The 144,179-nt window shown below is 36.9% G+C and overlaps 3 protein-coding genes across 8 annotated transcripts; 2 read left to right on the plus strand and 1 right to left on the minus strand.

Moving 5' to 3' along the window:
* Window positions 1–947: 947 nt before the first annotated feature.
* Window positions 948–31,995, plus strand: CCDC80 (coiled-coil domain containing 80). The gene is made up of 8 exons (XM_063098400.1): window positions 948–1,731; window positions 2,146–4,049; window positions 10,211–10,367; window positions 20,697–20,833; window positions 22,456–22,604; window positions 27,727–27,830; window positions 30,415–30,495; window positions 31,493–31,995. Exons 2-8 carry the CDS (start codon window positions 2,157–2,159, stop codon window positions 31,837–31,839), a joined length of 2,868 nt encoding a protein of 955 aa, XP_062954470.1. The 5' UTR covers window positions 948–1,731; window positions 2,146–2,156; the 3' UTR covers window positions 31,840–31,995.
* A 22,103-nt stretch (window positions 31,996–54,098) lies between these two features.
* On the minus strand, window positions 54,099–74,377 carry SLC35A5 (solute carrier family 35 member A5). 6 transcript variants are annotated; one of them, XM_063103310.1, is made up of 8 exons: window positions 73,326–73,502; window positions 72,369–72,517; window positions 68,530–68,628; window positions 67,085–67,215; window positions 64,406–64,473; window positions 57,550–57,739; window positions 56,959–57,219; window positions 54,099–55,537 (listed from the first exon to the last, which is right to left on the minus strand). In XM_063103310.1, the coding sequence occupies exons 1-8, from the start codon at window positions 73,361–73,363 to the stop codon at window positions 55,472–55,474; spliced, it is 1,002 nt and encodes a 333-aa protein (XP_062959380.1). In that variant the 5' UTR covers window positions 73,364–73,502; the 3' UTR covers window positions 54,099–55,471. The 6 variants fall into 6 exon arrangements, with proteins under 6 accessions (XP_062959380.1, XP_062959364.1, XP_062959373.1 ...); XM_063103318.1 differs by having other exon boundaries at window positions 55,452–55,537; window positions 56,959–57,106; window positions 57,579–57,739; XM_063103294.1 differs by lacking the exon at window positions 73,326–73,502 and adding an exon at window positions 74,304–74,377 and having other exon boundaries at window positions 56,959–57,739.
* On the plus strand, window positions 74,066–103,436 carry ATG3 (autophagy related 3). The gene is made up of 12 exons (XM_063103329.1): window positions 74,066–74,149; window positions 76,992–77,033; window positions 80,624–80,673; window positions 83,357–83,427; window positions 84,749–84,856; window positions 93,463–93,512; window positions 95,883–95,964; window positions 97,764–97,798; window positions 98,050–98,205; window positions 99,080–99,207; window positions 101,268–101,336; window positions 103,205–103,436. Exons 1-12 carry the CDS (start codon window positions 74,078–74,080, stop codon window positions 103,284–103,286), a joined length of 945 nt encoding a protein of 314 aa, XP_062959399.1. The 5' UTR covers window positions 74,066–74,077; the 3' UTR covers window positions 103,287–103,436.
* Window positions 103,437–144,179: the final 40,743 nt, after the last annotated feature.

Raw genomic sequence — 144,179 nt, forward strand, 5'->3', positions numbered from 1 at the left:
TCAGTGGCACTTTATACCAACTTGGAGAGTCAGTGCACCCTTAAAGAGGCTGAAGGAGATATACATATAACCTGAGGCATCTTCCCTCCCCACTAAAAGCTAAATTCTCATGGCAGACCCAGGAGGTGGAAGCCCAAAGCTGCTTCATTCTCTCCTTTGAAACCTGATATGGCTACCTCTAAGGATTGCATAAAGCCCTTCAGACACCTAAAGCCTCTGGAGAACAAAATATTGCACTACATATGCATGCGCGCACGCACGCGCGCACACACACACGCGCGCGCGCACACACACACACACACGGACTCATGCCCTCCAAGGAATCCCTTAGTCTACCATTTGTAGCCAGGGCACTAAAGCTGGAGATCATAATGCCTGTTCCCTAATGTAATGGCCAACTGCAGTCTCAGAGTAACAGCAGCCATTCCCTGCATTTCTAACCTTTTACCAGCTTTCTTCCATGCCAAGGAGAAACTAGGACCAGGAACCCAGTAATATGATCTCCAATTAGCATAAAATAAAAACAACCCAGTCATGTTTTCCATGGGCTTTTCCAACCTCAAACTAAAAGCACGAAGCAAGGAGAAAGAGATAAAAATATATTCATGGAAATATATATATATATATATATATACACACACACATACACACACATACACACACACACACACACACACATACTGACTATATATGCACAGCCAAGCCCCCTGACCCAAGTGAGTATCTGTAAGAAAACCAAACAGCCAGATGCAGAAATCTGAGAAATTTCCCCTCCCAAAGTGCAGTGTGAGAACAGACAGGAAAGGAAAGTCCCCTGATTATTTGGTATGGAAGGGGTTAAGTCCTCAGTCACCCTGTTCTAACGTGATTTATGATGATGGGTAGAGTTTCAAAACTTTCCGCCACCCTAAAGAACAGTCCTCTCCCTCCTCACCGAGTTCACTCTCAATGTGCTGAAATTGGAAGGAGGCGGTGTTTTGCTGATCTGTTAAATTCTTAGTGAAGTTTCCTTGATTTCCAGTGGCTGCTGTTGTTTGAGTTTGGTTTGGAGCAAAACTGAGATAGTCCTGACATTTCTGGGACTGAGTCCAGGCAAGAGGAAGAAGAAAGAGAAGGAGAAGGAAAAGGGAAGAAAAAAGGTGGGGAGAAATAAAGGAGGAGAGGAGCGTAGGAAAAGAAAAAGAGACTTTTTTCAACATCACATTCCTGTGTTTTCCCTCAGCCTGGAAAACATATTAATCCCAGTGCTTTTACGCCCGGAAACAAAGGGACTAAGCCAGACTGTGGGGGAAAGAGTGATAAGAAGGATCCTGGAACTCTGCAGAGGGAGAGAGAGAGATTCAGAAATCGCTAGGACTCGACTTTAAGGGACGCCCTGTGTCGGCACAAGCGACTGGCACACACAGACGCAGAAGACCAAAGAGAAACTGCAAGACAAATGGAGATACAAAGATTTAAAAGGACAGCTCCTATCACCTCATCCTCCTTGTCCAGAAGGTAAAAAGACTCAGCCCAAAGCAAAGACATCAGCCCAGCGCTCAGTCAGGACAGGCTGCGGATCCGTGGTGCTACTGGAAAGCTGGGACAGCAGCACACCCCTTTGTACTGCTCACCCTCAGAAAGGAGACAGAGGGTTGGGAGGAAAAGTGTTTCATCTAGGAAACTGTCCTGGGGACCAAACTTCCAGATTTCTTTTGAAACCCTCTACATTCCATCTCTATGAGCCACAATGTAAGTGTGTGATCCTTTCTGTCTCTGGTGTGTTTGTTTGCTTCTTTGTTGCTTATTTGAAGAAATGAATTGAGAATGTTGTCATAATTAATATGTTCAGTTCACATTTTCTCTGGAGCATCCAGAGAGTTGAAACAGTGCAAGCAGCCGACCAGGAACTGAGTTGGATTTCCTACTTAATGTAACCGTCCCTGTTAAGCACTGACAAATTACAGGGGATTAAAAGCAACAAGATCTCACCATATTTTCCATTCCCTGACCTCTCTCCTTCTTCTCTAACCACTCCTCCCCCTCCCCCTTGGCCAAGATACAGAAAGAGAAAATGACCAGCTCTGTTTGCAATTAAATAATTTTCTTTCTTTCTTTTTTTTATTCTCCTCCCCTTTCTGTCCATGACCCTGCTGCCTTTGAAAGCGGATTACACAATGACGTGGAGAATGGGACCCCGTTTCACCATGCTGTTGGCAGTGTGGCTGGTGTGTGGATCAGAACCCCACCCCCAGGCCACAAATAGAGGGAGCCACGGAGGGCGGAAAGTGCCTTTGGTTTTGGCAGTCAGTGGTCGGCCAGTTCGGTTTCTGAGGCACACGGGGAGATCTCGTGGAATTGAGAGATCCACCCTGGAAGAACCCAAGCTTCAGCCTCTCCAAAGAAGGAGGAGTGTGCCAATATTGAGACTAGCTCGCCCAACGGCACTGCCAGTCCCCGTAGGCATCAACGGGGCCCTCGTGAGACCTGAGCAGAGACCAACAGCCAGGAGCTCTCCCCGTGAGATGGTCCGAGATGAGGGGTCCTCAGCTCGGTCAAGAATGTTGCGTTTCCCCTCTGGGTCCAGCTCTCCCAACATCCTTTCCAGCTTTGCAGGGAAGAACAGGCTGTGGGTTATCTCAGCCCCACATGCTTCGGAAGGCTACTACCGCCTAATGATGAGCCTCCTGAAGGATGATGTGTATTGCGAGCTGGCGGAAAGGCACATCCAGCAGATTGTGCTGTTCCACGAGGCAGGTGAGGAAGGGGGCAAGGTACGAAGGATCACGAGCGAGGGCCAGATCCTGGAGCAGCCCCTGGACCCCAACCTCATCCCAAAGCTGATGAGCTTCCTGAAGCTGGAAAAGGGCAAGTTTGGCATGGTACTGCTGAAGAAGACGCTGCAGGTGGAAGAGCGCTACCCTTACCCGGTCAGGCTGGAGGCTATGTATGAGGTCATCGACCGGAGCCCCATCCGCAGGATAGAGAAGATCAGGCAGAAGGGGTTTGTCCCCAAATGTAAGGCCTCTGGTGTAGAGGGCCAGGTGGTGGAGGAGGGGAACGGTGGTGGAGGAGGAGCAGGAAGGCCAAGCCTGGGCAGTGAGAAGAGGAAGGAAGACCCAAGGAGAGCACAAGTCCCACCAACCAGAGAGAGTCGGGTGAAGGTGATGAGAAAACTGGCCACCACTACGGCGGCTCCTCCCCCACCGCCCCCGACCCCCAGAGCCACCACCCTTCCTCCTGCTCCAGTCACAACAGCAACTCGGGCCACATCCAGGGTAGTAACAGTAGCTGCAAGACCCACAACCACCACCACCTTTCCAACCACCCAAAGGCCCTGGACCCCCCGAGAGCACCCCTCCTCAGCCACCCACAGGCCCCCTGCAATAGCTGAGGTGACCACTGCCAGGGGACCCTCAGTCTCAGAGAGTCTCTACCCTCCACCCAGGAAAGAACAGCAGAGGGAGAGGCCACATGCCACCAGGAAGCCCAGCAAGGCCACCAGCTTCGAGAGCTTCACGGCTGCCCCTCCCACCACCATCTCAGAGCCCAGCACAAAGGCTGCTGGCCCAGGCCGCTTCCGGGACAACCGCACGGACAGGCGGGAACATGGCCACCGGGACCCAAATGTTGTGCCAGGTCCTCACAAGCCCGCAAAGGGGAAACCTCCCAAAAAAAAGGCCCAGGACAAAATTCTCAGCAATGAGTACGAGGATAAGCACGACCTCAGCCAGCCCACTGCCTCTCGGCTGGAGGAGGAGATGCAGGTGGGGCATATTCCCCCCCAAAAAGCAAAGGAGACTAAAAAGCATGAAAAGCTTGAGAAACCTGAGAAGGAGAAGAAAAAAAAGGTGAAGAATGAAAAACCAGACAAGTTACTTAAGAGTGAAAAGCAAATGAAGAAGGCTGAGAAAAAGAGCAAGCAGGAGAAGGAGAAGAACAAAAAGAAAAAAGCAGGTAAAACAGAGCAGGATGGCTATGAGAAACCCACCACAAAACATTTCATTCAGAGTCCCAAGAAGTCAGTTGCTGACCTGCTGGGGTCCTTTGAAGGCAAACGAAGGCTCCTTGTAAGTAATCATCTCCTTGCCATTGTTCTGTGGGCTGACGCAGGGCATGTTGATGTTTGTCTTGTTATTTTTGTAAAATCACATTGCCAGAGACTAGCCTTGACTAAACCTGTACTGTGTCAAGAAGATCAGGAAGTTTGGCAAGAAAGGGCAGCCAGGCCATTAGCTACTCCAAGTTAGAGGCTCTATGAACCTCTATCCACACAACTCACAGCCCTAAGGTAGAATCCATGGCTGAGGGACCTTAGACATGAGCCCAGAGAAGCACCTGCCATCAATTTCTTCCAAAACTGTCAGAACCCCTCCCCCATCCTTTCTGCTCCTTTCCAGGGGCTGTTTCTGAACACAGCTCCCTTCTTACCAAGTTCAAAGGATAAAAGGAGATTGAAGGAGTTCCATAAATGAAATGCATTGGTTCCAGTTACAACTTAGGAAAAGGGTTTCTCTGTGTGAACTTAGGAACTAGAAGCAAATGTATGGGGAAAAATGGCAGAGTTCCCCTTCTCTCCCTAATTAGGTCTATATCAACATTGGAAGCCTCAAAAGGGAAAGTAAGGCAGACTGAGTGGGAGGTGGGTATGACTGGGGGTAGGGAAGGGACCTTGTTGCTGTGATCTTTGTTTATACTTTCAAAACCAGTGGGCAGAAATCTCCCCTTAAAGGCTGCCTCCTCCCATCACTGTCCAGCTACCAATAAGAGCCAAAGGGATGGAGTGTGGGGAACTGGGTTAATTGCTCCGATTTCCAATACCTTAAAGATATATCTGAATTTGGAGTCCATATGTCAGTTTCTCCTGGGGCTCTGTAACATGAGTGTGTGCGTGTGCTTTTGCCCAAGTGTGTGAAAAAGGAGACAAGCCTTAAAGTGATTATATAAACTTAAGTTATCAGATGATAGGCTATCTGTTAGAGTAGTTTAATAACTGCTTGGATATTCCCAGAGTATAAAAACTTAAATGGGAATATTCCAGTTAGAACCAGAAGAATCACTGGTTTCAGAGTAGAAGTCTACCTGGTACTTGAATGTTTGCTGGTACTTGAATGTTTGTTAGGGGACCCATGGGGGTGAACTGCTTTCTTTTGGGGCATGGGAAAGCATTCATTGTGTGCTCCATTGCTCTCCTCCTGAGTACCTGGGACTTTATCCAGCTCACTAAAGCACATCACCCAACTCTGTCCATTTAGCCGACAGGGTAAGCAAATAACCAGGGAAAAAATAATCATGGGGAAAATGTGAGGATTGTAGTTGTGCACCCGTCTGGCAAATACTTCCATTGCCCCTAGTTAGTGAGTCAAAAGAAAGAGGTTTTCATACTGTATCCCTGATATTAGTCATACTTTTTATTTCTCCCTCCTTTTCTTCACTCCTTTAGTCAGGGATGTGAAACCCCAGCTGGGTCTTTTCTGCTTTTAACAGTATCCCTCATAAATTTCTAGCAAATGAAAGGCAAACGACAGCTTTTGCTGATGTCATGTGAGGCAAAACAGAAACCAGCTGGAATTGCTCCTGGTGGGGTTGGCTCTTTGGGGCTAGCAAGGGAACCCGGTTTGTTATTAGAAAGAAAATACCAACAGGAGGCATTTCAGTCTTTTGCACCTACACGTGCCCAGCTGATGATCACATCAGAAACATGTTTTCTGAAGAGCTAATAGTGTCTAAAATAAGAATGGATTAGAAAAGACCAGATGAAATAAACGTGATACAAAAGCAAAAGATGGAGAGATAAGAATGTTTCACCAGATAATGAGGAGACCAGTGTTTCTGGATGATAGACTCTGCTGGTGCCATTTATTCCTTTTCCACTCATTTTTTCAATCAAACTCAGCTGATGTTATTCAGGAAGCTCAGTAATTCAATTAATATTCACTAAGGGTAGCACTCTCAAGCTGTTCTAGTATGGCTGAGAACATTTATCTCCAACTGGTCTCAATTCAACCCAGTGTGCTCGAACTGAAAGCAGGTTTGCATTCCAAGAATTTGTACAGCCTTTCAGCTCATCTTTCCAGCTTTTTAGTAACCTGGTGCCTAACCACAATTTACTGTAAACCCCTAGTGCTCTGCATTTATTTATATCATTCTTTAGATGTGAAAATTTCACATAACTGCTACTTAACCAATTAGAGAGACTCTGGCAGCAACGGTATAGGTGGTGGTTGGGTGAATGGCATCCTAGAGGCCTTCAAAGGAGCTGCAAGTGGAGCTAGATATCCTCTTCTTAGGCCAGAGTTCAGTCCTTCAAACCTCCTGCCTCTCAGCCTGTCAACAGAGAAAGGCACATTCTGCAAAGTGCTTTGCTGAGACTGTGAGGTTTAATTCTCACAACAATCCCAGGCGGAATAATTTATTAACCACATTTTTCAAATGAGAAAATAGAAGCTTAGAGAAGTTGAGAAGTTACCCAAAGTGTATAGCTAATATGCAGCCAAAGTAGAATTAGAACCCAGATCTGTTTATTTTTAAAGCTCAAGCTTGAGCCACTCCTCCATTCTGTCTTTCTGTGACCTATGCCATAGAGTGAAGGGGAAACAGGAATTATTCTGTTAGCTAATAAATATAAACATCTTAAAATTTATTTTCATAAATAAATTTTGTTTCCATAAATGGTAAAGTATAGTAATTTCAACATTTTGTGCTTAGCACAAATGTGGAATTTCTGCCCCTAAATGCCCAGCTAGTTCTCTGCACCTCAATTCTCTGGCTTTCCAGGCAGTCAGTCAAGAATAATAGATTGAATCCCAGTTAATCTAATCCTTTAGACTGCTTTTGTCAGTTTAGGGTTGGCTATAGTGAGATTATAGGTAAGCTGTTTATCACTAAAACATTGGACTATGTGGAGTTTAGCTGACAAGTCATCATTTATTGCTCTGAGATCTACCTACTCGTCAGTTTACAAGGTGCCTCAGAGTGCAGAACTGCATAAATTCAAGTGCAAGTTTAAGCATTCTTTAGCAACTGAATCTTCTGTAATTCAAGTGGGTTAGTATTTTCAACCTTACTTCAGAAATCTGGATATAGGGACAACAGTCTACTCATTTGGTTTAATTTTTTAATAAGATTTAAAAGTTCTGCTTTACTAAGGCACACTACTAGCTTCAAAGCTATTTTTCAGAATCCTGTAAGAATGTAGTGTTTGGAGTCTAACAGTATTTAGAATAATCTGCAACTTAAAAAATCTTTCTCCTAGCATCTTCCTATTCCTGTTTATTCCATGACTTATCTAAACAGGCTTCATTATCCTCTGAGGATCACTGAGCCAACACACTAGTTGGAATAGAAACATGAAAAAGAACCACAACACAATTTTAAATTCATGACGCGTGTCCTGATTTATCGCCACCAAACTGGAAAGAGGCCAAGTGACAGACAGTGTTTACAAGGAGTTCTAGGATGCTCTTTTCAGGAAGAGGGGACTGAAAATGGTTTTCATTTTAAACACTGTCTGACATATTGCCAAACCAAAAAGTGAATGTGATAGAGATGTCAATACATAGGGAAGAGTCCCTGAAATGTGTTCTGATGATCAGCCTACTCTATTTTCCTTGATGCAAACTCGAGGACCAGATTAAATGTAAGAGAGTGTCTTTACTGGTTTGTGGGTTGCCTGTAGATATTCATAACCAGGGGACTCCTTTGTTAGAGTCACTCCCTTCTCCTCTCATGGGGGTGATCTATGTAAACTGAGGAATGTGGGCCAACATTTGTGCTTCTGCCATCTGCAGGACAGTAATAGGTTCTGGGGCTTCAATGCCTTGAGAAATTTACACTCTGGTTGGGGAGGTGTGAGGTCAACACAAAAGATAATAATAAGTGAAGGAAATACATAAATTCGAAATAAGCACTGCAGACACAAGGATAGTAATCAAAAGGATGAAGTGATTATTATGGGCTAGAAAATATTTTAAGAGAGATGCTGCGTTTGAAGAAAGACTCAGATTCAGATAAGGCAGTGGTGGGGCGGGACATAAGAGACAGGATGGGTGACATGGCAAAGGCAGAGGAAGGAATGTGGGTGAACTATTCAGAGCCAACATATATGTTGTGCCCAGGGGCATGCAGCCTATACAGGTAAATTTTTTTTCCACTTAACTGTCACAGCTTTATGAGGTTGGCAGGGAAGTTTTTCCATTATAAAGATGGCAAAGCTGAGTTCATAAGATTAAGTGGCTTTGTTAAGGATATAAGCTAGCCAGAGATTGAGCTAGCTCTCTAGCTTTGACTGCAGTCACCCATTCTCTAAGCCACTGTGTCCAAGATTCCTTTCACTTCATAATTCAGACTGTTCTCGCTATGGGGGGTGGAGAGCTCACAAAAGGGAGGAATGGGAGGACTGTCAGCAAGCCAGGAAATGAGTCATGAAAAATGAATGTCACCTCCCTCGTGGGTTAAGGCATTCTTGGGCAAAAGTGTTGAGGTGAAAATAAACATCAGAGGTTTTTATTTATTTAAGTGAGATTTCCACTGGTATCCACAGCCTAATGCTACTGCATGCAAAGCTATATGGGAGAAACTACCGCACAGGGAAGGATGAGATTCTGTATGATGATACATTGTCTGAAATTCTTAATTATACACAAAGAGGAGGAGAAAACTAGAGGAGGGGGCTCTGAGGACTTTAAAATCCTGCCATATCACAGTCTGTCCAGGGATTGTAAGTATTCATGCCAAGGGATGAAACAAAGTGTCACAGAGTTTATGTATGGAATTGAAGTTTCAGTGTCAGGTAGTCATCAGTCACCTAGCATCTGGGCAGCTGTGCCTAGAAACAACTCTAAATATATTCTAAATATGGGCTTATCCTTAATTTAGAATAGGATCTAAAATCATTAACAGTGAATCTCTTTCCCTTACTTTTGTTTTTACACTTTCGTTTTCTCACCTAAACATTCACTTTATTTATTTCAAAATAGTGTGTTTATGAACAAAGAAGAGCCAGAAAGAAAAACCTAAAAATACCAAGTTAAAATAGACCTTCAGGATTTGGGCTACCATTAAAACCTGAAGACATATTTTCAAATTCCAAATAGCTAATTAAAAACAAACAAACCAAAAATACAATAACCGTACCTTTTTATAGCCACCTTAAATCTTTTCTTAAGGCTAAGTGTGAATCAATGAACATATTTGGAGGAATTTTATTATTTTTCCTCTTGGAAAATTACACTTCTAAAACAAACTTTTCCTACCCACCATGTCCATCTAGATAGGCATATAAACACAAGATCATAAATAAACTGGGCCGGCCCGTGGCTCACTCGGGAGAGTGCGGTGCTGATAAATAAACTAGATAATGTCTATTTCAAATAAATAACAATCTCAAAAAGGAACAAAAACCAATAAACTTCATTCTAGAAAACTTTTGTTAATATTCCAATGAAAGGCTAGTGAACATATTTTAATGCCCATGAGGGTTAGTATTTTGTCACGTATAGAGAATTCTTAGGGGCCAGGTGAAAAATACCAGGTCTGAATTGGAGAAAAGTCTAAAACTGAAAGTTTAAAAACCATCCTGTTTGAGGACTGCAATATTGAAAGATATCCACCATGAGCTCTGTGCTGGCCCAATGTGACAATGAATATTTTCTATGTGACAAAACACAGGCCAAAAGGCCATCATAAAAATTTTCTGCAAGATTGCCTAATAAAAATACTAAGCCATAGAATGTTCCATAGTGCCGAGGCCTGGCTGTGAAACTCTTTCAACCCTGTGGAATGTGAAATAATAGTAGTAACTACTAAATTAGCCAATGTCTGATCGGCCAATTACAATAATGAAGATCAAAATGAGAAAAGGGAGATAATATTTATTGAACAATTTTTGCATGCCAAGAATTCATATAATGCTCACAACAGCCTTGCAAAATAAGTATTCCTGTGTGGAGTTCACAAATGAGAAAACCGAGACACATGGAGACTAGTAATGAAGGTAAATAATGGAAGTGAGTAGAAAGCACTAAGCTGTCTGGAGCCAATTTAAAAAAAAAAAAAAAAAGGCCTTTCCAAAAGGCCTTTTTATGGCCCTGATTATGCTAACCGTCAACAGAATATTCTGCAGTTTAGATGTTAGTCACTACCAGCCATCTATTCCAGATCATCTCTTTGGGTTTTGCCTCAATGTGAAGCTATCACTATGAATTAATATTTGCTTGTCCTTGACCTACAGCTGATCACTGCTCCCAAGGCTGAGAACAACATGTATGTGCAACAACGGGATGAGTATCTGGAAAGTTTCTGCAAGATGGCCACCAGGAAAATCTCCGTTATCACTGTCTTTGGCCCTGTCAACAACAGCACCATGAAAATCGACCACTTCCAGCTAGGTTCTCTTAAACATTTTAATTATATTATTGTTTTTTTCATACTAAGGTGGGACAAACTTTATGGGAAAGGTAGGTGGGGGGTCAAAAGGAAAATTCAGATGCCCAGAAGGATCTTTAGTTCCAAAACAGGCAAGTTTGCCTACCAATTTACGTAGCTATTCCAGGGTTGTTCTGATTTAAGTTTCAGCACTTTAAAATGAAAAACATGCAAGAACACTATTGTCTGAAAGTCAGTAAGGTGGAGAAAAATGAGAAAGTAATACAATGTGGGGGAGAATCAGAGAGGGATTCAGACACTTTCCTCTGCATCCCCAATCTTCTTGCCTGTGAGCAACATTTTCTGATCTTCCTGAAGGCTTTGTGCTGCAGGTGACCTGCCAGACTCTTGGAAGTCCTTGACTCTGGCAAGCCTGAGGAGGGAATTAACCAGAGCTGAGAGAAGCTGTTCAGCTAAATGAAAAGTTACTGAAAATATGGACTGAACTGTACCCAAGTCCTTTTGGAGAGCAGAAGAATTTGGCTGAGTTTAGAATTTTCACAATTTTTCATATTAATGATGCATGTGAGATTCATGAGGCGAACAGCTCAGCATTGGGCAGCTGAGCTCTAACTCACTGCAGTTCTCATGGGAATGTTGCAAGGCTTACTGTCATTAGTCAGACCTCATAGTCAGAAGCCCCAAATGTGACCCACCTAGTTTTTATAATTATTACATCTCTAGGGCTTTATTTTTTTTAGCAAATTTTTTTTAATATGCTTTCTCTACCAGTTTTTTTTTTATTGCTCTTGTTTTAATTATAATGAAAATCCTTTAGAGTAACCCTTCATATTCCATTATTTGCATATTCTGCATTTTTTCGTAAAACATATTTCATCTAAAAACAACTGAATGTAAAATATATTTTCCCCATTAGTTAACATTTAACTTCAATACATATAACACATTATCTTACAGATTTTTCTGGCAGATGATCTTGGTATAATTGAACACATAATTATGTCATGATAATGTCAATTTGATTTGAATATGGCCTAGCTTTCTAAATCATATTTTTTTATTGTCGTGAGAGCACTTAACAAGAGATGTACACTCTTAAAATTTTAAGTGCAAAATATAGTATTATTAATTATAAGCACAATGTTGTACAGCAGATCTCTAGAACTTACTCAGGTGTAAAGTTTCAGTTATTCATTCTGTGCTTTCATTAGCTCACCATACCCTCAAATGGCTACAAAGGAAAAATAAATAGCATTCTTTCATGACCCATTATAAATCATTGTGGATTGGTGATTGGCTGTGGACATTTATCCTGTACTGTGGGTATGTTTGGGGGGAAACAAAAAAATAAAAAGAAGGAGTGTCCTTAACCAAAACAACAACAGCAATAATCATACAAACAGAAGACACAAAAGTTCTGGAGGCAGACAAACAGATTTAAATTCAGAGTCACGATTTATTTATTGTGTGACATTGGGCAAATTACCCCCTAAGTCTTAGTTCAAAAGTAATCATATCTATTTCATGGACTATGGTAAGGATTGAATAAGATAATGTATAAAAATGCACAATTATTGTGGTCACTGTCATCACCACCATTTGATCTGGCAGTTATCTGGAGATCAATGAGCTGTCACAGTTGTCATTAGAGCACCAATAATTGCAAAATACTTGTAATTGCTTTCTGCTAATTGCAGAATGTTGACGTATGAACCCTCACATCTACTCTTCCAGGTCAGGCTACATTACTACTCCTGGTGACAAAACTGAAGCTTAAGAGTCTTATAATGCTTCATATTTAGTGGTTAACTGGGATTCAATCATTTGTTTCCTGGATTCTCAAATAGTAGCACAAAGCCGGTGAGCTTAATTATATTCCAGATGTCTAGAGAGGAAGTAAGATTCAAAGCAGTACAGACTGGTGCTGGCTGGTGATGAAAACCCTCCTCAACCAGGTGTTCCTGATGTCAAAGTCTTCTACAAAGTATTCTCATTCCTTATTTCAGAGAAGTTTGGAAAAATCATATCTTCTACCTCAATTTCTATAAGGTTGTATAATAAGCATCTGGTGCTGCCTTGGCAAATTTTTAGCATAATCCTGCTGTTTTCTAGACATCTGGATTGTATGAACTGTAGACGGGCTGAGATTTTCTTTCCTGCTTTATTGGAAATCAGGTATTGTGATTTGGGTATTTGCCTCACTGAATGGCAGCCTGGACCTGATTGCGGCGGGAGGGGGGTGGGAAGGGCGATATTTTGTGTCTCATTTAATTCTTGGAAGCCCTTTCTGTCCTTGTGTCATGTCCCAGGCTACCCTTATGGGAAAGGCTGTAGAACTTTCAGCCAAGACTGGGAGTCAGCCATGGGAAAATAAGAATTGGCATGAGCCACGGTCTTAGTGAACCAAACCCCAGCCTTGACTGATTTTCAGCTGGAAGTCTATCAGATGGCCTTACTTTTCCTTAAAAATAAATCAAGCACTGCCTACTCTTCCAGACTTTTACTGGGTCTTGAAAGCAGAGGCCCACAGCCAGCGACGGTGTGGGCTGTACTCTCCAGCAGTTTCATCTTGCTAAATGAAGTTGGACCATTGATGATGGACCTACAAACATCAAGAAACTTACCTTAAGACTTCAGGCTTTAGTCCAAAGAAAGTTATTTATGCTTGAGCAAATTCCAATGCCCACCTGGTTTTGCCAGCACAGAATATATTACACGTGTGGGTTTAAAATGACCTAACACATAAAGGCATTTTTTTTTATTGTTAGTGGTCTTTAAAATGCCAATCCAGGATAGGAATATTGGTGTGTATGTTAAGTGCATGCATTATAGACAGAGTTTGTCAGAGAAGAAGTTGTTGCCGGCAAAAGGCGCTTTATCACAGAATAAAAAGAAGTCGGAGATGGGAAACACAGCAAGCAGGTTTCATTCTTAGCAAAATGTAGAGATGAAAATATTTTGACACGGGTATTTGATCACCAAATTTTAAGGGCAGAACACGCAGGACATTTTATAGGACAAAGGAAGTTCTTTGATAGCTTCTTTTGAAGGAAGGTGAGTTTGAGAGTAATTGATAAAATGAGAGGTGGAAAAATTGATGGAGGTAGAATGTGGCAACAAGGAGAGAGAAAGCGTTGTTTCCTTACTTACATATGAGTAAGAAATTCATAGGTGATTTTTTAAAATAGCTTTTGTAAATGAGAATGATAGAATACATATCAGCATAAAATATTCTTTCTGTCTTTCATCCTGTTGAAGAGAATTATTCTCTATGGCAAAGCCTCAAAATCATCAGGATTTGTAACAATCCAAAAATGTTTCTTTCCTTCAGGGGCAGTCCTAAAAAATTGACCCTTTGTTCCCCAACTTCTCCTTTCTTCAGTGGTGAGAGTGCCTGAGAACTGCTCTCTCTAGACGCTGCCACCCTGAGCTGGTAGGAGAGGCTGGGTGGGTGCTCAGATTTCCATACACTGGCCAGTGTCCCGTCGGTTTACTCAGTCCTCTATTATCAACCGTTCTGTGCCGTAGAGCCTAGAGAGCCTGTCTCCTGACTTGTTCAGTCATCCTATTCCTCTGCCATTTGCTGCCTCCAATATAAAGTGTGTCAGTGTCAAGATCAAACCCTGACAATCAAGGGTGAAAAGTGCCTGATAGGTCAAGTGTGCAAAACAGGTGTTTAAAGAATGTGGTGGAGGGATAAGCTCTTCCAGTTGCAGTCATCAGAGAAGGTATTGTAAATACCAGAGAAGTCTGAAAAGTGGGTTGATTTAATGTGGGACCTTGAAAAATGAGTAGCTGTTTTTCACAGGTGATGACTCTATCAAAGTTTTTTGTTTTTATTTAATTTTTTAAAGAAAGGATACATTTTCTGGATTCCAAAGTCAAAGCTATATAAAAAGATATGCACGGACAGCTCTTGTACCCACTCTTGACCCCTTTACCCTGCTGCTCTCTGCCCCCTATACATCATCATTTTTACAATTCCTTGTTTTTTCATGTAGTGCTTCTTTATGCAAATACAAGTAAATGTAAATATCTGTATTCCCTTGCTTTCTATACAAAATATAGTATAGTATATATACTGTTTCACATCTTGCTTTTTTGGCTTAAATATATTTCCTGGTGATCTTTCTTTATAAGTATGTAGAGATCTTCCCCATTCCTTTTGAACCATTGTGAGATTCTACCGTAGTTTATTTAACCAGTTTGTTGATGGACATTTGGATTGTTTTCAGTATTTTCTTATTATATATGTATCACACATACATAGAGTGATATATGTACAAGGTTATTAATTGTGAAATTGTGGGTGTATTTTTACAATAGATTCTAAGAAGTAGGATTGTTGAACCAAACAGAAAATATGTCTAGTTTTGATAGATACTGACAGATTTCTCTCCATACAAGTTGTATCATTTTCCAATTCCACCAGCTATGTTTGAGTGTCTGTTTCCTCAAACCTCTCCAATTACACTACATGAACAAACTTTTGGATATTTCTGACCAATGTGATATGCAAAAATTGATATCGATGTAGGGTAGTGTTGGCTTGCATTTCTCTTTTTGTAAGTATAGTTGAACATCTTTTGATGTTTAAGGAGCATTGTATTTCATCTTTGTGCTCTTTGTCCACTTTTCCATTGGGTCTTTTTCTAGTTGGTCTTTTTCATCTCAGTGTATAGGCACTGTATATAAACTAGAAGAAAAATTCAGACTCCCAGCTCCCCTTCCCACTCCAAGATAATGACTTTTCAGTTTAGCGATGGGGTCCAGGAATCATGTTTTTAAAATATTGCTTAGGTGATTCTGATTTGCAGCTAGGTTTGATCTCCAGCAGAAGGTTGGGTGTAGAATAAGATGGGGAGAGAGGGCTAGGAATGTAGCTTGGCACCTGGTTTTAGAAGATTTCAAATACCAGGGCAAAGAATTCAAACTTTATTTGGTAAACCATATGAAATCACTAAAGATTTCTGAATATGCTTTTCAAATAAATTTTAAATAACATTTAAGGTTTTATGAGTCAGTCTATAGGACAGAAAAGCACATTCTTCATTGATAAGACTAGTTGCTCTTTCTAGAGACTAAGTGAGAGTAGCAGATTAGTCCCTCCTGTGAATTCAGTCCTGTCACTCATCTTGCAGGGGGGTGATAGGTAGGAAAATGACCCACTCATAGAGTTAGGAGATCAACCCCAAAGTCATTTAATCATTTAATCAAAAGGAAGTAAGTCCCATAGCTGGAGGCCAAGGTTATCCTAACTGAAATAATCTACTGTAGACTGCTCAGCAGTCCTGGTGATATTCTTGAGAATATTGCTTTTAAACAAGTCAGCTTCTACTGGAGTATGCCTCCAGATTTAGCTTCGTACAAATGAGGTTTTTAGCCTGTACTGACTTACCAAAAAGGGTAGTTATATTTTAAATGCCTTACAGATATGTTTTATTTAAAAGACCTAATGCATGCAAACCCAAATTTAGAAAATAAATATATATGGATGTGTTTTCTCAAATTACATTAGACTTGGCTGTGTTGCAGGCTCACAAGATCAAAGGAAAGTGTGAAGGTTCGATGGTGGGTTTTCTACACAGACCCAGAATCAGTCGCCTTCTTCAGTCTATCTTTCACTACCTTCTTTTTTATATGTAATATCTTTCTTAGGGGAGAGTTTTAATGATCACCAAATCTGTACTGAGTACCTATTGTGTGCCAGGAACTGTGCCAGGTTGAATGCATATAAAGACTCAGTCCTTGTTGTTGAGTTCATATCTGTTGGGAAGATAGACATGTCAACAACTGGTTGCAATGCAAGGTAATAAGCATTATTACAGAGGAATGCAAAAATGTTATGAGTGCACAGGTAAGGTAAAGACAGGTTGCATGGGTAATTAGGAGCACCCTTGTAGATAAGTATCTGGATAGCATTCCAGGAAGAGAGGGTATGTTTCTAGAAACTGAAAACAGAGGGCTGGTGTATAGTGTATGAATGAAGAGTCAATAGGCATGTTTATTAAGATAGAGTTCATGTCATAAATGGCCTTGTATGCTATGACAAGGATTTAGATTTTATACTGTGGGACAGTAGCTGTCTGTCCTTAAGAGCACATAACAATTACCAAAAAACTTGTTGAAATGCAGATTCCTGGGCCTCACCACCAGCGATTCTGATTCAATTGGTCTGGATTCAAGAACTGTGATTTTAACAAGCACTCAAGGTGATTTTGACGAAGGTAGATAGCAGATTATACTTTGAAAAACTGCTAGAGGAGATCGGGAACATCTGAAACAATGGGAAAAGCAGAAGTGGTCTAGCTATTGGTGGAATGGCCTGAACTTAGGAAAGATAAGTTTGGAGGGAGAGAAACCATGGATGTCACAGAGAAGAAGCAGACACAGATGAAAGCTTTAAACGTAATGCCTGGCACACAGTTGGTGTTTAATATAATTGAAGCTAAATTTCTGCAGTGTCATTACCATCTATAGTCAGTCATGGAAACACAAATAAATGAAGAAATTTACTACAATCTGAATTTGACCACCGATTGAGGTTGAGGTTTTTAAAGGATGGGGATCTAGGCAAATTTCCCACTTCTCAGGCCAGTCCTTACCATCACATTACAGAGTTCACCCTACCTGGCCATTCCTCTTCTTAATAATCTTAGGTCCAAATCCCATCTGTGAGTCATTTTATCTGGGTCAGGAGCATGTAGATGGTTTATAGGATGTTTCCTAAAGCATTTTTGCTTCTAAGCCCAGCAACCCTGCAAGTCCTGATAAGGACTAGAGCTTAGACAGACTTGGATAAATTTAGCAAGAAGTTGCCAACTCTACATTGTTTTTCCAGACTGGAGAGAACCTCTTGTTTTCCCAGCCCTGATTTAGACAGAATGCAGAGCATAAAGAGACTTGTGGCAGGAGCAGGAGGCTGGAGACAGGAGCATGTACCTTCCTCAGAATTTGGCCTGGAACAGATTCTGTCCTGATGTAGAGTTGCCCCCATCCTAGTTGAATCGAGTGTCAATCAGGGCTTTCATTGTTTTTCTTTGGTAGATTCTCCTACTCAGCACAAATATGTAGATATTTCTGTAGTCTGAGAGTGCAAAATGTTTTATTTCTAATGTTCAGTTGAAATATTTCAGAAAACATTTTAGTTGAAAGGAAGAACCAGATTGCCATGTACTGCTAGAAAAATGTTTGCCTTAAATCTTGGTCCTGGGTCCTCTCTACTTTTAAGCGTGTGGTATTTTGGTATAGTAGAGAGAGCACTGGACAGAAGTGAGGTCATATTCCCTGAGTCCTAACCCTCACTCTGTTATTAACTAGAAATGTGAACTTGAGCAAGTCACTCCTCTTCTCAGGATAGATTCTGTGATAGATTATGTTCTCTGAGAAACAGATTCTGAGACTATGACCTCATGCAGGAGGTTAATGGGGTATATTCTCAGGAAGAATAATACCTATGAGGAGTGAGAGATGCAAGATCGGACACAGGGAGAATTTGAGCTACAATGTAGCTAGCCCTTTAAGTTTGTCCACTTTGAGGCAAATAGGACAGCTTTTATTTCTATCCTCTCCCCCACTGCATCAACCATTAAATGTGAGCTGTCCCCTAGTACGGGGTGTGACTTGGGGAAAGGCATCTCTCTTCTAAGGAGAGCAATTCTTAGAGAGGGATCCAGCTGCTAACATTCACAGCAATTTCAGTTCTGAAGGTAGGACCTGTATAGCACACTACAGCATCCACTACAGTTCCTTAGTTTCAGCCTCAGTAATGTAATTTAGTTAAGCTGGGTAATGTCTGTATCCAATTATCTATTGCCACAATGTAGAAGAGACCCAGAAACATCAGTGGCATGTAACAACAAACATTCATTTAGTGACAAGTCTGTAGAGTTCAGCTGGGCTGGGTTGGTTAGGTTTGCTTATGCATCTGCAATCAGTTATGGGTTGGCAAGGTGGTTCTGTGGCTGTTGGCTGGGCTTGTACACATGTTGGGGGTCAACAGGCTGTCAGCTGATCTGGGATAGCCTTGGCTGGGATGAGAACTGGGTAATTTGGCTTGATTTATCCTCTAGTAAGCTAGTGTGGATATGTTCTCACGTTAATGATAGAGGCAAGAGCAATCTCAAATGTGTAGCCCATTTCTAAGCCTCTGCTTGTGTCACTTGTGCTGATATTCCATTGGCCAAAGCAAGTGGTGTAGATGAGCTCAAAATCAAGAGACAAGACAGTTCAACACATTCACCATAACAGGGATCTTTAGATACTGGGAAAAGGGAATAGGTATAGGTAGAGGTGGGGCCATTTTTAAAATCTACTGTAAACTCTAACTTCCTTCCATCTGAGCCATTCAATTGTTTTTGTGACTTCATATGTAAGGTAGATGCTAATGTTTTAATTTTGGTTCTTGGAACTTGATGATCTCTGAATCTAGCACCCAACACAGAACTGACTTAGGACACTGGTGATAAATGTTTTGTTAAATAAAAAAAAGCAAAAATGTATGCATGTTGGGAATTAAAATTGTAATTCCTAGGTGCAAGATAAAATCTGGTTTGTAAAGACTTGGAATCAGAACATTAATTATTAAGCACATTTAAAAAATTTGTTTATGGGTTTCTTTATTATTATTATTATTCACAAAGGAAAATATCCTTCTTGTTAAAACTTGAATAATATAGACAGGCAGAGTAAATAGTGAAAGTTTCCACCTCACCACTCCCCACTCCCATCTCACTCCCTAGAGGTAACCATTGTTATCAGCTGTGTGTCCTTCTGGACCTTTTCCTATGTGGATTCCCATATGGATGTATTTTCTTTTGCTTTATTTCCTTTTAAACAAGCATAAAGTCATACTATATGAGATATCTTCAAAAAGTTTATGGAAATATTTGTATTATCTTTTAATTCTATCTTTCCACAAACTTTTTGAAGTACCCTCATACATGTTATTCCGTAACTTGTTTTTTATACTCAACAAGATATACTAAAAAAATGCAACAACATGAATCTAACAATCCTTTTAATTTATATTTTGTTAATGACAACAAAAATGTACATATGAAAATAGTTCATATGTATAAGGCATATTTATTTCTCATCTGCAGACAGTCCTTGGTCCACCTCCAGGCTCTCAGTTCCATGCCTTTGAACCACCTCCTTGAACCACTATTATGACTTTACGGAGGAAAAGAGACACCTTCTTACCCCTCTTATTTTGATTTGCTTTGGAGAAATCAAACTTCCTGTTTATATACTTCCAACAATCCTATCAAATAAATCAAAGTAATAGTTAAATTGTAATTGCCCCCTTTTCTTATTAAAAAGAATAATAGTCTATGGTACTCAAGCTATAAACTCTGTATATGCAAAATTATGGTGGTGATGCTGATTGTAACTGATAAACTCTTTGCTAATATCCTATCATCACATATTTGCTAATGTTATTTTTCACATTTATCTTTAACATAGGGGGTTATTTTGAAGATAAAAAATCTAGAAACACTGTGACCTGTACAGGAAGGAAGAAGTGAATAAAGCTGTCCTATCCTTGGAAATGATAAAATGCTACCCAGACATATGAGTTGCCATGTAAAGCCTCAGTTACCTTAATTTTCATGTTTCCCATTAACCCAGTAACACATTCAGTAGCCCTTCTGAGCTGTAATAATTTATTTTGGGGTTTGATGATTGAAAAAATATATAATTGGTGCTAACTTCCATAAATTCAGTCACACTTTGCTTGAAATTGTATTCACTTACAAAATTTGCATTATGAATTGATAGCTTGACTTCTTTGGGGGCCAAAATGAACCTGTGACTAGTTTTGAATATAGACTTTTTATTTTTCTCTACAGCTATGGCATGTTTACTTAGTCAAAAGTTAATTCTATACTGCAAGGGAGGAACCCACACAGACTTTAGACTCAGAATTATGTTTAATGGAAATAAAGCTTAACAGAAGTATGCGGGTCTAGTTCCCTGGTGGGTTAGGGTGAAGACTCATTCCCTGGGTGAGCTGGAAGTCTTCTTCCAGGGGTGACTCACCAGTCTCGTTCTCACTTTGCTCCTTCTGATTTAGAATGGGGTGGGCAGAGATGTGGCCCTGATCGTCTTTAGGAGAGTGACTTTTAAGACTAGTTTTTTTATTTGTTTGTTTCTATATTTACTAATTCACTCTGAAACCCTTCATTCACAATGTGAGTTGAATATATAAAACAAATGAAGGCCGGTGTAATTATAGAAGGGTGGAAGCCCAGAGCCTCCACTCATTCACTTGCCACAGATTCTGTCTTACCACACCCATATTTTATTCCCATTTCATTTGCCTTAAGATAATGAGAAACCCATGCGAGTGGTGGATGATGAAGACTTGGTAGACCAGCATCTCATCAGTGAGCTGAGGAAAGAGTATGGAATGACCTACAATGACTTCTTCATGGTGCTAACGGATGTGGATCTGAGAGTCAAGGTACAGGTTCTTGTTTTGGATGATGCAATGCCATTCCTCAGAATAGTAACTGTGATTTTTTTTTTTTTTTTTTTTTTTTTTTGGTCAATGAATCCATTACACATATGAGTTAAGTACAAATTATTTCATAAGTGGTAAGGTTTTGAAACAACCCAAATGTTCCATGTTGTCCTATGAATTTGTGTCTAGAAATGTGGCTCCAGAAAAGATTGGGTTGGACTGACCCCCATGGCCCACTACTTGACTCAAATTAAATTCTTTTGTAATGTCAGTATCACGCATTCATCAGACACATGCTGTATAACTACAATGTGCAATGCCCTGGGGATAAAAGGTGAAGGGTGTGGTGTTTGTCTTCAAGAAACCCACGTTTAACACAGGCCTATTTTGGAAGGGCCTGGAAATTTACCTCCTGATCCAACATGAACAAGGCTGTAGGGTTTTAAACTTCTTTTTTATGCTTAGGGACAAAAGTCCTAAACCATGAAAAACTATGCCATGTAGTCATAATAATAATAATAATAATAACAACAACAAAAATAGCTAACTTTATTGAGTGCTTTCCTTATGCCAGGCACTCTGCTCAACCATTTGCAATTCTTATCTAAAATGCTGAAGATAAATACCAGTATTATTTTTATTTCACAAAGGAAAAAAACAGAGGCTCAAAATGGTTAAGGTAACTAGCCCAAGTTCACCCAGTTAGTGACTTTAGTCTTTATTACCACACAGGCTGGCTCCAGAGCCCCCTGTCTTAACCGTTCTAGTACATTGATAGTATACCATACTTAAGTGAAAATCTTTAGGAAAAAAGGCTGTATGGGCTATCAGAGCAGATGATTCAACTTGTAGTATTTTTATGGATCTGGAGAGAGATTGCTTCATTAATTCATTCCACACATGTGTTGCCCTGTCTCTAATGAGAGAGGTTAGACTAGATAATCTCTCAGGTCCCTGCCAGCTCTGACTTTCTGTGATTTACTGAATTCCCAATGGGGACACAGCTCCAAGCCATGTGCAGATTGTTGTCCACTTATGCTGGTTATGCTCAAGCCAGCCTCCAAATCCATCTCAGGTTGCTGTTGTAAGTTCAGACAGCTGTGATCCAAGAAACCGGATTTCATTGTCTTTCAGTTGGATCCCAACTTGTTAATGGGAACACATAAGCAAACATAACCTAATTTTAAAATAAAGAAATCCCTGGGACCACAGAACAGGCCTTGGTGGAAAGCTACGCTTATGTGACCTGGCAATAAGAGTTTCCTGTGTTAGGTACAGTGTTTCTCACTTCTTCAGTTGTGTAGTGAACACGAACCCACTTAGTCCCAGAGTCAGAGAAGTGAATCTAGGATGTGTATGGTGAGGAAGACACAAACACTTTTCAATAGAAGGAGAGCAGTTAAGAATTACTTATAAAGTGGCAGTTGTTTCATGTAATTGGAACCCCAAAACATCAGGAGAGGTACTATTGCAGGAGAGTATTTATAAATCAAAGATCCCTCCACGCTCTCATTGTGAAAATTTCGCCAGAGCTCCCCTGAATTCTCCCAGGTTCTCTATCTTCTGAACAGAGGGAAGAAATGCACTTACACATTATATGCATTCTATTCTTTTCCAAACAGCAATACTATGAGGTGCCTATAGCAATGAAGTCTGTGTTCGATCTGATTGATACGTTCCAGTCCCGGATCAAAGATATGGAGAAGCAGAAGAAGGAGGGCATTGTTTGCAAGGAGGACAAGAAGCAGTCCCTGGAGAACTTTCTCTCCAGGTATATCAACTTTGGAATTCCCGAAGAGTCAGGCGCAAATTTATTCTGAGTGAGCTAATGCAAATGTCAAAGAGCTGTGCATGTGTTTGTACAGTAATCCTCCCTGGAGAGAGGTCTATCTGTCTCACAGCTCTCCAACCACTGGGCTTAGGCTTGTCTTGTTGGTCGTGGCTCTGGTCTGCAAGGCTGGCTGGTTTCAGCTCCATGCTTGAATGTCAATTTGGTGACTTTGGGTAGATCTTTTCTTTATTTCCTCCTCCTTTTTTTTTTGGTACAGAATATAGAATTTTGATCTTCATCGAGGGTTAATTTATTTGGTTAGTGAATTTGGAGATTTCTGTACATAGCCCTCTGTTACAAAGCATTTTTTATTTTACATATCTATTCCTTAGGCCCTTTCTAGTTTCAAACAGGATTTGGCGTACTCTGTTTGATTCTCTGCTTCCTTCCAACTCTGCAGAAAACAACAAAAGCCTCACTAAGACCTCAAAAGGAGAAATCCTCTTGACCCAGCTCCCTGATTCCCCAGGGAGTGTTGTTTTCTAAAAACCATCTTACCCCAGTGCCAGTGGGGAAGGAGCATACCCAAAGAAGAGTGTAAAAAAAAAATCCACTTTTCTCCATTCTCCAACCTTTCCCTGATGTTGGATGAAAGTTCTATAGGGACTTTGGGACCCAAGGAGGTGAAAAGCTGTGGAAATGCACCCACGACAAATAAATTCACAGAGACCTCAGTATTAACACCACTCTAACTGTACTGCATGGCTGAGGAGCTACAGAAATGGAGCAAGCTTTGCTTGAAGGCTCAGCTTTAAATGTGTATCACTTTAAGCAGAATTTTAAACTTAAATCTCAACTTGGCCTTTAGGCCACCATTGGCCAAGAAAGGCCTCTGGACTTCCCTGTGCAGATGGCCCTTTGCCCAGTCCTGGGGCCACTAAAACACCAGCTGCTAATCCAAGTTCATCTATCTAGATAGCAATAACTTAGAAGACTGATTATAAGAGCTTTTTGTTACCCTTGAGATGTTTTTCTTTTTCTTTCTTTTTTTTTTTTTTTTTAGGCAGAAAAGATTCATTAGAAGTTTACTTTTGATTTTAACAATTAGTTTTAAATATATTTGTTATAAATTCAAGACCTCAGTTCTCAAACTTTCAAGTTAGACTCATAAAGCTTATTTTTCTATTTATAACATAGCAAATTTTGACTATCACTTTTAAGGGGGCTTTGAATAATATTTGATCTTGATTACAAACTCAGTAATTAAACAACTTCATCATTTCACATAGCCATTACACATTTAATATATTTTTTTTGATTATTTGAAATAAACAAAACCTTTCTAAGTATGTAAATGATATGTAAGTTTAATAAGTTAATCTTATAAATACAGTGAATCTAAATTTCTCTCAGATGTTCCAATAACTGTACACACTTATATTTCGACTTAGGCCACACCAATTACTCAACCGCAAATTCTAACTTGGAGTTTAAGATTGTCATTTTATTAGGCCAAATTCTCTCAGGTTTCACAAGAACATAAGCTATAATATGAGGGTACTTCAAAAAGTTCGTGGAAAAATTGAATTAAAAGATAATACAAATCCTTCCATGAACTTTTTGAAAACCCTTGTATAAAAAAAAAAAAAAACAGAATCCTTCTGAAACCTATATATTATTACTATGGCCAATTCTTTAAAAACTTTTTCTTCTTAATTTTAAGTAAAAGATGCATACCTACTGAGCCATCCCAGTAAACTCAAACTGCCCACCCTTAAAAGCAGAGGGTTATTGTCTAGTTCACTGATGTCACTTAAAACCAGAGATTTGGGCCACTAGTGAGATCTGCAGCTACAGACATCCTGAGGAATTGTTCTCACCATCCCCAACCAGAGTGTCCTTTTATAATTACTATGTCATGGCTGCAAAATTTGAAAGGGAAAGTTGACATTATCTCAATTTTATTCACTCTCAAAAGCTTGCAACACTTATACAGGTTGACCACTGATTTGAATTTGTAATTTATTTGATTCTTGAGATATGTACAAATATTTTGCACTTAAAGTCTTTTCAAATAGATAGGGTCCTAAGAAATGTAAATGTATTTTCCATCTAATGTAAGAGTTTTATAGGCTCTTACACTCACTACTACTCAGGAACATAAATCTCATATGGATATTCAGAGTGGTATATAATTGTAATTACAATGTGGATGTCATATGGCTATGTCTGACTGTGATCACAACTCATAAAAGCATTCTGCTGATGATTATCAACGATCTTAAAACTTAAAATGAAATAGTGCATTATTTAAAGACATGAACAAGACAGCCCTGAGTTTGATTCCAGGTTTCTCCACTGATTGTGTGACTTTGGGCTAATTATTTAACCATTCTCGGCTTAAGTATTCTCATTAGCAAAATGGGAATAGTAAGTGTATCTATTTTTTTAAGATGGTTGTGAAGAGTAAATTCAATATTAAAGGTAGTGATTGCCCAAGACCTAGTGCAAAGTAAGTAAGAAATCAATAAATGCTAGCTATTAGTAGTATTAGGGTCAGTTATTCAGGTTCTATTAGAGAACTTTGTCATCAAGGGAGACGTATGAAAAAGAGATTTAGTAAGCACTCCAGAACTGAAACCCAGGCAAAGAGAAACTTAAAAAAATAAAGTTCTTTGAGTAAACCAATATCCAAACAGGAATTTTTTCAAATTTGCTGAGTTGTTGGTGGGTTAGTACAGCTTGGTTTCAGCTGACCAGACCCTGACACCAATCTAGTCTTCAGGGACACTCATTTGGTTCAGGCTATAATTACCTTTCCCTGAGACAGAAGGCCCAAAGAGTGGGCAAATGCACACTAATTTGGGAACACCAGTTAAAAGTAGCAAATGCATACATAGCTGGTAAAATTTCTTTACTGAGAAGCTAAAGTGACAGAAAAACACCAAAATAAGGGTCTGGGTCAGGTTCATAATTCTTTTTACATCCTTTGGAAGTTATTTCCTTCCATATTGTGAGCTGAGGCCCTGTATCTTCATGTGAAGGTCTGTGGGAAGATGAATCACTACTTATGGGAAATGACCCTCTCTCGGTTGTGTCTGGGACAGGGAGTCTCAGATCCCACCCTCTCTAAGCAGGACTGCATTCAGTGGTGCATACGGGTAAACAAGCCAAAATAGAACTCACCCAGAATAGCTCCCTCCAGGACACCCTCCAGCTCCACGTGGGGCCAGGAAGGCTGGCCTGCTTTGGATCCTGGATGGGGGGCCAGCACTGGTCTGGCATGCCTCCTGTGGAAGCAGGGGAAGGACAGGAGACCGTGTTTGTGATCTGACAGCAGTCACTGTTCCCTTTCCCAGGAAACCTCAGGCAGTCTCAGGCGCTCCTCTCCTCTCCAACACATTCATCTTCCTATCCTCAATGGAGATTTTAGTTTTTCTTTCCCTTTGAAGCAAAACAAGCAGAGGAAGCAAATATAATGTCACAGCAAGCAATTCTTGGCGAGCCTTGCAACAGGCGTCCATTCAGAGGTTGTATTTCATCAGACTATCATTTTCTCTCATTCACCCACCCAAACCACTATTCCCCTGTGAGGCCATTTTCTTCAGGGTTGAAAATTCTCATGTTCACTCTGAGGCTAGAAGGGGCACAGGGAGAGAAGCCATGAATAAAATTAACTGACTGCCAGCTCAGCGAGTGCACTAACACTTTGTGGTCTCCTGCACCGAAGACAGAAAGTAAAACTCTTTCTCTAATGAAGGTGGACTGTGAGACAACTGCATATAGTTGCCCCTTGGATGCATGCCCTCTCTCCTTCACCCCGTCTTGGGGACCCTGACAGCACCAGCCAAGCATCAGCATGTCTGAGGGTGGCAGATGAGAGAAGCCACCAGACCAGGCAGGAGTCAGAGAAGTCTGTTTTGGTATCATCTCTTAGACCTACTACATGGGCAAGTTATTCACTTCTCTAAGCCTCATTTTGTTATTATCTGCAAAATGGGGAAAATAAGCTGTGCCCTCACTGAGCTCTAATGAGGGACACATTGTGTAGGTGAAGGTGAGCTATAAAATGATATACAAACCTAAGGATTAAGTAGGTTTTTATATGGCATGGTGATGGATAATGTCCAAGGTCTGCAAATGGACAAAGTTCTACATATCTAGAAGCCTGCAGATTAAGACACAATCTTCTAATGTCCGTGTCATCACATTGGTAGGCTTTAGAGTTTACTGCTTGTAACACCCCTTTGAAGAAGATGCTATTTTTGATTCTAGAGATAAGGAAAAACTGAGATTTAGGCGAGTTGAATTACTTACTAAAGAACACTCGAAAGTAGCAGTGATAAAACTTGAACTCAGGTTTCCCAACTTCAAGACAAAAGCTCTTTCTACTACCCCACTGTATTGGAGCTCTAAGAGCAAAAACCATGTTACTATATGTTATAAAATCCTACAGCTCTCAGTTTAGCACCATTCTACTTCATGGCAGTACTCTGTAAGTGTTGGCTCTTACTAATGTTTATATGGTAAATTTAGAATTCACATTTGCGTCTGGAAGAACCAGTGGCTACTGAGGAAGGTACACAGGGTTTTGTTTTTTCAGGTACTCTCTTTGACCCTTTGAGCCACTCTCCTATTTTCCTTCTTTCTGTCACTGTCATCTACTTAAAATTAAAGTTCTCTTTTTCTATTCTATCTCCTGTTCATATATTTATTTCTTAACCCTCTTCAAACCCTAGAGGGAACTCTACTAGGACCTGAGTTCTCTTCAGTTCTCTTCCAAGTTCCTTATTTCTGTCATTACAGTGGAACATACAATTTTGGCCAGTCTTCATTGCATCTGAGAGCTTTGGCTCTCCCCAGGTGATATCATTCAGGCATGGTGACCACAGACTCATGCCTGACACATCATGCAAACACCAGTGTAGGCAGACTGTGAAGTTACAAGAGAAAATGTGCAAAAGTGTGATAATGCAGTTTAACTTCCTTGAGGAGCTATGGGACAGTTCTAAGGGTGTGTTTTTTATTCTGAGCACAGAAAAACACCAACAGCCAAAGTTACACTGCTTTCTTATACTCTATTGTTCGAAGCAGTAATAGTAGATTTCTGCTTCTTTTCCAGGTTCCGATGGAGGAGGCGACTGCTGGTGATCTCTGCCCCTAATGATGAAGACTGGGCCTATTCACAGCAACTCTCTGCCCTTAGTGGTCAGGCATGCAATTTTGGTGAGTGGAAGCCACCTCATTACTGCCTTTCCATACCACTCTCTTCATGGTCAATTCTAAAATGGAACATAGATGCTTAGATCATCCAAATATTCCCTAGTCCAGACTACAGATTCCCAGACACACACTCTATTATATTGAGTATAAAGTTGCCTTCAGACTGGAGCTTTAGTCAACCATGAATCTTCTTCCATGCCACACCCCCCAATATTCTCCCCTCTCAGGTTCATCAGTGAAGAGTTTAAAAATATATCTGCTGCTTTACTTTTAATGATCTGTATTATTTGGCTTCTGGTTTGTGTTTTTAAAACTTGTCTCAAGATCATAAAACTTAGCTATCATCATTTTCTTAAATAATACTTGGGTATTTACTTAGGTACCATCATTGGATACTTCCCCATAGATTAAAAATCTTTTGTAAAATAAGAATGGGCTTGGGAATTAATATACTAACCGAAGCAGACTGTTTCATATTGTCGGTCCCTTAAAGAGGATTTAGATCTATAACTGAGCAACAAAAAGACAGAAAGATCTGTTAAACAGAACCTTATTTTTAAGACAAGCAGGTCAAAGAGAGACATAGTTTTACTATTAATTTTTTTGTAGTAAATCACTCAGTATTTTGAAAACTAAAGTATGCTTTATTTACCAAACATTATTATTCTAGTGGCCTGAAAGAGCTAATATTTTTTTGAATATGGGTATACAGACAGTAGAATGCATAGTACTGAAACTTATTATGAGTTCGGTGGTGAACCAAAGAGATAAAAGCAATTTCAAAAGTGGAAGTTACAACCAAAAGCTCATATGAAGTATGGCTCTGCAGAGGGAGGATTTCGAAAGTCACTGGGCAGGAAAGGAGTAAGGGGAGGAAGTAGCTAAGGGCTAACGTCTAAAATATTCATAATTAGAAAATGGATGAATTAGCACTATTTAGATACTTCTACTAGGAAGAGAGTTGTAAAACTGCTTGATTTTTTAAAAATGGAGGGGTGGCATATAAGATTTAAAAGCATTAACAGAGCCTAGGTCCTTGCTGTGACCCAGTAAGTGTAAATTATAAATACATTTCAATTTTAAGGAGTGAAATAACTCAAAAGAAAGCAAAAAACAAGCTCATAATGGTAAGAATTAGAAAACTAATAAATTTTTATTTACACTTTTATTATCAAGGTTAATAATTTAAGATTTTATATCAACATATAGAAGATTTGATTGTGCCAGTATTATTAGCATATTTTAAATTATTTATAGCCAACAATGGTGTTAGTTAAGACAAAATTTCTTAGAGCAGTTAGTGACCCTTCACAATAAGAATATAAATAAAATCATGGTTTGTTTATTTTCTAAACACACCTTTGCAATGCGTATTAGGTGGTGTTTTATTTTTAATCTCTGCTTACAAAGCCAATGTCACATTAGTACAAGCAAACTCTTTTGTAATATACAGGAAATGTGAACAAGTCATGTTGTTCAGGAATAATTAAATTCATGATCTTCTCTTTTGAAAACATGACTCGCCAATATTTAGAACAGTACACTTCAGTTTTCTGGGAAAAGAGTAAAGGTGAAAAATTTTTATTTTGGAATAACATTTTACCTTGATTTTAGCTCCTCCTTTAAAAAGCCCTCCCATGGCAGCTTTCAACTTTCTTCTCTGGACAATAAACGGCATCAATAATCTTATTATTAATACCAAGGTATTACCTTGGCTAGGCTGGGATTTTGTCTAAAGCCATGAAATCTTGATATTATGACTTCACAGCCCCTTTGTCCTCCTATTTTCTTTCTCCTGAATCCCTTCATGTGCACTTCAGTTTCAAAAGAATTCCAAGAAGCTACCAACGCATGACCTTGCCTCCTTTCTTGAAACGTTAGCTAAGGATGAGAGAAGGCAAGCTGTGCTTGCCTGTTTCCCCTTTGAATCCTTTAAGTCAGTGATAAGAACATGCTCTTTAAGCCAACAAACTTTTGTGCAAGGAAGCAGAACTATTTCTTTAACAAGCACAATGGATTGGGTCTGTAGTTTCTTGTTCTGCGAGAAAGTTAAGTTATCCATAAAAGTTATTATAACTTCAGGTTTCACTTATATCAAACGCTAATCAGCTTAGGTCATCTCAGATATTTTAATGTTCCAATTGAACATTAAAAAAGGAACAGAATGGTTCATTTTCCCCCCCATCATTTAATACAGTAAGAATCACCGTTTAAGAGCAAATTCTTCTATTTCAATCTACCAAAAAAAAAAAAAAAAAAACCTGACTGTTCTTAATCTTAAAATCTTCAACTGATCTTTTTCAGAGTTTTACAAGTATTTACGTTTTTTGTAAAAGTGTTTACTTTCTTATGGGAAAATTTTTAAAATGAATTATTCTGCTTATATTATATATTCTTAAGTTTAATTCTTATTAATTCTATATTCTTAATGTATATAATACATATATGCTTAATTTAAGTTTAATTATTCTTAATTCTATATTTTTAATTCAAGTTTAAGAGATTTTTAATTGTCAGATATCAGGTCCTTGGAAATAAAAGATGTTTTAGAATCTTTTTTGCTAATATGGCTTTTTTTTTCTCTCAGGTCTACGTCACATAACAATTCTGAAACTTTTGGGAGTTGGAGAAGAAGTTGGGGGAGTTTTAGAACTGTTCCCAATTAATGGTAATACATTATTATTTTAAAACAGTATGTGCTAGTGTTAAGTTCAGTCAAATTATATTAAGCTATATTCAAGCAGTGGGTGCACCTCTAAGGTGAACAAAGTTCACTGAATCCTCCTCCACTTAGTGTGTGTGCAGAGGATGTGTGTAGGGGCTGGGGGGAGTGGAGTGCAAGGAGTAATGCTATTTTTAATATAAAATCATTTAAAGTAATAGTAAAAATATCTTTAATGCTTTTTTGTCTGGTTAGAGCTTTATGGCTTTCAAAGCATTTTCTTCTATGTTATCTCATTTAATTCTCACGATAATTTTATGAAGCACTGATTCCCTTTCAACATATAAAGACGTATACTAAAAAGCTCAGAAAGCTGGAAGAAAACAACTAGTGACTGAAGGTTTCAGAAAGGAAATCCAGTACTTCTTTTCAAGATCAAGCTCTTTAAATGAGATAATGTGTGTAAAATACCTGGCATGGTGCCAGACAGAGCAGACACCCCACCAACTAAGTGTCAGCTCCTTTTCTCTTTCCCCTCTCTTCTTTTTACTAATCATAATAGTTTAAATACACTCATTCAGATCTTTACATAATTGGTATTTTTCACCTTTGACAATGAGATGAGCTTCTTGTCATAAAGACAAGTGTCAAAAGGAAAGCTGTAATTGCAAGGAAGTAACCAAGTTAATTGGAAATAAACCTAGAAACTTGTTTTTCCAGGATTAAATTAAGGGACTAGTTTTATATTTTATAACATTCCTACAAAAGAGACATCACATGACCCAAAGGTTGACACTAATAATGTTGCAGAACAACAGGGAAATTTAATTTCTAGTAGGGGGGAAAAAAAACAACCCAGCAGCGAACATCTTTAATTGGATTGTGAGCCAAAGAGAACAGGCTCATGGGTCCTCTTTCTATTCTCACAGTGATTTCCTCTCACTTTGATATTTTCATGAGCTGACTCTTTAATCCACTAACAACTATTCTAATGCTATTCTAGGGAGCTCTGTTGTTGAGCGAGAAGACGTACCAGCCCATTTGGTGAAAGACATACGTAACTACTTTCAAGTGAGCCCAGAGTACTTCTCTATGCTTCTAGTTGGAAAAGACGGAAATGTCAAATCCTGGTATCCTTCCCCAATGTGGTCCATGGTGATTGTGTACGATTTAATTGATTCTATGCAACTTCGGAGACAAGAAATGGCCATTCAGCAGTCACTGGGGATGCGCTGCCCAGAAGATGAGTATGCAGGCTATGGTTACCATAGTTACCACCAAGGATACCAGGATGGTTACCAAGATGACTACCGTCATCACGAGAGTTACCACCATGGATACCCTTACTGAACAGAAGTATGTAACCTTAGCCCCAGCCAGTTTCCCCTGCAGCTGCTAAAGCCACATGTGACCAGCTATGTAAGCAGTTCTTCCACACTGCCTACATCTCTTGCCTTTTTCTTTCAGTGTTCTTCCAAGATTAAATAAATAGCAAACTTTTGCCTACTCATGAATTGTTATCAAAGCCTTAAATCATAAATACACTTAAAATAATTGTTTGTTTCTCTGACTGGAGGGGATCTGGTGCTAAATAATGGTACTGAAAATGGATATTATTTTCCTTTTCATACATAATGGAGACTATTTGGTACACAAAATTCTATAAACAAGTATTTATACCTCTTTTCCTTATTTTTTGTATTAATTAGCAAGTGAAAACTATAATTGTTAAAGAAGAGTAAAGATGGCAGCATAAATGTTTTCAGGAAACATCTGAACAGGTAGAATAGAGAACAGATAGCTTCTTAACACTTGTAATGCAAGTCTGAAAATAATTAATATACCTCTGCTTTGTATGAGCTTTTTACATGACACTTGATATCACAAGAGTCTAGTGGTATTGGCCATCAAAGCCAAAGAAAATACAAACCCAGCTTTGTTACCATTGCTACTTCCTGCCCTGTTTCTGTTATCTTTAGTGTCTTCAGAGAGAGAGAGAGATCAGTGGGCCTGGAAATCCTCAGGAGAATCTGGCACTGTGGCCAGAGGTGATACTTCCAGAGTTCTAGAAGGTTGCCATGGAACTCCTGGCATGGAAAACCTTGGCCTCTCACAATTGACCTGCTGTACTTAATTGCTAATGGGCCTATCATCATACTGGCATTTTGTAAAAAAAAAAAAAAAAAATTACAAGGACAGAGATTATATCCAGGGGTCCTTTTTGTTTTCAAAGGCAAATGTTACCAAGTTATAGTGAATAAAAGTGTAGCTGGTGTGCAAAAGGGTATAATTCTTGCCTTTGAAAAGAGCATTTACTTTTTACATATGGAATATCAAAGTAAATCTCTCCCTCCTTTCATCCCTGTCTCCCTCCCTTCCTTGCTTCTTTCCTACTTTTTTTTTCAACAAATATGAGGGTACTGCAAAAGATTTCAAAAGGACATAGAAAGATAGAAAGACATTCCATGTTCATGGATTGGAAGAATTAACCTTGTAAAAATGTCCATACTACCCAAAGTAATCTACAGATTCAATGCAATCCCCATCAAAACACCAATGAAATGCTTCACAGAAACAGAAAAAACAAGCCTAAAATTCATACGGAACAACTGAAAACCATGAATAGCTAAAGCAATCCTGAGCAAAGAAAAAAAAAAAAAAAATCTGGAGGCATTACACTACCTGACTTCAAATTATACTGAAAAGCTACAATAAACCAAACAGCATGGTACTGGCATAAAAACAGATATGTGGATGAATGTAACAGAATAAAGAACCCAGAAATCAACCCACATACTTACAGCCAACTGATTTTTGACAAAGGCAGCAAGAACATACACTGGGGAAAGGACAGCCCCTCCAATAAATGGTGCTGGGAAAACAGGATATCCATATGTAGAAGAATGAAATTAGATGGGTACCTCTTGCCAAATACCAGAATCAACTCAAAATGGATTAAAGACTTAAATAAGACCTGAAACTATAAAACTCCTGGAAGGAAACAGGGGAAACGCTTCAAGAAGTAGGATTGGGCAAAGACTTTATGAATAAGACCCCAAAAGCACAGGCAATAAAAGAATAAATAAATGGGATTATATCAAATTAAAAAGCTTATGCACAGCAAAGGAAACAATCAAGAGAGTGAAATGACTACCTGCAGAGTGGGAGAAAACATTTGCAAACTATGCATCCAACAAGGGATTAATATCCAGAATATACAAGGAACTCAAACAACTTCACTGTAAAAAAACAAATAACCAAATTAAAAACTGGGCAAAGTAGTCTAACAGACATTTTTCAAAGGAAGACTTACAAATGGCCAATAGGTACATGAAAAAAATGCTCAACATCACCATCAGGGAAATGCAAATCAAAATCACACTGAGATATCATCTCACCAAGTTAGACTGGCTATTTTCAAAATGACAGAGAACAACAAATGCTGGCGAAGATGCAGATGAAAGGAAACCCTTCTACACTGTTGGTGGGACTGTAAATTAGCACAGCCTTTATGAAAAATAAATGGAGATTTCTCAACCAGACATAGAAATAGGAATTCCACTACTGGGTATATACCCAAAGGAATGCAAATTATCATGTTGAAGGGAAACCTGCACTCCCATGTTTATTACAGCTCTATTTACAATAGCCACAATATAGAACCAATGTAAATGTCCACTGATGGATGACTGTATAAAGAAAATGTGGTATATGCATAAATGCAATACTACTCAGCCACAAAAAAGAATGAAATTCTGCCATTCACAGCAACATGGGTGAACGTGGAGAAAATTATGTTCAATGAAATAAGCCAGGCACACAAAGAGAAATACCGCATGTCCGTACATATAAATGGGAGCTAAAAATGAAAGAAAGAAAGAAAAGAAAGAACGAACAATCATTAATAAGCTAAACTTTCAGAAGGAGAGACCAGAACTGTGGTTATTAGAGGGGGGATGGGAAGAGGGAGGGGGGTTAGGGAAAAATTAGTTGATGGACACAAAGAATGAATACATTTTGTAATGACGAATATGCCAACTATCCTGATTTGCTTATCACGTTTATTACATATTGTACACAAACACTGATAGTCAACTCTGTACCCCACGAGTATGTATAATCAATAAAGTTTCAATAAAAATAAAAGTCACTAGTCAATCCAAAAAAAAGTTCATGAACAGATCCATATCTTTTAATTTTCCACAAATTTTTTGAAGTACCCTCGAATTTATCAAGTAATAGTACCAAGAAATATTTATGAGCTTGCTCTCAGACAGGGAGTCAAAAGCATTTAGAATGCTGATGGTACCATCTTCTACCAATAATGCAGACCTTAAAAAATATAATGAGATTTTTTTTTTTTTGCCATTGTTCTTCATAACTAATTCTCCTTATCATCTTGATGTTGGTTATTAACTCTAATGAGCACAGATATTAATAAATGCATTCAAGCCACACATGAATATTTGTTATTAGCTTACCTGTGCCTATTGCATGCACAAATTTATCTTCATATTATCTGAACTGTTACAAATGATAGTAAAAGTGAAATCTGTAGCTTAATGAACTTGAGAAATCACTTGTTCTGCCTCTCGTTCTTCATCAAGTCCACTCATTTTTACTTGTTTCACAGGCAATTGAGGTCCAGAAAGTTCAAGTGACATGAGAACACAGTACTCTTAGTAAACTATGCTCACACCTTCATCCATCTCCCATGGTGGCGAGATTTCCTCCTTTTTCTTGGACAGTCTGTACCAACTGCTTGAGGTGTGCAGGCAGCTGAGCCAAGTTGTGCACTGCACTTAAATTTTTGTCAAAGTGAAGCACAACTCAAAATTGCCAATAAAAATAAATGTCTTCACTTTTGCTAAGTAAGGGGTCCAAATAGTCTCAATTTTAGGAAATATAATGATGAGGGTTTCATCTCCCAAGCAAACAAATTAGATAGGAGTTGTAGAAAATTTACTTATAGAATAATATTAAGGATCTAGCTCCTGCAACCAGACAGATACTTTTTCATAGCCAAGACTACTATTCACAGCATTCCTCGGGTTTCACTGGCACTGAGATAATAACTAGCAATGCATCTATATTCACCTTCCTCTAACGACCGAGTCAAGAAGTCATAGATCATTATTTGGAGGGCTGTAGAATAAGCCATAGCTTAGCAAAGGGGCTGAATCGCGTTCAGAAGAACATGCTATTGGTAAATGCCCTCAAATTATATAATCTGGAAAAATACAATGTATATCTCAGAAAATTGGAGGAATGGAGAATCAGGTAACCTGAATCTCTGTCTTCTGGTAGTACAGACTAGGTAGTTTAAAATTTAGGTATTGCTTTTCTATAAAAGCATTTCCATCCAAACCAATAATAATAAAATAAGAAAAAACAGTTTTTGAGAAATATTATAGAATTATGATATTTAGAAATAAAAGGACCCAGTAGAGTTGGGGAAATCTGGAAGACTCTGAGGAAGACACAGCTTTGCCAAAGTTGCTGTTTCTCATGATTTCCTTCCACAAATCTTCATGAACTGCTTTGCACCAGAGATCTCCCAGGGCTCTGAGGTGAATATTAATTTAGCAGAAAGATCCTCCCCCTGCTACATGGACAGGAGGTCCAGACACAGTGAAATCAGTAGAGCCCAGCTGATCTTGTTTTCTGGAATATACAATGGTACTTAAAATTTGTGGAAAAACAGAATTAAAAGAAAATATGAATCTTTCCATGAACTTTTTGAAGACTCCTCATAATTAAAAACAAAGCTCATACCATCTCAACTTCTGGAAGCCTTGAGGATAAAAACAGCTGATGACCAGGGCGAATGATGGCCTCAATAGTCCCTGATTGATGTATCTCAGTACTTAATGTGTGGAAGTCCTAGAAATATAGAGGACTCCTGAAAAGAACCTCTGTTCATTTCTCTGTCAACACTCATTCCTCTCTCGGCCAGATTGCTTTCATTTCCTTTGTCCTTCTTGTATGCTCTGTAGTTCATGGTTTGGGGTGTACAGAGAGTGGGGTGTGGATGGTGAGTTCACTTCATGTTCAGGTGATGCATTGTTAAAATGCTAACTACTTCTCTTGCATTTTCTCAGAGTTAGTGCAAAGATCCTGATAACAGACTTTCTCCTGGTTTTGCACATGCTATTAAGGTCCAAAAAATCAATTAGATTAGATTAATTAGATTAGAGTGGTAAGGGCAAAGGGCCAGATGTAATAGAAATCGATGGATATCATAAAAAGGCAACTGGACTTGGGAAGTCTGAGTGCTGGTCTTTGCCCTGCCATGTACTTATCTGTGTGACCCGAGGAAAGACACTTAATTTCTGGGCCTCAGCATCTCATCTACAAATAAGAGAGTAGTACTCTAAGTTCCTGTCTAGCTTTGTGACATTTATGAATCTTTCTTGGCCCTTAGGGAGTAGAATGCTAAGTTCAGAGGCTTTCTATGATTGAATGTATGTCAAATTCTCAGAGAACCCAGACTTCATAGTTCAAAATCCAGTTCCAGATTTTTGTGGAGATGGGAAAAGGTATTAAATACCTTCACTGAATTCTTTCCAGCAAAGTGCACTGCTGCGGTTGAGACTCAACAGGGTCATCACCTCTAATACACAGAACCTCTCATCATCTGACAGCAAGACTAGAGTTTCCAAGGACATTCAGGCTGGCGAGAACTGCAAGCACTGTAAACATGTGAAGAACCCTTCTAGTAAGGCATATGGTTGTTCTTCAACACAATTTCCTAATTTGGTGACTGCACATGCATCACCTCTTGATATCCTGAAGCTTGAACAAACTGCACAGCCCATGGGCAGACTGCAGAGACCTTAGCAAAAGAATGATCCTCCCTCCCCAATCCATGGGTTGATACATGTGCTGCCTTTAAGAAGTCTGGATGTCCATGAAAGATAGTAGCACTAGTATTAGTTCATTCATAAACATCATCCCCTCCCTGAATAAAACCAAAATGAACAAAAAGTAGTCAATAAGAATTTTCATATTAACTATGAAGATTTCATCAAGAAATTTTCACAGAAGAAAATTTCATCAAGATTGAAACTAGAGAGTAGCCTTAATCTTTTAGCTTGAGCTTTGAAAAATATGTGCCCACTCACCCATCCCCAACATGGGGAAACCAGGCAGTAGAAAGTATAATTAACACACTTGTAGTCTATTGCCCATTCAAGAATTAGCTATGGCTGAGAGGCCAAACATAGGCAACATAGCTATGCCCTACCTTTAGTTTTTCCTTCTGATCCACCTAGATTCCCATTTGGAGGAAGGAGGTATGGTAAGTGTATACGGAGAATATGGTTTAACTGGACTGGAAAAGCTCTATCTTTATCTCTGGGACATCAGGATATCTGTTTTTGACTCCTGGCCAAGATAAGGAAGTGGAATTTATGCTGTCCTATTTAAATTCTGAAACTAACCTGGTGATCACCAGGGTCAGTTTCTTTGATGAGGGTTTCCAGCTAGCCTAACAGACTGAGTAAGCCTGACTGATTGAATGGCCAGGGAGGCATTAAAAACCCTGCTGGAAAATTTTACTTTGAGCTCCCCAAATCAAGATTCCTTACACAGATCTTGGTGAAAACTGGAGACAGTGGAGACAGTGTGATATGTGTGTGCAAATTAGGATCCTGAGGAGCTTATGTATGGGATGTCTCTTCAGCCCCCAAGGTCTGCATTCTCTTTTTCTTGCTGTATCATATCCTTTGCCTTTAAATAAAAGTCTTATGTGAGTATGCTCAGTAGAGTCTGGTGAGTTCTTTCAAAACTGGGGAAATCTTTGCAGGGTAGAATATATATATATGATGTCACATATAAAATATATAAAATATTAAAATATTTCATATAGTATACTACATGTATATTACATAATAAATATAAAAAGATAAAAATATTATGTAGTACTTATAAGTACAAAATATAAAAAATTCTGATAGCCAGTGTCACAGCTTTAGAGAAAACTTGTGTCCTGCTTTCAAAGCACTTTACTTAATCTCACTTCTTACCAAAGGAGGGGGCTCAATTTAAAACAAGGGAACAAACTAAAACTCAAGTGACTCCCTCCTCAGAACTCCCTCCTCAAAAGCAGGAGACAGTGTTAAGCCTATCTGTGTGAAGCTGGCCCACAAAGCAGGAATTTCAAGCAATATAGAGGAAAAGCACACACCCATAAAGTTCTCTTAGGGCAATATGCTATGGCCTCTGCTTCTCTTCCACCTCCCTGAAGCAGCTTCCAGCCCTTTAGCATAAGTTCAAAGAGCATTCAAGCAATGTCAAGGTAAAGAGGGATTAGGTAAGGGAGATTCTATCTACATTATTTTGTGGCAAATATTAGGCCCAATTGGAATGTTAAACTCTGTTTACGGATGAGAACACAATCTTAAAGAAATGACTTACACAAAAGGCATTCAAGCACTTGAACTTCAAAAACAGCTCACCCACACAGAAAAATATACACACACATACATACATTAATAATATAGCAAGGAAATCTTTGAGTTCTTGGCAACACTAAATGACACAAGAAAAGATAGATTTGTGATTGGGAAAAAAAGGTGATTCGAATTATTTTTCAAGCTGTCACTTGTGTTAAATGGCTATAGAAAGTAATAAAAAATGCAAAACCTCTTTGCGCAATAAGATAACTAGACAAAATTTGGAGTTTAGTAAATAATTATTAGATACTAAAAATATTATACCAAACATCAGCCAAAACTCTTTCAGAAAAGAAAAATTTATTTTAAGACAACTTCCAGCTGAGAGACGATCTCACACTTAAAAGTTATAAATGCAGTGATGTCATCAAGATGGTGGAATAGGCTATTCTCTGCATCTCACCCTCCCACAAGTAACTTAGAACTATTGAAAAGCAAAGCCTGCCAACCCAGAACGAGGGGAGGAGGTGGAAAAACCCGTAGTGTTTGTGAAGGTGCAAGAGGCAACTGTGAGAGGGTGTAGGACAGCACCTATTGTTCTGAGCCAGTCCTATATGGAGGTGGGGACTAGCCATTACACAAGCTGGAAAAAACCATAGTGGTACCCTTTGTGTAAACTTGCTTGGAGTCTGCAGAGGAAAAGAGGGCTTCAGAGCACATCATACCAGTCCATAGGCCATAAAGTCCACTGGCAGGATTCCTCCGGGCCTGCATAGGAGCAGCCTGCCAAAACTGGCGGGAGAAGAAAGCTGCCCAGAGGCTGGTGAGTTATCATAAAGGATGCATACACAGCTTGCCCCACAGGAAGTGGTTAGAGAGTGAGGGAAAGGCTGGCCAACAGGGGGAACACTGAGAACAGCATGGGCAGCTGGTCTCAATGGAAATCAGTCAGGGCAATGGAACTGCAGGGGGCTCAAACTACAGGAAAGACTCCATCCAGGGCCAGAATTTCCACACAGCCCAGACCCTGAAGTGATTAACAATCTTTACAAAACACCTTCCCTAAAGAATCAACAGCAAATGGCAGTCTCCTCAAATGCTTAGGCATCAACGTAAAGACATAAATATCGAGAAAGAACAAATATGTTGCCACCAAATGAAACAAACAAAGCACCAGTAATGGATGCAGAAAAACAGCAGATCTATGAAATGTCTGACAGAGAATTCAGAATAATCCTCTTAAGGATGTCTAGGGAGTCACAAGAAAATACAGATAGAAGATTAAATGATATATGGAAAATAATTCAGGAGCAGAACAAGAAACTTGATAATGGAATAGAATCAATTTTTTCTTTAAAAGTATAAATTCTACAATCAAAGAATACATGATCTGAATTGAAAAACTCAGTACAAAGCTCTAACAGCAGACTTAATCAAACAGAGGAAAGAATCAGTGAGCTCAAAAATAAAACACATGAAATTATCCAATCAGAGGAACAAAAAGAAAAAGAATAAGAAGAGATGAAACAGAAATATGGCAAATGCAGACTCCCTCAAGTGAAATAACCTCTACACAATTGGCATACCCAAAGGAGAGGAAAAAAGAAGATATAGTAAGCATATTCAAGAAAATAATGGCTGAAATTTTCCCAAGTATGGAGAAAGATGACAGCATCCACGTATAGGAAGCTCAGAGGTTGCCAGTCAAATTCAATCCAAAGAGGAACAGCCCAAGACACATCATAATCAAATTATTAAAACCAAAGACAAAGAGAGAATACTGAAAGGAGAAAGAGAGAAGAAACACATAACATTCAACGGAGCCCCAGTACATCTCTCAGAGGATTTCTTCGCAGGAACACTGCAGGCCAGAAGAGAATGGGACAATATATTGAGTGCTGAAGGAAAAAGTTAGTCAAAAATTCTCTATCCAGAAAAACTAACCTTCAAACATGAAGGAGAAATAAAGTCTTTCCCAGACAAACAAAAGCTAAAGGAATTCATCAACAGTAAATCTGCATTACAAGAAATGCTAAAGGGAGTTCTTCAATCTGAAAGAAGATGATGCTAAGGAGCAACAAGAAAACATTTGAAGGTACATAATTCATTAGCAAAGTAAGTTCACGGACAATCTCAGAATATTCCAATGTCATAAGGGTGATGAATGAACGACTTACATCCTTAGTATGAAGACTAAAGGACAAACCTAACACAACACTAACATGTACACCAACCATATAAGAGGCAGGCAAAATTAAAAGAAGTAACTTGAAACAACAAATTGTCAGAAAGTGGGGGAGGAATGACGTCACAGCAGAGTTGGCCTCTTTTTCTCTTTTCTTCAATATCAAAGGTAAGTTGTTACTAGCCTAAAATACTGTTATAACTGTAACTTTTTTGTATGCCTCACGGTAACCATAGACATACTAAAAATAAATAGCAAGAAAACAAAATACACTGCTAGATAAAACCACTCAACCACAAAGGAAGACAATAAGACTGGAAAATAAAGGAAAAGGGGGTCAATAAAACATCCAGAATAGTGGGAACAAAATGGCAGTTACAAGTTCCTATATATCAATAATAACTCTAAATGTAAATGAATTAAATGCCCCAATTAAAAGACATAGAGTGGCTCAATGCATTATAAAACAGAAATTAACAATAGGCTGCCTGCAAGAGACTTACTTCACCTCTAAAGACACATACGGAAACCAAAAAATAGCAGGAGTGGATATGCTTATATCAGATAAAATAGACTTCAAGCCAAGTAAAATAAAAAAAAAGATAAGGAAGATCATTAAACAATGGGATCAACTGAACAAGAGAATTCTAGATATATACACACCCAACTCTGGAGCACTCAATTATATAAAGCAATTGCTATTAGATCTAGTGGGAGAATTAGAATCCAACACAATAATAGTTGGGAACTCCAACACCCCACTTTCACCAAAGGAATATCATCCAGACATGAAATTAACCTGGAAACATCAGAATTAATCTCTACTCCATGTTAATTGGACTTAATAAACATATATAGAACATTTCACCCAACAACTTCAGAACACACATTCTTCTCAGCAGCACACAGAACATTCTCTACAATAGACTATATGTTAGGTCACAAAACAAGCCTCAAAAAATTTTTAAAAATTGAAACCATATCAACTACTGTCTGACCACAATGGAATAAAACTAGAAATCAACAACAAAAGGGAAATTAGAAACCATACAAATACATGGAAATTAAACAACATGCTCCTAAACAAGAAATGTATCAAAGGAGAACTCAAAAAGGAAATTAAAAAATTCCTGAAAACAAATGAAAGTGAAAATGCAATATCCTATAGGATACAGAGAAATCAGCTCTAGGAGGGACATTTATAGCATTAAATGCCTATATGAGAAAAGAAGAAAGACTTCAAATAAACAACCTAACATTACCCCTTAAGGAACTAGAAAAACAAGAACAAACCAGACCCAAAATTATAGAAGGAGAGAAATAACAAAGATCAGAGAAGAAAGGAATGAACTAGAGATTAAAAAAATACAAAAGATTAATGAAACAAAGAGTTGGTTTTTTGAAAATATAAACAAAATCAATAAACCTTTAGCTACACTAATAAAGAAAAAAAAGAGAAAAGACTCAAATGAATAAAATGAGAAATAAAAAAGGAGATACTACAACTTACACCACAGAAATACAAAGAATCATAAGAGACTACTACAACCAACTATATGCAAACAAACTAAAAAACCCTAGAAGAAATGGATAAATTCCCAGACACATACAACCTACCAAAGTTGAATAATGAAAAACTAGAATACCTAAATAGACCAATACAGGTAATGAGATTGAAGCAGTAATGAAAATTTTTCCAACAAAGAAAAGCCTAGACTGGATGGCTTCACTGTCTAATTCTATCAACATTCAAAGATGAACTAATATCAATTCTTCTCAAACTCTTGCAAAAAACTGAAGAGGAGGGGATACTTCCAAATGCATTCTATGAGGCCAATACTAATCTCACACCCAAACTGGAAAAAGACAAAACAAAAAAGGAAAACTGCAGACCAATATCCCTAATGAACACAGATGCAAAGATTCCCAGTCAAATACTAGCAAACAAAATTCAACAACATATTAAAAAGATCATTCACCATGATCAAGTGGGATTCATCCCAGGGATGCAAGGATGGTTCAACATATGCAAATCTATAAACATGATACATTACATCAACAGAATGAAGGGGAAAAAATACGATCATTTCAATAGATGCAGAAAAAGTATTAGGTATAGAAGGAATGTACCGCAACACAATAAAAGCCATATATGACAAACCCACAGGTAATATCATACTGAATGGACAATAACTGCAGGCTCTTCCTCTAAGATCTGGAATAAAACAAGGATACCCACTTTCCCCCCTCTTATTCAACATAGTACTGAAAGTTCTAGCTGCACAATAAGGCAAAAGAAAGCAAGAAAGTGCACCCAAATTTTAAAGAAGGAAGTCAAACTATTCCTGTTTGCAGATGACATGATCATACATGTAGGAAACTCTAAAGACTTCACCAAAAAAATATTGGAACTAATAAATAAATTCAGTAAAGTGGCAGGATACAAAACCAACACATAAAAATCAATAGCCCTCCTATATGCCAATAATGAAATAGCCAAAGAAGAAATCAAGAAAGTCATCACATTCACAATAGCTACCAAAAAAATGAGATACATAGGAGTAAATTTAATCAAGGAGGTGAAAGACCTCTACAATAAAATCTATGAAACATTGGTGAACAAATTTGAAGAAAACACAAATTATGTTAGTTCTTCCTTGGGTAGGAAGAACTAACATCATCAAAATGTCCATATTATCCAAAGCAATATACACATTCAATGCAATCCCTATCAAAATACCAATGACAGTCTTCACAGAAAAAGAAAAAATGATCTTAATATTTGTAATGAAACTACAAAAGACCCCACAGCTAAAGCAATCTTGAACACAAAGAACAAAGGTGGAAGCACTACACTTCCTGACTTCAAAATACAGTATAAAGATATAGTAACCAAAACAGCATGGTAGTGCCATAAAAATAGACATATAGACAAATGGAACAAATAGAGAGCCCAGAAATAAACTCACACTTACAGCCAATTGATTTTTGACAAAGATGCCAAGGATATACAAAGGGGAAAGGACAGTCTCTTCAATAAGTGGTGCTGGAAAAACTTAATATCCACATGCAGAAGATTGAAACTAGACACCTATATCTCCCCATACATAAAAATCAACTCAAAATGGATTAAAGACCTAAATTTAAGACCTGAAACTATGAAACTACTAGAAGAAAACATAAGGGAAATGCTACACAAAAATAGTGTGTGCAGCATTTCTATGAGAGAGACTACAAACGCACAGGCAACTAAAGCAAAAACACACAAATGGGACTACATCAAACTAAAAAGGTTCTGCACAGCAAGGGACACTGTCAACGAAGTAAAGAGACAACCTACAGAATGGCAGAAAGCGTTTGCAAACTACACATCAGACAAGGTGATAATATCCAGACTATATAAGGAACTCAAACAACTCAACAGCAAAAAAAAAAAAAAAAAACCAATTGAAAAAAAAATGGACAAAGGACCTGAACAGACATTTCTCAAAAGAAGACACAACTGGCCAACAGACACATGAAAAATGCTCAGCATTACTAATCAATCAGGGAAATGCAAATTAAAACCACAATGAGATACTATCTCACTCCAGTTACAATGGCTATTATCAACAAGACAAAAAATAACAAATACTGGCCAGGATGCAGAGAAAAGGGAACCCTCCTAACACTTGGTGAGAATATAAATTGGTACAGCCACTGTGGAAAACAGTATGGCAGTTCCTCAGAGAACTAAAAATAGATCTACCTTATGAACCAACTATCCCACTACTGATTATATACCCAAAGGAAATAAAATCTATAAATCAAAAAGACACCTGCACTCCCATGTTCATTGCAAAGCTATTCACAATAGCCAAGAGATGGAATCAACCTAAATGCACATCAACAGATGAATGGATTAATAAACTGTGGTATATATATATATACAATGGAATACTATTTGGCTATAAACAGAAATGATATTTTATCATTTGCAGCAACATGAATGGGATTGGAGCCCACCATGTTAAGTGAAGTAAATCAGGCACAGAAAGACAAATACTGCATGATCTCACTCATAAGTGGAATCTTAAAAAAAAAAAAAAAAAAAAAAAAAAGTGGTTCTCATAGAAATAGAAAATAGAATAATGTTTACTAGATAGAGGCCAGGAGGGGAGGGTGTTGGAGAGGGGAGGGTGTTGGAGAGGGGAGAAGTGATGGACTAACAGGTCCAAAACTATGCTATCTACTCTAAGTGAATCATTGTGCCGTATATGCATGTATTGAAATAATGCACCGTACTCCACAGATATGTAAAAGTTAAAAAAATTTTTTAAAGTTTTTTTAGAAGAGTAAAAAAATAAACAGAGAATGATCAAAAAATGTTCAGACATATAAAAGTGACAAAAATTCTGTAGTAAATTTTGTACTAAGAACACAGCATACCTTCTGTTTAAATGCTCATAAAACATGCATAAAAGCTGTCATAAAAGAAATATCCATAAATTTCAAAAAACAGAGTACACATCTCATTCTCTAACCAAATGCATAAAAACTAGAAATTAACAAAAGTATGAACAAAAACCTCAATTGTACTACCCTTGACTCAAAACACAGTAGTAATAAAATAATAATATATTTTAATAAGTCTTTCTGGGTTGACCTAAGGTGAAAATAATAATAATATATTTTAATAAGTCTTTCTGGGTTGACCTAAGGTGTATGTACTCCAAGGAATGTTTCTACTTAGTTATAAACATGTTCATTAACAAACAAGATAGGAAATAAATGTATTTCAACTAGATAAGAAAGAAAAAGGACATAAAACAAACCCCAGAAGACAGAACATAAAATAAACTTTCATAAAGTAAAAAACTAGTTAGAAGAAAAGGTTCTGTTAAGATGGTGGGGTAGAGTGTACAGAAATATGTTTCCCTACCTAGGCAAAGATTATACTGGCAGAATATGTCTGCTGTAACCATTTTAGAACTCTGGAGTCTATAGGAGGCTTGTAACTTCCAGAGTAAAGCTTGGCCTGTAAATTGTGGTTAATTTTGGTCAAGTTTGGCTCTTAGCACAGTAGTAGCTACCCATCCCCCACCCCTTAGCCCTATGGCAGGCAGCTGTGCCCATATTCCTGAAAAAGCATGCTCAGTTTGCAGTGTGGGACCCAGGGTAAGCAAAAAGGAGCCTGTTCTCCAATTACTGGGTATCTGTGTTCTGATCACTGATTGCTGCTTCTGATCACAAAGAGGCAGACAATTAGGTGGCAGCCAAATGTTGTTACACTTCCTCTCACTGTTGCAAGCTCCTTCCCTTTGGACTGAAGTGACTTCCCATCTCCCCACCCCCTTCATATTTCTCTTTTCCCTCTTTTGGGAGCAGACATTGAAGAATAGGACATTCAAAAGCAACTGTACATATGGGGAAAATCAGAAAGTCACTGAGCATGACCAGGGGAAGGTGAAAGCTCAGAAAAGACCTGAGAAGACATTAAGATTATATCTTAGGCTGATCCTCAGCACAGAAACAGATTACAACAATAAGTGAACACAAAAACAAAAACAAAAATCAGCCAACCCTGGGGAAGAGAGTAACCAAATTATTAGATTGTAATGTTCAATTTTCAACTACACAAGGCATACAAAAAAAGAAAATTACAAGACATACAAAAAAACAGCAAAGTTTGACTCGTTGAAAGGGAAAAACAAGAACAAAAACAAAACCAGAAATTGTCCCTAAAAAAGAGTTGATGATGGATTTACTAGACAAAGACTAAAAGAACTGCTTTAGAGACACTGAAAGAACTAAAGGAAGATGTAGAGAAAGTTAAGAAAATGATGTAGGAACAATATGAAAATATCAGTGAAGAGACAGAAAACCTAAGAAGAAACCAAAAGAAAAATTCTGGAGCTGAAAGGTCCAATAACTGAAATTAAAAATTCACTTGAAGGACTCAAAGACAGGTGGAAAAAAGAATCAGGGAACTTGAAGATAGAACAATGGAAACTACCAAGTCTGAAGAACAGAAAAAAAGATTGAAAAAAAGTGAACAGAGCCTAAGGGAACCATGGAACACCATTAAGCAGACCAACATATGCACTATGGGAGCTCAGAAGTAAAAGAGAAAGAGAAAAGGGCACAGAGAATATTTAAAGAAATAATGACTAAAAACTTTCCAAACTTGTTGAAAGACATGAGTATATACAACCAAGAAGATCAATAAACTCCAAATAGGATGAACTCAGAGACCCACACTAACACACCTTGTATCAAATTGTCATAAGACAAAGAATGAATCTTGTTAGCAGAAAGAGAAAAGAAACTCATCACATACAAGGGATCCTCAATAAGATTATCAGCTGATTTCTCATCAGAAACTTTGGAAGCCACAAGACAGTGGGCTGATATATCCAAAGTGCTAGCGAAAAAAAAAAAAACAAAAAAAACGACTGTCAACCAGGAAGCCTCTATCTGGCAAAACTGTCCTTCAACAGTGAGAGAAATTTGTTAAAGGGACATGAAAATCAACTACATACTCATAAATTTTTTTTAAAAAGAAAAGAAAAAAAAGTGAGAGAGAAATTAAAACATTTCAAGATAAACAAAAACTGAGGGACTTTGCTGGCACTAAACCTACCCTGCAAGAAACAGTAAAGGCAGTTTTGCAGGTTGAAAAGAAAAAAAAAAAAAAACACTAGACAGTAACTTGAAGCTCAATAAAAAAATAGAAATCTCAGTAAAGGAGAATACATAGTCAATTACAAAAGCTACCATTATTGTAAGAATGGTGTGTGATTCCACTTTTTGTTTTCTATATGATTTAAGAGACTAACACTTCAAAAAAAACCAATTATTAGTCTAAAAGCTAGTATTATTGTAACTTTGGTTTGTAACTCTACATTTTGTTTTCTACATAATCTAAGAGAATAATGCATTTAAAAATTATTAGTCTGTTTATATAAAGATGTAATTTTATAACATCAACAATTAAAGGGAGTGGGTAGAGAGCTGTTAAAGGAGCAGAGTTTTTGTATGTTATTGAAGTTAACCTGGTATAAATTCAAATTAGAGTGTTATAACTTTAGGATGTTAAATATAATTCCTATGGCAACCACAAAGAAACTATCTAAAGAAAATACACAAAAGGAAATGAGAAAGAATTGAAACATTTCAATACAAAAAAAAAAATCAATAAATCCAGAAGAAATCAGTAATGAAGGAAATGGGGGGAAAGCTTTAAGATACAGAGGAAACAAATAGCAAAATTACAAAGTAAGCCCCTTTTTACCAGCAACATAAATGGATTAAACTCTCAGACATACATAGGCAGACATAGGCAGAATGGATTTAAAAAACCATGATCCAACTACTCATTATCTACAAGAGACTTACTTTAGATACAAAGACACAAATAGGTTGAAAGTAAAAGGACTGAATAGGATATTCCATGCAAAGAGTAACCAAAAGACAGCATAGATGGCTATACTAACATCAGACAATACAGACTTTAAATCAAAAAAAGGTTATGAAAGACGAAGAACATTACATCTTAGTAATACACCTAAAACACAGATCATCAAAATGTAAGACACAAAAATGAACAGAATTCAAGGGAGAAATAAACACTTCTACAATAATAGTTGGAGACTTCAGTATCCCATTCTCAATAATGAATAGAACAACCAGACAGAAGTAAGAAAACAGAGGACTTAAACAATATGAAAAACCAACTAGATCTAACAAACATATACAGTATACTCTACAAAACAACAGAATACACATTCTTCTGAAGTGTCCAGGATAGACCATATATAGACCACAAATGAAGACTCAATATATTTTAAAAAATAGATATCATACAAAGTATCTTCTCTGACCTGAACAGGACATGAGTTCTATAAACATTTAAAGAAGAACTAAAACCAATTCTTCTCAAAAGTTTTCCAAAAAATTGAACAGGGGGAGGACACTGCATAACTTATTCTCTGAGGCCAACATTAAACCTTGACACCAAAGCCAGATAAAAAAATTACAAGGAAAGAATACTACATACCAATACAATACTACATACAATTAGAGCACCAGCTGCTGAGGAACTGAAATAAAGGGGCTTCATGGAGCAGATTATTAAATGTTCCAATCTGGGAAAGGCATAATTTCTGGGGAGAGTGGTAAGAAATGGACAAATGTAGCATCCACTGGAGACTTGTGATGAAGGAAAGAATGAAGCAACTGGTAGAAATTAAAGGTCCTACTAGAACAAAATAAAATCTCAGAGTCAGAAAACACATCATGCCTATGTCCCAAAATGTTTACATCTATTAAGAGTAATTGCACATACGCATAAAATCCTCAACAAAATACTAGCAAACTGAATTTAGCAGTATATTAAAAGGATTATACACCATGATCAAATGGGATTTATTTCTGGAATGCAAAGATTTGACATACAAAAACAGATCAATGCAATACATCATATTAATACAATGAAGAAAAAAAATCCACACATGATCATCTCAATTCATACAGAAAAAGCATTCAACATTTTTACATAATAAAAACACTCAAACAAAGACAGAAATTACCTCAACATGATAAAATACATATGTGAAAAGGTCACAGCAAACTATCAAACTCAATGGTGAAAGACTAAAAGCTTTTCTTCTAAGATCAGGAACAAAGCAAAGATGCTCACTTTTGTCACTTCTATTCATCACAGTACTGGAAGTCCTAGCCACGGCAAGTAGGCAAGAAAAAGAAATACAAAGCATCCAAATTGGAAAGGAAAAAGTAAAATTATCTCTGTTCACAGATGATATGATCTTATATGTAGAAAACCCTAAAGATTTCACATAAAAAAAATTAGAACTAATAAATTCATCAAAGTAGCAGAATACAAACAATACACAAAAATCTGTTGCATTTCTATACAGTAATGATGAACAATACAAAAAGGAAATTAAGAAAACAATTCCATTTATAATATCAGCAAAAACAATAAAATACTTAGGAATTAACCAAAATAAAAGACTTGTACAATGAAAACTACAAAACATTTCTGAAAAACATCAAAAACATAAATAAATGGAAAGATATCCCATTCTCATGAGTTGGAAGACTTAATCTTATTAAGATGCCAATACTACCCAAAGTGATCTACAGATTTAATGTAATCTCTATCAAAATCTCAATGGTGATTTTTGCAGAAATAGAAGTACCTATCCCAAAATTCATATGGAATCTCAAGAGACCCTGAACAGCCAAAACAATGCTAAAAAGAATAACAAAGCTGAGGATTCACAATTCCAGATTTCAGAATTTACTACAAAGCTACAGTAATAAAAACAGTATGGTACAAGCATAAAGACAGACACACAGATAAATGGAGTAGGATAGAGTCCAGAAATAAACCCTCACATATATATAATCAAATGATTTTCAACAAGGGGGCCATGATTATTCTATGGAGAAAGATGGTCTAAAACAGATGGTTCTAAGAAAACTGGATATCTACATGCAAAAGAATGAAGTTGTTATCTTACCTAATACCATATACAAAATTAACTCAAAATGCATCCAAGACCTAGATGTAAGACCTAAAACCATAAAACTCAGAAGAAAACTCTAGGTAAAATTTTCATGACATTGGATTAGGCAATCAGATATGACACCAAAGGAACAGGCAACAAAAGACAGACAAACCGGACTTCATAAAAATTTTTAAAATTTTGTGCAACAAAAAACATATCAACATAGTAAAAAGGCAACCCACAGAATGGGAAAATATATTTGCAAATCTCATATCTGATAAGGGATTAATATCAGAACATATAGAATAATCCTAAAACTCAGCAACAACAACAAAAAAACCCAATTAAAAAATGGGCAAAGAATTTGAATAAGCATTTCTTCAAGATACACAAATAGCCAATAAGCACATGAAAAGTTACTCAATATCACTAATCATTAGAGAAGGGCAAATCAAATGTACAATGAGATGCTACCTCATACCCATTACAATGGCTACTATCAAAAAACCAGAAAACATGTTTTGGCAAGTATACGAAGAAATTCAAAACCTTGTACACTGTTGGTGGAAATGCAAAATTGTACAGCCATGTGAAAAACAGTATGGCAGCTCCTCAAAAAATTAAGAATAGAATTACCATATGATCCAGCAATTCTACTTATAGCTATATACTCAGAACAATTGAAAGCAGGGTCCTGAAGAGATATTTGTACACCCGTATTCATAGCAACATTATTCACAACAGCCAAAAAGTGGAAGCAATTCAAGTGTCCATTGATGGCTAACTGAATAAGCAAAATATGGTACATATGAAAAATGAAGTATTATTCAATCTTAAAAGGCAAGGAAATTCTGATGTATGTTACATCACACATGAAACTTGAGGACATTATGCTAATTGAAATAAGCCAGTCACAAAAAGATAATTACTATATGATTCCACTTACATGACTATTCTAAATAGTCAAAATCATAGAGACAAACTAGGATGGTTGCCACAGGATGCGGGGAGGGAGGAATGAGGAGTTACTGTTTAATCAGTACAGAGTTGCAGTTTTGCAAGATAAAAAGAGTTCTGGAGATGGAGGATGGTAACAGCTGCACAGCAATATGTATGTACTTGATTACCACTGAACTGTACACTTAAAAATGATTAAGACAGGAAACTTTATGCAATGTTTATTTAACCGTAATAAAAAAATTGGAAAATATTAACTAGAAACAGCTAATCTATTTTTTTAAAATAGAAAATCCATTCAGACACAAAATTAAGAATGAGAAAGAAAACAGAACTAGAGTAACAGAACAAATTAAAGAATTATGAGAATGATTAGCAAGACATAAAATAAATGATCAAGAGTGAACCAAAAAGATAAAGAAGAAATAGAGAATGCTGTGGGGCGGGGGAAGAACCCCTCAAAAAAGTCCCATGCCTAGGCAATTTTGCTGGTGAGTTGTTTCATAACTTCAGGGAACACATAAAGCTGATGTTTTAAAAATCTTTCCAGGGCACTGAGGCCAGTGGTAATTAGCAGCTTGACCCACGCCACACCTGTATGGGATTGTTAGGAACATGGGTTGATAAATCCCAGCAGGATTAAATGCTTTATTAGCAATATCAGCAGGTTTCAGTTACTTTGGAAGACACACAGTGGAACTTGAAGCAACTAAAACAGCAAGTAAGGGTGGAAATCTTGCAGGGCTGTTAGGGGGTCTATTATAATTCTATTTGAGCAAAACATCACTTTCTCATTAAACTGATACTTAAATTTAAAATTTATTGGTTTTACAACTTTGTATTTTAATTTGTAATTTTTTTTGGTTTTCATATAAAAAGTATAAGCAAAAAAGTTTATACTTCATATTATGTTTGGATGTATTTAAATAACAGTAAAGTAGAAAAAAGGTCCATACTGAGATTTGTGAGAAATTTTTTCTTTAAAGGGAGAATACATATTATTCACTTTCAGAATCTCTGCTCTAGGCTTTAGAGAGGGAAAATCACTGTCTTTCCATTGGGCTTGACTTTCTCTGCCTCTTTTCCTCACTGGAATGGTAAGAGTACATGGGAAAAATCAAGACATAGGTAAAGGGGAAAGGAGCCATGGAGGACCTGGGTTGTGTTTCATCAAACCTATTGGGCCTGTATAGAAAAGGAAAATAACTCCCTGCAGCTCCACAAAGTCTAGCCCAGCTCACAAGTCACAAGGCTTCCACATGGGGAATCAGAGGCAAGAAAGACTTTTGAGTTACAAAGTAATTCTGCTCTATGTGTCCCCTTTGCATATGGGTCATGAAAACCTATGGCAGTAGGAAGCAACTGGCTACGGATTTGGGATCTTGGCTCTAAGCCATCTTTCCTTCTATAACCAACTGCCATGTTCCTGATTCCCATCAGGATTACACACATTCCTGGACAGAGTCACTCACTGCAGGCCACACTTATGGTCTAACCAAAGACTACTCAGAAACTAGGAAAGAAATAGATTCAGTGCATTAGTTGTAAGCCATAACTTCTCAGAAGAGAATCTAAAAATAGAAAGGGAGTTTAGAAATCACTTAGTCCAACTTCTATATCAATGAAGGGATCTCTTCTAAAATATCCTGATGATACAATCTCTCCCTAAAAACTTCAGTGATAGAGAATTTACTGCTACTCTCCACTCTTCAGGAAGGTCTTTTCTACTGTTGAAAATTATCATTTGTTGGGAGAGTCTTCCTTAAAATGAAAGAATAACCATTACCCTATAACTCTCACTGTAGTTTGATTCTCCAAAGTAGGAAAAAAGCCTATTTGTTTTTCCACATGACAATTGCTCTTCTCTCCAATTTATATAATCCCTTGATTCCAGGAACACTTAGGATATAATTTCTAGACATCTCACCTTCAAATTATCCTCCTTCTTGAAACAGTGAAGCCCACAAAGTATTCCAGTGCATCCACATCAGAACTTCATATTTTAGTTCCAGCTTCCTCTTTCTCTCTCATTAAGTGGTAAGTTAACACAAGTAAAACTTACTTTGGGCAACAAATGCTTTCCAAAAAAAAAAGGTGGGAAAAAAGTAATTGTAAATAAGAAAATCAATCTTCATGCACTGCTGGAATCTGCTATTTAATATATTCTGTAAGCAATATGTTTGTAAAAATATCTTTGTAACTTGTAATAAGATAAAAATGTTTTGTCTTTGGGACCTTGGATCTATGTTTCCTAAAGGCGAGGTCCTCCTATACCTTATTTTCCTTACCTTTATAATAACTACATGCTAGATGTAATTTCCCTGTTTCATGTAACTCTAATGGGAATGCCTATGCTAAGGTGAACAGTTTTGCCATTCTTAGAAGTCAAGATCAACTCAAAAAGAAAGTTTTAAAAGTTGCTTGCATTTTTACCTCACTCCAGTTTTTGAAATTAAAAGTACTTCACATCCTACCTCACATAATAGAGTGGCAACACAAGATATGGGTTTAATACTTATTTTAATTACATATTTCCACCAACTCTTGCCAGTCACATTATTGTGGATATCACAGATGGATTATATAACAGTATTACCTTACATTCAAATACATGAAAATTAGGAGAAAGAAAAGGAGAAATGTATAGACTGTATGAGAATAACACCTTAAAGCTCACATTACAGTGCAGTACACTGTAGACATGCAGGCCTATCAGCTAAAGATTACTCTTCTATCACCATCCAGCTGCACAACCTTGGGCAAGTTACTTCTGTTTTCTCATTTTTAAATTATCTATCATCTGACTTCTCTACCTAATAGTCAATTGGCTGCATGCAAAAGTACGTTGAAAAATACCATGCAGTGTCAGTGAGAAATACTGTAAAGTGCTTTATTTATTACTGGTCTTTCTATTTTTAGAATAATACTATTCGTATTTCAGTGAAGTCAACGTTTGTCTGCAAAGTGATTATTTGGGCACTAGTCTTACTGACAATCTGGTATGATTCTGAAGACAGTGTCTTGACTCTTAGGAACAGAATATGATATAAAGATGTATAATAGTCACAAGCTTTAATTAATAACATGAAATCCCTTCTTACTAATTTTCCAAAATGTAATAATTCAAGGGCAATGATGTCAAGATTCTGTGATACACAAACTGAGAAGGGAAACAACCCCAGCATGGCTTAAGTTATTCAAAATACAGTGGTAACTGTGGTGACTGGGAACCAACTTTCACCTAAATTGAAGTTTATTTGTGTAGAAAAACATCAAAAGATAATTACTAAAAATTCAATTTCCCATGAATTCCTAAAAATTAAAACTCTGAGATGTTGTTTCTGAAAAATGGCTTCTTCAGGAAATCATTTAGCATAGACTATGTTACCCTAAATCTATGGGACAGCCAGATATTTAGGTCCTTCAGGAAAATTTTTTAAGAGTCCCATTACTTTTTAATTGCAAAATGACTATCTCTAAGGCCTCAAAATTCAAGGGACAACCTAGATGATATTTACAATGGTTAAAAAAAAAGGGAAGACTTTGGCATGCAGACTAGAGCTACATAATTATTAATATCTGGCAAACTGATCTCTATTTGTACATTTATAGGGTATAGCTAACATGATTATTGCAAGATTTTTGGAATCCTGGAAGGCAAGAAAAATAATATGCAAATAAATCTTGTTGATTTATCAAGTACTGAGTCATAAATGTAGTTTTTATATCATTATTCCTAGATCAGTTCGTTAGAATTTTTTAACCTTTGGGACTCTAAGCTTTGGATTAAACCATTTAGAGTAGTTAGTTACATGCACAAAGTATTATGCTTTTTAAACATTCTTGGTTAATCAAAGTAAAAAGATAAATATTACAAACGCTAAAAATGAAATCAGGTTTGTAAGAGCTGCCAAATATTTGGGTACCAGCTAGAAAGTATCTTCATCTGACTCATCACTCTTAGGTTTGGTAAGTCTTTCCAGTTCCTCCCCATCCTAAAAGGAAACATACAAAATCAGTAATTAATTAAAACAAAACTACAAATACAGCATTTTAGTTAGGAAACCTTACTAACAAATTATGGGTCTTATTTCATTAAAATTTCAATATAACCTGGTCAAATTAAATAAATACTTAAATTTGGGGAAAGTTAATTTTATAAGTATAATAAGATGATGAAAAAGTGAAATGCACTCAGTACCTGAATTTCAAAGTGAACACGAGCAAAGTAAGGAGCACCATCTGCTGGTCTTGAGGGGAAATGAATAAAGGTTGGAGAAATAGGTATAAACTAGGACTTTTACCTAAACTGATTGTCTTTTACTTAAAAAATCAGGCACTATCAGCTTGTTGGAAAAGAATACAGGACTTCTGAATGCACATTTTACTTAAAAACCAGGTACTATCAGTTTGTTGGAAAAGAATACAGGATTTGTGAACGCACAGTGGCTGAGATCAGGGCATTTGGGACTTAAGCTTCTAATTTTTTCATCTTAAGAATCTGTTGTATCACCACTTCAGAAGCACTACACCTACGTAAGCTCCGCCATGAACTCTAACAAGCAACAGATTAATTTTCCTAAAGAGTGAAATGTTCATTGTGTGAAATGTTTCATATTTTGTGTGCTCATGAAAATTGTACATCTAAAGCTAGACAGAGGAGTCTAATCATATATTTAAACTTATATTTAACTCCTTAATTGAATCTACAAAAGATCATTATTAATTAATTTGGTAATAACATAACTGACCCTTCCAAAACAATTATAAGCAACTGGCAGATACTGAAAATAACTGCATAAACACTTTTCTAGCAAATATTTTTCTCCAACTTGCAGAGATTCTTTTGAGAACTACCTTCTTAGTGAAATAACCTCTGCCCTTCTGGCACACTGAAGCTTAGGAATAACTACAGGGACAACTTAAGTAGCCAGGCTTTCTATTTACCAAGGCTTCCTAATACAAAAGGTCAACTTCTCTTACAAATGAGCTTATTTCCCCACCTATGGTGAAGTAGAAAGAACAAAGGAACAGAAGTCAGACCTCATGAGTCTGGAACCAGTTCTTTCACTTATTACCTGTAAACCGTTTAGCCTGTTTCTTCACTTGTAAAACTAGGGAGACTGGACAAGATAACGTGTGACACATCCTCAAGGTCAGTGACTCTGTAATAGTCTATGATACAACTAACACATAAGGACCTCGAGACTGTGATTTATACTTTTTCTCTACCCAACAGTATTTATCATGAGCCCTTGCAAACATCAGGAATCCAATGAATGTTTGTTAATTTTTAAAATTCTCAGAGATCTAACAGTCTTTGATAAGTCTGTACTGACCTTTTTTTTTTTTCTTTGAATAACCATGCATGAAATTTGGAAAGAACAAACAAAAAGTGGCATCCTTAAAACCTTACCCCACTGGAACGCTCCCAAAGACGGCAACTTAGATCTCGGATCCTTTCTTGCCTAGGTGCATATTCCAGACCTTGAGGCTTGCTGGCATTATAAATAAATATGGAGAGAAGAACTGATGGGGCTTCCAAGAAAAACTCCAGGGAGGGCCTGAAGTCAAAGACCAGGACAGACACTGTTGTGATGATGACTGTAGTGATTTGGGCCATTAAGACATGGAACATGTTATCCAGGAACTTCAGAATGAAAGCCACTGAAAGGCCCTGGAATGCAGTTACAAAAATGAGGATTACTGAATATGTATTGTGGCCATAAAAAAATCCACAGTTCTTAATCTGATCACGGTTACTACTCTGAAGGCCTAGGGTCAGCCCATTAAAAAGAATGCCAAAAAAATAGAGTTTACTGTTCTGTATGAAGATACTTTCAGTGAGCTGGTTCCCTTCCTTCAATATCTTTTCATTGTAGATGTTGGCCATTGAAGACATAAAACACTGGACTATAATAAGAACGTGGCCCAAGCCAAGATGGATGTGACTGAAAACCCTGGCTGTGGTGTTCCACTCAGCTTCAGGAAAAGTCCATGCCTTTACCGTGCAATTGTCTTTTCCGAGACACTCACTCCTGAAAAGAAGGCAGGAATTAGAGGGGCTGAAGAAGGCATCATGATGAAATCCATGTTCTCCCAGGTTATGTTGTGAAGTTTTAGTCCCAGTAATCAAGGCCACAATAGACAAAAATAAAATCAGGAGGGAAGCCCACTGTATCCAGTTTAGATGCTGCCTGTTCAAAGATGAAAAACAAGATTTTACTATTGTTTTTTTCCCCCATATCAATTGCTTCATTGAAAACTCAGACAGACACTTGAGTACTTGGTTAAATAAACTATACCAAGTTTTTGCTAGCATTCCCTACAATTCAAATTCAAATTCAAATTCAAATTTTGAGGAATTCTTTTGGTGTCTGTTTCTCAAATTTTGTTTTTATTCACTTTTATAATAATTGTCCCTTAAGGCCATTCAGTCATTTCTCCTCTCCGTAGGTTTCTTTTTAATCTACAGGTTTAACTAAGCATCCTTTCTACCTTCAGAGCTGATCTTGAAACTTTGGCACAATAACTTCTCTCTCACTATAAAAATAAGTTATAATAAGGGTTTTCAGCATGGTTGAAAGAATATACAGATGAGCTTCAAATATCTCTTATATAGGTGAATTCCTTCAAAGCTTTGTGAAATCTTCAAAGGTATTCATGACCCAGAAAAGATTTAAAGAGAAAGCTAGCTCCTGGATCCATGGCCTAATCATAAAGCATTATATGGCAAACTACTGGCTGATAAGGCAAGGAAAAAATGGTATTCTGGGTAGTATTACAGTTTACTAAGTCCCAACAATGCCTTATTGATTTAACTTATTTTGCCTAACAACAAACTTGTGAGATATAGAGGACATATATCATTATTACATTGTTGTGATCCATTCAGTTTAACAGACACTTAGGAAGCAGCTACCATGTGCCAGGACACCTGGTAGATAAAAGAAGACTTGATTGCCATCCTCAAGGAATTTATACTTAAATAGTGAAAGAACCATGAACCTAAATGAGGGCAATATAATGTGTGACAAGTGATACATGGAACAACTGAAGTACACTGAGGAAGGAACACTTGAATCTGTAAATGGAGTCAGGTATTACTTCAAAGAGGAAATGACACTTGAGCTGAAAGTGAAAAATAAATTAAAATTTATCATGTTAAAAGGGAGTTAATGGTGTATCTAGACAGAGGGAAGAGTCTATGCAAAGACAACAAGACTGTACATACAATGTTGACAAAGAAAAAAGGAATATCTGACTCAGGTTGGGAGGCCTGTGGTGGGAACAAAATCTTGATGTTAGAAGATCAATTAGTCAGGTGAAGAGGGGGGATACCAAGAAAAGAGAATAACATAAGCAAAGGCAGACATGTAAAGCAAGAATTTTGATATCACTGGAGCATTTATTGAGCACCTACAGAAGGTCAGGCAATTCCTGCTCTAAGAGAGAAAAAAGTTCTCTGAGGTTAACTGACTTCCCTAAGGTCATGTATTTGTTAGAATGAGAAAAGAATTTGAGCCATGGTTTTGTATGTCTTCCTTCTTGATCAATGCATCTCTTGAGTATAATTCTGAGCTCCCATGATGCATATATGAGTATAAGAAGATGTGTCTGATTTCACCAAGGCTTTCATAGAGCTTCATGTTTTGAAACTGCTAACTGTACAGACCATCCTACATAATGGTACACCTATGCCCACTATCATCATATACCTTCCTTCTCATATATATAAAAAATAACCATATCTAGAACTTAGTGATGGAGCTAGCATAGCCCTATGCCATGAGGTCAGAAACTGTGAACTAGCTGCTTAAGTTTCTGATGATGCTGCTGGTACACATTAAGTAGAAGAAAGCAAATAGAATGGAAATTAAAGCCAGATAAAAAATGGGTGCCCAATTTGCAAAAATCATTACATAATCAGCTATTGTAAATCACAGACAAATGAGGCAATGACATAATCTACACTTCCTTTACAAGTTTCAATTCTGGCTGGCCAGTTAACTCAGTTGGTTAGAACACAGTGTTATAACACCAAGATCAAGGGTTCGATTCCCCATACCAGCCAGCCACCAAAAGAAAAAAAAAAAGCTTCAATTCTGACAGCTATAGATTTTCCACTAGAATTGACATTGAGAATAAAGAATCTAAGGAAACAAACCCTTTCTTACGCAAGCTAAACAGTACCTACTGTAAACAATTATTCATTCAAGGTAATGTTCTAGGAAAGGTAAAAATGATTAAGGATTAGGCTAAAAATGACAGATTTTAAGCAAAGAAAATAAAGCTTAATAAATTACCCTGTAAAGTCAGCTGAGGATCTGTGCTCTCATAAATAAAGACTGATTCTGCATCGCAGAGTTTGTTCTTCGGTTTAATCAATGCAACACAAAAGAAGCTGGGTACTGATCTCTCAACTTCCCCAATGGAGAAACATAGTGATTGATGCTCAGACCTGAACATCCATGGCTAGGAGGCTACTCTACCTAAGGGCCTCTGCTTCCAAGTGAACTGTTTGCTCAGAGTCTCTGTTCCTACATGTGTTTTTTCCAAGTGATTTCACTGTTGTCATATACTTAAATAATTACATAAATAATAAATTATGAGTAAAAGGATTGCTGTTTTTATGAAGGTTAAGTTGAATGCTTTGGAAATACTAGTAAAGGCAAATCACTCAAGATAGAAAGCTGCCTTCAAATTACATATAGGTGAGCTAACTGCAAAAGGTAAGGGAATGAATAATAAAAATCTAGAAGAGTTCTATTTTAAAAGCATTTTCAAAGACTTGATCCACTTTAGATAACTGAAACCAGATATCATTGATGATCTATGACTGTAGCTTCAGGCAAGAAAGAAGACAAAGAACTCCAATCAGCAAAACGCACATATACAAAAGGAAAGGCTTTAGCTCAGTATCAAAAGGATAATTAATAAATGTACATTTATAAATTTTAAATTAAAATAGATTGTTTAGGTTTCTTCTACCATATTTATACCATGTTTGGTGATAGTAAATCAAGGCAGAGCATGAAAACAGTTAAGTGGAAAGATTCACATAAGTGTTTTCTCAACAACTGTACAAAACACATTTCTCAGTAGCACAGAGAGTGGCCAGGGGCAGATTTATAATGAGAAATCATAAAGCTTTATGAAGTGAACAACTGATTTTAGAGAGAATACTTGTACTACTGAGTGCACTTACACTTCTCTTTACTCTTCTGCTGGTTCAGACAGTAAATAAACTTTACCATAACTTCCAATATACTTACCATATATGTTTCAAAATGTGTTTTTAATGAACTTTTCCCCTATAGCTTCTTTTTTAAGAAATCAGAAAAACATATACATTCTCTAGGTAAAAGTAAGGGCTGATCTTGGTTATCTTTTGTCCCAAAATCTCAATGTTTAGGTTCTTATTATTATTTTCCAAAGACAAAACAAGCAAGATTATACAACTTTGCTACAGCTTAAGAGCAAACATGTGAGGCTCTGAGGCATAATGCCTGCCACCAGTTTCCACTCTGAACCAGTGGCTAACTTCAAAGAACAAATCTATACATCCACATAGGATTTCTTTAGAAAAGGCAATAAGACATTTAGATGGTAGTATTTTTCCCCCCACTTTCATATATCTCTACGTTTTCTTCGCATTAGTCACTGGACTTATTTTTTCCCACTTTGGTAGCTTTGTAAGGAAAGTAGAAAAAGTTTAGTCAGGATCTCTCACCTCGCATCTGTTACAAATAGGCAAGATTCAGCACACTGATTAGAAACAAGTTATAAAAGTAGTGTAACTGTGCATGTGTGCCCATTTACCAATTCAGCATGATTGTCGTAATTACGTAATGGTTGGCTTGTGGCCGCTATTGTGTACTAAGAGTACAAAGCTAACTGCTCTGGACCACTGGGCGGCAGAGCTCACGTCTGAAGATAAAGCATGTCTGTGAAGCTCAAATCTGAAGAATAAAGTATGTCCACCTTGCATAAAGCCGTCAGAATCTTCTTTCAATTACCTGACTCACAACCTGCACAGGAAGGGGCAGAATGATCTGAGATCCAGCCCAGCAGGCCTTATATTTTTAACCTGCATGGGAGAGGTATTTGATGGCTCTGCTAGAATCAAGCACAAGACAACAGCTTTAATACTCTAAATGAAAAATGAGTTATTATGGCAAACATAAGAACGTGTGATAGAAACCTTAAGCTGCTACTCCTAGGTCAAAATTTCATTTACAAGGGCAAAAAAAACATCAAATGATTTACAATGAGTAGATTAAACAGAGAAAACAAACAAACAAACATATACAACCAACAACAAGATCAAAATAGAACAAAGTTAAGTTTTTTAAAAAATGTAATAATAGAGGGATATACATACAATAGAATATTATTCAGCTTTAAAAAGGAAGGAAATCCTGTTGCATGCTACAACATGGATGAATCTCAAGGATATTATGCTAAGTAATATAAGCTAGTCATAAAAGTACAAATACTGTATGATCCCATTTATATTAAGTATCTAAAGCAGTCAAATTCAAAGAAGCAGGAAAAAGAATGGTGCTTACCAGGGGTTGGGGGTATGGGAGAAAGGAGAATTGTTTAATGGGTTTAGAGTTTCAAATGTGCAATATGAAAAACTTTGAGAGATCTGTTTCACAATGTGAATATACTTAACATTACTGAACTGTACACTTAAAAATGGTTAAGATGGTAAACTTTATGTTGTATTTAATATCATAAAAGAGTTTTAAAAAAGTAATAATATTTAATACTTAAAAGTTACTCTCATAAAAGACAGTATTAGATTTATTAGCACATTATTTAAGTTCTATTATTTAGAGAAGCTTCAGTACTGATTTTTGAATCAGTCAAATTAAGACTCCCTCAAGGAATTAAGTTAGCGCTTGCGGAAATAATAAAAATAGAGTGGTTTTATTGTTTTTTTTTTTTAATATAAATATGTCCAAGGATTCAAAACAGAGAGATAATAACAACAAAGCAAATGCATATTCAAGAATCAATATTACCGTTCTGAAATTAAGAGGTAAAGTATGTAAAAAAAATTTTGAACTTTAGTTCATACCAATGTTAATTATTATTAAAATGAGCAAAATACAATTATATTATTACAGTTAGAAGTATTAAAAGCAAACATTTAAATTTTACAGTACAAATAGATTTGGATTTGGTTATACTAAGAATTAACTTTAATACAAATAGTTAAATACTTAAAAATTTGACAGGGGATATTTATTACGGGACAGAGCTAGAGCTACTGGCCAATGTCAAGTCAGGTAATACATACTTTTTATCTTCTCTTTAATAACTCAGTTTTAAATTGATGTAATTTTAACAAAATACTTGTATATTATATAATAACAAGTATAATAGTGTGTGTACTCATGAACTGTCATTTCACAGGAAAAAAAAATTTACTTTAAAAAAAGATATATTTGTGGACTGGCCAGTTAACTCAGTTAGTTAGAGTGTGATGTTATAAGACAGAGGTTCAAGGGTTCAGATCCCTGTACTGGCCAGCCATGCCCCCTTCCGGACAAAAAAGAGATATATTTGAGACCTTTACTCCACTATTAAATAGGGAACCTTTTAATTATGTGCTGGAACCAATTTTTTTTCTGTCATGGAAGTGCATCTTTAATTTTATCACAGGAATCAAAATAAAAATATTATTGCTTGCATACACTTTCTCAGAAATCAATCATTTATCCTTCAAAGTGAAATTTCATGTTAATTTCAAAGACTTCGAAATGTTTTGGGAATAGTATTCTTTAACTTGCTAGTGAAATAATTTTCGCAATTCACAAATAAAATGAAGAACATGATGAATAAAACAAGTTTCAATGTATTGTAATATTTAAATTAGACTAAATGTAATTTTAATTTTTTTCTCATCTCTTACATTAACCATAAAATTGAATGTTTCCTCAAGGTAAAAAAAAAATTCTCAGGAATTTCATATAACTTATGCATTAAATGCATCATAGATTCAATAAATATTTAGAGTACCTGTGTAACAAGCCATTCATCCTTTTATGCATATAAATTATGAAAGAACACACTATCACATAGCTTATGGACAAACTTTTAAAAAGTAAAAGAGATGTAAAATTTAAGAAAAACAACCACAACCAATATAACAACTTAATTTTATCTTTTCTCATCATTATAAAGTAACAACTGGAGTTAAGTACCCATATCCTAAATCATGATGCTGCCTTAGGACAATCTGTTCTTTGCTTTGTAGCAGAACCTATTTACTTAAACATGTTTATACTATTCAGTGGTCCTGGAGATAGTAAAGATTGGTGAAAACATTTTTAAAAGTTTAAAAACCTATCACTCTAATTAATTGTAATTTTGACTTGATTCCTCATACAAATCCTCTGCCAGTTAAAGCTTAAATCATGTAGTCATCTCAGGTAGTTTAGTAAAGAATTTGCTACTCTTTATCATCTCCAAACTCCAAATTACAAATGTATTAACACTCTTGGGAACCCGTTGGTTCCCTATTAGTGTGCAAAGATTTTTCATACAAACCTCATGAATTCTTTGTTGAAAATGGGGCTCTAAAAATTAAAATACCAATTATAACCCAGTCAATTGTCTTACTTTTGAGATGCCCAAGATATTTCATACATCTGATCACAGAGGATCTAGACAGGCTAGCACTGGAACTACTTTCCAGATGGTTTAAACAACCCACCCAATACACAAAGCCCATTAGGAACAAAATCCTGACTTTGGGATTCTGAAGGCCAACTGCTCTGAGTATGTAATCTGAAACCAGGCTGTGCCATTTTAAAGTACGATATACACTTTCACAGCAAGTTACTTACTTCAGCACTATCCTGAATAGAAGAGCTGTTGTTATAATGCTAAAATTTGAGAAGATAACAGCCATGGCCTAGAAAGAAAGAGAAGATAGAGTTACAATCCAAAGTACTGACCTCAGAAATCTCCCAGCTTGGTGGTTTTTCTGACAAAAAAAGCTTTTTGGTCCAAAACCAAAGGGTTATTAGGGCAGCTATTTCACTGGAGGATTAAATTCCATTTTTACGGCTCATTAAATTTATGTAAGTATGATCAAATAATTGACCAGGCTTTGAAAATATATGATTAAATTCAGCAAATGCCTGTGTAAATAATCTTTTGGTGCAGATCTGGAATTACTTATAAATTCTAAAGGTTTACTTCTAGAAATAACATTTGCTCTACTCGTGAAGCAAACTTTTTGAAACTCTCAAAGTGCTTTATACATTTTTAATACTGTTTCTATGGTGCATAGAAGGCAGGTACTGTTAGGCCCATTTATATGGTAAGAAAATTGAGGCACAGATTTTTTAAGCATCTTTACTGTTGTAAGAATTCCTGGATAAACAAATGCAATTCAATATCAAACATATATGACAGCCCTTTGCATTGATTCAAACTATTCTAAATACTTAGAAACGTGTTAACCAGATTTTATAATGATATGTTTTTGTGAATTCAATCCTATTTCACATACATATGAAAGCATTAATCTGAACATGTATACAGTTTGCTCACAAAGTAAGAAATTCCATCAATTCTCCCCACAATTGTATCTGACAATTTAACATTTTTTAACATGAATCCTGTGATTTAGTTCACTCTGCCTTACTCCTTTCATCACTTTATGTTGATTAATCCCAAAGAGTATCAGTTAGTCTTATATATCTACTAATAACAGCAAACACTGCTAATAAGCAGCTAAATTAAAGAAACAAGAGTAAGTTCAATAAAAACAATTCCAAGAATATGACATTGTTTATCTATTGAATTTTTATAGAAACCACCATTTTAAGGTTTTTTTCAGTATACTTCTCTGTAGACAAATTCCTGTGCACCCCTAGTTATGAGAAGAGTAAGAAGAGATGAGGAAAGTGGCTGACAGAAGTGGCGAGGTGGTGGCCCTGATCAATCACATTAAGGGCAGTGCAAATACACTTAACTAAGCAGCCTGGCTGGCTTGATGAATTCTGAAAATTCTTTCCATGCAATAGTATAGAATAAATAAAACATCAGAGCTCTTTGCCCCAAACCATCTTGGCATCTCTATTTAATTCCTTAAATAGACTTGGGTATAGCAATACATAGAGTATGCCATGTGATTTATTTTGTAATATCTGTGGTTGTACACAATCAGGAAGGAAGAGCAAAGCAATAAGATGTAAGGAAAATAAGAAAATTGCAATCTTGCTTTGGTACTGGGGATATAGGGAAGGGATATAAATTTAGAGCTAACCCACTGAATATAAATAAAATACAACAAATATTTATTTATTGAATGTGAATAATTATGTTGTTGGGTACAGGAATTCTTGGATGTGAAAAATGAAGTGGGAACAAGAATTTAGGTGGAGATATCTTCTAGATGGACTGATCACTCACTAACAACAGAACTGAAAGAAACATCAGGTGATCAACTGGCCCAGGTTTCTGCCTTTGGGCTTGTGTATTATTATTATTCTATTTTACAGATGGGGCAATGGAAACGAAGAGTTCTTGGGGCCTGCTTAGAAACACTGCTTCTAAATTGCAGAAAAGAGTCAAACTCCTGTTTTTTACTATAGATCTCTATTGAGACCTCCTTTTCATCCTACTCCAAAACTGATTTGGTTATATTTAAGAGACTTCATGTATTTACATTTATTTATATTTCTTTATATTTAGAGGCTACATATATTTAAGAGGACTTGGCCAATAAAAATCCTATTTGTAATCAAAATGCCTGAATTTACTTTTTAAGAAAATTTAAAACACATTTTGGCAATAAAGGCAACAGAAATCTTCATTTCATAATATATTAAGGGGAAATGTATCTAAATGTAAACTGAGTGACAGCTAAAAGCAGAAGACCAAACTCCAATTCTGATTAATAATGGCTTTCCAAATTGACAAAAGGATGCCTAGAGATAAGTAATATTCCCAGCATTATCAGTGATAGATGACATTTAAAGTTGGGAGTATGCAATCCTTACCCTCAAATAACTTGTTGGTTAAATGATAAGACTAACAAAAAAGAAAACCATACATATAGAATACATTACATATAGAATACATATAAACTACATTAAAACAGGTGTAAAATAGAGAGGTACACTGATTGTTTAATTTTCTGAGTTAATCATGGAAATCTGCTTGGAGGTCTTGGATACTGAAATTAATATTAGAGGTTGGTGGCCATAGCATGGCTCAGAAAATAGGCAGACAGATTAAGGTTACACAGAGGAGTGGCTTCAAATTCCATGGGCCAAGGAACAACTTCCCCATAGTAGTCAGCACAGTTTAACACAGTAATCCTTAACAGTAAGAGACTCGGGCAAGCAGATTGGTAACTCAGTCTCAGATGATTCTGGGAATATCTCAGGAAGATTAGTGAGGGAAATGAGAAACTAAAAATGCCAAGGAAAATGATAAAAAACAAAGATCAGTTCTGGGATTCATTTCTCTATATCTTTTCAATGATATTTCCTTTTGCCATATTTACTTACAGGCTGAAGATATGATAGGACATAGAAGACAATCAAGTTATCAAGGAAATAAAGAAAGGCAGGAATGGACCACTTCATGAAATCAGAGAATTCCTTCCAGGAAGCACATTTCAGATTTCTACTTTGATGATCTTTAAAGAAAGAAATACAGCAACAAATAAATGATCTTGATAAGAATACCCATATTTTTAGAGAAATCACATTGCATTTGATTACTGATACAATTCTTTAAAGGGGGCTTTATAACTGTTTCCATAAGTGACTATAAGCCTAAAGAAATCAAAGATAATATGGAATTTCATTACTGTCTCTCTTTAACCCACCACTGTGTCTCATCACTGAAAACCAGCAATACCCTTAAAAATACTGATTATTTTAATTCCTGTTAACTTGAGATAGTAAAAGTATCACTTAAGTCATATCACTTAAGGCAACCCAGGATACACATGGCATTTCTCTTACTACCCTGACAGCATAAGGCCAATAGGGAATAAATAGGAAAAAATATCAAGCCATCATGATGAGATTTTCCCCCCCAGAGCAGATCAAGAGAGATATACTAAGTAGAAATTTATATATATGAAACTAGAGAAGATTAACTTCTACTAATCCTAGTGAGAGTTATTATCCCATCTCCACATTTCCAAAAACTTAGGAAGAGAGAGAGAATGTAAAAATAGAAAACAAAAGCAGTTTAAATTTAAGCCCTGCAAATAATATATGAGTTTTATGAGATTAAGACACATATTCCACTAACTAGAAACTGAACAGATTGAAACCCTTGAGTATGAAAAGGTATCTTCCTGGGCAAGCACTTTAATGCTCTAAATTCTATGTTTACCTCATGTGGGAAGGCAGATCAAAGAGGGAGAGAGAGCTAAGGTTCAATAATTGGGAAATTAAGGCGAAGAATTAATATATACTAATAGCCTACACATTCCACAAAAAACCTAGATACTTTAGTATCCCTATTTGATAGTTGAGGAAACTGGAGCTCTGAGAATTTAAAATTATCTGTCCCAGAACACAGTCTCTTTGAGTTCTACTACTATTGCTGTCCAGTGCACTACGCTATCCTCTCTGTAGGAAATGCGAACTGTTATTACAATACAATACATATCAAGTCAGACAGCACAGTGATCTAGAAAATCCTGAATTTGAATATAACTTTTTGTGTGAAACCATCAAAGGAACAAGTCACGGGGTAGAGTAATGGAAAGGACATTGGAAAACCTGGGTTGGTGTTCTAGCTCTACCCCTTCCTACCCAGCTCTGCATACACTCCCTGAGTTTTATATGTTTTTCCACATATAAAACGTACTTAACATTTTTATCTTAGCTTCCTCATACATAAAATTAATGGACTAGACCAAATGATATAAAATGTTCCTTCCAGTTAATTTTGCAATTTTTTAACAAGTATATAGTACCATTTCAAAACTCACCTTTCTTTACAACACAGAATGACACAAGCACACAGAAAATTAGCTTCAGCAGTTCTGAGCACACATTCACAGTAGTTGGAAGATAATCATACTTGTTCTCTGAAATGTAATGGAAATTTTTTTAACCACAAATTTTATTCTATATATGTTTACATACAGTTAATAACATAATCATTAAACTTAAAAGCTGAATTTAATACTGGTTATACTAAATTTTTTCCAGCTGACTTTGGTCTTTTCAATTTTTGAATCAATTCATCTCATGTATTAGCTCTCCCTATCCCATTCAGCTTTTAATTATCATTGAATTTGATAAACATGTGTCTCATCCAAGTTGCTAATAAATATTTTGAGAAGGCTAGGGCCAAGGGCAAAGAAAGCTCTGTGGCATGGCATTAGAGACTGCCTTTTAAATTGCCCATTAATAAACAATCAAGATCTGACTCATCAAACAGTTATGAATTTACCCAGTTCATGGTTCTTCTTGTGTAACTTGTTTGCCTTGCTCAAATCAAGGTACAGTCTATGACGTTCCCTTAACCCAAGAGTTTTCCAAACTGTTTCATATTATGGTACACACAGAAAACATTAATATTCATTTGGCACTCTGGGATACAGGGTACATTGGGGCAAAAGAAGGAAGTGACCTGAGGCAAGAGGTGACTTGCCTATGACTCTACTACCTCTAGGGCTGAGAGGAAATACTCTGAACACATCCAAACCCACTGATGATTGTGAAGCTGTGTCTTAACTTACAAGTCAATCCAATTAGAAAATGAGGTTTGGTTTGCATGCCTTGATCTTAACTGTTACCTCTGTCATTTCCAAATGCTTACAAACAACTTGCTTTATAATTTTGCCAAAGACAAACATAAACTTTATTAAGTATTATTTTCAGGAATGCATTTCCCTGCCTTTTGAAAACATATGCTTGTTTCTCTTGGTTATGTTAAAGCCCAAACTGAACAAGATGGGGGAGAAAGCCAACTTTACATTCCATCTAGAAAACCTTTTCTTCTTTTCTGTGGTTTTACCTGACCTTCTCAACATAAGCAGAATCATTTGCTCTGTTCCTGTAAATCCCTATAACAGCACTTGTCACATTGTATTATAATTACCTTTTATGTGTATATCTTAACCTTAGAATTTAAGCTTCTCTAAGAGACCATGTTAGTCACCTTCATATGCCGGGCACTTAATGTCCCACACTTAGTAGGCACTTGATAAATGTTCACTTGAATTTAAATATTTGCTTGTTCAACTTTCCTCATCATTCAAAGCCTAGTTAAAATCTCACCTTCCTTTTCTGAGCTAGCTAGACTTAAATCATACTGTTATCCTCCAATGATACTTTTCATGATCTCTATCACAATACATGCAGAAGTCAACATGTGCACACAGAACAGGGGGGCTTCAGATTACAACTTTCAAACCCTTGTTGTCTTGTAGTTCTTGCTTTTCTTTCTTGTATTCCTCTCATGGCTGATCCAAACCATGTGCCAACATGATGTGTGACTTTCCTCCACTCATCTCCTATCCACACCACATACCTTATCTGCAGTGCATCCATCCTGACTGGTTTCCTTTCATTCCTAGAGAAAGGGGCCATGGCCCTACTATTTACCCATTCTTCCCTTTAGAACTGTCCCTTCTCCTCAGGGACTAAGTGCCAATAGGTACTTCCTTTGGCTTCAGTATATCTCCTTTATCTTTCTCTCAACTAGCTTCCTGCCCTTGGCCTACAAAAATGCTCAAAACTCTTCCATCTGAAAATCAAAATATAAGATACTACCCCCTTTAGCTACCATACCTTCTCCTTCTCTCCCTAAAAAAGTATCAGCATCCATTATCACCACTTTACCCACTTTCCATTCAGGTCTTATCCCCAAGCAATCTGGTTTCTGATTACACCACTTTACTCAAACTACCTACTCTCTGAGAGTATCAAACGCCTTCTAATTACTAATTCTAAAGGGCATGTTTTAATAGTTATCTTTTCATTATGCCACAATTCTATCTCAATCTTTGAACTCTTCCCTTCCTTTCTATGAGTCATGTGCATTAGTTCTCTCATATCTTTAATGATTTCTTCCTAATGTTCTTCTGAGTGTCAGCATGCTACTTAAATGTTGGCATTCCTTGGCTCTTATTTCTCATTCTGCATGAACCCTCTGCTCCTAAGGTATTAATTATCAGTTTAATATTAATGTCTCCAAATCTATATTCTGGAACATTTAACTTACAGCCCACTAAACATATCTACATGATTCATTACCTCCTATTTGTTCATTTAACTGACATTTCTTTCATGTGCATGATGTGCCAGACACTGCAGGAAATTGCAGTGAATGAGGACATAGCTCCTGGCCTTATAGAAGCTACGTAGCTAAAACTGTAATCTCTCTGAACTCTGCCCAACCTGTTCTTCCTCCTGATGGTTCCCATCTCAGCTGAGAACATCATCAACCCACTCAGCACTAAAACCCGAAACCTCTGAGCTCTCCAATATTTTATATCTTTTTAACCTCCACATTCAATACATTCTCCAAATCCTGTCTTTTCTACGTTCTAAATATTTCTTGAATCTATCCTTTTAATTCTTACTTCCAAAGCCCTAAGTTAGTCTTCACCGTCTATGGCTTGAATTTGCAATAACCACCTAACTGGCTACCCTGCTTCTAGTCTTTATTCACTAACCATCTAGATACCATAATAGTCTCCCATTTTACCCTCCTATTTATAATCCTTCAAACTCTAGGCCTAAAGAAAAAAATCTCAGTTCCTTAGCATGGCATATAAAGTCCTTAATCTGACAATTACTTCCTTCTCCAGGCAAGTACTCCTTTCCTCTCTCCTCTAAACTTTTTGCTCAGTAATTCTGAGCTACATGATCTCACAACATACCCTGCTTTTTTAATGTCTCTGTTCCTTTTTACAGGTTGTTGGCTCTGCTTTGAATACCCCTGCCCACCTTGTCTTCCTGTGGATCAACTGTCACCTAATCAGGGCAGTGTTCCGATTCCTTTGTGCTCCACATTCTCCCAGACAGAATATATCACTTTCTCTTCTAGATTATCTCTGCATCTTTGGCATATTTCTTTATTGTAATATATTTTCATGACACGTTTACATGTATGCCTCTCCTAGTAAACTGTGAGTTCTTGAGGATGAGGTCTATGTCTTAAAAACTTTGAACCCTGCTACTAACACTTAGCCTAGTGCTGGCAGATAAATGTTAACTGAAGTTGAGACTTATTTACACATCAGACTCCCCAAGCAGACCATTAAGGGTCATGTTGTCATGATTTTATCTGACCTCAGTAACTAGTGAGACGTACTCAACACAGTTTTGCGGAATTAAAGTGTTTGCTCAAATCCTGATATTGAAAAAATAATAATAAGAGATTCCTTGAATACATACGAGTACTTATCAAAGCTTACACTCTGCAATGTCCCATTGATACAATAATTATGACAGTACCTCACAAATGCCAAGTGACCAAACAAATATATCCTCCTGCCTATTTCAAAATAAGCTGTAATTATACATTTTGCTATAGGTCCAGAAACACCTGTTGATTGATGCTATAGTCAGACGTTACGATATGTTCTGCACCAAAGAGTTTGATTCTGTACTTGATTGACCTAAATCACATCAAAAACTTTTCTTGCTGAGAAATGAAAGGGTAAAAAATAAAATTTAAACAGGCTTTATCACACACATGAAACAAAGAACTTGATAAGGTATTATCCCCATTTTAAACACAGGGAAATCAAAGACAGGAGAGAATGTGTAATTAGATGAAAATACTTCATACATATTTCAAGTCTTAACTTACCTTCATTGGCAGAATATTTTACCAGTAAGATGCGACTTGAGCTTAAAGTAATGAATATGGCACCTAGCAGGAATGTATACATTGCTGACAATGAGCATAACACAGGATGACTACAACTCTTTCTTTCCATTCCACTGTTTTTTAATTGCCTTAAAGAGAAGAACACTTTCATGAGCAACCTTGTTCACAGACTTAAAGTTTAAGTATAATGCAAATACCATGGATTGCGAAGAACACAAAAGGAATTTTTTAGAAGTTTGGCTATGACTATATCAGAACCAAGAAAGTTGAGGAGGACAGAAGAAACCATAGGGAAAGAAAATGAAAAAGTCAAAATGAAATAGGGAGGGGTACTCTTGAGACAGAAAAGGCAGGACCAGATTATAAGTGCTTACAAAGGTATCAAGTGAGAAACTTAACTGACACCGTGGGACTGCAGAAAAGCAATTCTGTAGCTTTCATTCTTAACAGCAACTTTGCTGTAGTAGAAGAGAATTTGGGAATTGTATTTTTTCCTCAGTAGCAGCTCTTCCCTAGGAGGAAGAATAAGAGCTCGCTGGTAAATATTTATAATAATGAACAAAATGGGAACATGTAAAATACTGCTGTTAAATCTTCTGAACCAGTGTTTAGAAACAGAAGAGATCTTGGAACTCAATGAGTCTAAGGCATTCTTTTGACAGGTTGAGAACATTAAATCCCAGGAGGGTAATAATGCACCCAAAGTCTCCCAGTGTACCCGTAGGTATGGTGCAAAGGCTCTGGCGACTGGTATGTCAATACAGACAGCTCAACTGGGGGCAAGGAGACCAATGAGTCACCAGCCAGGCACCAGGAGGCCAGGTTTCCCTCCACAATCAGGGAACGCCTTCTCGTCACACATGCGCAGTAGAGATCTCGTCTGGCGCGCCCTCCCCTCATACGCACGCGCAATTCTTTGCTTGCAGGCGCGGTTACCTCTCTCCGTCAGAAGCTTCCAGTGGAACAACGCACATCCTAAAGCTGAGACAGTAACTCTCTCTTTAGCAGCAGCAGTAGCTTTTAGGGTCCATAGGCAGGAAAGCTATGGGAGGAAAAGAAAGGCGAGAAAGCCTCTCCACCCAAGTTTCCTATTGCGGAACAAAAAGCAGGATAATGTCCTGCCTGGGAAACAGCGGACCTGGCGCCCATTGCGCAGGCGCGTCTAGTGTTACGCTTCCGGAGGGAGGGCAGAAGGGGCCTGATGCAGCCCCGCGCAGTCTTTCTCGCGTCACGTGTTGGGACAGTCCAGTGTCACGTGAGGCCCAGGTGGTGGCGGAGCTACGTCAAGAGAGTGAGAGGAGGAAGGGGAAGCCGGAAGGGGCGCGAGTGAAGCTAAGCGGGGAAAAGACAGGTCCCGAGGGAGCGTGGGGTGTGCGTGCGCCCGCGTCTCCCCACTGCTCTCTCTTCAGTTTCGCCGCCCTCTCTTGCGGCCAGGTGACAGAGCCCGGTGCGCGGCTCTCTGCCTGCGGCGCGAGAAGAACGCGCCCTGCCCTCGCGCGGTGCACCCGCTGCCCCTCCCCCTCGTCCCGTCCGTCCCGTCGCTTCTCGTTCCGTCTTCTCCCCCCGGGTGCCGCCGGCGTGGTGCTGATGCGAGTCGGCGGCGGCAGGGACATTTTGTGACTCCCCAGCCCCTGTCCCGGCTGCCCTCCCCACCCCGTCGCGGGGCCGGCCGCTACTCCGGCCCCAGGATGCAGAATGTGATTAACACGGTGAAGGGAAAGGCACTGGAAGTGGCTGAATACCTGACCCCAGTCCTCAAGGTAAGCCGGGCCGGGCTTGCCCGGGGCTCAGGCACACGTTCAACTCTGCCAGAACCGGGCGCCGGAGGAGTGCCCGGCCGCTCCGGCGGGGAGAGGTTAGGAAGGTGGTGAGGGTGGGACGCGGGAAGGGTGCAGCCCACACCCGTGGGCTTACCCGGCGGTTCTCGAAGGCTTTCTGGTTCCTCAGGGGTAGGTGAGAGCGACGCTCAGTGCTTGCTCGCGTCTTCCTCCGTCATAACTGCGCGTCTGGGTACGTCGGGCTGGAAGGTGGTCGGCAGCTAAGTAGATTTAAGAACGTTAACGCCTAACATCTGAAGTCGTTTAAACTTATTAAACGAGGATTTTGCTTATCTTTTTAAAAAATGAAATCGGTGTTTGGTACTAAAATCACAGGTCACTTTTTTCATTCAAGTTTCGTAAAAAGTCTCTTGTACTTGAAAGTATGAAGTAGGTTAAGTTGTGACTGAGGTCCCAACTCGTTTATATTTTAGAGGAATGAGGTGAAATTTGCAACATTTCAAACAGTAACATTGAACCCGGCTAACGAGCAAAATCTCTCTTCACAAGCTTTTAGAATAGCCATAACGGGCTATTAATCTTGGGCTTAAGTGACAATAAGGAGCAGCTTGGACCTCCTAGATATATAACTTTTTACATATTGTCAATAGTACAGTATTTTTAAGGTTAAAAATTGTGACACATTGGCTAATAACAGCAGTGACTGATTTTCTTATTGTTAAAGATAAATTTCTATAGGTGCATTCAAGTTTTTCTTTTGTTACATTTTAGAGTAAGTTTTTTGTTGTGATTTTATTTTTGCTTTCTGAAGAGTGAGCAGTGATAGTACAGTAAATGAATGGCAAGTTCTTGTTTAGTGGTTTTTTTGTTTTTGTTTTTGAGCCTTCAGTTAAAATTTTACGAGTCCTGGCTTGGGGATGAAATATTCTGTTATGCTAAGGGGAGTAGTTGACAGTTTTACTTTGCTCCCTTTCTATGACAAAGGGAAGTGAAATGTTAGGTCTATACCTTTTTTATACTAATTATTTCTAATATTGATTTTAAACAATACCTTGCTGGGCCAAGTAAATAAAAGAGCCAGGAATGAGAATTTCAACTCTTCTTTGCTTATATTTTACTACGAAAATCATCTTAATTAAGAATATTCAGTCAACCATTTCAAAATGAAAATAATTTTGACATTTAAATCAAATGCTTCTTTTGCATATTTATTATGTTATCTTTTCAGAATAGCATATCTACATAGGTATACGGTATTTTAATAATACACAGTTGTTCTTAGTTGAACTCCTTAGTTTCAGGGAGAGAGGAACAAAAGACCTCCCAAATTAAATACGAAATGGCTATAGTATAAGTCGGTTGCATTTTCTTGAACTACGGTATAGAATTGTTTTGAGGAATCATTTTGCCTTTTCACCAAACTGAATATCAGTATGTATGGTGTATATTTTTAATAATAAAGCAGAATTAATGACTCTGTCCTTGTCACTTCCTGTGCAAACTTGGTTTGCAGAGAGAATCCTTATAGATTTCTGCTAGTTGAATGAAGACAAGGAGAAAAAACAAAATCTCCAGAAAAGAAATAACGGCCTTCTCTCAGCAAGTAAAAATTAAAAGCAGTCATATTTTGTTTAGAAGACATACATAGGGCTGAGCCCGTGGCGCACTCGGTAGCGTGCTGCGCTAGCAGCGCGGCGTCGCTCCCGCCGCCGCGGGTTCGGATCCTATATAAGAATGACCGGTGCACTCCCTGGCTGAGTGCCGGTCACAGAAAAAAAAAAAAAAAATAGAAGACATACATAAAGTAAAAGCCGAAATCCTTACAATGATCTTCAAGGCTCTACTTGATTGGTAGAGGTCTCAATCTCATGTACTGTTCTATCCCATGATCACTCTTGCTTAAGCCAACCTGACCTCTTTATTACTCCATCAGGCACACTCTTGCCTCCTGGACTTTGCATTATTCTTCCCTCTGCCTGAAATGCTTTTCCCCTAGACAGCCTCATGGCTTGTTCCTTTTCTTAATGTGTTCAAGTCACCTTATCTTTAAAGTCTTTATTCTCTCACCATTCTATTTTAAATATGGCCATCTCTACTCCTCCACCCTGCCGTTTCCTTTGGTTCATTTTTCTTCATGGTATGGTATTCATTACTATTTGGCTTTTCTCTCTCCCCTAGAGTTTAAACTCCTTATGAGTGCAAGGATGAGTTTGGTGTATTTTATTCACATCTGTATCCTCATTGCCTCAAGTAGTGCCTGGCAAATAATAATAAATATTTGTTGAATAATACTTATAAATCTTTTCAGTTTTGTAGACTCTACCACAAAATCTTACATATAACTTAAAATTTAGGAAAAGTTTAGTCAATAGCACCCTTACTTTAGAGAGAATATCGTATCAGTACCTTGGTGAAATTGAGAATAATGAAAAAATGTTAAATGATTTCTAGATTTGGTTTCTCATATTACTCAGTTTAAATAGGACACTGGCTGAATTGTAAGATGTCTAAACATCTTTAAGACATTTTTACAGTGTTGTAAAATAAAGATATTTGATCATTTCACCAAATCACTAAGGCTTTGTGGTTGTTTACACCTTTAAATGTTTTTCCAAATAGATTTGCTCTATTAAAGCACTGATCAAATTATATTTTAATTATTTTCGGGTCAGTTTCCTACATTAGACTTGTATATTCCTTATGGTCAGGTATCAGAGACAGATATGTTACCTAGAAGGGTGCCAGCTAACTAGTTGCCCCCCAAATATGTTTTAACTGAAAGTGAAAGATGGTATAATACTGTTATTCTTCTGGCTTTCTTTAGGAATCAAAATTTAAGGAAACGGGTGTTATCACCCCAGAAGAGGTGAGTGTTGAAGATATTCTGAAGCCTGTGTACTTTATAATTACATAAATTGGGTGGCTTTTCTGCTTTATAAAAAAACTTAATTTTGATTTGAGTAAAATTAGATTTTGTTGACTAAATTAGTGACTTATAGGGATTTCTACTTCCCATAGAAGATGTTAAGTTCCCTCTCAGTTTGCTACTTCTCATATTTCTCTGTACTTCCTCTTTATATAGAGACGAGGGTGGGGAACGGAATGGAAAAGATTCCTATGATTACTTATCCTTCACTCATGTTTGTGTTTATAGAGCTGTGCAGTGGGCTCTGTAGCATTTTCTGTATTTCGGCACTGTCTTATACCAATTGTGAGTTTTCATGGCTTTCCATTTAGAAATTTCTGTCACTGCTTGGATATTAATATTCACCTTAAATATTTTATTGCCACATGCTTGATACTGATTTTTTTTTTTTTTCACCATTCTTTCACTTTTTCTACTAACAAGTAATTTTGAAATTGCTTAATGCTGGAACAGCTATTTTATAGACCAGTTTTAATTTTATTGAACTTTTAACATAGAATTATGTTTTGAGGAATCATTTTACTTGTTCATCAAATCTGTATAAGAAAAGAGTTCTCTTTCATTTAGGTAGGGTTTTTTTAGTTATCCTTAGAGAAAAACTGAGCCAAAAACCTTTCAGACTAAATTTTATGAATAGTTAAGGTTGTGTCGGACTTATTTTGTTCTTAATAAAAGACAAAGAATTTATTTAAGCTTGATCTTTAGCTCTCACTGAAAACAACACTTATTGGTAATAGAATTTATTCATTGTTTTGAAAGAAACATTTTGAAATTAGCCATGTTTTATGATGAGGCTGCTGCTGTAATTTACAAGACCTCAAGCTAGAGAATTAACTGATCTTTCAATTTTCAATTGTGGAGTCTCTCTAATCCCAGTGCGTTGTGAATTCTAAGAATGTTGTGCTAAATTGATCTTTTATCTAAATTTGTCTTTATTTTTAGTGAAGACATATGGTGGGTGGAAAGAACCTAGGAGACCAGCTTTCTAGATCCATTTCTGTAATTTCTTATAACTTTGACAAATTGGTTAAGCTGTCTAGACCCAGGTTTCATGTTTCTTCATTTATGAAAAGGAATTTGGACGAGACATCCTCTAAAGGAACTGTTCTTCCTTAGGCTTCATGAGTTTAATACCTTGAATGCCCAGTAAAGCTAAGTTTTGATCTTAAGGATATCATTATCATTCTTGCCAAATAAAGGTGTAATTTAGACATGGCTCTTTAAGTATCTAAACTCTAGAGCAGAGATGAAAATTTGCTGTTCTTTTTCTACTCTTCGGCTTTATCTCTTCTGTGTGAATATGACTTACACAGATAGTTGGAGTTAGTGATGCAGGTCTGTGGTGTTAGATAGAATTAAGCTGTTTTAAAACAGGAATTTATGTAGAATGAATAATGATTACACTTTAATTGCATCATGAAGCAATTTATGAATTTTCCCCCTTTTAAAAAAAGCCCAGGCAAAACTAGCCCAGCTGGGTACCAAGCCCATACTACTAGGTTGGGATAGAGCACAGTTACAGAATTGAGTTAAACTGGAAAAAGGCTGGAGGAAGAAAATAAGAGGGCATCATTTGCTTTGGGTAAATACGATATTCTTAGTTGATTTGTTCATTTATTTCCTCTGTCTGTATCTGGGCTTCTGCCTGTCAGCCTCCAGCTATCTTTTTGTTTTCATTGAGAGGTGCGGAAGTATTGTATTTAAAAAGAGGGATGGCCAGTATCTAATAGTATTGTCTGGAAAAAAAATATGTTATTAGATGTGTGTATGACTTGATTAAGTACAGTACTATTAATAGAGGATAGCTTGATGAATAAAGTTGCTCATCAAAATACGAATATTGATTCTGTCTTTTTGGAATTCCGCAATATTTATTGATGATAAATCCCACAGGAGAATGTTTAATTACTAAGAGACAGCTACTGCAATCAATATTGATAATTTAGAAATTTAAGTCTACATCTTACATTTTATTTCATTTGAACATATGAAGCAAATAATAACGGCCATTGTTAATGAGGGCAAATGTACACACTTACTAATTAAAATGTACACATGTACTAACTATCAGTAAAATTCTGCATTTTTAAAGAATAGTTTTTATTACCTTCTAGTGTTTTTGTTATTTTTAAAATAGATACTGCCAGAAAGACCAGGGGATAAAATATTAGAGTCTTATCTCAAGGCAATGTAATTAAAGAATTTTTAATTTTTAATCCTTTGTTTTGCTTGCATTATGTTAAATTATTACTTTGGTGGTGATAAACTAGTTCCAGATAACAACAGAGCTAAATGGAGAATCTGGTTGCAATGACTCCAAAATGCTTAAACTTGGGGGAAAGACATTTTTTCCACTTCAGTGCTTATCTTTACTTAACCAGTTTAAATAATAAAAAGACTATTTGAAATAAAAATATGTAAATATTTATAAAGTTTCTGTTGGGAATACAGTTACTATATCTCATCTTTTAATCATCATCTTAAAAGAGGTTATTCTTATAATTCTTATGTGATAGAATTTTACTCAATTTAAGAGTATTTTTTGTAGACCGTGCTTTCTCAGAAAGGCATTAGAAAGAAGATTAAATATATTGTAATTTTTTGCTATGTAATAAACCCATGAACAATATAAGATTTTAAGTTAGAGCTGTTGTGAAATTGAAGTAATTGAGAAATATGTGCTCATCTTGCTTGAATTGGGACACTGCAGTTACGCTTACCAGACTTTCATTTTATGCTCTCAAGAATAATCAGGATTTCTATCTCAGTAAGATCAGCTCATGTTTGTGTAAACTGGAAATTTTCAAAAGGTTAAACTGTTTCTTTCTGAGCCTGATTTTTATTTCTGAAGAAAAATAAAAACTTATACAGTGTTCAGTCTTCCCAGAAAGTCCAAGGTTTGTTAGTGGATTTCATTTCTTAATTTTGTAGGTGTTTTCAGAGTCGATCCAAAAGCTTCCAACTTTTTTCCCATTATTGGGCACTATATTTCTCTCTCATTAATGATTACTTTAAGAGTATGAAAAAGTTTTCGAAATTGGCAAGTACTTATTTTTTTAAAAATTATGAAAGAGGAAGGAGAAGAAATGTGCACTGTGATGTAATAAAATAGGTTTACATCATAGATCTGTATCTATTTAGTAATTTTTTCAAAGATTCTCATTGAGTTTTCAATCATAAGCAAGAATCTCTGTACATTTTATATATCCATAAAATGGATTTTAGCATTTAAATCCTGTAGCTTTACCTTTATTAATTTCCTGATGCTATGTGCTTTTGGCATTATTTAATCTAATGATAAAAATTGAATTTTTAAAAAATAGCATTCAATGTTTTTTCCTTTTAAAATTAATTTGAATTTTCATGTATGTTAAAAATTTTTGAAATATGATAATCATCAAAATAAATCTTCAGTCAGGTTTGGTGCGGTTTGCATTTTAGTTGATTATTGGGTTATTCAGGATGATCATTTTTATATTTTGTCTGTGATGCTCAATTTTTCTTTTTCCTTTCTTCATATTCCTGAATAGTTTGTGGCAGCTGGAGATCACTTAGTCCATCACTGTCCAACATGGCAATGGTAAGCAATCTTGAGTGAAGAATAGAAAATTAGTAAAAGGTGTGGCTTTAGAATTATGGCATTTTGGAAAATACCTTAGTGCATGAAAATTACAGTGATCAATTTAGCCCTCTTTCAGTAGGTTTTTCTTTTAAACAGTGCCCCAGTGATACTCAAAGTGAAATAAAAGAAAGCAGGTGTTATACCTATTTCATTTTGCTCTGTTAGCACAAAAGATGGCAATATTTGAGATAAGTGCATTTACTTCCTTTCTTAGTTTTTTCTTCCTTTACAGTGTCTAGGTCTAATCTCGTGGTTCTTTAAAAAATAGTGTTCAATAGTAATAAATTTGATCAACGGATTTATTTTCAAGTTAACAAATATTTATTGAAAAATGTTTATGACATTACTAAATGCAGAGATTGTGCAGTTTTAGGTTTTTTAAAACATAAGACATGAACATTTTCTATTAAGATACAAAAGTATGCTTCCTCTTTAGAAATCAGCTACAGTTAAAAGGTTCATGATACTGCTCATAACAGAGTTTAAATTTTTTTTCTTTAACTTTTCTTTTAATTACAAATTTAAACAATTTAGTAGTTCTTACAACATATATTTTTAAATATCTGAATAAAAACAATTTTTTTAAAACAAATGCAGTTTCATGATTTTCGAGTATTTGTGGTAAAAACTCCTTGACAGCTGCTGAAACAGAACTAATTTAGGGTAGTATTGTTTCAGATTATCACCTGTTTTGGATGTAGGTGCTTCAATTTGTTGTATCCTTTTTTTTTTTTTTTTTTTTTTTTTCCCCTAATAGCATTTCTTAAATTGTAGTTGAAAGGTACAGTTTTGATTGGGGGCAGGGGTTCTAGAATTAACAAGGTTCTAATTGATATTATTCTTCTTAATAACTAAAGAGCTTAAATAAACTATTTTAAACCAGAGTTGGAACTTTCTTTCATCTGTGGCCTATTTTATTTTTCTTCATTTTTATATTTAACATTTTCCTGAAACAGTTGTCATTGCTTTTTATTGATTGACCTTTATCTTTTAGGGCATCATTTCTTATGTACCAAGAAAGGTCAAAATATCAGGTTCATTTATTTTTATGTATTTTTCTTTTCTACATGTATTTCTGTTCCAAATTTAAAGTTGTGTTCATATCAAAGAAGCGCTCTGATTTAGTAAGGGTGTTTTTCCCCACTATGCTAAATTTTCTGTTAAAAATATATTTAACTAGATTCTGGTCTATAATTTATATAAATTTCAAGCCAAATAGGCATATAAAATTTAACATACTCGTTTTGTGGGGGAAAAAAACTGATTTAGGATTTTCTTCAGTATGATAGATATGCTTTTTTTGTTGTTGAGATTTCTTTGTAGTAACCCTTAATTGTCTAAGTAGTTTAGGTATCTGGTTTGTAGCATTGTTATAGTGGTCTGTATATATGAACTGGATCTTCTTTTAGCAGGTACTGGTAGTTTATAGTTCCAGTTTATGAATTATGACAGTTAAAATAATTTTATTGTAACTCAGAACTCAATTATGCTCCCACTCCATTGTCCACATTTCTGGCTGAATTGCTGGGGCCAAAAGAGCAATTCATTTTAAATCAGTGCTGGAAACATTACTTTGATGCTAATGCCTTTGTGTGCACAAGTGCTATCATGACCTTATTTTAACTTCTATTCTCAGAACTTCAAGCATTGCAATGACATTGTTGAATTTGACACTTGGTACTAGTCGAAAGAAGACTAGAAGGCTGTGGAATGACATGAGGGCATTTCCTGACTTTATCTTGATTCAGATTTATAGTTTGAACATCCAGTAGATGACCCGTAGAAGAATCTTTGAACAAATGTATGAGAGCTGTCAGAGTAACTCAGAAATGTTAGCAGTGGCTATGACCCACAGAGGGAGTAGCTTTTAAGAGTAGGAGCCCTGGAATCACATGGCCTGATCCTGGTTCTTCCACCTTTTGCTTTTGCCACTGTGAGCAACCTGACCTCTTAAGCTTTAATTAGTTTACTTACCTACAAAATCTTAATACAATATTACCTACCTCTTAGAGTTGTTAGGATTAATTGTTAGAGTTCTAAGTCCTATACTTAATAAGCCCTCCGTAAAAAGGCTTTTTTGGTTTGTTTTCAAGCATTATTGTTTTCAATATTATTATCTTGTGATTCAAAGCATCTTTTGTCTCTTAGTTCCTATTTTAATGTAGTGGTAGGAGTACAGATCTTGCCAACCACCTACTTTGTTATGTAATGTTATGCGTTTTGTTTTGTTTTTTTTTTCTGCCTCTACTTGGTCTCAAGATGAGTAGTACTTTAGGATTAAAAATCTGAGAGATTGTACATTGGACTATAGCTTACTTAAGGAGTAGCATTTTCTTTTTGTCTAGAGGCAAACATAATAGTTGCTTAATAATTTTATATTATCCTACCTTTTTTGTTTCATATTTAATCCAAATTCTCTTAGGTCTATCTGCATCTTTTAGTATATTTCATTTATATTATTGTTGTGCTTTTTTATGACCTGACAAATGTCACTTAATGGCATCCTTCCCAAACCAATCCTAAAATAATTTTCTCATGGCTGTGTATTTTGTAGTTTTAAGATGTACATGTGATATCTTTTGTTTCATATTTGTCTTTTAAAATATATTTTGTATTTTGGTGCTTTTCACTGTTTTTCAAGGGCTACAGGGGAAGAATTGAAAGTGAAGGCATACCTACCAACAGGCAAACAATTTTTGGTAACCAAAAATGGTAAGAATTATGTTGTATATATACATTAGTAAATTTTGCAGTTGTATTTAAAACAACAATAAAAAACCCTTAGCACTTACTGATCCTAATTCATACTCAAAACTGTACTTACAACTTTTCTCAGACAGAAATTTGGAAATTTAATCAGGCTCTGGGTTTTTTGTTGCTGTGGTGGTTTTTCCTTAGTTGATTTTTATCTCCTCTTCCTTTTTGTTATTTATTTTTACCAAAAAGTTATAGTTGTCAAGATATGAAGGAAGAGGGCCCTGAGGAAAGTTGGACTTCTTCTAATTGGATTTTTTTGAAGTTCACTTCATAATCATAATTTTTTTAGCTATTTGATTTTAATCTTTAAACTTAAATTTTTCATTGAAAATGAAGTTGATACTAAAAAGCTCAAAGCTAAAGATTTTATTATCCATTGTGCCATTGAAGGATTGCCTGTAGACACCAAAAAATGTTTTGAAACGGGTAGTATTGTGTTTATGAAGTTAACTTAAAACCAACATCAGAAGGTTCTTATAGTCCCTAAATCATCACATAACTATACAGTGATTTCTGATCTAATTTACCCAGTAGAGGAAAGGGAAAATAACATGTACAGAGCAGCAGATTTTTCTTTTCAACAGCATATTTTTTATTAGGATTGATAATTTATATTCTGATTGTTTAAAAAAAGTCAGATTAATAGTAATTTGCTGACCCTGCATAATGTTTTTACCTTATAGTTTTCAATTTCAGGATTATGAATAATACCTGTTCATTGACACATTTGCTATATGCAGAACTTGGCACCAGTAAAATTTAGCAGTTTGGTGAATTTTAAACTGTTTTATCCATTGTGAATAATTGGAACTCAAATATGAATTACGAAATATATATTGAAAGTTTCTTTAGCCTTGTAAATCAGAGGTCACCTTAACTGCAGGTAGTAGTATGACAGATGGTACCTACATGTTTTCAAAGTAAAGCCAATATAATAAGGTATTATTATTCACTGCTGGAATTGAACAGTTAATCGCTGGCTTCAGCCTGCTGCTCTTCACAGACCATCATGGTAAAGGAATACGTAGAATACTCCCACAGAGCCTTTCTACTTGTCTTCTGACAAAACAATTTTGGGAAAGATAAATGTGCTCAAATTATTATGTGTTTGTAGGCTGAATGTAACTCTTACTCACTTTCATTAGAAGTGAAGTATAATACTTAATATTTTGCTGGTTTACATATCATATTTTATGGAATAAACTTTTTCTTCTTCCTAATGGATTTATGGTTAGAAGATTATGTACTGGTAACTGTATTTGCCTTTTTTTAAAAGTGCCGTGCTACAAGCGGTGTAAACAGATGGAATATTCAGATGAATTGGAAGCTATCATTGAAGAAGATGATGGTGATGGGGGATGGGTAGATACATATCACAACACAGGTAAGAGGAGAACAGAATGGCATATATTTAGTTTAAATTGTTTTAAACTCTTTCACAATCTTTTATAAAGCCTTGATTTAAAAAAAAGAGGATACATAGGCACAGTTTTGTCCCAGCAGACTTTTATCCAAAAGAAACTGGAGGACAAATTGGGAAAAAAGAGAAAAAAATAAGCCCCTGGAGAATACCAAATTTCTATAGCACTTGCTGCTTCAGTTGCAATTTAAAATATCTTTATTATTTTCTTAATTTCTAAATAAAAAGAGGAAAAAAATAAAGCCAATCAGACATACTGCATGTGCTTATTACTTTGCTTTAGAATTAGAATCTCTTGCTTATATGTCATTCCATTGCTGAATCATGAGCTCCTTGATGACAGAAACTATGCCATACTTATATTTATTTTACCCAGAAAACTGGAATCTGAAAATATTTAATATTTGTTGAATGACTACTAAAAGAAATTTTAAGTATTGTAAGCTTCATGAGGGTAGAGGTTCATTGTTGAATCCTCAATATCATAGTGTCTGATATAGAAATTGCTTAATTAATATTTGTTAAATGAATGGCATTTAAGACTTTAATAAGTGTACGGTTGTGTAAGTTATTTGGAACTCTGAATATACTTTCTTATTCCAACTCATAAAACTATTTTGCCACTGTAGTTATGTAACATTGTAAATGCATCTTACTGTGTGCTGCTGTAGCTAACTACCATTTATGACTTAGTTTTAAGGAAGAAAATGTTTTCTAAGTTTAAATTCATGTTGCTAAAAAGTTTTCTCTCTCTGAGTCCTACAGACTAGGAGGTAATTCTTCAGCAGTAACAATAGAGCAGGGTTTCTCATCCTTGGCACTATTGACATGTGGGGTTGGGCAGTTTTCTGTTGTAGAATTTCTTGTGCATTGTAGAATGTTTAGAAGTATCTCAGGCCTCTGTCCACTAGATGCCAGTAGCATCCTGCAATTGTGACAATCAAAAATGCCTTCAGATATTGTCAGATTTCCCATGAGGGGCAAATTTGCTGCCCTTGTTGAGACTCACTGCAGTAGACACAGGGCTAAGTAATCTGCACAGGTAAAAGTACCGCCTTAGGTCAGTTTCTCTTCTACTTTGAATAAAGTACGCTGCTGTATGTTTCCTTATGGAGATACAGGCACAGATTCAGGATTTAGGCTCCATTGTATGAAATTGCTGCTTAATGAGTTGAGTGTTGTTATGCCAAGGCCTAGAGGAAATAACAGATTGGACAGCTTTCTAAAATAATTTTAAAATTATCCTCTTTTCCCCCACTGAGTAGTGCTGTTACACTTCTTTTTTTTTCCTGATCTTTCCAAAATCTTTCAACTGCTCTACTTTAGTTTTCCCATGTCTGGAAGATTTGGGCAGCACATTGGTAGTAAATTGTCTCGACTGACTAGAAGCATTGGTTATAGCAGCATTTCTGCTATCAAGTTAATGAGTTACTCTATTGTGTAATTGTGTTTATTTTATGATCACTATCCTAAAATCCAGGTACAAAGTCATTTATCACAAAGATAAGTAGGTGTCAATATGATGGGATTGAAAAAACCTCCAGAAATTTGACTAACAACTAAAAAAGTTTGCCCTAGTGATAGGAGACAAGTAACATCATTTTCATATATGGAAATTAACATAGTGTTATACTACAGTTTATTTCATGTATATAATGAATTCTAACTAATGTTAATGAAAGCTACCCATAGAATTTTAGCTTTAAATTATATTCTAATTTAATTAAAGTAGTGCTTCCAACTGATGTTACAAGGTCAGGTGCCTGATTTATTCAGCTCAAGTTCCCCTTGCTTTGTTCCTTGTTTTCCTAGGTTTCTTTTCTTTTTTTTTTTCTATTAGCCTTCATATTAGTCATGGTTTTCCAGAGAAACAGAAACAACAGGATGTGTATATAGGTATAGGTACAGGTAGAGGTAGGTAGATTTATTTTAAGGAATTGGTTCACATTATTATGTAGGCTGGCAAGTCTGAATTTTGCAGGGCACTCCACGAGGCTAGAGACCCAAGGGAGGGTTGATGTAGCTTGAGTCCTAAGGCAGTATAGTATGGAGGCTGAATTCCTTCTTCTGGACTTAAGTCTTTTTCTCTTAAGGCCTTTAACTGATTAGATGAAGTCCACCTACCTTATGGAGGATAATCTCCTTTACTCAGACTAGTGATTTAAATGTTCATCACATCGAAAAAATAGCTTCACAGAAGCATCTAGGTTGGTGTTTAACCAAATGTCTGGGCACTGCAACCTAGCCAAGATGATGTAAAATTCACCATCACAGCTCTTGAGAGTACTAACGCTCATTAGAGTCATTTGAGCTTTCTTTTTCTTTTCTTTCTTCTTTTTTTTTTTTTTAATTTATCTTTCATGATTGTACATACTCATTGGGCACCAAGCTGACTGTCAACACCTGTGTCCAAGGTATGATGATCAGATCAATACTATCAGCATGCCTACTTCCTCAAACTGCAATTATTCCCCATGTTGGTTGATTCCATGTCTTGGCTATTGTAACTAGAGCTGCAATTAAGATGGGAGTGTATGTATCCCTTCAACATGATGATTTCCATTTCTTTGGGTATATACCCAGAAGTGGATTGCTGGATCGTGTGGTAGATGTATCTGTAGTTGTCTGAGAAACCTCCATACAGTTTTCCATAGTGGCTGTACTAATTTACAGTCCAACCAACAGTGCAGGAGAGTTCCTCTCTCTCCACATCCTTGTCAGCATTTGTTATTCTCAGTCTTTTTGATTATAGCCAGTCTAACTAGGGTGAGTTGATATCTCAGTGTGGTTTGACTTTGCATTTCCCTGATGATTAGTGATGTTAAGCATTTTTTCAACTACCTTTTCCTTTGCCCATGTTTCAAATTGGGTTATTTGGTTTTATCCTGTGTAGTTGTTTCAGTTCCTTGTATATTCTGGATATTAATCCCTTGTCAGATGTATAGTTAGCACATATTTTCTCCCATTCTTTAGACTGTCATTTCACTCTGTTGTTTGTTTCATTTGCTGTGCAGAAGCTTTTTAGTATAATAAATACTTTTTTGATATCATCCTATTTATTCGTTTTTTCTTTTGTTTCTTGTGCTTTTGGGGTTTTATTCATAAAGTCTTGGCCCAGTCCTACCTCCTGAAATGTTTCCCTCTGTTTTCCTTTAGTAGTTTTATAGTTTCAGGTAGTGAGTCTTTAATCCATTTTGAGTTGATTTTGGTGTATGGCAAGAGATGCAGGTCTAGTTTCATTCTTCTGCATATGTATGTCCAGTTTTCCCAGCACCATTTATTGAAGAAGCAGTCTTTTCCCCAATGTATGTTCTTGTGCCTTTGTCAGAAATCAGTTGACTGTAAGTATGTGGGTTGATTTCTGGGTTCTCTTCTGTTCCATTGATCTGAGTGTCTATTTTTATGCCAGTACCATGCTGTTTTGGTTCTATAGCTTTGTAGTATAATTTGAAGTCACATAGTGTTATGCCTCCAGCTTTACTTTTTTTTGCTCAGGATTGCTTTGGCTATTCAGAGTGTTGTTGTTCTCTGTGAATGTTAGGATTGTTTTTTCTATTTCCATGAAGAATGTCATTGGTATTTTGATGGGGATTGCATTGAATCTGTAGATCACTTTGGGTAGCATGGACAATGCTCTGGGTAGTACTTCCAATACTATGTTAAATAGGAGTGGTGATACTGGGCATCCTTGTCTTGTTCCTGTTCTTAAGAGAAAAGCTTTCAGTTTTACCCCATTCAGGATGATATTGGTGGTGGGCTTGTCATAAATGGCTTTTATTGTGTTGAGATACTTTCCTTCTATACCTAATTTGCTGAGTGCCTTTATCATGAAGAGATGTAGAATTTTGTCAAATGCTTTTTCTGAGTCTAGTGAGATAATCATGTGGTTTTTGTTCTTGATTTTGTTGATGTGGTGTATCACATTTATTGACTTGAGTATATTGAACCATCCTTGCATCTCTGGGATGAATCCCAGTTGATCATTGTGTAAAACTTTTTTGAAGTGTTGCTGCATTCTGATTGCTAATGTTTTGTTGAGGATTTTTGCGTCTATGTTTAGCAGAAATATTGACCTCTGGTTTTCTTTTTTTGTTGTGTCTTTGTCTGGTTTTGGTATCAGGGTGATCTAGCCTCACAGAATGAGCTTGGGAGGATGGCCTCTGTTTTAATTTTTTGGAATAGTTTGAAGAGAATTGGTATTGATTCCTCTATAAAGGTTTGGTAGAATTTGGCAGTAAAGTCATCCAGTCCTGGGCTTTTCTTTGTTGGGAGACTGTGATTACTGCTTCAATCTAATTGCTTATTATTGGTCTGTGCAGGTTTTCTGTTTCTTCTTAGTTCAGTCTTGGTAGTTTGTATTTGTCCAGAAACCAATCCCCTTCTTCCAGGTTTTCAAATTTGTTGGTGTATAGCTGTTTATAATAGGCTCTAATGATTCTTTGTATTTCTGGGGTATCAGTTGTAATGTCTCCTTTTTCATTTCTGATTTTTGTTTTTTGAGTCTTTCCCTTTTTTTTTTGTTTGTCTGTTTGTTTGTTTATCTAGCTAATGGTTTGTCTATTTTGTTGCTCTTCTCAAAAAACCAACTTTCTGTTTCATTGATCTTTTGTATTGTTTTCAGGGTCTCTGTGTCATTTAGTTTTGCTCTGATCTTTATTTTCATCTAACTTTAGGATTGGATTGTTCTTGTTTTTCTAGTTCTTTGAGGTGTAGCATTAGGTTGTTTACTTGAAATCTATTTTTTTATGTAAGCATTTATTGCAATAAACTTCCCTCTTAGTACTGCTTTTACAGTGTCTCACAGGTTTTGATGTGATGTGTCTATTTTTGTTGGTTTAAAGAAATTTTTCGATTTACTGTTTAATTTCTTCTTGGACCCATAAGTTGTACAGGAGCTTTTTAAATTTCCATGTATTTGTGTAGTGTCCTGAATTTCATTTGTTACTGATTGCTAATTTTAATTCGTTGTAGTCTGAAAGGATACTTGAGATGATTTCAGTTTTTTTTAAGTTGTTGAGACTTGATTTGTGACTGAACATGTGGTCTGTCTTGGAGAATGTTCCATGTGCTGATGAGAAGAATGTACATTCTGTAGTTGTTGGAGGAAATGTTCTGTAGATATCTGCCAAGTCTTATTGGTCTAAGGTGTAGTTTAAATCCTGTGTTTCTCTGTTGATTTGTTGCCTGAATGATCTGTCCAGTGCTGAGAGGGGGTGTTCATGTCCCCCACTATTATCCTGTTTGAGTCTCTCTTTCTTTAGTTCTAATACTGTTTGCCTTATATACCTGGGTGCTCCAGTGTTGGGTACATATATATTTATGATTGTTATGTCTTCTTGCTGGATAGATCCCTTTATAATTATATAGTGACCTTCTTTGTCTCTTTTTACATTTTTTAGTTTAAAGTCTATTTTATCTGATATGAGAATAGCTACTCCTGCTCGTTTTTGGTTCCCATTTGCACGGTGTACCTTTTTCCATGCCTTCACTGTTATATTGTGTGTGTCTTTACAGGTGAGGTGAGTCTCTTGAAGACAGCATATAGTTGAGTCTAGCTTTTTAATCCAGTCCATCAGTCTGTGTCTTTTGAGTGGGGAGTTTAATCCATTTACATTTGGTGTTGTTATTGAGAGGTATTGTCTTACTCCTAGCATTTTATCACTTTCTGTTTAGATGTTTTAAATATCATTTGTTCTTTTCTTCCCCTTTTATTGTTTGTCTTCAATGTTTGTCAGTTTTTTGAGGTGGTAAGATTTAGTTTCTTTTTTCTTTCTCATTTGCATTTGTTGTACCAGTGCATTTTGTTCTTACCTGTTTATTTGTGGTAGTGATTATTATTTTTCCGATTCCAAATGCAGGACTCCCTTGAGAATTCCTTGCAAGGCTGGTTGTGTGGTGATGAACTGCAGTTTTTGTTTGTCTGGGAAATATACTATTTCACATTTCTGAAGGATAGCCTTGCTGGACATAGTATTCTTGGATGGCAGTTTTTTGCTTTTAGTATTTTGACTATGTCATCCTATTTTCTTCTCACTTTTAGAGTTTCAGTTGAGAAGTCTGCTGTTAGTCTGGTATGGGCTCCATTATAAGCAACATGACAATTTTCTCCAGCTGCTTTTAGGATTCTCTCTTTGTCTTTGAGCTTTGCCAGATTGACTGTAATGTGTCTTGCAGAGGATCTTTTTGGATTGAATCTGTTTGGGGATCTTTTAGCTTCCAGGACCTGAAGGTCTGTGTCTTTCCCTGTATCTGGGAAGTTTTCAGTTATTATTTCATTAAATAGATTTTTGATGGCTTTACCTTTCTTCTCCCTTTCTGAAACACCCATGATTCAGATGTTTGTGCAGTTAAGGTTATCTGCTAGCTCTCTTAGACTTCATTTTTTTAAACTCTTTTTCCTTTTTTTTTTTTTTTGTCTGCCTGGGTTATTTCACAAAGACCATCTTTGAGATCAGAAATTCCTCTGCTTGCTCTAATCTTCTGCTTAAGCTCTTGATTGTGTTTTATTTCATTGAATGAGTCTTTCATTTCCAGGAGTTCTGCTACATTCTTTTTTAAGGTATTAATCTCTGTAAGTTTCCTCCTGCATATCCTGGATATTTTTTTTCTCATTTCGTTGTGTTGTCTACTGAGTTTTCTCTTACCTCATTGAGTTTCCTTAAGATAGTCACTCGGACTTCCTTTTCAGTCATTTCAAAGGTTTTCTGTTCTGTAGGGTCTGGTACTTGAGAATTCCTGTATTCCTTTGGTGGTGTCATATTTTCTCATTTTTTTGTACTTGTAATATCTCTACATGATTTCTGGTCCTCTGGTAAATTAGTTGTTTCTTCTATTGCTCTGGAGTGGACTTTGAGGAGGAAGATTTCCTCCTCTTTATCCAGGCTCCTCAGATCACTCTCCTTGTATCAGTGCAGTAAAAAATGCAGTGGGCTATCCACACAGTGGTCATGGCTGCTACTGTCAGCAAACCATCCTTGCAGTGGTAGAAGGTGTGGTGTTGGCTGTTGTGGACCACCTCCACAAAAGCCATGAAGAGCCTCCCCCATCATGGCAGCACAGGCTCCAGCCTTTTGTGTAGGTTGGGCAAGGGGGTGGCTGCCTGGGTTTTCTGCCTGCCTGGGCCTTCCTGGTTGTGGCACTATGGGCTTCTGCCTTCTGTGCAGGAGGGTTGGGGGATGGTTGCTGCCTCGGTTTTCTACCTGCCTGGAACCTCCCCAGTCACAGCAGCATGGGCCTGAGCTTCTTTTTCTTTGTCATTTGTGTCTTACTTTTAGAAGAGTCTGATTTGATAGGATACTACTACATTATTATATTTTAACAAATTGAAGAGGTTTATTTGTTTTTATTTACAGAATTCATTTTATTATATCATTTTATGTTAATTTGGTATGTGCAGTATTGGTTTTGATGTTATGAAATTTGTTTTTATTTACAGAATTCATTTTATTATATCATTTTATGTTAATTTGGTATGTGCAGTATTGGTTTTGATGTTATGAAATAATCATACCTGCTATGGTGCTCGCTTCGGCAGCACATATAATAATCATACCTGCTATGTAGTAATTTCTAGAAAAACTACTATGCTAGACTTGAGGATTGTGACATTGTCCGTCTGTGAAAATGAGCTATTCATTCTTCTGTTTAGGCACTTAACAGATATATCAAAGTCCTAGAAGGCTAACAAAGGAGCTAAGCATATTTTGTATTTACGTTTTTTTTTTCAGTAACTTTAGCTACTGTTTTCTCATTGTATTTCCCATCTTTGTTATACTATCTAATGGAGAACACTGACAGATATTTTGAATTAGAAATACTAACTAGCTAACTGGTGGTGCTACCGCCTGCTTAATTTTGAGACAAGTAGATCCTGAGGGTAGTTACTCAATGAGATGCAGTGGACAGAGAGCATTGAACCAAAAGTCAGCTCACGTGGATTTTAATCCCAGATTTTTCGTTTAACTGTGTATGAGACTCAAATCATTCCACCTGTTTGGCAACTTCCATTTCTTCATAGGGAGAAATTATTATTCCAACTGCCACACAGGATAGTGTTTGCAAGGATTAAAAAATAAGTAGAGACATTTAGTCAAGTAGGAAGCCCCATGTAAATGTGATATACAATATCACTGTCTTTGGTTGGGGAAGGAGGGCATCTTAGATTGCTGAAGCGAATAGCGTATTAGCATAAATACCATATTGAGAAAATTTTGATGTAGGTTTAATTAAAATGTAAGTGTGAGTCCTGTAGTCTTAATCTGTTTACTTTCTTAGAATGTATTGTGATAGAAAATAAAGGAAGGTAAATGAGTAGAAAATGAAGAATGATAAGAGTGGGATAATTGATGGTAAAATATTAGATTCATTTTTTTTTTAATTTGAGGAGGTGCTTTGGGGATTATTTATTTCTATTAGAGTTCGTTTGTAAAGATGCTGCTAATATTTGCCTCCTCGTTTCAGAGAAGTTGCAAGAATTTAGATAATTTTAAGTGTTTTTATATTGTTTAATCAGGTAAATGGGATGTTTACAGCTTAATTTTAGTTATTCTTTTCTGCTGAATTTTAAACAGGTATTGCAGGGATAACCGAAGCAGTTAAGGAGATTACACTGGAAAGCAAGGTACAGTAAATTAGTTACCTTTCTAAATTTAATGACCTAGTCACTTGCATGTGTACACACACACACACACACACACACACACACACACACACACACACACACACACACACACACACACACACACACACACACACACACACACACACACACACACACACACACACACACACGGTTAGGAAAAACATTTTGGGATTGTAACTGGTACAAACTAATTTTCACTAATTGAAAAGACTTCTTTGTTAGTTTCAAAGAGATGGATTTTTGTTTTAAAGGATAGTTAGTACCAAATGTTGTGTAAGTGAAGTATTTGAGTGGAAGAGGTATCTACTTGCTGCAGATCAGTAGATGCTAATTATTGAAGTTTAAATAGTGTAATTTAAATACTTCGTAAGCAGTTTAATTCTTCTCTCTGTATTTTCTTAAATTACTCATGATATGGAGTTTTGTTTGATTTTGTTTTTGAAGATTTATAGGTAAATATTAGCTTAGCATCACCCAAAATTGTGACATTTTGAATAAATGGAAACCAAGCCAGTTAAGTTTTATTGTATGATTTATTTTGAGGCAAGGCTAAAATGTATAATTGGGTGGAGTTTTTCTGCTTCAAAGTTTTCAGTTAATTCAGACTGTATTATTATATTAGCTTCTCATTCCTCAGAGAGATTGATTGTTGTCTTTGTATTTTTATATAGCTTGAAATGATATGAAAAATAATATAAAATGCCTTCACCCTTATTTTTTCTTAATTATTATTATTATTATCATTTATATATTTATTTTTTGGTGGCTACCCAGTATGGGGATCTGAAACCTTGACCTTGATATTATAATACTGGGCTCTGACCAAGTGATCTGATTGGCCAGCCCATTAATTATTTTTTTAACAGTCAAGTCTCTTAGAGGATAGACTATTTAGATGGAATGATTGTGTTCCTATTGTTCTTATGAAACATTCACTACAACAGGTACTAATTTAAGATATGCTTTGTTTGTTTTGTTATTTGGATCTTTTGGGGTTCATAACTGGGGCTTAACAGAAAGTGTTAGAAACTAAAACAAATGTTATTTTTTTCAATGTACAATTTTATGCTTGCTAGGAATTAAGGTTCAATTCATTGTCGTGAGAATTCAGCCTTTTGAAATTCTACTTTTTGGAGAGTTTGAATGACTAAGGAGAAATCACACAAATGGCTTTGCTGCTTCAGAAGATCTTCTTGTTTTCTCTGGATATTAGAGTATATGTTTCAGAGGAAATGGCACATGACAAGAGTAATATGTATGGCATTTTTTTGGATAGGTTTATGGTAATTCAGTAATGGTTAGTGTGGTACTTGGTATCCCACTTAACATCCTTATGTCCTACTAAGGGATGAATACTTAGAATAATTTACAACTAGAATATATCTTTTCTGTTATTTCCTATTTAATATAGAATTTGTATTATTTTTTATAACTTAGTGCTTAAAATACTTGCCATTCTGACACAAGTATTAATATTGGTTGTTGATTTCTACTGTATTATACTGTATCAAATATGAATATTATCAACATGATTAAATTTTAATGATTAGTTTAATGATCAGTCAGCTCATCTAATAATTATCCAGACACTGACAGTCTTTCTTATGTTTCACATTTGGGGTGTAATAATGATACATATGATTTAAGTTTCTAGTGGGAAATAAAATCATCCCTAAGTAAAATATAACCTAGGTGAAACTAGATGTCCAATTTATTCACTTACTTTGTTGACTTCAAATTTTCAGAATGTTAATTTGTGAAAATGATAACTATATATTAGGCCTGTCATTGGTTAGCATTATTCTTTTATTGTCGAGCTAATAATATAGTTGAGAAATTGAACTAGAATCTTATGTGTGATAATAACTGTAAAGTCTGATAACTTTAGCTTAATTCAGCTAGGATATTGTAAACGGATTAGAATATAATAGTGTTTGATTCATAAATTATTTTAGCTTATAAATGTATTGTGATCTACAAATATATACACTTTTTCTCCTTTAAATTGTAAGTGTACAAGTGGACGTTAAACTGATTTTCTAATAATTATGAATTGCTTGACTAAAAATACTGTTCTATTGCGAGTACAACTGGCAACTGTTTTTAATGGTTAGCTTGGATGACTCTTGGCGTTCTCATATACCTTTGGTATTTTTCAGTTACAGCACTTAGCACATTACTTTTAATGATTGATTTATGGCTTTGTCATCCCTACTAAAGTTTGAGGTTTTTGAGGATAAGAACTGCCTTATCACCCTTATTTTCACAGTGGTTAGCACTGTGCTAGCACATGGGTGTTCAGTGTTTGAACTAAGAACATAGTGACTTTAAATATATTTAATTTCAAAGGACAGTATAAAACTCCAAGATTGCTCAGCACTATGTGAAGAGGAAGAAGAGGAAGATGAAGGAGAAGCTGCAGATATGGAAGGTATTCATATTTTAGATGTTCTTTAATTCCACTAGAATATTGATTTGGGAATATTTGTAATTCATGTGGATTAAGAATTCTTCTCCATTGAGTTTTAAGTTTTAACATTTAGTAGCCTACGGAGGATTTTGTTTAGTTTAAATTTCATCATTGCAAAACTTATCTTAATCTTAGACTCTTCTGTTTTATCTAAAACTATAAAAGTGGCATGAAATCATTAAACATTCACTACATTCCTCTACTTACTATGTCCCAATCAACCCTTTGTAAGTTGGAAATACTGCACTGTATTTCTGACTTACAATGGGTTTCTTATGACTTATCCCCACCGTATGTTAAGGAGTATCTGTATACTGTATAAGATTATTATAAGAGTTAGGGAGAAAAATAAAGGAGGGAAAGAGATGGAGATCTTGGGGTAGGAATGAGTGGTGTAATTTTTAAATAAATTGGTCAAGAAAAATCTCATTGAATATGCATTTGAATAAAGTCTGGAAGGAAGTGAATGAACAAGCTGTTTGGATAACTGGGGGAAGAGTGCAAAGGCTCTGAGGCAAGTGCATATGTGGCTTATATAAAATATAAACTACTTCAAGGAGGCTCCTATGTATAGAGAAGAGGGAAGGGAGAGTAATAAAGGATAGAATTAGAGAGGTAGCTGGGGGCCTGCTTGTGTAGGGTCCTGACTTTAATTTAGAGTGAGACAAGAAGCCATGGAAGGTTTTCAAAGTACAAGAGTGACATGATTTAATATTTTAACAGAATTACTCTGACTGTCGTGTTGAGAATAGACTGAAGGAAGAAAGGGACAGCAATTAGGAGGCTATTTTGATAATCTAGCAAGAAACAGTGGTGGCTTGGGCCAGGGTCATGACCTTGGTAGTGATGAGAAATATTTGATGGTAGGGCCAAAAGGATTTGCTGCTGGATTGCATGTGGGATTCTAAAGGCAGAGTAGTTAAGTGTGACTCCAGTATTTTTGACCTGAGCATCTGGAAAGATGCCATTAACTGAGATGGGGAAAATTAAAAGAATGATTAGCTTTGGAGAGAGTGTCAGGAGCTCGGTTTTAGTCATGTGATATTTGTAGTGCCCAATAGTCGAGCAAGTGGAGCCATAAAGTAAACAATTAGATACCCAAGTTTTCGGTGAGGGAATAAATTTGGGAGTCATCAGCATTTTGAAGCCATTTAGTAAGTATGGATAGAGAAGAGACAAGGTCCAAGAACTGAGCCCTTGGTTACTGCATTATTTTGTTTTGTTTTGTTTTTAAAGTAGAGGCAATGAAAAAGAACCAGCACAGGAGATATTTAAGGAGGAGCCAGTGAGGTGGGAGGAAAGCAAGGAAAATATGGCATCTTATAAGCCAAGGAAAGAAAGTATTCCAAGGAGGAGAGAATAAATCATGCCAGATGTTACCGAGAGATCAATTAAGATTAATCTTGGAATTTACCCAGTTAGGGTGCATCAAAGAGGAGGTCACTGATGGCATGAATGAGCATGTTTTATGCCGTTATATAAGTAGCCTTGTATACACTGTAGAGTCACTGAGGACTCTACAGTATTATTATGCCAGTTAATATTGTGAATGGACTGTAGCACAGACCAGGCCTTAACAATGCTCAGGGTCTGGTCATGTAAAGTATCTACATAGAAGGATAGAATTAGCTCATTCATCTCTCTTCAATATCTTCAGTTAAAAACAAAAGTAAAACCCCAGTTTTTGAATAAAGTAACATAAAATTTGGTTTAGGGAATTTTCTTGAACTTGATTAATCTTTTGTTGCTTTTTATAACAGAATATGAAGAGAGTGGATTGTTGGAAACAGATGAGGTTTGTAAATTGAGTTTTCTTTTGTTAATTTTTAATGGATGAACTTGGGGTTAGTGTTCTTGTTAATAATATATTGATCTTTCAAATAAACTTTTATTTGTTTACATTGTAACATGTAAAATTTTAACTTTGAATTTTAAGTTCATCTACTTTGGAGAAAAAAAATATAGGATGGGAAAAATATATTTTCTAGAATGTCACATTCATACTGACTTAATGGTTTTAAATTTTTCTCCATTATTATGTGCCAGGCTACCCTAGACACAAGGAAAATAGTAGAAGCTTGTAAAGCTAAAACTGATGCTGGAGGTGAAGATGCTATTTTACAAACCAGAACTTACGACCTTTACATCACTTATGATAAATATTACCAGACGCCACGACTATGGTTGTTTGGCTATGATGAGGTAAAAATAAAGAGAAATGTATTTTAATGTAAATATTTTAAATTGTTGGGGGTTTTTATTTATTTATTTATTTATTTATTTATTTATTTATTTATTTATTTATTTATTTTGGGGGCCCACTGTCATCAGAAAATTGTTGGGTTTAATTCTTTCTTCATTAGGTCCATGGGTATATATTGTGCTTTTTTGGATATCATTTGTTTTACAGTTTTCTGCTTAATGTTGAGCTTAATTCTCTCATTTTGAATAAACTATGAATTATTCAGTGTGACAACAGTAATACTAAAAATTAAACAGAAATAATCTGTTACATAGTTTTTCCTTGGCCTCTAAGCTTATCTCTTCAGAATGTGTGGGAAATTGAACTTGGTACGTTTTATTAAATTTTGTTTGGTACTACATTTGTTGGATATACAAGCATTTACAAAATGATTATGTCACATGTATTTTTTCCCTTAAGAAAGGAAACCTTTTTAATTCATCTACATAATTGAATTAAAGGATAATTGAAATAAAATCAACTTGTTTAACTGGTTACTTTTACGACTGAAAATTGGAAACAAGAAAATAAAATAGGCCAGAAAGATGAGTTATAAAGTTATAAAACGTTTTGACAGCCACAAAGCTGCCTTTTTGTGGATCTTTTCTGTTTTAGGTGGTGGCTGATGTTGAGCAGCTTAGATGCAGACTCCTTCCCCTCTCCCCTCCCTTCTGTAAATAAATTATAAACTTTTCCCTAAATAGTCTGATACTTCTAAGTAGTGTGGAATTATAAATTGCAAATGGTGTAGGACGGGATAAGTATATTATAAACATTGAGGTTCAGACTAAAAGTTTTTAAATAGTAATTTCATAGCATTGTCTGTGCTTTCAGCAAAGGCAGCCTTTAACAGTTGAGCACATGTATGAAGACATCAGTCAAGATCATGTGAAGAAAACAGTGACCATTGAAAATCATCCTCATCTCCCACCACCTCCTATGTGTTCAGTTCACCCGTGCAGGTCAGTATATATATACATACATTTGTATATTTTGTGTGTGTCTGTATGTGTGTAGATGTGCTTCATGGGTTTATTACTTGGGAATCTTTAAACATAGTACCCTAAAAGAAAATTTACTTAATAAGCAGATTAAGTTCTCATTTTTCTTTTTCATAAATGTTCTTGTGCTTAGTTAAGTGTGTAGGAACAAGAGAAAACAGCTCACCAATTTATTTTAAGTTTAATACATTAAGAATATTTTTTTGCTCTTTGTGTGTGTTTAGTTATAGAATAAATCTTTGTGATTTTACTTCTCTTTTTAGCTCGAAGAATAGTTTAGAAGATCCTGTTTTGGACTCACAAATACTCTTTATTTAGATACAGTTTGCTAGAGCATAAAGTTAACCTTGTGCTCTTTTTAGGTGACCTGTTTATGTCCTGTTATTGGTTAGTAAAGAGAAATATATGAAGAGTTTCTAACCTTTATTTTTCAGTTGAGATGTCTCCAGCTTTATCAAATCAAGTGTATTTTATAATTTGGGATTTTCTTTATATCAATGTATTTTCACAGGGCCAAATAAGTGAAGCCAAGCCTATATACATGATTTGTTCAGAATTGTTCTTTTAAAAAGTTATATGCTAATTTATTTGGGTTAGCTATTCTAATAGGTAACTTTCACAGTTCATTGAAAAGTACTGGTAACATGCTGGGAATGGTATTTTTCAATGAAAACTGTGATATTCCTTTGACTAAAAGATGAAACATTTAGTTTCCTCCTCCCCCCTTTTCTAGTTAAAAAAAATTTTTTTTGATTATTTTCTTCAAACTTTACCCCATAGTAAGCCTAGTTCATTTTCTCAACTTGTTTATGTCAAGAACTTTAATATTGCTAACTGTGAAAACTAATTCTAGGGTCAGTTTTAGTTTTGAATTCTAACAGGTTTTCATTTTTGAGAGTTACTGTGTTGGTTCCTCTTGTGCTTTTAACGGTTAGGATGGTGCTTATCAAACTGAGGCATGTCTCTTTCTGAGGGGTAAATTTTACAGTTGGGTGAAAGAGAGTTTAATTGTTAATTATCTTAAACTTTTTATTAAAATATATGACTGTGTTATAAAATGAGATGTAAATATGACAAAAAAGAAAACAAAACTGGGAGCCTATAAAATAGAACTTCAAGGACATTTGAGGCCTTTCCATGGGCTGCCTCAGATTCTGCCTTTCATTCCTCAGAGCTAACTCAGAGCTAATCCTCTGATACTTAGCCCCCACTCTCAACTTCTAAGTTGACTGCATCTGTCATGAAGGGTATATTCATGAAAACTTAAGTGGCATCGTTTAATCCAGGGTATGTATGAAGGTTGTTTCTTTTATATGTTGCCTTTTTCTTAGTTTATGTGCCCAGACATTTACTTTGATATCATTTTCTATAGCACAGGAGAGATACTAGTTAGCCATGAAAAGATCTGTGGATAAGACAGAAACTTCAGAAAAATACCTTTCTTTAAAAGCCAAAAAATTATTTTTAAATAAAATCTGATAAATTTTATAATATCCACTAGGACAAAGAAAAAAATAGAAACTTCTTGATTCTGACCAGTTATCTTTTCTTGAACCCTTTCAAGTTTGGGCTTATTCTCAGCTAAATATTTAAATAGTCAGAATCAAGATTGTAGATACTTCATTGCTTTTTTGACCAGCTATTATCATGCAGCATCTTTGAATTTGCCTGGTCTGATTCTTTTTTGTCTCTCAGTGCAAACAGCCATTGTTCCACATTTATCCACTGGCAGGATTTTCCCTCCTCTGGTTTTCTGCCTCCCTTCTCTGTCCCCATTATCAGATACCCGACTCATGCCATTGTGTTCATTGTTACTACCATAGCTTTTTTAAATTACCTCCTCCCCCAATAAAACTATCTACATGGCTCAACAATCTGACTTATGGGGGAGTAGGGGGATATTTTGTAATATATCTATTATATGTTAAAAATTAATTTTGGTAGATTGCACACATGAAAACATGCTTTTCCTATTTTGATCTAATTGATCTACGCTAATAAGATTTATTCTTTGCTTTTAGGCATGCTGAGGTGATGAAGAAAATTATTGAGACTGTTGCAGAAGGAGGGGGAGAACTTGGTGTTCATATGTATCCTTACCTATGTTTGTGTGATTGGTGGCATAAATGACTACTAGGGTTTTTTTTTTGTTGTTTTTGTTTGTTTGTTTCTTCCTTCCTTTTTGGGAAAATTAGTGTAACCTTAATGACACAGGATGTATAACTTATAACTTGTTTTAGCCCCTCATATATGGAAGTCCTAGTGGGAATTTTTAATTTATTTAGGAAGTGTTATATTGTGATAGTTATGCCTTGTTTGGTTGGTTAGCACATGTCCCTCTGTGCACCAGTTGGCTCTACCTTGTTGCAGGGGTAACCTGCTAATTTAGAATAACATGAATATCATTTCCTTAGGTATATTTCCAATTTAACATGTTACCAAAATGTACCTTTCCATCAGGTAAAAGTATAGTTAGGTTGTGTTAATTTGAGATCTCCCCAAAGCAAAGAATTCAACTTAAACAGGTTAATTAGAAAGTAAAGTACATGAAATACTTTAGCTATTTTCAAAATATAGTATTTTCATTTTTCTCCAGAGAAGAGCAGCTTTCTGTATCTTACTATGGTTCTCTTAATCAGTTCTCTGGGGTTGACAGTAGTAATAAAGTTAACATCCAAGCAAACTGTTGGATCCCGAAATGTACATATTTATGGCATGGATTCAGCAAAAGCAGTCAAAGTCAGTGATTTAGGTGCCAGATAGCTTAAATTAGTTTGGTGCTAGAATGATAACGGACTTGGTAGTTCATGCCACTTAGTATTAGACATATACTGAGGGGTCATCACTGTCTTGAAGCTACAGGTAACCTAACCATTGCTAATAAAGTGTGTCCCTCGGGGAATCATTGGGGTGATTTGACATTGAAACAAACCAAGAACTTTTAATCGAAACAAACCAAGAACTTTTAATCCAAACCACATTTACTCCTGAAATCCTATTGTGCAGAAATTCCACATTCATCCCTGTGTTGGAGGCTAGAGAGCAACTTGGAAGACTGTCTCTATGTAATTCTTGATAGAGTCATTTCATTGGCTTCCCCAGCAAAATTAAGTAAGCTCTTCATGTTTCCAAGTGCAATGGGACATAGAAAAAAATTTCGGATTTTATTAAAGACAGTATAGCATAGCAGATTTTATGCCACATACACATGTAGTTGGCCCGCTGTATCTGTGTGTTCCTCATCCATGGTTTCAACCAACCATGGATTGAAAATATTTGGAAAAAAAATGGCGTCTGTACTTATCATGTACAGATTTTATTTTCTTGTCATTATTCTCTAAACAATGCAGTATAAAAACTATATAGCACCCTAATATATGGGAGGATATTCATAGGTTATATGCAAAAACTATGCCTTTTTTGTCAGGAACTTGAGCATCCATGGATTTTGGCATTTGCAAGAGGTTCTGGAACCAGTCCCACATGGATACCAAGAGACAAATGTACTCACCCAGAACCAGTCCATTGTGATGGGTTTCCATAATTTTTTTATTTTGCTACAGTGCTGTTATATTCTGTCTTGCCTCATTTTTTTACATATTCTAGGAAACTTACATGCAGTTAAGTGTGCCAAATAAATTAGTAAATTTTATACTCATTTAAAACATGGACAGTGTTCTTATTTTTAAATCAAAGTTGTTGAGCTCATATGAATTCCAACTTATTAGGAAGTTTCAAACTCAAATATTGGAATGGGTGGTTAGGCAGTCGAAGTTAAAGAGAGCCTTATGTTAAATAGACACAAATTTGTGTGATTGAATTTCCTTAATAAACTTGATGTAAGATTTTGTCATATAATTTTTCTAAGAAATTATGGATTAATGAAATGGGTAATTACAATGAAGGCTTAAAACAGAACTATTTACAAACCTTATTTTCCTTAGCTAAAGACCTTTAGGTATCTTCTAATTTTCTTGAAATTTGTACAAGCTGTCATTCCAACAATAGAATATGACTACACAAGACACTTCACAATGTAATGAAGAGAGCATAGAGTCTATCCGAATTATTGATTCTGATTTTTAAAGAATTAACCCATAGATGTGACCATTGCCCACATTCACCAATATGTATAATTTCTCTAATAAAGGGACTTAAATGTTTATGCATTAAATAAAAAAAATGTTCTACTACCAACCTTATTTGTTTAATAAAAATGAGTGTAAAGAGACAGTTTTTCTCAATTGTTGTCAAAAGATTATATAATAGGATTTCCCCTAAATAACAATTCTTTGAGTGAAGATGTATCACATATAAAATGACAGAATTTTTTGTTCCCATTTATGAGGAAGGAATTAAATTTGTAATTAGCGTCAAAAGTAGGATTTGAAAATCCATGCTAAACTATCTTCTCGTTTTTCTCTTGGTGATTCCTTTTGTTTTCCCTTTCTTACCCTCTTCCCAATTGCATGTTTGCTAGTAGTTAATATTTATGAAGCACTTATTGTGTGCCAAGAAATATGCTAAGTACTACTACTTATAAGTTTATACCACCAAAATTATTTTTTTATTAAGGATTCAGGAATATTTCTTCTATTGTGGTTGCCTGGTAGAATACTAGAATTTAAAGGGATCCCTTTGTTGTATAATGTTCGTTTGTAGATCTGAATATAGTTCAGAAAGACTTGTGTTCTACTCTGGGACACATACTGTGAGCCAAAGAATATACCCAGGCCTTTGACTCTTCCCTTCACATTCTCTCTGTACACCTACATTGCCTCTCATCCCTGTTTTTTCTAGTCTGCGTAAAGTGGAGGGTAATCCTGCCTCCAGGGAGCCATAGTTTTTCATGTTTTGTTTTTTTCTTATCGTTCAAGAACATTCTCCTTATCTTCGGTGCCTCTTTGTTTTCCTCCCTTTTCCAATTGTAGTCCAATTCTTGTGTTGCAAGGAAGTCTCCGTAATTAAAATAATGACTTGGTGGAGGTAATATGGTGTTTGATATGGTATAATATGGAGATATAAACGTGGATGTCATCCTCTAATATAATTCAAATATCTTACTTGCTGATGTAGCCAGCAAGCTACTCTCCTTTCTTAATTTAAATTCATCTTCTAAACTGATTTTACTGAAATATTTTATTTTTGAGTACCTTTGATCTAAAATTTGAATGTTCTCCAATATTAGATGTTGTCACATTGTCAGCATTTTTCTCCCAGTTAAGTCTTATTTATCAAAAGTACAGACACCCACCCTCAATTCTTTTTTTTTTTTTTATTGTTGGTTAAGTAAGTAGTCATATTTATTTCAGTCACTACTAGCTAGCATAAATTTTTTGGTCAAACCTGTTTAGTTTTAGATCTGTCTTCCAGTCAATGTGTTTGTTATGGATCTCTAATATATAAACAAATGTGGGTTTGCTAATGGTATAAATGTGTTTTTATGAGTTCAGATTTATAGCACTCATTGACAACAATAATTTGATGAGCCATGGAGTTGTTTTGATGTGCTTGAAATTGAAATTTAGATTATAGATAATAATTTTATAAGACTTCACATCCTGTTTATTTTTAATTTTAGTTCTATAGTTTTTTTAAAACATCTGATTCACATAAATACTAGCAAATGGTAATTTAAAAATTTTTTTTTAACTTTTTTTTTTTGAAACAGTTTTGGATTTACAGAATACTTCCAAAGGATAGCACAGAATCCTGTACACCCTTCACCCAGCTTCCTCTAATTTTAATATCTTACATACCATGATATATTTATCTAAACCAAGAAATTAACATTGATACAATACTATAAACTATAGATTTTATTCACAATTCCCCGGTTTTTCCACTAATGTCTTTTTTTTTATTCCAGAATCCAATCTAGGATACTGCATTGAATTTAGTTGTCATGTCTCCTAGTGTCTTCCAATCTGTGACAGTTTCTCAGTCATTTAATGTCTGTCATGACCTTGATATTTTTGAAGACTAATGGTCAGAAATTTTGTACAGTGTTCCTCAGTTTGGATTTTTCTGATATTTTCTCATAATTAGCCTGACGTTAATGAATTTTGGGGAAGAATACCACAGAAGTGATGTGCTCTTGTCTTTTCATTATGTCATGATACTTAGTTGATGGAGTCTGTTAGGTTTCTGTACTGTAGTTATTTTTTTCTTTCCATTGTTAGGAGTGAGTCACAAAGTATATAGAAGTTTATAGCCTCAAGGGGAGAGGAATTAATCTTTGCTGCCCAGGGAAAAGAGGGTCAAAGAACGTGTGACCAGCCATGTGTTAAAACCACCAAAGTAGTTAGTTAATTTAGGGAGACTTGCCTGAAACGATTATTACTGTCTCTTTTGCCTATATCACACGTCCTTGATTTGTATTAAACGCTGAAATCAGGTAGTACGAGCCCTCCAGCCTTATTCTTTTAAAGAATTGTTTCAGCTATTGTAGTTTTTTTGCCTTTCCGTATACAGTTTTTAGAATCAGCTTATCTATACAAAAAAAGCTTACTGGGTTTTTGATTGGAAGTGCCTTGTGTCTATAAATCAAGTTAGGGAGAATTCACATCTTAACAGTATTGAGTCTTCAAATCTATTAATACAGTATATCTCTCCATTTATTTAGGTTTTATTTTATTTTATTTCTTTCATCCTGTACATATTTTGTTAGATTTATACCTAAGTACTTTGGAGTTTTATGGTGCTATTATAATTTTTTTTTTTAATTTCAAATTCCTGTTGTTTATTCCTTGTACATAGGAATACAATCGACTTTCATATACTGATTGACCTTGTATTCTACAACCTTGCTAAAGTCATTTTTAATTCTAGTAGTTTATTGTAGATCCTTTTAGATTTTCTACACAGACAATTATGTCATCTGCAAATATAGACAATTTTATCTCTTTGTTTCTAATTTATTTGTTTTTTCTTGCCTTATTGAACTGTCTAGGAATTCCAGTATACAGTTAAATAGGAGTGATGACAGGATACATCTTTGCCTTGTTCCTGGTCTTTGAGAGAAAGCAGTTTCTCACCATTAAGTAGAATATTAGCTGTAGTTCTTTGTAGATGTCCTTTGGTAGGTTATGGAAGCTCTCTTCTAGTTCTAGTTTACTGAGAGTTTTTCCCATGAATTGTGAATTTTTCCCGTTTTTTTTCTTACATCTATTGAGATGATCATATTGTTTTGTTTGGATTTTTAGTTTGCTAATTTGGTAAATTACAGTGATTATTGAAGCAGCCTCACACTTCTTAATGAACCCCATAGTATTATTTTTATATATTGCTGGATTCAGTTTCCTGAAATTTTACTGATTTTTCCTTCTGTGCTCATGAGGGATATTGGCCTGTAGTTTTCATGTAATGTTTTTGCCTGATTTTGGTTTTGGGGTAACACTAACTTTGTAATATGAATTGGGAAGTTTTTCTTCTGTTTTCTAGAAGTGGTTGTATAGATTTGTAATCTGCCAGTGAAAGCATCTAGGCCTAGATATATTTCTGAAAGTTTTTAAGTACAGTTTATTATACATAGGACAATTTCTTCCTGTGTTAGTTTAGTAATTTATGTTTCTGAAGGAATTTTGTTCTATAGTGGAGATAGAAAGGAAAGATCTTGGTGGAGTTTTTGCCCCTCATGCATGGCTGCTGTTCCCCTCCCCTGGGTCTGCACCGCAGTGGACACTTCTTTGAATTCTTTCTAATCCTTTCTGTGGGTGCCAGGTGGAGTTTGTGAAGGAAAAGCCTGTAAGAGGATGTGGACTCTTCTGGTATCCATAGTTGTGCTCAGAATCCTAATGGGATGCATTTCCCATTCTCCTTCTGCCAGAGGCCCCAACCAAATCCCTCTAGACAGACACTAGCATCCAATTTACAGTTTATGTTTGGCATCAATACTCCTATACCTATTTAACAAACAATTTAGTTTTATCAAATGCCTCTTGCTGAGGTGTATTCCAATCCCATCTAGCCTCCTTATTTGCCCTAGCATAGAGGGGGTCTCAAGAGTTGTGCTAAGTGAAGGATAAATTGGCTCCAGTAGCCTAATGGACTTAGAAAAATTTGTAAGTCCTTCACAGTTTTTGGTATGGGAAAAGCTTGTTCCTTATCACTCATAGCCTCTGGCATAACTTTTGTCTTACCTGACTAGATAACTTCTAGGAATTTTACTACTGCCTAGGCTTTTGTGTCTTGTCAGCATGTGTCTCCCATCTCTGGGTCTTAAGTGCACCTGTAGACACTGCTGCTTGGGAGAGAGAAGGCAAATCATCACTGGTTAACATGACATCATCAGTATAGTGATGCATTTGTAGGGACACATCCATTCTCCATTTTTCTTTACCTAATTTATTTATTCTTAACAATTATATTTGAATTGCTCATAGGAAAGAAAGCTAGCCATTTAAGGTATCTGTACAGCTCTGGGGGAAGCCAAGCAGCCAATCCTCAGCTTTAGCTTGGGAACAAATCAAGCATGTATCAAGAATATCACAGAAACAGCAATTTAAAACTAGTTTCATCTATCAGAGATTACTAGAGTCATGTGACCTTAGAAAGCACTTAGGCTGTTAATGTGTACTCATTTACAAGCCAATTTGGTAGCATGTTGACAATATACAAACACGTGTAGATATCAGCATACATGTAGACACAGCATACAGCTTACACATGTTTACACGTACACATAAAAACACAAAGATCTTATAGCTTTAAAGCAAGGTAGCGAATTTATAAGATTCAACAAAGGTTGAACCTGCTAATGACTTTTAAGGCTTGGAGAGTGACTTAGTCCATTTCTGTTGCTTATAACAAAATACCTGGAACTGGGTAATTTAGAAAGAAAAAATTTATTGCTTACAGTTTCTGAGGCTGGAAAGTCCAAAGCCCAAGGAACCACAACTGGTGAAGATCTTCGTGGTGGCAGCAGTGATGGCAGGGTATCACATTGTAGGTGGTGGAGTAGACAGCAGAGAGAGCCAGATTCTCCTCTCTCTTCTTTAAGCCCTCAGAACCACGCCCCCGACCACCATTTTTAATCCATTCACTATGGCATGGTCCTACAATCTAATCACCTCTTCAAGGCCCCACCTTTCGATTACCATAACAGGATTTCCCAGCCTCTTCAGTCACAGTGGGGTCCAAGTTTCTAATACATAAAACTTGGGGGACACAATTCAAGCTTCAGTGAGTTTTGGGGGGGACATAACTCAATCCACTACAGAGAGGAAGGCTGCAGACCCAAAAAATAGGTTATTGATGTCATGGCTACATTTCTCTTGGGGGGCCCCAGAGTCACCAGAAGCCCTTGGCAGGAATCATACCAATAGGAGAAGCAGTTAGAGGGAGTGCATATTCCCATGGGGAGAAGCAAAATACAACAGAGGCTAAAAGAAAATATACTCAAATAAACCTAAAAAGGTGCAAGGAAACGGTCTCAGGATCCATGGCCACCCCTTGAAGATAGCTAGGTTTAGCCAAAGCAACACTAATTTACATCTCTAAAGGATTGGCTCCTCTGCTGGTGGGAATCCAGCCAAGGCTGCCTGTTTACCACATAGGTGCATTCAACTAATCCAATGTGCTGCCCAAGTGAAAGTTCAGAATCAGCCATTTAACTACCAGTTGGGAATGTCCTTTCATGAGTTCTTTAGAGAATCCAAAGCAGGCAGTTTGAGTTTTTAAAGGAAGACAGCTGTTTAAGACAGGAAGGTCTCTTAGAATAAAAGGTTTTCTTTTGAATATAGCCAAAACTTCCCAGGCTGAGGAGCCTGCCAGTGCCAGCACCCACTGCTGCAGCTGCATCTGGGGCTGTGCTCCACCGTAGTCTGGGATGGAGCCAATAGTTGAGCACCAAGCAGTTTACCTGGTTGCAGAGGCACTCTAGTCTGATTGGCCCCGCTGCTACATGCTGCAGTCACTTGCACTGAAATGGCCTTGGCTCTGCAGCCATCTCCCTACTCCCACTGGCCAGCCTGGGATTCCCCCCAGAAACAACGATAAATAGGCTTCCCCTCAACATAGTAAATAATGGGTTTCCCCCAGAGACAACAAACCTAGCCAGGTCTCCCTACATGGAAGTGACTGATATCTTAGGCTTTCCCCCATATCTTAGGCTTTCCCCCAGGCACGGTCCCTTCACTCATGTCTGTGTTGTTCTTTGGCCTCCTGGCTTGCTTGTCACTGTGAGCTAAAAGTATAATGTCCACCAAACTAAGAAGTGTCTTGAGACCAAAGAATGAAAGCAGAAAATTCCATATGGTTTACAAGTGCATTATTATAGATGAGTATACTCATAATGGGGACAGATTGGGTGGAGTATCAATCTGGGTGCTGTGCAGCTGCTTTCTCTGCAATGCCAGGGAAGAGGAGTTGAAGCCTATAAGGATCTTAGAGACAAAAGTGGAGCTATGCCAAAGAGAAAAAGAAGTGGAAGATTCCCAGGGGCCTCATAACTACCTGTTGCATATCCTTGGGGTTGCTAGCAACATCACCCTTATCTTAAATAAGTAATAGCATTCTTTTCCTTTCCCTGCCTCAGTTGCTGAGCAACCCGTGCAGGAGAAAGATTATGACTATTGAAGCCAGAGCTTTGAAGGCCATGAGGATGAAGTGAGTTCTGACCAGCATTTCTACAGACTATGCAGGGAGCTCCCGAAAATCAACAAAAAAACCCAACACAGTATTAGTTAACTGTTGCTGTATAACTAAATATCTTAAAGTTGTAGTGGCTGAAAACAATAAGCACTTACAGTAGTTCCCCTTTATCCAAAGGATATGTTCTAAGACCCCCACTGGATGGCTGGAACTTTGGATAGTACTGAACCCTATATATATTATGTCTTTTCTGTCTGATAATGGAGATGGCTATTAAATGACTAAAGGGCAGGTAGTATATACAGCATGCATACACTGGACAAAGGGGTGATTCATATTGCGGGAGGGAGGGAGTGGGTCGGCATGAGATTTCATTGTGCTATTCAGAACAATGCATGATTTAAAATATGAATTATTTATTTCTGAAATTTTCCATTTAATATTTTTGGACCACAGTTGACCATAGGCAACTGAAACCGTGGAAAACAAAACTGCAGATAAGGGAGGACTACTATATTATCTCAAAGTTTCTATGGGTTAGGAATTTGGGAGTGGCTTACCCATGTGTTTCTAGATGAGGGTCTCATGATGTTGCAGTCAACGTGTTGGTCATGGTTGCAGACACCTCTGCTTGACTGCAGCTGGAGATTCCACTTCTCAGATGACTCACACAACGGGCAAGTTGGTGCTGGTTGGTGGCTGTTTTCTTACCTTGTGGACTTCTCCAGAGACTGCTTAGTGTCCTTAAGACATGACAGCAGGCCTCTCCCAGAACATGTCATCTAAGAGAGTAAGACAGGAGCCATAATATATCTTACAACCTACCTTCAGAATTCATACACTGTAATTTCCTCAGTATCCTATTGGTTACCCAGGTCAGCCTATTTAGCGTGAGAGGGAACTACACAAAGCATGAGAATGCTATAAGGTTAGGATCATTGTGAGCCATCTTGGAGGCTCACTACCACAGTGAGGAATGCCAATTAAAAATAAAAAAGTGGCTTTTCGCTTGGTTTTCAAGATGGCGGCGGCTGCGGTGGCTGGCGCGGAGTACCTGAGGTGAAAAAGGCGGCCACTGGGCCTCAGGCAGCCGGGAAACCTGTGGACCTTCCTCTCGCCATCTCTTAAGGGAGGACTGCTGCTGCTGACCGGTCGTGGGGGGTGACCGCCACTTTGCCCCCCGGCAGGAGAGGCTGCCTCATTTACAGGCAACAGCTTTGAAGTGTGGAGCAGGAAAAGAACTGTTTCTTAGCTGCAAAAGCGAGTCTCGAAACAGGGAACACGGCGCCAGGGCTGCTGTGGATGCAGCCAGGATCCTGGAGGCCGGGGCCGCGCTGAAGGCGGCCAGCTGCCCTATTCAGGATTCGAGGTTTCAGGCCGGCATTAAAGAAGATTCCTGGGAGCGCCCGAGCCGCGCCGCGACTGAATAGCCCGAGGCGGCAGCGGCCGAGAACTGGGAAAGGCGGCAAACCAGAGACAGAGAGCGAGCACCCAACCTGGCACAGCACTGTGAGTGATCCCTGGCATAGCTCTGTTCGGGGGGTGCATGCCCACGCGGCTCCCGCCTGCACCACCAGGCCACTCACCGCCAGGTGCTGCCTCCATTTTCCCAGGTGCGGGCAGCTCCGCCCTGCTCGGCCATCACTGAGCCCTCCCACTTGCTTGGCCTGGCGCCGGGCTTTCCGCAGCCTGCGGACCGGCCTCGGCTCCAACTCCCTCCGCGGTTCTCTGGCGGGGCTGGTGGCAGGGGTGTCCCGGGCCAGAGTCGGGAGGGCAAGGTAGTACCTGTCACTCCACCATACCCTGGACTCCGGCCCCAGGTAAACTCCCTGTTACTGGGAGGCAGACACCATCTCTGCGGCCACCAGTTTGGAAAAAAGCCTAACGAATTTCTGGTTGGGAATAGTGTGGTAGGAGAGTTCCCAGGTCCGCTTGAACCGGCCGGAGACCAGGCTGCAGGTGGGCGCTAGACTCGGTTTATACTGGGGGGATACAAAGGTGAACAAGACCCGAGAAAGATCTACATAGTGCTACAAAGGCACACAGAGAGACCGGTCGTCTGTGCCCAGCAGAAACCTGGTAGACTTCCTGGGCGAGGCGGTGCCGAGCAGGGTCTTGAAGGCCCAGCTGATAGACGAGGGGTGCAGAAGACACGCCCCAGCCCAGCACAGTGCGCACAGAGTGGGGAGACGTGCGGCCAGGGAGGCGGAGACTCGACAGAAACCACACACCCGGTGGGGTCGCCACTGCACGATCTAACAGCCTGGGCCAGAGCACACGGAACAGGGAGAAGTCCTGCACGGGAAGTGAAAGCTCAACAGAGATCACACACCCTGTGGTACGTGATCCACCAGCCCAGCACAGTCCAAGCTGACCAGAAAGGTGGCTCCCCGGAGAAGCCCAAGACCCAAGGCAACCACACACACAAGGCACTAGAGGCCAACTGAGCAGTCACGGAGGGAGCCATACCAAATTGGCAACCACAGCAACATCCTAGTTAGTCATTAGTCTTAAACTGGTGAACTGTGAAACCCCTGGCCACAATGAATAAACACCAAAAAAAAGATACCAGAAATACAAAAAATCAAGAAAGTACACCACCAAAAGTTAATAAATCTCAAACTCTAGATCCTATAGAACAAGAAGCCCTTGAAATGACTGACAACAAATTTCGAGTGATAATTCTAAGGAAACTGAATGAGATACAAGAAAACTCAGCTAGACATCATGATGAAATGAGGAAAAGTATACAGGATCTGAAAGAGGAAATGTACAAGGAAATCAATGTCCTGAAAAAAAATGTAGCAGAACTTGCTGAACTGAAGAAGTTATTCAACGAAATAAAAAACACAACGGAGAGTTTAACCAGCAGGCTTGTCGAAGTTGAAGAGAGAACCTCTGAACTTGAAGATGGGCTGTTTGAAATAACACAAGCAGACAAAAAGAAAGAAAAAAGAATCAAGGACATTGAAGAAAATCTGAGAGAGATATCAGACAACCATAAGCGATCAAATATCCGAGTCATGGGTATTCCAGAAGGGGAGGAAAATGGAGATTCCATTGAAAACATATTCAACAAAATAGTGGCGGAAAACTTCCCAGGTATAGGAAAAATCACAGATCTTCAGATCCAGGAAGCTCAACGATCTCCAAATGTATTCAACCCAAAAAGACCTTCTCCAAGACATGTCATAGTCAAATTGGCAAAACTCAGAGATAAAGAGAGAATCTTAAAAGCTGCAAGAGAGAAGCGTCAAATCACCTATAAGGGAGCCCCAATCAGGTTAACATCAGACTTTTCATCACAAACCCTAAAAGCTAGAAAGGAATGGGATGATATTTTCAAAATACTAAAAGACAAAGATTGCCAGCCAAGAATACTCTACCCTGCAAGGCTATCCTTCCGAAATGAGGGGCAAATAGTATATTTCTCAGACAAACAAAAACTGCGGGAGTTCACTACCACAAGACCACCCTTACAAGAAATCCTCAAGGGAGTATTGGGTTTGGTTCCTGAAAAATAACTACCACTGCCATAAAAACCCAAGAAAAATCTAAACCCGCTAGTATAATAAAAATGGCATTCATGAAGAGAAAACAAGCTAACAAAAACACTATCTACAACCTAAGGAACCAACAAACACAGAAACCAAACAGTAAATCAGAAAGCAAGGAACAAAAGACACCTAAGACAACCAAACAACCAATAAAATGCTAGGAATAAATCAACACCTTTCAATAACAACTCTTAATGTAAAAGGCTTAAATTCCCCAATTAAAAGACACAGACTGGCTGACTGGATCAAAAAGCAGGACCCAACTATATGCTGCCTACAAGAGACCCACCTCACCCATAAAGATTCACACAGACTAAGAGTGAAAGGATGGAAAAAGATTTACCATGCAAACAGAAAAGAGAAACGAGCTGGAGTAGCTATTCTTATATCTGACAAAATAGACTTTAAACTAAAAACCATAAAAAGAGACAATGAGGGACAATACTTAATGATAAAAGGACTGATCCATCAAGAAGACATAACAATCATAAATATGTATGCACCCAATGTTGGAGCAGCCAGATTTATAAAACAAACTCTATTAGACCTAAAGAAGGAAATAGACACTAATACCATAATAGCAGGGGACCTGAACACCCCACTATCAATATTAGACAGATCATCTAGGCAAAGAATCAGTAGAGAAACACAAGATCTAAACAAGACTCTAGACCAATTGGAATTGGCAGATATCTACAGAATATTCCACCCAACAACCTCAGAATATTCATTCTCATCAGCACATGGATCATTCTCCAGGATAGATCACATATTAGGTCACAAATCAAGTCTCAATAAATTCAAAAAAATTGGAATTCTCCCATGTATCTTCTCAGACCACAATGGATTAAAACTAGAAATTAATAACAAACAAAACTCTGGAAAATATACAAACACATGGAAATTAAACAGCATTCTACTTAATGACATATGGGTCCAAGAAGAAATCAAGCAGGAAATCAAAAAATTTATTGAAACTAATGAAAACAATGATAGATCATACCAAAACCTGTGGGATACTGCAAAAGCAGTATTGAGGGGAAAATTTATCGCATTAAACGCTCACTTCAGAAAAATAGAAAGATGGCAAGTGAACAACCTAACACTTCACCTTAAAGAACTAGAAAAACAAGAACAATCCAAACCTAAAGTTAGCAGACGGAAAGAAATCATTAAGATCAGAGCAGAACTGAATGAAATTGAAAACCAAAAAACAATTCAAAAGATCAACGAATCAAAAAGTTGGTTTTTTGAAAAGATAAATAAAATTGACAAACCATTAGCATGGCTAACAAAAAAAAGAAGAGAGAAGACCCAAATAACCAAAATTAGAAATGAAAAAGGCGATATTACAACTGATTCATCTGAAATACAAGGAATCATTCGAGACTACTATAAACAACTATACGCCAACAAATTTGAAAATCTGGAGGAAATGGTTAAATTTCTGGACACACACAAGCTCCCAAAACTGAACCGTGAAGATGTAGAAAATTTGAACAGACCAATAACAATAAAGGAGATTGAAGCTGTTATCAGTAGGCTCCCAACAAAGAAAAGCCCAGGACCAGATGGATTCACAGAAGAATTTTACCAAACATTCAAACAGGAATTGACACCGATTCTTTACAAACTATTCCAAAAGATTGAAACGGACGCAAATCTCCCAAACTCATTCTATGAAGCAAACATCATCCTGATACCAAAACCAGGTAAAGATATAACCAAAAAAGAAAACTACAGGCCAATATCCTTGATGAATATAGATGCAAAAATCCTCACTAAATTACTAGCAAACAGAATACAGCAACACATACGTAAAATTATTCATCACGATCAAGTGGGATTCATCCCAGGGATGCAAGGTTGGTTCAACATACGCAAATCAATAAATGTGATACACCATATTAATAAACTCAAACACAAGGACCATATGATCATCTCTATAGATGCTGAAAAAGCATTTGATAAAGTTCAGCACTCATTCATGACAAAGACCCTCTATAAGTTAGGTATAGAGGGAAAGTATCTCAACATAATTAAAGCCATATATGCCAAACCCACAGCCAATATCATCCTGAATGGGCAAAAGCTGAAAGCTTTTCCTTTAAGAACAGGAACTAGACAAGGATGCCCACTCTCACCACTCTTATTCAACATAGTGTTGGAAGTACTAGCCAGAGCAATCAGAGAAGAGAAGGAAATAAAGGGCATTCAGATTGGAAAAGATGAAGTCAAACTGTCCCTGTTTGCAGATGACATGATCCTATATATCGAACAGCCTAAAACCTCTACAAAAAAACTCTTGGAATTGATAAATGATTTCAGCACAGTAGCAGGATACAAAATCAACACACAAAAATCAGTAGCATTTCTTTTCTCCAATAGTCAACATGCAGAAGGAGAAATCAAGAAAGCCTGCCCATTTACAATAGCCACCAAAACAATAAAATACTTAGGAATTGCGTTAACCAAGGAGGTGAAAAATCTCTATAATGAGAACTACAAACCACTGCTGAGAGAAATTAGAGAGGATACAAGAAGATGGAAAGATATCCCATGCTCTTGGATTGGAAGAATCAACATAGTGAAAATGTCCATACTACCCAAAGTGATATACAAATTCAATGCAATCCCCATCAAAATTCCAAAGACATTTTTCTCAGAAATGGAAAAAACTATCCAGACATTTATATGGAACAATAAAAGACCACGCATAGCCAAAGCAATGCTGAGCAAAAAAAATAAAGCTGGAGGCATAACACTACCTGACTTTAAGCTATACTACAAAGCTATAATAACCAAAACAGTATGGTACTGGCATAAAAACAGACACACTGACCAATGGAATAGAATAGAGAATCCAGAAATCAACCCACACACTTACTGTCAGCTGATCTTTGACAAAGGCACCAAGCCTATTCAGTGGCGAAGGGACTGCCTCTTCAGCAAATGGTGCTGGGATAACTGGATATCCATATGCAGGAGAATGAAACTAGATCCATACCTCTCGCCGTATACTAAAATCAACTCAAAATGGATTAAGGATTTAAATATACACCCTGAAACAATAAAACTTCTTAAAGAAAACATAGGAGAAACACTTCAGGAAATAGGACTTGGCACAGACTTCATGAATACGACCCCAAAAGCACGGGCAACCAAAGGAAAAATAAACAAATGGGATTATATCAAACTAAAAAGCTTCTGCACAGCAAAAGAAACAATTAAAAGAGTTAAAAGACAACCAACAGAGTGGGAGAAAATATTTGCAAAATATATATCTGACAAAGGATTAATATCCAGAATATATAAGGAACTCAAACAACTGTACAAGAAGAAAACAAAGAACCCGATTAAAATATGGGCAAAAGAGCTAAGTAGGCATTTCTCTAAGGAAGATATCCAAATGGCCAACAGACATATGAAAAAATGCTCAACATCACTCAGCATCCGGGAAATGCAAATCAAAACCACACTGAGATACCATCTAACCCCAGTTAGGATGGCTAAAATCCAAAAGACTATGAACGATAAATGCTGGCGAGGCTGCGGAGAAAAAGGAACTCTCATACATTGTTGGTGGGACTGCAAAATGGTGCAGCCTCTATGGAAAATGGTATGGAGGTTCCTCAAACAATTGCAGATAGATCTACCATACGACCCAGCTATCCCACTGTTGGGTATATACCCAGAGGAATGGAAATCATCAAGTCGAAGGTATACCTGTTTCCCAATGTTTATCGCAGCACTCTTTTCAATAGCCAAGGGTTGGAACCAGCCCAAATGCCCATCATCGGATGAGTGGATACGGAAAATGTGGTACATCTACACAATGGAATACTACTCAGGTATAAAAACGAATGAAATACTGCCATTTGCAACAACATGGATGGACCTTGAGAGAATTATATTAAGTGAAACAAGTCAGGCACAGAAAGAGAAATACCACATGTTCTCACTTATTGGTGGGAGCTAAAAATTAATATATAAATTCACACACACACACACACACACACACACACACAAACCGGGGAGGGGGGGAAGAAGATATAACAACCACAATTTGAAGTTGATACGACAAGCAAACAGAAAGGACATTGTTGGTGGGGAGGGGGGGAGGGAGAAGGGAGGGAGGTTTTGGTGATGGGGAGCAATAATCAGCCACAATGTATATCGACAAAATAAAATTTAAAATTAATAAATAAATAAATAAAATTTAAAAAAAATAAAATAAACTTTCAGTTCTTATCTCAAAAAATAAAAAAAAATTAAAAAAGTGAAATATGAACAGGCAATTTACAGAAGAAGAAACCCAAAAGGCCAACAAGTGTGTAAAGATACTCAAATTTATCACGGAGATGTAAATTAAAACAAGATGCCTCTTTATACCTATTTAGTTAACAGAAATTAGATTGGCTTATAGCAAGCATTCGAAGAGATGTGAAGATAGAAGAACCTCTGTGCATTGCTGACAGAGGGTAGCCTGGTATAGCCATTTTGGAGAGGAATCTGGCAGTATATAATCAAATTAAACATGTTGAGCATCCCTAATCCAAAAATCTGAAACTTGAAATGCTCCGAGATCCAAAACTTTGGGAGCATTGACATGATGTTCAATGGAAATGCTCATCGGAGAATTCCAAATTTCAGATTTTCAGATTAAGGATGCTCAACTGGTATGTATTTTGCAAATATTCCAAAACCCGAAACGCTTCTTGTTCCAAGCATCTCAGATAAGGGATATTCAACCTGTATATCCTACTCCTGAGTATATACCCCAAAGGAATGGATGCAGAGGTTCTTAAGGGGACGTATAGGAGGATGCTCATTTCTGTGTTGTTTGTGGTGGCAGGAGTTGGAAACAATGTGGTCATTATTGGTAGACAATACATGTGAAACAACATGAATATAGATCTGAATCAAAAAAGTAAGTCCCAGTTATTTCCTTTGTAGTTTCCTCTATTTCCCATTTTTATTTGGTTATCTGTTTGGCATCACAAACATAACATGTCTGAAACAAAACTCTTGAGTTTACTGCCAACAAAGCAACTACCACAACTGAACTAACATAAACTCAATTCACCTCTACCAATCTCCCATCTCAGTTAATGTCACTAATGTCCACCCAGTCGCTGAGCCAAAAATTGTGGGAGTCATCTTTGATTCCTCTCTACCTCTCTACCCCACCCCAAACATATATCACACTTCTCAGCAACAAATCCTATCTTCCAAAATATATTGTGGTGCCTGAGATTCTGAATAGTGAACCGGCACCTCCTGCACAAATGCAGGAGATTTGTGTATCACACTTTGAGAAACCCTGAGAAACATTCTCTCCTGTTCTCAGTTGAGGATCAAACTTTATCTCTGATAAATTTGGGGGCTCCCCCAGAGGGAAAAATTACAGGAAGATACTTATTTTGGGCTTTTTAGAATAAAGATCATTTTTCTGATTTCATTGTTGATAATCAGTGAATCAGCAGATTCCAAATAGTAATACCATTTCAGATTTACCACCAATACAACTGACAGATTGAAAGTTTATATTTAATGAACAGCAAGTAATTAAGAGCTGGACTCTAGAACCAATATTTAATTCCCAGTTCCTTTACTGTAGTTGTGTGAACTTGGTTGGTTTACTTGCCTCTGAACCTCCAGGTTTTTCACCTAGAGAGTAAGAATAGCATTTTCTAGCCATAGAGTTGTTAGGAGGATTAAATGAGCTAAGGTATGTAAAGCATGTGGCACAGTGCTTGACCTTGACAATGCTCCTGCTAGTAGGACCTTGATGAAAAGTACTATTGCTACAGCTACTGTCACTAATAGAGCTGCTAGTTTTGAGGCCAAAAATACTAGGTGCATCCAGCAGAGGGCAGTGGAAGAGCACAAAATTTGAATACATAATAGTATTGCAGACATCAGATTTAGCAAACATTACTTTTCCCACTTTCTTCTGATACTTTAATAGGAGGAGGAGATGATTGATATTGGTGAAACTTCTTTATGCTTGAGATTCTCATCCCTCTATTTATTAAAGAACAATCCAGATTTACAGTGTTTGCTCTTAATTATTTGCAGTCTTAATCTCCTACCATCTTTATTGTCCTTCACATCTAGTACACTTCACCCCAGGGTCCCCTCTGTGGATTGATGTCCCCCCAAAACTTAGTGCCCACTGTGACAAAGTAAAGAGGGTGGGAAATCCTATTATGGTAATTGAAAGGTGGGGCTTTGACAAGGTGATTAGATTGTAGGAACATGCCATAGTGAATGGACTAATAATGGTGGTAGGGCCGTGGTTCTGAGGCCTTCAGACTTAGACTGAACTATGCTACTGGTATTCAGTTTGCAGATGGCCTATTGTAGGATTTCTCTTCACAATGGTGTGTGCTAATTTCCCTAATAAATCTCCTATCATATTTTTGTAACATATCCTTTTGATTTTGTCTCTCTGGAGAACCCTGGCTATTACAGACCCCCTTTCTAAAATGAGGAAAATGTGCTAAATATTTGGATTTTAAGCCCTATTCCCAAGAGCCCTTGGTGCCACTTAGCAGCATTAAGGCTGTCAGGGATGGAGTGGGCGGGCCCCAGCCGTCTCCCCACTACAGTTTTCTGTTTGATATATTGGAGTTTCTCATGAGATTTTATTTGGGAGAAAAAAAAGTTATTCTTTAAAAAGTGGATTTTCACTAATGCTTCTTGCAGCTCTTTCATGTTTCTAATTTTCTGGGAGATTAGTTGTAACAAATAGCATTTAAACATCATCAATTTGCAGCAGGGTCCCTGGGGTGAAATGCACTAGATGTGGAGGACAATAAAGTATTAGGACATTAAAAGTGCAAATAACTACAGGCAAACACTGTAGACCTGGAATGTTCTTCAATAAATAGAGGGGTGATAATCTCAAACATAAATGTTCACCAATATCATTCCTTATCTAGCATTTTACAACATTTGTTCAATTCATCAGTTACAAAATCAGTTATTGTGAATAATTTTTTTTGATATAAAACTATGGAATATGTAAAACAATTGAAAATATCAACATGCATTGTCTGTAGTAAGAAAAAACTTTGATTTAAACCTTCGCTCCAGATATGTCTATGTGTATATACTGAATAGAGAGGTAAAATGAGTTTCATATGGTAGGTTGTGATCAAAAGTTTGAAAGCTACTGCTATTTATATTGATGATATCGCTTTTACCATTGTGTTAATTTTCTAGGGCTGCCATGACAAAGTACCACAGACTGGGTGACTTAAATAATAGAAATTTATTTTCTTACAGTTCTGGAGGCTAGAAGTCCGAGATGAAGGTGTCAGTAGGGTTCGTTTCTTTTGAAGCCTCTCTCCTTGGCTTGCAAATGGTCATCTTCATGTTCATATGCATATTGTTGAACAAAAATTATTGTTAAAGAACTGTAAGGAAAACTATTCAGGACCATCACGATAGTTATAGGGATCACTGCAATGGGATTTCGCAGGGGAGAGTTTGGGCTTAACTCCAAACACAGCATGGACAAGTGGGAATTTATAGCCAAGGAGCAGGTTGGGAGTCAGTGGATGGAAAATTAGTAAAAGGAAACATCAGAAGTAAGGAGTATTCTATCTAAACTGACTTAATAGGATTCTTGCTGAAGACAGGCCAGGGTGATCAGACGTCATCTGGGGTATAGAGCAAGATGAGGAACCTGATCAGATATCAAGGGTGAACAAATATGGAGGGCGGGGAACTTCTTGCCAAACCGACTTAGCAGAGACTGCTAAAACTCGGTTTTATAAGGAAATGCACAGACAGGCCTCAGAGAAGGTTTAGGAACCTGATTAAATTTGGTCAAGCTAGAATCTTTGTCAGTGTCTGTGTCCATATTTCCCCTCCTCACAAGTATTAAATCATATTGGATCAGGGCCTACCTAAATGACTTCATTTTAATTACCTCTTTTAAGACCCTATCTCTCCAAGTAGTGACATTCTGAGGTATTGGGTGTTAGGACTTCAACATATGAATTTTGGGGACAACATTCAGCTCATAGCAATCACATAAAAAAAAAATTTGGAGATCATTCCATATAAATACACAAAGCTGCCTCATTTCATTATGAAGCTATATCTCCGCCTCCTCCTCCACTTTCTCCCCGCTCCCAACCATCCTTGGATAATAACTTGTACTTTTATAAAGGATTATGTGTTCATTGTAAAACTTGCAAATACAAAGAAGAAAGTAAAGATCAGGTTTATTCCCATCTCTTTTACTTAATACTTTTGACATTTTGTTGAATATTTTTCAAATAATTCTTTTATGTCTAAATATATATATAGATGTATCTTTATATTTATGTATATAAATGAATGAGTATATGGATGTGTCTATACATTTATAGAAATGGGATTATACCATTTATGTTGTTCTATACCTTTGTTCACTATACAATATGTTGGGACCATCTTTCTTCATCAAGAAATGTAGATCTATATCATGATTAACAGTGTTTGCTTAGTGTTCAATTGTATTGATGTTTCATTAATCACGTAACTAGTCATTTATTTGCTATTTTTTCTATTATAAACAAGACTTCTGTAGATATGTATGTATACACATCTTTGCACACATGTGTAATGATCCCCATAGAGTAAATCCTTGGAAGTAAGAATACGAAGTCAAAATGAACACCAACTTTGCATTTTAATATATATTTCCAAACTATCTTCCAAATAGGTTGTACTAATTTATATTCCCACCACAAAGATAAAAAGAAAAAAACAAAACATGAATGCCTATTTTTCTACACTGTCACCAACACCTACTTTACTATATGAAGTTCTTTTAAGCAAAAAAGAAAATCTTACTTTACTTTTTATTTGCACTTTTTAGCAAAAGTGTCTTTTCTCACAACAGTTTATTTACAGCATACAACAAAGTTTGAAATAGTTTTATAGAGAACGCCCATGTACATACCATCTTGATGCTACCATTAACATTTTTACTGTACGTACAGCATAGGTATTCTTTTGTCCATACCTCTATCCATACATTAATACATCTTTTAAAATGCATTTTAAAGAAAGTTGCAGACATCTGTACACTTTACCCAAAATACTTCAATGTGCATATCATTAACTAGGTTTTAATATTCTTTTAGCCTTCCTTTTGGTGTAAAATATACAAACAATAAAATGTGTATCCTTAGGTTTGCAATTGTTGAACTTAACAAATGCCTATGTAACCCAAATCGCTACTAAGATATAAACCATTACCATCACCGCAGATAATTTCCTCAAATCCCTTCCCAAGCAATTTTGCCCCCATTCTTCCAGCAATGGCTATTATTCTTATTTTTTTCCATCATAGAGTAGTTTTTTTGAGAACTTTATAGAAGTGTAAATAGAGTATGTACTGTTATATGCTTTCACTAATCATGTTACATTTATCAATAATTCGTTACTTTTTATTGAAGAATAGTATTCCATTGTATGAACATATCGGTTTGTTTCCTTTTTTAAAGCTGGTATGCAAGTATAGCATGCTGTATTAAATGGGAAGAAATCCAGCTAAAAATTAAAGTTTGAATACTATTCTGATTTAAAATTCTATGAATCTCTTTACTTTTCATAAAAATAGTGCCTAAATTATGAACACCTTCTGAAGTCTGTATTCTAAAGAGTGAACTAATATAATTTGTTAGCAGATCATCTTTCTTGAAAATGGGCATGGTGATTTTTTTTTTTTAAATTTTTTTTGTTGTACTAGGAACACAACACGAGACTTATCAAACTTTTTTTTTTTTTTTTTTTTACAAAAACAGAATGTACATGGGAGCAGAATTTAGGAAAAAGCCTTTGCCTGGCTTCTGTTTGAGTGGGCAGCCCTCTCAGCAGCTCCTCCAGGGCACTCAGTCCCTGGGGGAACACCTGTGGCTCAGGTGGGGCTCTGCGCAGGAGCCCTGGCCTAAGGAAAGGACACTGGGCTTGGCCAACACTATCAATGCTGAGTTTCCTCCCAATTTTAAACATGCTCAGGCCGGATCTTCCTGCTATCTGGTGTCCTCCGGCCCCGCTGCTGAGATCCTTAACAGGACAAACCTGTCCTGGAGACTTCCTCCACCTGGCCGGCCTGGAAGGGATGAGCCACCCGGAAATGTTTGGGGAACAACTTTTCCCCAGCCGTCCGGGGAGGGGTAACCCTGGACTGATGAGGTTTCCAAGGAAGCCGCTGCGGCTGCGGGGTCCCCAAGTAGGAACCAAGGCTAAAAGAAGGGAGGCTGTGGTGGGCATCCAGAGGGGACCCTGGGTTTCGTTTCTGAGAAACTAGGGCCCAGGGAGGACAGCCCCTGGAAGCTCAGGCGTGCTCCGTGGGACCGGGGCGCCAGTGTGGGAGGAGGCAGGGGCTGCAGCCTGCAGGGGGCCAGCGCTGGGCTCCTCGGACGCCAGCAGAGGGGCCAAGAGGCCATCAGCAGAGTCTGTGTCGAGGTCCAGCCTCCAGAAAGCTTCACACAGAGGCAGGACATTAGCTTCGCAGATTTGAGTTTTTTTTTTTTTTTTCTTTTTTTTTCTTTTTTTTTTTTTTTTTCGTGACCGGCACTCAGCCAGTGAGTGGACCAGTCATTCCTATGTAGGATCCGAACCCGCGGCGGGAGCGTTGCTGCGCCCCCAGCGCAGCACTCTACCGAGTGCGCCACGGGCTCGGCCCGCAGATTTGAGTTTTTCCACCACCAGAAACCCCAGGGAGAAACAGGAGCTGGCGAAGAGGAAATCTAGAGGAGGGAGGAAGCAAGACAGAAGCAGAGTTAAGAAAAAGAGCACACCTCAGACCTGCCTTGTTCTTCCTGCAATCCGTGCCGGCCCCTCCCTCAAGCAGACTGAGGGAGGGGGCCTGTGGAGGGCCACCCTTGCACCCTTAAAGGAGGAAGCCATCCTGGACCAGCCACCAACAGGCCGTTATCCTCTTAAATTTTTAAGTGGACAACACAATATTGTCAGCATAGGCACAATGTTGTACGGCAGATTTCTGGAACTAATTTATCTTGCATAACTGAAACTTTATATCTATTGAACAGCAAACACCAAATTGCCCTCCCCCCAGCCCCTGGAAACCACCATTCTTCTCTGTTTCTGTGAGTTTGACTATATTAGATATACTTCATGTAAGTGGAATCATGCAGTATTTGTCCTTCTGTGACTGGCTTATTTCACTTAGCATAATGTCCACCAGGTTCATCCACATTGTTGCATATGGCAGAATTTCCTTCTTTTTTGAGGCTGAATAATATTCCATCGTATGTATATACCACATTTTCTTTATTCATCAATGAACATTTAGGTTTTTTTCATATCTTGTCTATTGTGAATAATGTTGCAGTGAACATGAGAGTGCAGACATCTCTTTGAGATCTTGATTATAATTCTTTTGGATATATAATCCTAGAAGTGGGATTGCTGGAATACACGGTAGTTCTCTTTTTAATTTTTTACTGTTTCCCATAGCAGCTACACCATTTTACATTTCCACCAACAGTGTACAAGTTCTCCAATTTCTCCACATCCTCATTAACATCTGCTGGTTTGGGGGGGGGGGTAGCCATCCTAAGATAGATGTGGTGATAATTTTTTAGTGGTTTTAATTTGTATTTCCCTGATGATCAGTCATGTTGAGCATCTTTTCATATACCTGTTTCCTTGGGAGGTTTTTTTTTTTTTTTTTTAATAAAACTACACATACCTACCTTGTGATCCAACAATTCTACCCTGAAGTATTTACACAAATGAAATTAAAATATATGTTTAAAAAAAAACTTGTGCAAGAATGTTTATAGCAGCTTTATTCAAAAAAGACAAAAACTGAAAACATCCCTGGTGCCCATTATTGGAAAATGAATAAACAATCTGTGGTACTTAAGCACATTTTACATTTCCCCTAAGAATACGTGAGAGATCCAGTTGCTCCTATACCTCAACAACATTTGATGTTGTCCATCTTTAGTTTTAGCCAGTCTGGTGGGTTTGCTGTGGTAGCTTATGGTTTTAATTTGCATTTCCCTGATAACTAATAATGTCGAGCTTTTTCTTTTTTTTCATATGCTTACTGGCCATTTACGTATCTTCTTTTATAAAGTATTTGTTTAGATATTTGGCTCGTTTTTAAATGATTCCATCTTTTTTATTGTTCAGTTGTAGTTTTTATATATCCTGGATGCTGGGCTTTGGGCTTATGTATGTTTTGCAAATATTTGCTTCTATTCTATGGCTTACCTGTTCATTTTCTTAATTGTGTCTATTGAGAAGTAGATATTTCTAGTTTTAATGAAGTCTAATTTTCCCATTTTTTCTCTTAACGTTACTTTCTATATTCTGTCTAAAAAACCTTTCTACCCTTACATCGTGAACCTGTCTGCTCTGTTTACCTATAAAATCTTTGTGGTTTTAGCTATGTGTGTGGATGAGGTATGGATCCATGTTCATTTTGTTCCCATTTGTTTTAAAGACTTTCCCCATTTGTCTGCTTTGGCGTCTTTATTGAATATTAAATGTCGATAAAATTGTGAGTCTTTCCAAGTTTTCTCTTCTGTTCCTTTTATCTACCTGTCAAGTCTTATCTCCTGTTTTGATTGATATAGCTTCATAGGAACTCTTGACATAAACTAGTGTTTGTCTTCCAAATTTGTTCTTCTTTTTCCCAGACTGCTTTGAGTATTCTAGGTCTTCTGAATTTTTGTATAAAATTTTAAATCAGCTTGTCAGTTTCTACAAAAAAATAATTCTGCTGGAATTTTGATTGGAATTTTGCTAAATCTGTAGATCAGTTTGGGGGAGAATTTATGTCATAACAAGATTGAGTTTTTCTATACTTTAATGTGGTATATCTCTTCATTTATTTAGGTCTTTTATTTATCTCAGCAATATTTTTAAATTTCCAGTGTAGATATTTTGAACATCTGAAATTTACTTCTAAATATTTTCTTTTTGACACAATTGTAGGTGGAGTTTTATTTTCTTGCTTGATTGCTGCTAGTATGTAAAAATATAATTTTTTATATTAAACATTGTGTTAGATCATGCTGCCATAACAGAATACCATAAACTAGGTGGCTTAAACAATGACACATTTATTTATCACAGTTCTGGAAGATGAGAAGTTCAAGATCAAGGTGCCTTCAGATCTGGTCTGGTGAAGGCTCTCTTGCTGATTTGCAGACAGCCATTTCTTGTTGTATCCTCACATGGCTGAGAAAGAAATAACCTCTCTCATGTTTCTCCTTATAAGGGCACTAATCCCATTCATGAGAGCTCTATCCTCATGACCTAAATTACCTCCCAAAGACCCTACCTTCTAATATCACATTGGGGATTAAGATCACAGCATATGAATTTGAGAAGACACAAATATTTAGTCCACAGCAACCATCTTATTATGTAACCTTCCTAAGTTCACTTATTTCTAGTATTTATTTTGTAGGTTCCTTAGAATTTTTCATGTGAACAATTACATCATCTGCATATAGAAATAGTTTTGATTTAAAAAAATGCATTTATTCATTTTTTCTTGTATTATTACAATGACTAGGTCATCCAGGACAATGCTGAATTGAAACAATATAACTGTGCATCTTTTTCTTCTTTCTGATTTTACGTCAAAAACATTTAATATTTCATCAGTATGTTAGCCATAGGATATATGTAGATCCCTGTTGGGAAATAATTCTCCATGGGACTCTCATGTTGCTACACATCTTGTGAGTAGATGCACTAGTCACCCTTTTGTTCTGGTCTGTCTTTTCAAGGATATTTGTATAGTGAAGAGCCTTGGAAGGTATAGTGTCTTCCTCTAATGAAAAGAGCAGATTTGTTTACTGTCCAGTGTAATAAGGATAATGTCTCCTTCTGAGGCAAAGGTTGGGCATGTTTTCTTGATGCCCATTACAAGAGATTTGAATTCTTTAAGCTCAAGGTTTTTCTTCTGTAATGCAAAGTACTGTATATGCAGGTGTCACCTGACCCTTTGAGAAATGGGGCTTGGAAAACTGACACAAGAAAATGATGGTACTCCGGCTACTGCTATTGCTATGAGAAATGAACTGTCCTTTACAACTGACCCAGGAGCTTTGTGTCTTCTACCGGCATCTGTGAAATGGTGACAGGCTAATTTGTTAACTCATAAGGAGAGTAAAATCTCAGATTCTACGGTTCTTGACAACAACCTTTATCAGACTCAGAAAGTTTCCTTCTACTTATAATTTGATGAGAGTTTTTTATCACGAATGGGTGCTGAATTTTGTCAAATGCTTTTTTTAATCTATTGAAATTATCATATACTTTTTCTCCATCTTGTTAATATTTTGTAAGTTACATTGGTTGATTTTTGAATGCTAAAATAATCTTACATTCCTGAGATATATACCATTTGGTTATAATATCTTATTTATTTTATATGTTACTGGATTTGATTTACTAATATTTCGTTAAAAGATCTTTTGCATCTTTGTTCATGAGATGTGTTGGTCTGTAATTTTCCCTTCTCCCTTCCTTCTGTCTCCCTCTCTCTCCTTTTTCTTTTACAATATTTTTGTCAGGCTTTGATATTCTGGGTATGTTGTCATCACAAAACAAGTTGAGAAATTTTTCTTTCTCTGCTATTTCTGATAGGGTTTGTGTAAGATTGGGTTTTTTAGTTTGTTTTTGTTTTTTTTAAATATGTGATAGGATCCACCAGTGCAACTATCTGGACCTGTGTTGATGATTATGATGGGTCTAGGGTATGAAATATAGGGACCCAAACCAGGTCCTCAGGTTGTGGTAAAAGGAAAGTTAGGGGCTTTCTACTTGGGGGAGCCTCAGTCACTTTTTTTTGATGTGAGTATAAGAGAAATCAGGGAAGGGCATTGTCTTACTTCTCATGCTACCATAACAAATGCCACAGACTGGTGGCTTAAACAACAGAATTGTATTTTCTTACAGTTCTGGAAGCTAGAAGTCATGATCAAAGGTGCCAGCAAATTTAGTTTCTGGTGACAGCTTTCTTCCTGACTTGCAGACAGCTGCCTTCTCACTGTATCCTCCCATGGCCTTTTCTCTGTGGTATGTGGCGAGGGATAGAACTCTGATGTCTCTTCCTCTTCCACCAGCCCTATTGGATTAAGACCCCCACCCTTACGACCTCACTTAACCTTTATTACCTCCAAATATAGTAACAGTGGGGATTAGGGTCTCAACATATGAATTTGTGGAGACAATTCAGTCTATAGCAGGCATTTTCTAGATATGCAAATCATAATTCTCGTAGCAAATGACAGGAAACATAATTTCTTCATATAATATGTGCCAGAAGGACAGAGAATAAAGAAAAACTTGGTAAAGTCAGGCTAAGGTATGAAAGGCTTTTGAAGGAAATGAGTTATTCCCATTCATTCATTTATTCATTTGGGAAACAGTTACTGGGCACTGACTGTGTACTTAGCATTATGTTTGGCATTAGGAGTACGTTAGATGAACAGCATATGATAAATACCACTGACCATCACAAGTTGGCTGGGGAAGGTGGAAACACAAGCACACAGATCCTAGATGCCGGTGACCAGAAATCCTGAGTGAGTGAGACACAGATCCTGTTTTGTAAGCTGAGGTCTATGGTTAAAGTTAGTTTGGGGGTTTTTTTGTCTTTGATTTCCTGTATTTTTTATGCCATGGTGATTAGAGGTTATTAGAGTTTAGCCCTGAATAGTTTTGTAGAAAATATAGCTCCTTGAAGACCTGCTTATCCCCAAACAGCCTTCCAACCTCAAACCACAGCAGTAAACCTCAAAATATTACAGAGGAGGGGGAAAAAGCTCCAGGAGAAGAATACAGTTCTCACTTAGGCAAGGAAACAAGTGTGGGCAGAATGTTAAATTAGCTAGGTTCTTTCAGTGGCAACTAACAGTTAAGCACCATACAATTTGGAGTTTTAGAGCAAATTTAATTCCCTTACTTTACAAACAAGGGGACTTAAAAGCCCAGAGAAGTTCAAAGCCTTGATACAGTCACTCAGAGAGCTAATGACAGAGCCAGGAGTAGCCACCTGCCTTGATGTCGGTTCCTGTTAGTGCTGCTCAGAGTGTGCTGATATTTATTTGACATTGACAACAGTGAAAGCACAGAAATTTAAAGTAAGCTTGCAGAAAATTTTGTAGCAATTTGACATTGCCACAATATCCAACCATTTGATGTTTTTCTAGTAATTAACCATTATTAATTTTACAAAATTTTTGTTGTTGTTTTGTTTTGTTGGTGGCTGGCCAGTATGGCGATCCTACAAAAGTACTGATCATAAGAAATTGGAACAAAATCATTACAGATGGTTGTGAAGCTCTAACCCAGGTTATGCCATCTCTTGTGTAGTACCTGGCTGAATGGTTAGGTTGGTTCAGTTTATACTGTCGGGGCAGCCTAAGCACTGGGAGCCTCTAGAATAAGCAAAACAGTACTAGGTCTCTGCCATCTCCTCCACCATTCCTCCTGCCCCAGTAGAAGGGACATTTCTGTCTACTGACCTATAAAATTTTGATCGTGCCTCCATTATGGTATTTATTTCATACTATTTTGTATTATAGATATTTGTACACATGTAAGATCTTTCCTATGTTATCAGCTCCACAGGGACAGTGTCCATCATATTTTACGTGTATAACTGGTACGTTAGATAAACATGGCACACGGATTATAATCAAAACATAACTTTATTTTTATCCTCCACCATTCCTTTTCACTTTATTTAGTAGAAATAATCTGCCCCTGCCTCTAGGTAAACATTCTTGAGGCCTATGGATATTCTGCTCTTTTTTGAGTAATAGATCATCCTACAATCATTTCTGTAAACACAGTCATAATTCAGTAATCACTATGCACAATCCAGTGTAGAAGACAAAACCTCAAAGAAGAATTGACATTAAATCTTCTCTCTTGGCTTTGCTAGGATGGCACTCTGCTTTCTACTTTCTCCCTGCTCACATCTTCCCCCACATTTGACGGGTTTTAATACATTGTAATTATTATTGATTTAGATGCTCAATTATCCAGTCTTTGGCCAATGGGAGCCTCTGCAAATTGGCTCTGAATCCTTTTGACATAACCTTAATATATACATATTAAGCTTCCTAGCTGATGTATGACAAAGTGTGCCAATTTTATTTTGTAAATTTTTGCCCCAGATCTCAAATCAGCTATCTCTCCAAGAGGCCCTGGTATTTTTGTTGTTGTTGCTGTTTTGTTTTCATATGTTGTGTTTTGTTTTGAAATGGCATGTCAAGACCACCACCCCAGTGCTAGAGATGCCACTTGCTACTGGGTTGGTCATTGTTTCTAAGCCCCTTGAGTGGGTTGAGTGGAAAGATCTTCTTTTCCTCTCTTTGCCTTTTCCTTCTTCCCTCTTTTTTTTCTTTCCTTCCTTTCTCCTTCTCTCCTTCCTTCCCTTCTTTCCTTCCTTTTTTTCTGTTTATCTATTTCTTAGCTCTGTGTGTATGTATATCCACAGTTCAGAATAAAATACTTAATACCTCCAGTTCAAATTCAGAAACTCTACAGAGTCTTTGGCCAAACTTCCTCTGTATTACATCTATATCTCCCTTCTTTCACATGGATAATCATGGTTCTCAAAGAAATAGGGATTGGTAGGATTATTATTGTTATTATTTATTGAAACATAGTTGATTGTACATATTTGTGGAGTACAGAGTTGAATATCAGTATCTGTGTGGAATATGTGATACTCAAATAAGGATAATTAGTATATTCAATATTACACAATAATTATTTTTCATGGCCCTTTACCAATTCCTCCCTTACCTCCTCACCTCTCCTGCTTTCTTACCTCTGGTAACCTCAGTTCTTTTCTGTCCTTCTGAAAGTTTAATATATTACTGTGATTGTTGTATCTTTTTTGGGGGGGGGGATTGGCAGAATTAGATTATTTCATAATTACTTATTTACTGTATTCCACATAACTCACAAAATAGTCTTAGAGTAACATTTTTTATTTCAAGAATTTTTTTTTTTTAATTATACTTTTTAGTATTTGTTCTCCCAGTTTGGTTTTCTTTATCAGAGATTTCTATTAACCATATGTTGGATCTTCTTTGCCTACTTTTAATATTCATTACTTTTCCCAAATCCTTTTTATACTTTTCTTTAATTTAAAAAGTTGTCTCATATGAATTTTAGGATTTTTTTTTTTTTTATATTTCTGTGAAGAATGTCATTGGTATTTTGATAGGGATTGCATTGAATCTGTAGATTGCTTTGAGTAGTATGGACATTTTAACAATATTAGTTCTTCCTATCCATGAATGTATGATATCTTTCCATTTCTTTGTGTCTTCTTCAATTTCTTTCATCAGTGTTGAAATTTTAGAGATTTTTCATTGTAGAGATTTTTCACCTCTTTGGTTAAATTTATTTCTTGGTATTTTATTATTTTTTGTAGCTATTAAAAAAGGGATTTCCTAGGCCGACGCCGTGACACACTCGGGAGAGTGCGGCGCTGGGAGCGCAGCGACGCTTCCGCTGCGGGTTCGGATCCTATATAGGAATGGCCGGTGCACTCACTGGCTGAGTGCTGGTCACGAAAAAGGCAAAAAAAAAAAAAAAAGGGATTTCCTTATTTCTTTTTCAGATAAGCTGTTATTGGCATATAAAAACACTAGTGGTTTTTATATGTTGATTTTGTGTTCTGCAACTTTACTGAATTTGTTTAATAGTTCTAATAGTTTTTTTGGTGGAGTCTTTAGGGTGTTCGATATGTAAGATCATGTCATCTGCAGACAGGGACAAATTTACTTCCTCCTTTCCAATTTGGATACCCTTTATTTCTTTCTCTTGCCCAATTGCTCTGGCTAGAACTTTCAGTTCTGTGTTGAATAAAACTGAAGAGAGTGGACATCCTTGTCTTGTTCCACATCTTAAGGAGAAAGCTTTTAGCTTTTCCCCTGTATGATGTTGGTTGTGAGTTTGTTATTTCTGACATTGATGTACTTTTCCTTACTATGTTGATGTACTTTTCTTCTCTACCTAATTTGTTGACAGTTTTTATCATAAAGGGCTGCTGAATTAAAAAAAAAATTATTGAGAGTTAATTTTATTATCTATTTTTCATTGTACATGTTTATGTGGTACAGTTTGTTGTTTCAGTACATGCATGTATTGTATAATTATCCAATTGGAATAGTTAGCATATCTATCACCTAAACATTTATCATTTCTTTGTGGTTATAGTATTCAAGATGCTCTTTTCTGGCTATCTTGAAATATACAATACAATGTCATTAGCTACTGTCTCCCTAGAACACCAGAATGTATTCTTCCTATCTAACTATAACTTTGTAACTTTGTACCACTTTACCAACCTTCCCTGCCCCCCTCCCCCACCTCCACCCTGGCTGCTGAATTTTATCAAATGCTTTTTCTGCATCTATTAAGATTATCATTTGGTTTTTGTTCTTTATTTTGTTGATGTGATGTATCATGTTTATTGATTTGCATATGTTGAACCATCTTTACAACCATGGGATAAATTCCATGGAAACACAAAAGACCCTGAATTGCCAAAGTAATCTTGAACGGAAAGAATGAAGCTGAAGGAATCATACTACCTGACTTCAAAATATGCTACAAAGCAGTAGTAACCAAAACAGCATGGTACTGGCATAAAACCAGACACATAAACCAATGGACCAAAACAAAAACCCCAGAAATAAATCCACTCATTTACAGCCAACTGATCTTCAACAAAGGTGCCAAGAACATATTTTGGGCAAAGGATAGTCTCTTTAATAAATGATAATAGGAAAACTGGATAGCCATATGCAGGATAAGGAAACTAGACCCCTATCTGTCACCATATGCAAAAATCACCTCAAAACAAATTAAAGAGTGAAATTATGACACTACTAGAAGAAAACATAGGGGAAATGCTTCATGACATTGGTCTAGGCAATGATTTTTTTTAATAAGACTTCAAAAGCATAGGCAACAAAAGCAAAAATAGATAAGTGGAATTATAAAGCTTCTGCATAGCAAAGGAACCAATCAACAGAGAGAAGAGACAGCCTATAGCATGGGAGAAAATATTTGCAAACTACACATCTGACAAGGGGTTAGTATCCAGGATATACAAGGAACTCAAACAACTCAATAGCAAAAAACAAACAAAAACATAATTCAATTTAAAAATGGGCAAAAGATCTGAAATGATGTTTTTCAAAAGATGTTATATAAAAGGCCATCAGGTATACAAAAAAATGCTCAACATCACTAACCATCAGGGAGATCAAATCAAATGCAAATCAAAACCGCAATGAGATATCATCTCACACCATTTAATATAGTTATTATCAAAAAGAGAAAAAATAACAAATGCTGGAAAGGACGTAGAAAAAGGGGAACACTTATACACTGTTGGTGGGGATGTAAATTAGTACAGCCACTATGGGAAACAATATGGAGGTTTCTCAAGAAATTAAAAATAGAACTCCCAAATGATCCAGCAATCTCACTACTGGGAATGCATTGTAAGGAAATGAAATCACTATGTCAAAGAGATATTTGCACACCCAAGTTTATTGAAGCACTATTTATAAAAGCCAAGATATGGAATCAACCTAAGTGTCCATCAACAGATGAATGGATAAAGAAAATGTGGTATATTTACACAATTGAATACTATTCAGCCATAAAAAGGAATGATATTCGGCCATTTTCAGCAACATGAATGGAACAGGAGGTCATCATGTTAAATCAAGTGATCTAGGCACAGAAAGACAAATGCTGCACCATCTCAGTCATTTGTGGTATCTAAAAAAGTTGATCTTAAGGAAGTAAAGTATACAGTTGTGGTTTCCAGAGGCTGGGATGGGGAGAGGAGGATAAGGAGATGTTGGTTAATGGGTACAAAGTAAATGGTAGATAGGAGGAATTAGTTGTAGTGTTCCAATACACAGTGGGGACTATGGTCAACAATAATATATTGTGTATTTCAAAATAGCAAGAAGAAAGGATTTTGAAAGTTCTGCCAATTTTGTGTATTGAAACATCACACTATATCACATAAATATGTACAATTATTGTGTTAATTAAAAATAAATTTTAAAAAGTTGTTTCATTTTTACCTTCTATTTTTATTAAGGTATTTGTTATCTGTTGTGTCAATTGAGTCTTGTTTCTTTTTGTTTAGTCTTTATTTGTTAAATAAGTCTCTTTACATTATTTCTAATTCTTTTCTGAATTGTCACCTCGTTTTGAGTTTTTCTGATTCTAAATTATGTTGTTCTTTCATGTCTTGTGTTAATTTCTTTTAACTCTTAAAATCTGTTTTGTGGACATGTCTTTCTGGCATGCTTTCATTGTTTATAGGGAAATTATTCTGTTCTTTATTCTCTTATCTTATAATAACTTTGATGGGATATGACCTCAATGCTTTCCTGTTTTTTAATTAGTTTTTCCAAACTTTTAGAAGAAGGAATGACTTGATGTAGCTTTTCTAACTTCAGAGAGCTCTATTTTCTGTTGTTTTATTTATTTTTTTCTTCTGTTTATAGAATTAAAATATTATGGCTTGCTTTTTCGATCCTGTTTCCCTCCTGATAGAGTTTGGATGTTATTGTCCCCCCAAAACTCATGTGGAAATCTGATTCCCAATGTGGCAGTGTTATGAGCTGTTTGAGTCATGGGGGTGGATCCCTCATGGATGGATTAATGCTCTCCCTGGGGTGCAGGGGTAGTGAGTGAGTTTTCAGGAGTGAGTTCTTGCTTTATTAGTTCCTGTGAGAGCTGGTTGTTTAAAAAGACCCTGAAACCTCTCCCCTCTCTCTCTTGCTTCCTCCCACCATGTGATCTGCTTGTACCTGCTGGCTGCTACTGCTTTCTGCCATGAGTAGAAGCAGCCTGAGGACCACACCAGATGCAGCTGTCCCAGAATAGTAAGCCAAATAAACCTCTGTTCTTTATAAATTACCCAGAATCAGGTATTCTGTTATAGCAACACAAAATGGACTAATACACCTCCCCTACCTTTTTGTAAATGTTTTCTCTTCTTCATCTTTATCATACCTGTCTTGTTTTACTTTGATGCCACTCATAGCAATTTCTACCTAGTGTAGGGAGGGAGGGAGCCACGATGGCACAGTTTTGGAAGTCCATAGGGACTAGACTTCCCCAGCCCTTTCAGTTCCTATAGAGGCTCCTGTGACTACCTGCTAACGGAGTGGGCATACCCCACCCAGGCTCAGCTGTCATTTCCATTTGGCCCACTGTGTGCCCCAGTAAGATCTTTTTGGCTATTTTGGGGTTCTCCAGTTTTCAGGTCTGTCAGATGCCCCATTGCATCTCTCTACTTCCTCCTACACAGAGACTGATACATGCAAATTAATGCCTGTTGGTAGTTTGCCCTCATCTGCCTATATTTTGTGCTCTGTGGGGAACTTTGTTACCTGTTTTTTTGGTTTTTATATTTTTTGCTTGTTTTTTATTTTTTTGTAAATATTATTTATGAATTTTTGATTTTGCTATATAGTTGCCCCCTATTTGTTTTGATGTGGGGATTTGGGAAGATTAAAAAAACATGCTGCTGCAACCACCATCTTCCCAAAATGAACAATGAACTCTTGAGTCATATTAAGAACATAAAGTTTTCTAAAATACATTCTGTTTTCATTTAATAAATCTTTTTCTTGATTCTTCAGAGCTGTCTCTTTTTTTATGTGTTTAAAAAAATATTGTGGCCTGCTTTTTGAACTCTGTGTCCCTTCTCCACCTTTATATGAACCTTTTCTTATCCATAAACCATATCTTTGCATGAGTCCTGTGATTTTTATCCTCTCCCTTCCTTCCTCCCTTCTTCTTTAAAAACGAAACAAAAGCTAATAATGAGTTTTCTGTGCCTTCCAAGTATTGTCTTTTATCCTACAGGAATCGCAGCAGATGGTGTTTGATCCCCACTTATATCCCCACCCACACTTTGCTGCATACTCCCCAATTTTCAATTGCTGGCACCTTCATCTCTTTGCCTATGAGCTTTCATAGCCACTAGAACTGTGTGGCTTACCTGAGCAGCAGGATGAAGTGCTAATGCTCCTCTTGGATTAGTCTTCAACTAATGACTGATAGTATAGGTGTATGCAGTAGACAGCATAATGGCCCACCCAAAGATATTCATAACCTATTACCCAAAATTTGAATGTGTTGCCTTACATAGCAAAGGATACTTTGCGGATGTGATTAAGTGATGATGTTTAGATGGAAGGCTATCTTGCATTAGCCAGATAGGCTCAATCTTATCACATGTGTCTTTATAAGTGGAAGAAGGAGGTCACGGTTAGAGAGAAATTTGAAGATCCTATGCTGCTTGCTTTGAAGATGGAGGAAGAGAACACCAACCATAAATTACAGGTGGCCTAGAAGCTGAAAAGGCAAGGAAAGAGGTTCTCCTGTAGAGGCTCCAGATGCAGTCCTGCTGTCATCTTGATTTGGGCCCTGTGTGATTTGGCCTCCCTGGCCAAACTCAAACTGCTCTAAAGGTCAACCGTCTTCAGATCTCCTTTTCTTGGCTGAGGCTTTGCTGAGACTGCATCACAACCTGATGTTGCTCTCTGCTCAATCCTGTTCTTGTCTCTGCCTTCACACTCAGTAATCCCTACTGCGCTCCTTAATAAACTTCCTGCTTGCTGATCTCTGCCTCAGAGTCTGCTTCCCAGTGAACTTGATTTTCAAAATCTAGAAAGATCTTCCAGCGGGCAGAAGCTGCTGCTGTTGTATGGGTTAAATAAGGAACTTCCTCCACTGTTGCAGCAGGGCACCCTGGCTATTGACCAGTGACTACCTGTTTTCCTTACGCTCTTCTTTGAATAGGAGTTAGGGGAGAGTGTGAGGGAGGATGTGGGTGTGTTTATCTTTTTCCTAAAAACTAAAAATAAGTCATATTGACATTTTTGCCACTAGCTTAAAGTAGCTTTCTATCTAATATGGAGCATTGATGTACAATGGCCTAGAAAAGATACGTAGAAACTTGTGTTGTCTTTGTGCTGCTGTAATAATATACCTTAAACTGGGTAATATATAAAAAACAGACATTTATTTCTCACAGTTATGAAAGCTGACAAGTCCAAGACCAAGGCACCAGCAGATTCAGTGTCTGCTGGGGGCTGCTCTCTGCTTCCAGGATGGCAACTACGTGCTAGCGCCTCACATTGCAGAAGAGGGCAAAAAGGGACGAACACTGTGTCCTCACATGGCAGAAGAGATGGAAGGGTCAAGCAGCTCTCTGAAGCTTCTTTTATAAGGACATTCATCCCATTCATGATGGTGAAGCCTTCGTGACCTAATCACCTCCCAAAGTCCCCCACCTCTTAACACCATCACCTTGGGGGTTAAGTTCCAATATATGAATTTTGGGGACCCGCCAACATTCAAACCATAACAGTTATTTTTATCAAAATAGACCAAACATTATCTAATTAGAATTGATTGTTGTCATATAAGAATTTAAACCACGAATACTGTATTCTTTGTTCACTTGGGGAGACAAATTCTAAAAGTGAGATTCCCTATGTTTTATTAATGCGAATAACACTTAAATTTTCCATGAAATGTTTTTAAGCACTATCATGGGAATGTTGGGAGCACATAACTTGACTTTTAGTTCACAGGTTATGCAGCCATAAGAAGCCATTACAACCATGAGGGCTCTCTACATGGCTGATCCATCCTTGTGAATGTTTTCGTAATTCAGATCATTTTTAATCTGCCCCATTTTTCTGCTTGATTAAATCAAAGCTTTTATGATGCTTACTTTAATCTTGATCTCTATGCAACAGTGGCTTCCATTAGCAAGTAGATGTTTTCAACTTGTTCCACCATCATTAATTTTTGACTTATTAATACAAGGCTACTTTGATATCATCTCCAAATAAAAGCCCATCTTTGGTTCAAGTGCCCAGACTGATTCTAAAGTACAGCCATATATAGAAACCATTCTTAGTAATAACATTAGTGAGGAGAGGACACCAAGTAGAAGAATTTCAAAGGTTTTAAATGATTGACTACATTTTTGGTAGAAGCTATGAAATGTTTTTTGGGGGGCTTAAAAATCTCAGAACCAAGATTTCTTTCTCTGGGGTTGATGTTGTCTAACATCAGCGACAAGATATCTCCAGGACCCTGCATCTCGTTTTGTAATTGCTGGTTCTCTGATCACCTGGGGAGGGAAATATTGCAGAAAGTACAACTGCTTTATGTTTAATGAAAGCAACTGAATCTGTAAGTGAACTGAAAAATTTGTCCTCCGAGTAGCTCTTGAGATGTTTGTAAAGAGAATGTGTAGATACCAAATTCTATTTTGCTTTCCAATTCTATGTCTTTTAACATAAAGTTGGCATTAAGTTCATGTCTTTAAAACAGTTTCTAATATACAATGCAATCACTTTTAAAACTGTAGCGAATTCCTTAAATTTGCACAATTAAATTAAAATTATAATTTTCTGATCAAACAGTGCATGATTATGATGGGATGGGGGTCAAGATAGAAGCTTAGTTACTAGATGGGGTATAAACTTAAAGCTACATTTACTTCTCACTGAGCTAACAAACTTCTTTCTTCTTTACTAGAATAAAGACAGGAATCAGATTCTGAAGCAGAGTTTTGTCCATAGCAGGGCTCTCAGGACTCCAGCTGTGGAGGGATAAAGAGCCAGGCATGCTGATAAAAGTAATAACATATATATCTTTCTAAATGCATCTTAGATGTTATATAAGGGTTTTTGTTTGTTTGTTTGTTTTCCAAATTTTATCTAAATAGAATGGACTTTTATATGAAAAAAATCTTTAAAATTATACTTAGTGAATCGTAAGCTGAGATAAAGTTAACACAGCTTCCCTCTGGCTTGGGACAATATCCTGAGTTCCTTGGCTTACGATTTATGGCTTTTGATCTCTGGGGCCATTTAAAGGGACAGTGAACCTTGCTTCAGCTGCCACAGGAAGTTTGCACTCCACCGTGAGCATGGAAAAAGAAAGCAGTTGTGTAAATTCTGCATACATATTTCCCATGATGTTTACTTGATCGGTAATGAAAGTTCTCAGAGGTTATGCTCCAACCACATAGAGTTGAAAAGATGAACATTTAAGTGCCAACCCTAAAGACTGATGTGAAGGAGTTATAATACTGGTACCTGAGCTCTTTAAAATCAGGAGCAGTGGCTCATTTATCTTTGTATCTCCAACCATGGCATATTGTCTATCTGAATCAATGAATATATAACTGTTATTTAACTTTATGTACTTACAACCATTGAAATTTGACTTTGGAAGAAAATCATCAGCCTCTGAGGGAAAGATTTACAAAATCAACTCCTGTCAATGATTACAAATGCAATAAATCTGGATCTCTCATCTGGAATCAAATGGTGGATGAATTTGATGAGCTCCTGTGACTATAAACTAAGCTAATTATTACACGTGGCTTTGTAGACAACAGTCCTATGACAGTCCTGAGCTATCTAATCTTGAGCTTTTCCATTTCTTCCTTTGCTGTTTCTATTCTACTTCAGATAACAACCGCATGAAGAATGTTGACAATGGAAGTTTCCTTTAATTGATATTCAAGATCTCATTTAGCTCAGAACTTTATTATTTAGAAAGAACATGTAGCCAATACTGACTGTGATCTTGTTCCACTGGTATGTATCTACAGATTAAAGACAGCTGTCCTTCCCTTTTCTGTTGAGGAAGTGCTTCCTGTCACTCATTTTCTCCATAACCTCAGATAAGTCTTCACTGGTTTAATGACAATAAGCATTCTCATCTTACCGTAACATGATGTTCAGAAAAAAAGTCTAAAATCTTTTACATAAAAGAGGAAGATGAAAGCTTTGAAAAGGGGGAAAATCTATACTTACCACAAGTACTTTTATCATGAATTTTCTGATCCTGATTTGATTAAAATCTCAACATAAAGATTGCAACAATATAGATTTCCCTAAAGTTTAATTGTTCATTTCACTGAATGTTGCATGACAAAAACCTCAAGGTGGGGCAAAAAATGTGGTAGAGCGGAAGGAGAAGTTAAGGACTGAGCTGCTTTGCAGATAAGAGTATTCAAAAGTGAACAGCCAATTTGAGAAGAAGCAAAAACCACAGAACAGAGTACCACGTAGTCTTTCTGCTCACTTTGTTTCACAAAATCATTCAGACTCTTCCTACTGTCCTCTCCCACCTCTTCTCTCTTTTTATTTATTTCACAAATGCTACTGGGGTAGGTAACCTGATCCAACTCTGAAGAAATCAGGAGAGGAAGGGAAGCCTTCTACCTGAGCAGTTTTTCCATCTCTGATATGCGTGAGAAATGAAGATATCGTTATTGTCTACCATGCTTGGAATCAGAAGATTGTTTTGGGTCCTCTTCCTAATCCTACATCTTGGCATCTGGGGCATCCACGGTAAGTCACCTACTTAGATTATTTCTAGTTTTATTTCTCAGGGGATCTTGGAGTCAATATTTTCCTTTGCTGAACTCAGCAGGGTGTGATGTTTATACCAAGTGGATATTGGTAGATGAAACCAAGCAGTTAGATTTGCTCACAGAAGACACAGTAGGACACAAACCAAATTGGAACAGGTATTCACCTGCCTAAATAGTAGGCACTGCATCTGTAGCTCGGCCAGTTTTCTTAAAAACGTGCTGACGGTAAGAAAAGAGAACTGAGCAGATGTTATAAAAAGTTAAGTCGAAATTTATCACTATTACTAGCAAAATGCTCTGGCTGCCATTCTGATGGTGAATAAATAACTTGATCTTTCCAAACTGAGTCCAGCAAAGTTGGGTAGGATAGGTGTTGAATAACTGGGCTTATGCCTGTTTCCATGGTTACTCTTGGATAACATGATCTCTAAATAAAATCTCTATACTTGCCTCAGTGGAGTGTGTGCCTTAAGAATACGGATGAGAAAATGCTGAGAAATATAGGAGCAGAACATTCTGTCATTGCTTCTATTTTGTTGAAAGGTATTGGTTCCCACTTCATTGTCAACTGAACATAGAAAATATATTGGGTTCTGCATAGATAACATTTTGCCACCCCTGCAAAGACTTAATGCAGGCAAAAAAGGCAATTCCTTCTTTATTGTGAGGCCACCTTGCTCCCTTACATTAACATAGGGACCCATATATTGTAAAGGGGAAAGATCCGTAAATGGCTAGCAGACATTTCTGATTTCTCAGTTCTGATATTAAATATTCTGTCTCATTATCCCCCATGAGCACATGTTTATCAGTTTGTGTGCTACGGTTTTAAATTAGAAAATATGATCACTGAGGTCCTATGGAAAGTCATCTTCAGTTCTATAACTGTGTGGTTGGAATATGCCTCTATGATGCCAGGATGGCACACAGTCAGGTGCAGAGTAAAATTCTCCTTAGTCATCCAAGAATTTTTATCTTTGTAAGTATTTGGTATTAAGTTGACTAGGTGCTTAGATGGTTTACTTAATTTTTCACCTTTCATCAGATGCCCACAGTCACGTACCTATTACTAGAGTCAAATATTATTAAACAGAATTTATCTCAATTTGAAGGGTACACAAACTACTCTCAGTGAAATGAGGGAAAAATATTTTCAGTGCTATACCACATTAGGATGAGATAACACTTCTATTCCTCCTCCCATTGTGCTGTGACCTAGTGCTTACAAAAACAAACTTTGATGTTAGAACTGGGTTCATTTACTGGCTCTGCCAATTAGTGTGTAACTCTGGTTAATTTCATATCTTCTCTTCTCTTTTCTTTCCTCATTTGCAAAACAGAGATAATAATTGTCCCTAAATTATGGGCCTATTGTGAAAACTGTAAGTGCAATAATATGGGTAAAGTGCCTAGCACAGTAAATGCACATAATAGAAGCTCTATAAATGTTAATGGTATTTTTGCTAATATTTTTTTCACCAAGCAATCCCCACAAAATTCAATTAAGTTGAAAGTTTTAGCATTATCTTTTAAAATAGTTGAGGTTTTAAAGTTACTTAAATGAATAAGTAAAATTTATTGCGCATTATATTTAGCCCCAAAATATAGTGAATCAAATTATTTGGAAAATGAAATGGAAAGACTTAAACAAAGTATTGATCAGGTTTCTTATATAGCAGTTGATATTATGAATGACAACATTAATTGCATTAAATTAAGGATACACATTGAGATAAGAAACATTTAGTGAGATTTGTTCTCCCAGACAGAGCTAATGGCTCCATTCTTTAAAACCACATTAATTATAACCCTTATATTTTGAGGATTTTCTTGTGATTTACTCAATTACTGAATTCTTTACACTAACACATTTTCAAAGTGTGTAAACACCATTTTTGAAACTCTCCCCCACCTCAGCACCCCCACTTCAAAGCAGTGTGAGATCCGTGTGCTTGCTTCTTCCTAGGAGTGAGGCTGCACCTATAACATGGTTGGAAAAAAAGATAGTCTTCTCTACAAATTTCCTTTTAAGGTTCTTCTTTATAACAAAAGTATGCTTGCTTGCTTTTTGTGTTTCTCAAAGAAATTAGAGGGAAATCTGCCACGGTATCTGGCACATGATTTCTGTCCTGATGAAAGTAATAAAAGTGTCAATACCTTCCCTTCATGGCAGATCGTGCTGGCAAGAAGTAGGCTGCAGGTGGAAGCATTTCTGTCAGTTGCCTGAACCATTTGTCTTAGGCCCTGGATGACTTGTTCAGTTGAGGATCAGCTGAGGATTCCACCTCCAGGCAGGCAGTAGTACTGAAGTTCATTCAGGACACCACTTGGCACTATACAAGTATATGATCCAAAATAAAGGCAATAAGAAATCTTTGATTGATCACTGGTTATTGTGATAAAAAATCCTAATTTGGTGCAGTATGGGAAAGACACCTATAGTTTGGTTCCTTTGAGAACACGGTGGTTAGGACCATGCCTCCATGTGGGTCTTGCCTGTGTCCTCTTTCTTCTTTATTGTAATGATTCAGTTTGGTACATGGATCAGCTTTTAAATGCCATACTCCACATCCCACCCAGATTGTGTTGCTGTGCCACTCACTGGCCATATCCTTGGGTCAGAGCAGACACGCCAGGGCAGACAGTGCTCTGCATCTGTCTGTCATTTCTTGAAGTTTAGGTTTTGTAGCAGTGTCTTTATCAGGCTTATTTCTATGGCTCCAGCTATTTGTCTCTTTTGACTCACGCACTTGGTGGATTGCTAGAGGCAGAACTCTGTCTTCTGACAAATGCCTGTGTATTACTACAAAAATGCCTGCCACATGTTACATAAATATCTAGGAATGCATTCTGCAGCTACCGAATTTCTTGGACGAGGGCATGATAAGATTAACCCCTGTGTTAGCCTTGAATTGACTTCGCTGTCACTGAGAAGCTCTCTAATTTATTGTTGCTTCCTCTGTCCCACTATCAAAACTTGCTCTATGGTAATGTTAAAGTCAAAAGCTGTTTATCTTGCCTCATTGGGGACTTTTCTACTTAATTCCCATTATTTGTGAGTTTCACCTTTACTTAGAGTTCAGAATTGTGGAAAGTAAAATGCTCATAGGCATTTGTAATCAGGTCCAAAAGATAAAATGAACCCTCGCTTTGTTCCTTGGAGAAGCACGAGTGGTGTAGTGGTTAAGATCAGGGACTCTAGAGTCAGACTGCCCAGATTATTATCCCATGTCTGCCATGTACCGGTTCTATGACTATGGCTTCTTTGGTTCTCAGTTTCCTTATCTAAAACATAGGAAAATAAT

This window comes from Cynocephalus volans, chromosome 1 (genome assembly GCF_027409185.1).
Source record: "Cynocephalus volans isolate mCynVol1 chromosome 1, mCynVol1.pri, whole genome shotgun sequence".
Lineage (NCBI taxonomy): Eukaryota > Metazoa > Chordata > Mammalia > Dermoptera > Cynocephalidae > Cynocephalus > Cynocephalus volans.

Excerpts from the sequence above, each read along its gene's own strand:
- ATG3 (XM_063103329.1), top strand. The coding sequence starts at position 74,078 with ATGCAGAATGTGATTAACACGGTGAAGGGAAAGGCACTGGAAGTGGCT. Across the intron at positions 80,674-83,356 it reads CACTGTCCAACATGGCAATG|GGCTACAGGGGAAGAATTGA; the intron begins GTAAGCAATCTT and ends CTGTTTTTCAAG. Across the intron at positions 93,513-95,882 it reads AGATTACACTGGAAAGCAAG|GACAGTATAAAACTCCAAGA; the intron begins GTACAGTAAATT and ends TTAATTTCAAAG.
- CCDC80 (XM_063098400.1), top strand. The coding sequence starts at position 2,157 with ATGACGTGGAGAATGGGACCCCGTTTCACCATGCTGTTGGCAGTGTGG. Across the intron at positions 4,050-10,210 it reads AAGGCAAACGAAGGCTCCTT|CTGATCACTGCTCCCAAGGC; the intron begins GTAAGTAATCAT and ends CTTGACCTACAG. Across the intron at positions 22,605-27,726 it reads CTGGAGAACTTTCTCTCCAG|GTTCCGATGGAGGAGGCGAC; the intron begins GTATATCAACTT and ends CTTCTTTTCCAG.
- SLC35A5 (XM_063103277.1), bottom strand. The coding sequence starts at position 73,363 with ATGTGCGTTGTTCCACTGGAAGCTTCTGACGGAGAGAG. Across the intron at positions 72,518-73,325 it reads GAAGCTTCTGACGGAGAGAG|GCAATTAAAAAACAGTGGAA; the intron begins GTAACCGCGCCT and ends CTTCTCTTTAAG. Across the intron at positions 67,216-68,529 it reads ATTCTGTGTTGTAAAGAAAG|ATCATCAAAGTAGAAATCTG; the intron begins GTGAGTTTTGAA and ends CTTTCTTTAAAG.